This window comes from Capra hircus, chromosome 29 (genome assembly GCF_001704415.2).
Source record: "Capra hircus breed San Clemente chromosome 29, ASM170441v1, whole genome shotgun sequence".
Classification (NCBI taxonomy): domain Eukaryota; kingdom Metazoa; phylum Chordata; class Mammalia; order Artiodactyla; family Bovidae; genus Capra; species Capra hircus.
Genome location: NC_030836.1, coordinates 42,435,680 through 42,579,858, shown reverse-complemented (window position 1 = coordinate 42,579,858; position 144,179 = coordinate 42,435,680). Strand labels below are relative to the sequence as shown.

General features: G+C 44.9%; 3 protein-coding genes across 7 annotated transcripts; 1 reads left to right on the top strand and 2 right to left on the bottom strand.

The window, feature by feature from the left end:
• C29H11orf84 (chromosome 29 C11orf84 homolog) lies at positions 14,080–26,508 on the bottom strand. Of its 3 annotated transcripts, XM_018043366.1 has the most exons (6): positions 26,105–26,508; positions 22,324–22,653; positions 22,118–22,249; positions 21,833–21,970; positions 21,486–21,686; positions 14,080–14,824 (listed from the first exon to the last, which is right to left on the bottom strand). In XM_018043366.1, the coding sequence occupies exons 1-6, from the start codon at positions 26,229–26,231 to the stop codon at positions 14,613–14,615; spliced, it is 1,140 nt and encodes a 379-aa protein (XP_017898855.1). In that variant the 5' UTR covers positions 26,232–26,508; the 3' UTR covers positions 14,080–14,612. The 3 variants fall into 3 exon arrangements, with proteins under 3 accessions (XP_017898855.1, XP_017898853.1, XP_017898854.1); XM_018043364.1 differs by lacking the exon at positions 26,105–26,508 and having other exon boundaries at positions 22,324–24,784; XM_018043365.1 differs by lacking the exons at positions 14,080–14,824; positions 26,105–26,508 and adding an exon at positions 18,926–19,963 and having other exon boundaries at positions 22,324–24,786.
• Positions 71,266–79,783, top strand: C29H11orf95 (chromosome 29 C11orf95 homolog). 2 transcript variants are annotated; one of them, XR_001917489.1, is made up of 6 exons: positions 71,266–71,419; positions 73,543–74,040; positions 74,553–74,954; positions 75,330–75,887; positions 76,053–78,755; positions 79,598–79,783. XR_001917489.1 is itself a non-coding variant. In XM_018043173.1 (5 exons), exons 1-5 carry the CDS (start codon positions 71,266–71,268, stop codon positions 76,517–76,519), a joined length of 2,079 nt encoding a protein of 692 aa, XP_017898662.1. In that variant the 3' UTR covers positions 76,520–79,783. The 2 variants fall into 2 exon arrangements, 1 of the variants encoding a protein (XP_017898662.1); XM_018043173.1 differs by having other exon boundaries at positions 76,053–79,783.
• RTN3 (reticulon 3) lies at positions 79,944–142,639 on the bottom strand. 2 transcript variants are annotated; one of them, XM_018043170.1, is made up of 9 exons: positions 142,337–142,639; positions 124,612–124,668; positions 114,573–116,876; positions 86,987–87,194; positions 84,980–85,118; positions 84,337–84,406; positions 83,835–83,881; positions 82,992–83,050; positions 79,945–81,925 (listed from the first exon to the last, which is right to left on the bottom strand). In XM_018043170.1, the coding sequence occupies exons 1-9, from the start codon at positions 142,479–142,481 to the stop codon at positions 81,880–81,882; spliced, it is 3,075 nt and encodes a 1,024-aa protein (XP_017898659.1). In that variant the 5' UTR covers positions 142,482–142,639; the 3' UTR covers positions 79,945–81,879. The 2 variants fall into 2 exon arrangements, with proteins under 2 accessions (XP_017898660.1, XP_017898659.1); XM_018043171.1 differs by lacking the exons at positions 114,573–116,876; positions 124,612–124,668 and having other exon boundaries at positions 79,944–81,925; positions 142,337–142,625.

Sequence of the window (144,179 nt, the reverse complement as noted above, 5' to 3'; positions counted from 1 at the left end):
CTCTGGCTTCAGTAGTTGAGGCACACAGGCTTAGTTGCCCTGCGGCCTGTGGATTCTTAGCTCCTGGACCAGGGATCAAACCCACGTCCCCTGCATTGGCAGGTGGATTCTTAACTACTGGACCACCAGGAAGTCCCAGGACGAGGGCCCTTATGAAACAGACTCCACAGAGCTCCCTGCTCCCTTCCACTGTGTGAGGACATGATAAGAAGACAGCCGTCTATGAACCAGGAAGCAGGCTCTCGCCAGACACTGAATCTGGCAACTTGATCTTGTACTTCTCAGCCTCTAGAGATATGAGGAATAAATTTCTGTTATTATATGCCATGCGTGCATGGACTCTTTATGATCCCATGGACTATAGCCCACCAGGCTCCTTTGTCCCTGGAATTTTCCAGGCAAGAATACTGGAGTGGGTTGCCATTTCCTTCTTCAGGGGATCTCCCCGACCCAGGGATCGAACCTGTGTCTCTTGCGTCTCCTGTATTGGCAGGCGGATTCTTTCCCAGCTAGGCCACAGGGGAAGCCCATAAGCCGTGACTCTATGGTATCTTGTGACAGCAGCCGGGACAGTCTGAGACAATGTCTCTAACCCTACTGCAGTGGCCATGTCACTCTCGCCCTTCTTCGCCCAGGACTTGACACTGTGCCTGGGGTGGAGGAGACCGTGCCCCTACCAGCCTCACTCATATGTGCCCAGTACAGCAGGGAGGCCACTGTATACCAACTTGGGATGGCAAGTCGGGAGAGGCAGGTGCAGTAGGCATGGAGACCACCTTCAGAGTCTGTTCTCCTGGTGAGAGGTGCCCTTTGGGCCACCCACACTCCCATTCTGGGTCACTGTCCGCAGGCAGGGTTCTGCCACCTCCATGGCTAAGAAGGTTGAGCATCCTCGATGCCTTGAGCATCAGGCGGCCACGTTGGCAGAAGCAATGCTGGTGGGAGGCAGAGGGCAAAGCAGGAGTGGGTAGGTTTCCCAGAGCCTCAGAGGGGAATACCCTAAGTGGATGACCTGGGGCCCGTGGGAGCGCAGGGACTAGAGGAAGCAGCAAGGAAAGCTTCTTAGAGGAGGTGATGCTGAGTCAGGTGCCAAGTATAAGCAAAGGACTGCAAGGAAGGACTGGAGAAATTGGAGCAGCCCATGGGGGCCCACAGGCAGCCAGCCTTCGAGGAGTTCCCATCTCATCTCGTGCGGATGTCGGATGGGCCAAGAGCAGCCTTAGACTTGGAGCTGTCAGAGGGGAGTCAGCACCAGCAGGTAGCGGGGCTCTAACTGGCTTCCCGGAGGAGGGGGGCATGGGCGGGTGGCCATGACTCATCAGCGTGCCCAAAGCTGCAGGCTCGCTCCTGGCTGGCAGCACGTGTGTCCGGGGGAACATTCCAACTTTCCTTACCGTCATCCTCCCTGGGAGGGCAGTGCCTGAGGTCCCCAGCCCCAAGGACAGCAGGGACATTTTCTGGCCCCGGGCGGATTCCTTAGTGCTTCCAACAGTGTCTGTGAACCCAGTATCTGTGAACCCCCAGGAAACAAAATCCACAGGGCTTTGGCCCTCCTTGTCCGTCTTCCTAGAACTCCCCTCCGTAAGTAACTACATGTTCTCTCTGCTTAACTGTCTTCAGAGGAGACCCTCTCAAGCCGCCATTTCAAAACTGCATCCCCTGATGGATGAACTTGCACGGATATCACGGGAATGTGATCAGCCAGATTCAGAATGGAGGAACTTCAGTTCACAGAGCAAGCCACTGTGTTCTTAAGGAAAAAGAAAAGGTATAGGGAAAAAGAGGAAAGAAAGGCTGTTACAGGTTGAAACCTGTCAACCGAATGCAGTGCTTGGAACATACTTAGACCATGATTCAAAGAAATCAGCTTTAAAAAGATTCCTGGCAGAGTTCTGGAGATGGGTTGTACAACAATATGAATGTACTCACTATGTGTATTTCCCACAATCAAAATATTAAAAAAAAAAAAAGATGTTTATGGACCAACTGGGGAATGTGAACACTGAATGGGTATTAAGTGACATTCAGTTCAGTCGCTCAGTCCTGTCTGACTCTGCGACCCCATGGACCACAGCACGCCAGGCCTCCCTGTCCATCACCAATTCCCGGAGTTTACTCAAACTCAAGTCCATTGAGTCGGAGATGTCATCCAGCCATCTCATCCTCTGTCATCCCCTTCTTCTCCTGCCTTCAATCTTTCCCAGCATCAGGGTCTTTTCAAATGAGTCAGCTCTTTGCATCAGGTGGCCAAAGTATCGGAGTTTCAGCTTCAATATCAGTCCTACCAATGAACACTCAAGACTGATCTCATTTAAGATGGACTGGTTGGATCTCCTTGCAGTCCAAGGGACTCTCAAGAGTCTTCTCCAACACCACAGTTTAAAAGCATCAATTCTTTGGGGCTCAGCTTTCTTTATAGTCCATCTCTCACATCCATACATGACTACTGGAAAAATGATAGCCTTGACTAGACGGACCTTTGTTGGCAAAGTAATGTCCCTGCTTTTTAAGATGCTGTCTAGGTTGGTCATAACTTTCCTTCCAAGGAGTAAGTATCTTTTAATTTCATGGCTGCAGTCACCATCTGCAGTGATTTTTGAGCCCCCCAAAATAAAGTCTGACACTGTTTCTCCATCCATTTGCCATGAAGTGATGGGATCGGATGCCATGATCTTCGTTTTCTGAATGTTGAGCTTTAAGCCAATTTTTTCACTCTCCTCTTTTACTTCATCAAGAGGCTCTTTAGTTCCTCTTCATTTTCTGCCATAAGGGTGGAGTCATCTGCACATCTGAGGTTACTGATATTTCTCCCAGCAGTCTTGTTTCCACCTTGTGCTTCTTCCAGCCTAGCATTTCTCATGATGTACTCTGCATATAAGTTAAATAAGCAGGGTGACAATATACAGCCTTGATGTACTCCTTTTCCTATTTGGAACCAGTCTGTTGTTCCATGTCCAGTTCTAACTGTTGCTTCCTGACCTGCATACAGATTTCTCAAGAGGCAGGTTAGGTGGTCTGGTATTCCCATCTCTTTCAGAATTTTCCACAGTTTATTGTGATCCACAGTCAAAGGCTTTGGCATAGTCAAGAAAGCAGAAATAGATGTTTTTCTGGAACTCTCTTTTGCTTTTTCCATGAACCAGGAGATGTTGGCAATTTGATCTCTGGTTCCTCTGCCTTTTCTAAAACCAGCTTGAACATCTGGGAATTCATGGTTCATGTATTGCTGAAGCCTGGCTTGGAGAATTTTGAGCATTACTTTACTAGCGTGTGAGATGAGTACAATTGTGGGGTAGTTTGAGCATTCTTTGGCATTGCCTTTCTTTGGGACTGGAATGAAAACTGACCTTTTCCAGTCCTGTGGCCACTGCTGAGTTTTCCAAATTTGCTGGCATATTGAGTGCAGCCCTTTCACAGCATCATCTTTTAGGATTTGAAATAGTTCGACTGGATTCTATCACCTCCACTAGCTTTGTTCCTAGTGATGCTTTCTAAGGCCCACTTGACTTCACATTCCAGGATGTCTGGCCCTAGGTGAGTGATCACACCATCGTGATTATCTTGGTCATGAAGATCTTTTTTGTATAGTTCTGTATATTCTTGCCACCTTTTCTTAATATCTTCTGCTTCTGTTAGGTCCATACCATTTCTGTCCTTTATCGAGCCCATCCTTGCATGAAATGTTCCCTTGGTATCTCTAATTTTCTTGAAGAGATCTCTAGTCTTTCCCATTCTGTTCTTTTCCTCTATTTCTTTGCAGTGATCACTGAGGAAGGCTTTCTTATCTCTTCTTGCTATTCTTTGCAACTCTTTCCTTTTCTCCTTTGCTTTTCACTTCTCTTCTTTTCACAGCTATTTGTAAAGCCTCCTCAGACAGCCATTTTGCTTTTTTGCATTTCTTTTCCATGGGGATGGTCTTGATCCCTGTCTCGTGTACAGTGTCACGAACCTCATTCCATAGTTCATCAGGCACTCTATCTATCAGATCTAGGCCCTTAAATCTATTTCTCACTCCACTGTATAATCGTAAGGGATTTGATTTAGGTCATACCTGAATGATCTAGTGGTTTTCCCTACTTTCTTCAATTTAAGTCTGAATTTGGCAGTAAGGATGTCATGATCTGAGCCACAGTCAGCTCCCGGTCTTGTTTTTGCTGACTGTATAGAGCTTCTCCATCTTTGGCTGCAAAGAATATAATCAATCTGATTTTGGTGTTGGGCATCTGGTGATGTCCATGTGTAGAGTCTTCTCTTGTATTGTTGGAAGAGGGTGTTTGCTATGACCAGTGCGTTCTCTTGGCAAAACTTTATTAGCCTTTCCCTGCTTCATTCCGTATTCCAAGGCCAAATTTACCTGTTACTCCAGGTGTTTCTTGACTTCCTACTTTTGCATTCCAGTCCCCTATAATGAAAAGGACATTTTTTTTGGGTGTTGTAAAAGATCTTGTAGGTCTTCACAGAACCGTTCAACTTCAGGTTATTCAGCATTACTGGTCGGGGCATAGACTTGGATTATCGTGATATTGAATGGTTTGCCTTGAAAACGAACAGAGATCATTCTGTCGTTTTTGAGATTGCATCCAAGTACTGCATTTTGGACTCTATGGTTGACCATGATGGCTACTCCATTTTTTCGAAGGGATTCTTGCCCACAGTGGTAGATACAATGGTCATCTGAGTTAAATTCACCCATTCCAATCCATTTTAATTCACTGATTCCTAGAATGTCAGTGTTCACTCTTGCCATCTCCTGTTTGATCACTTCCAGTGTTCCTTGATTTATGGACCTAACATTCCAGGTTCCTATGCAATATTCCTCTTTACAGCATCGGACCTTGCTTCTATCACCAATCACATCCACAACTGGGTGTTGTTTTTGCTTTGGCTCTGTCCCTTCAGTCTTTCTGGAGTTATTTTTCCACTGATCTCCAGTAGCATATTGGGCACGTACCGACCTGGGGAGTTCATTTTTCAGTGTCCTATCTTTTTGCCTTTTCATACTGTTTGTGGGGTTCTCAAGGCAAGAATACTGAGAATACGCCATTCCTTTCTCCAGTGGACCACGTTTTGTCAGGACTCCCCACCGTGACCCGTCTGTCTTGGGTGGCCCTACATGGCATGGTTTAGTTTCATTGAGTTAGACAAGGGTATGGTCCATGTGATTAGATTGGTTAGTTTTCTGTGATTGTGGTTTCAGTCTGTCTGCCCTCTGATGCCCTCTCAGCGCCTACCATCTTACTGAGGTTTCTCTTACCTTGGATATAGGGTATCTCTTCACGGCTCCTCCAGCAAAGTGCAGCCCTGGAGTGGTGGGCAGCCAAGAAGAGATAACCCTCATCCAAGGTCAGCAGCAGCGGCTGGGAGGAGATACCCCACGTTCAGGGTAAGTGACAGTAAGGAATTATTAATTTTGCAAGTGTGATATGATATGTTTTACTGAAAAGAGTCTGAATTTCTGAGAGATACAAACAGACTTATTTACAGATGAAATGATACAATATCTGAGACTTGGTTTTTTTTTTCAATTGTTGTTGCTGTTGATCAGTCCCTAAGTTGTGTCTGACTTTTTGTGACCCCATGGACTGCAGCACGCCAGGCTTCCCTGTTCTTCACTATCTCCTGGAGTTTGCTCAAACTCATGTCCACATGTCCATTAAGTCAGTGAGGCCATCCAACCATCTCATCTTCTCCCCTCATCCCTTCTCCCCTTGCCCTCAACCTTTCCCAGCATCAGGGTCTTTTCCAATGAATTGGCTCTTCAATCAGGTGGCCAAAGTGTTGGAGCTCTAGCTTCAGCATCAGTCCTTCCAATGAATATTCAGGAGTGATCTCCTTTAGGATGGACTGGTTTGATCTCCTTGCAGTCCATGGGACTCTCCAGAGTCTTTTCCAGCACCAGAGTTCCAAAGTATCAGTTCTTCAGTGCTCAACCTTCTTTATGATCCAACTCTCACATCCATACATGACTACTGGAAAAACCATAGCTTTGACTATGCAGACTTTGTGGGTAAAGTGATGTCTCTGCTTTTTAATATGCTGTCTAGGTTTGTCATAGCTTTCCTTCCAAGGAGCAAGTGTCTTAATTTCGTGGCTGCAGGCACCATCTGCAGGAATTTTGGAGCACAAGAAAATGAAATCTGTCACTGTTTCCACTGTTTCCCCATCTGTTTGCCATGAAGTGATGGGACCGGATGCCAAGATCTCCATTTCGTGAATGCTGAGTTTTAAGTCAGCCTTTTCACTCTCCTCTTTTATCTTCATCAAGAGGCTCTTTAGCTCTTCTTCACTTTAAAAATTATTCACTTATGTATTTTGGCTGTGCTGGGTCTTCACTGCCGCATGGGTTTCTCTGGTGGCAGAGAGAAGGGGCTCCTCTGGAGCTGCAGGTCGCAGTCTTCTCGCTGCGGTAGTTTCTCTTGTTCCTTGTTGTCCTGGGCACACAGGCATCAATAGCTGCAGCTTGTGGGCTCTTGAGCGCAGGCTCAGCTGCTGCTGTGCATGGGGTTAATTTCCCCAAGGCACATGGAATCTTCCCTGACCAGGGATGGAACCTGTGTCCCCTGCACTGGCAGGAGGATTCTTAAATCACTGTGCCACCAGGGAACTCCTGAGATTTGCTTTTAAATAATCCGGAAGGGAGGGGAAGATAAACCAAAGTTGGCCGTATTTGTTCAAATTGGGTCAGGGATCCATCACGGTTCGTTATTCCCTCTCTCTCTTCTCTTGGGTGGGTGTGAAAATGTCTGTGATCAGGAATTCCCTGGTGGTCCAGTGGTTAGGATTCTGCGCTTTCACTGGACTTGATCCCTGGTTGGGGAACTAAGATCCCACAAACTGAGAGGTGAGGAAAAAGAAAGATGTCCATGATCATGAAAGAAAAGAGAAAAAACTAGGGCCTTTTCACCCGGTGCTCATCCCTGCTGGACGCCTGGAAAAGCTCCTAGCTTGCCGTCCAGGGTGTGGGGAGAGCTGCAGCACCGTCTCTTGCTCAGGACTGTATTCAAAACACCCAAACAGTGAACGCCTCGCATCCAGCTGACAGCTGGGGCCTGGGTCCGAGTGGTGCCTTGAGCCTGAGCTCTGAAGAGTACAGTGATCTTGACCTTGGAGGGCCATGGACTTGTCTCTCCAAGGCCAGCCGCTTAACCAGGAGGATGTGGGTGGGCAAGTGGTCAGATCAGAGAGAAGGAGTGGAGGGGTCAGGGAAGAGTCTGGAAAGGAGAAGCCCCTCCCTATGCCCTGTCCCCTAGGGGAGCCCCAGCTCATGCGGACATTACACACTGCTTTTATAGCCTCCAAATACTAAGCCCAGCCTGACCCAGGGTCAGAGGTCAGAGTGAGGCCAGGGCAGCAGGCAGGACCCACCCAGGAGCCCAGGCACCTTTCAGGACAAAGAGGTCGGTGAGGAACAAGACTCCCCACACCCTCAAAGCCTTCGGCTTGGTTCCCAGACATCATCACCTGAAACAGCTGTGATGAGCACCCCTCCACATCGTGGTGAGCCCCTCCAGTGGGCACTGCCAGGCACAGGGCATGATCCCAGCAGGGGCAAGGGCCTGGGGGCCTCTGGAAGTTGGCACGACCAGGGCCCTGGGCACCACTGTTACAGTGTGGAGCGAAGGAGGTATGAGTGGGCTTCCCTGGTGGGTCAGTGGTAAAGAATCTGCCTGACAATACAGGGGACACAGGTTAGATCCCTAGTCCAGGAAGGTCCACTTGCCTTGGAGCAACTAAGCCTGTGTGTGCTGCAACTATGGGGCCTGTGCTGTAGAGCCCGGGAGCCACAACTGCTGAGACCTAGTGCCCTAGAGCCCGTGCTCCACAAGATAAGCACTGTGATGAGAAGCCCGGGCACCACAACCAGAGAAAAGCCCTCACGGAAATGAAGACGCGGTACAGTCAAAAATAAGTAAGTAAATAAATGAAACTGTGAAAACAAAAAAAGGTGTGAGTGCTTGTCATTTTGAACGCGCTTCCTGATTCCTGAGTCCAGTTCAGTTCAGTTCAGTCACTCAGTCGTGTCCGACTCTTTGCAAGCCCAGGAATCACAGCACGCCAGGCCTCCCTGTCCATCACCAACTCCCGGAGTTCACTCAGACTCACGTCCATCGAGTCCGTGATGCCATCCAGCCATCTCATCCCCTGTCATTCCCTTCTCCTCCGGCCCCCAATCCCTCCCAGCATCAGAGTCTTTTCCAATGAGTCAACTCTTCTCATGAGGTGGCCAAAGTACTGGAGTTTCAGCTTTAGCATCATTCCTTCCAAAGAAATCCCAGGGCTGATTTCCTTTAGGATGGACTGGTTGGATCTCCTTGCAGTCCAAGGGACTCTCAAGAGTCTTCTCCAACACCACAGTTCAAAAGCATCAATTCTTTGGGGCTCAGCCGTCTTCACAGTCCAACTCTCACATCCATACATGACCACAGGAAAAACCATAGCCTTGACTAGACGGACCTTTGTTGGCAAAGTAATGTCTCTGCTTTTGAATATGCTATCTAGGTTGGTCATAACCTTTCTTCCAAGGAGTAAGCGTCTCCTAATTTCATGGCTGCAGTCACCATCTGCAGTGATTCTGGAGCCCCCCAAAATAAAGTCTGACACTGTTTCCACTGTTTCCCTGTCTATTTGCCATGAAGTGATGGGACCAGATGCCATGATCTTCGTTTTCTGAATGTTGAGCTTTAAGCCAACTTTTTCACTCTCCTCTTTCACTTTCATCAAGAGGCTTTTTAGTTCCTCTTCATTTTCTGCCATAAGGGTGGTGTCATCTGTATATCTGAGGTTATTGGTATTTCTCCCGGCAATCTTGATTCCACCTTGTGCTTCTTCCAGCCTAGCATTTCTCATGATGTACTCTGCATATGAGTTAAATAAGCAGGGTGACAATATACAGCCTTGATGTACTCCTTTTCCTATTTGGAACCAGTCTGTTGTTCCATGTCCAGTTCTAACTGTTGCTTCCTGACCTGCATACAGATTTCTCAAGAGGCAGGTCAGGTGGTCTGGTATTCCCATCTCTTTCAGAATTTTCCACAGTTTATTGTGATCCACACAGTCAAAAGCTTTGGGATAGTCAATAATGCAGACATAGAATGTTTTTCTGAAACTCTCTTGCTTTTTCCATGATCCAGTGGATGCTGGCAGTTTGATCTCTGGTTCTTCTGCCTTTTCTAAAACCAGCTTGAACATCTGGGAATTCACGTATTGCTGAACCCTGGCTTGGAGAATTTTGAACATTACTTTACTAGCGTGTGAGATGAGTACAATTGTGGGGTAGTTTGAGCATTCTTTGGTATTGCCTTTCTTTGGGACTGGAATGAAAACTGACCTTTTCCAGTCCTGTGGCCACTGCTGAGTTTTCCAAATTTGCTGGCATATTGAGTGCAGCCCTTTCACAGCATCATCTTTCAGGATTTGAAACAGCTCAACTGGAATTCCATCACCTCCACTAGCTTTGTTCGTAGTGATACTCTCTAAGGCCCACTTGACTTCACATTCCAGGATGTCTGGCTCTAGTTGAGTGATAACACCATCGTGATTATCTTGGTCGTGAAGCTTTTTGTACAGTTCTTCTGTGTATTCTTGCCACCTGTTCTTAACATCTTCTGCTTCTGTTAGGTCCATACCATTTCTGTCCTTTATCGAGCCCATCCTTGCATGAAATGTTCCCTTGGTATCTCTAATTTTCTTGAAGAGATCTCTAGTCTTTCCCATTCTGTTCTTTTCCTCTATTTCTTTGCAGTGATCACTGAGGAAGGCTTTCTTACCTCTTCTTGCTATTCTTTGCAACTCTGCATTCAGATGCTTATATCTTTCCTTTTCTCCTTTGTTTTTCGCTTCTCTTCTTTTTACAGCTATTTGTAAGGCCTCCTCAGGCAGCCATTTTGCTTTTTTGCATTTCTTTTCCATGGGGATGGTCTTGATCCCTGTCTCTTGTACAATGTCACAAACTTCTGTCCATAGTTCATCAGGCACTCTATCTATCAGATGTAGTCCCTTAAATCTATTTCTCACTCCACTGTATAATTGTAAAGGATTTGATTTAGGTCATACCTGAATGATCTAGTGGTTTTCCCTACTTTCTTCAATTTAAGTCTGAATTTGGCAGTGAGGATGTCATGATCTGAGCCACAGTCAGCTCCCGGTCTTGTTTTTGCTGACTGTATAGAGCTTCTCCATCTTTGGCTGCAAAGAATATAATCAATCTGATTTTGGTGTTGGGCATCTGGTGATGTCCATGTGTAGAGTCTTCTCTTGTGTTGTTGGAAGAGGGTGTTTGCTATGACCAGTGCATTTTCTTGGCAAAACTCTATTAGTCTTTGCCCTGCTTCATTCCGTATTCCAAGGCCAAATTTACCTGTTACTCCAGGTGTTTCTTGACTTCCTACTTTTGCATTCCAGTCTCCTATAATGAAAAGGACATCTTTTTTGGGTGTTAGTTGTAAAAGATCTTGTAGGTCTTCACAGAACCGTTCAACTTCAGGTTATTCAGCATTACTGGTCGGGGCATAGACTTGGATTACTGTGATATTGAATGGTTTGCCTCGGAAACGAACAGAGATCATTCTGTCGTTTTTGAGATTGCATCCAAGTACTGCATTTCAGATTCTTTTGTTGACCATGATGGCTACTCCATTTTTTCGAAGGAATTCTTGCCCACAGTGGTAGATACAATGGTCATCTGAGTTAAATTCACCCATTCCAGTCCATGTTAGTTCTCCGATTCCTAGAATGTTGACGTTCACCCTTGCCGTCTCCTGTTTGACCACTTCCAATTTGCCTTGATTCATGGACCTAACATTCCAGGTTCCTATGCAATATTGCTCTTTATAGCATTGGACTTTGCTTCTATCACCAGTCACATCCACAACTGGGTATTGGTTTTGCTTTGGCTCCATCCCTTCATTCTTTCTGGAGTTATTTCTCCACTGATCTCCAGTAGCATATTGGGCACTTACTAACCTGGGGAGTTCCTCTTTCAGCATCCTATCATTTTGCCTTTTCATACTGTCCACTTTTCCTGAGTCCACTCCTGCCCCAAACCTACAGTGGGTCCCCAGGCTCTGGAGGGAAGACATGTCAGGCCTCCCTAGAGCACAGACTGACCGCGGGGCCCTGGAGACAGCAGCTCTACAGTTCCAGACCTGGGCACGGCCAGCTTCTGCTACTGTAGTTGCTCTGGGGCGGCAGGCGAGGTACCATGTGTAGCTGGAGGTGCCTGTTTCCTCATCTGTATCACAGGCACAGCGTGGGGTGACGCACCCTGGGGACCAGGGCGGTGTCCTGTCCACCACCACAGTTCCCGGCACCGGGGCTGCCCAGGGCCTTCATTCGCGGCTGTCCATCTGACCCTGCAGGGTGCTGCTCCCGATGCCCCGGGCCTCCTGGAGGTGGGCCTGAGAAGACCAGAGGCTTTGTTGTTGGTGTTGGGGAGGCCCAAAATGATGGCTTTGCTTCCTGTCTGGAGGCGGGTGAGCTCTGACCACCGAAAGAGGTCAGCAAGGGACTGGCTGGATTCAGTGACGTGAAGGCCACTGGTTCCAGGGAGGTGGGGAACAGACACACAGGCTGCAGTGGGGTCACCTTACCTGTCAGCGCACCTGCAACGGCAGCTCCCATCCTGCCTCACGGTCAGCTGGGTGGCCCCCCAACAGACTGGCCCAGGGGACAGACAGAGGCTGCGATCCCCTGAGAGGCTCTCCCACCCCAGACCTCCCCACACCCCATGGTGTGCAGGACTTCCCAGTTCACCGAGGGCTGGAAGGCAGTCTCACTTGAGCCAGATTGCAGCCTGGCTGTGTGTGTGTGTGTGTGTGCATGCGTGAAAAAGCTGGGGTGGGGGGCACTGGACAAGAGGGGTCAGGTTGCCAGAGCCACAATCTGGACCAGAGCCATGATGGAACCGGGTACTACACAGGTGCCCAGCCAGCGACACCCATTGTCCAACCATAGCTCAGCTTCTCTTCAAGGAGAGAAGTGGGTGCTTCTTCCCTTCTCTCAGTCTGGCTCTGCCCACAGGTCTCCAAAAAGAGCTCCCTGACCTGGACCCCAAGGAGGGCAGTTGTGAAGGGTGGCGGGTGGCCAGCCTCAGAGTGCAAAGGAGTACAGGGCACTAGGGGCAGGGGTCAGGGGGTTGGGTGGTGACACCCTTGTCCGGATTCTTCTCAGTTGTGGCTGGACTTCAGCATCACACCTGGAGAAAGCTGCCACCACCAGCCCCTGGGTTATATTTGCGAAGGAGGCGTTCTTGGTGTTGCAGGCCGTATGACAGTGACTCTGGCCCAGGTGGTGGACCCCAAGCAATCCTTCACTGGTGTTCAGAAACCTCCTTCTTCACTCTGGGTGGAGCCATGTCCCAGGCTCCACTCTCTGCCTCTCCCTGGAGGCCCAGAGGTACCCACAGGCAGCTTCCAGCCACACAAGCTCATGGAGTGCCTGGGGTCCCGGCTAAGGCTGGGCAGATCCATGCCACCCGAGATGTGGGGCTTAAGCCACGGAAGAACCACATCAGCAGCAGTTACTCTGACAGCTACCTTGTGAGAGGACCGCATTCCGAGGACCAGCCCACACAGGAAAAATGTTGCAAAGCAATACACACCAATAGGGCACTTCACAAACATTTATTGAGCACCTACTCTGCGCCAGGCTCTATGCAGGACACTAGGAAAACGAAGTCAATGCAATCCAGCCCTCGCCCAGAAGGAGCTCACAGTCTAGCGGGCCAAACCTTCAATCATAATTAACAGCTGCGAAGATGCATTTAGCTTCACAATTGTACAAGCTTTTCTGTAAGTTCTCCCAATTGCCAACACCCAACAACACATCCACGTTGTTTTAAAAGCACACTGGCATAAATGTAAACAGTCACAGGACTGAACAGACAGACAGCAACCCCAGTCTGCAATAATTTACAGTCTGTGGTTCAGAGCATTTCAGCATTATTTATTCCTTCCTATTCGGTAGGATACAAGTTCTGCCAATTTGCAGAAACAGTGGGAGAGACACAGGGGAATTCCATGGCCCTCATGCACTGGCGGAGTCGCCCGAATCCTTGCTCAGTTTTCCTCCACCACACCACACATCTGGTCTCCCCTGGAAAAGGGCCCCTGACATCCTCGGACTCTTTCTCCCGAGCTCATCAGATAGGGAGAAAGGACCACATCCCATGAGCCAACCACAGCTGGTTGGGCCCATGGGTGACATCAGCTCGGACAGGCACACAGCACAGCCTGCTCGGCCCAGACTCTTTCTGATTTCGGGACTGGCCTTCCGGTCAGTCTCAGAACCTGCTGGGCTCAGCGCTGTACAGAACTGCCCTGCGAGTCCATCTCCCCAGGATGCACAAGACCCATCAGAAGCAGTGGAGCAGGCCAGGGGCAGAGGGTGGATGGCCCGATTTCTCCCGCCCACCCCTGGACTCTACATGGGACAGTCAAGTTAGGGATCTGAGCGCTCTCTCTGTGCCTCTCGAGAGCCCTCATCACCATAGAGGAAAAACACAACCCAACGCAGGTTTGGCTGGTGATGGCTAGTTTAGAAGGGAAGGGGTAAGGAATACAGGGAAGAGATCCAAAGTGGGTTATCTCCTGGTTCAGGGAACTGGAAAACCAGGCAAAGGCTTGCTGTAATTAGGCGAAGAAGATGGGGGCTGACCGTGAGGCTGAAAGGTTGGAGGCGGCCTGCCTGCCTTCCTTCCTGTCCTGGGGCGGGGTGGGGATCGGGGGCAGGCATCGGTGCCCCTGCACGCTGGCCACAGCCAGAGAACACCGCAAAGATGACCTTAGGTCTCAGCTCCTCCCCGGCTGCCCCAGTGCGGCCTGTCTTGGACGGAGGTTCACCAAGTGAGTCAGAAGGTATGTATAAAAGGTGCTCCTGACTGCATCTGGAGGGCAGGGGTGAGGGGAGGGGCTGAGGCGCCCCTCTGACAAGGGCTGCCCCCACCCCTCGCCAGCCTCCGGGGCGCAGTTTTCCGGCCCATGCCCAGGACCCCCTCTCAGCTCTCCTGCTTCTCAGGGTTGCTCTAGGGGGCCAGACAGCTTGCTAGCAAACCCCTCCCCGCAATGATGGCCCAGACGGAACTCTCTTAATAAAAAAAAATAATTTATTGTCAACAAAGGAGATATATACAACAGGAAAAGAGGTGAACAGGACAGTGAGTGACCAGTTGGCCACCAGTGGGGATGGAGCGGGAAGAGGTAATGGAGGCCTCCTGCTCTGGGGGCCTGCGGGGGGAGGAGAGGCGTCCCCCGAGGTAGTGGGGCTCAGTTCACGACCACCTCCTGTGTAAGGCACTGTGCCAAGGGAGAATGGGGGGGCCGAGAGGGCGGGAGGAGGTTGGGGGACAGTAGAGGTCGGGGTCAGCAAAAGGATTGGGTGGGTGTTCTCCACAGGCCCAATGCCCTACCGCTCGACAGCCATCGGCGGCCCCTGGCCCGGCCTCACGCCTCGCCCCGAGTCACGGCAGATACTACCCACCCTCCTCTCCTCCATCCTGCTCTGGCACCTGGTTCTACTCTCTCTCTCAGGCGGCCGAGCTGGGGGGCTCTGCGTGATACGCCCAAGGGGGACACTGTCTCTTCCCTCCCTCCCTCCCACCCCAGAAAAGCAAGAACCTACAGGCCACTCCCCGCCTCTGGCTGCGCCCCCACAGCACTGCTGGATTCTGACAGCGCCGCGGGCCAGTCTGGGGCGTCACCTGCTCCCACACCCTTGGCGCCCTGGGGGTGCTTGGACCAGTCTTGCAGGAGGCTGACTGCTGGGGGCTCCTCCAGTCGTACGCGGATGACCTGGAGATCCAGCGTCCCACGAAGCCCTGGAGGGGGAGCTGGGCAGGGGTGAGGGCAGAGAGCAGTCAGGGCCCTCCAGGCCATCGCCTCAGGGATGTTCCTGGAAGTTCTCGGTAAACCACATCCCCTTTCCAGGCCTTCCATTCCACAGCCCTGGACCTGCAGCCAGAGGGGAAGCCCAGGGACAGCGGGAGGCCTCACTCCTGGTCCACCCAAGGACCAGCGCTGACCACAGGGGCATCACGCCTCCTGGGGCATCAGCCACCAGCCCTCTGCACCCTTCCTCCAGTGTGTATTTCGCACACAGATGCTTGGTGCTGTCCTCTGCTCCCCTCACCTCTTTATCTTCAGCTGACTCTGTTTCACCTAAAACTTACTGGGCATCCTAGCCTGAAGGGTTCTGCTCTGCCTGGGCAGAGGTGGTGGGATGGAGAATACCCCAAAGGAGAAAGAGACAGGGCTCTGCCCACAAAAGAGCTCCCAGGTGAATATGCAGAGTGGAGGAGGGAGCACTGCATGGAGAGTCCTGGGGTGAACATCCAGCTCTGCTTTGCAAACCCGACCAGGCTCTTTATCTCCCGAGTTGGTACTGACCACACAGGGGTCATGTGTCCACAATACCAGCATGGAGAAGCTACTCACAATGGGTAAAATCGGATCTCAAGATGGGAAAGCGGACTGCTGACAGCCCTGTCAGGTACCAACCCCACCCTGTGCATTGCATAAGCAGGTCCAAAAGTTACATCAAAAAGCAAAACCAGAAAACAGAAACTGGTGACTGCAACTGTTGAGGTGTCTGCGTGAAACCTGTGGTTTTTGCCTTTACTGTTTCGAGAGTCTTAGGTGATTTGGCAGGGAAAATGGGTACAACTTTGCTATACCATTTGCTGGGATGTAGTATGAGTCGTTGGCTGCCACTGGGTTGTGCAACTGAACAAACTCTGCTTTCTATTCACATGAGCTGGTTTGCCTTCCTGACACACTCTACACTCCTTGAGGACAGGTGGGGCCCACTGTGGCCAACGCTAGTCTAGCTGCTGGGGGTTCCCCAGGACATGGGGCAGATCAAGGGGCCTTTCTGGAATTTATGTTCCAGCAGTGAGAGCCAATAAACAAGATACGGATGGAAGCAAAGTAAAAAGGCACACCAAAGTAGGGGACAGGATATCAGGGAGGATCTCACAGAGGTGACCTGGAGCTGACCCGTGAGCAAAGGTGCACAGGGAATGGAGTCTGCAGTGTCCAGCTGGGGGACAGCACTGCTGGTGGGAAGAGGGCACGCGGGTGCCCTGGGGAGCGGGAAAGGCGAGGACCACCAGCCCCACGGGGACTCCGACTTTTCTCTGGAATGTGAGTGACAGCGCCGGAGGGCTCTGAGCAGAGCAGTGATAGGGACCCACTTGTGTTTTCAACGGGGGCTCTGGCTGCTGTAGGAGACTAGCCACAGCGGGCGATGATCAGAAGCCAGGAGACAGGCTGTTAAGGAACCCTGGATGAAGGTAGCAGCAGTAGAGATAGTGAGTAAGTGTGTGTGTGTCAAACCTGAGCATCTTAGAGGTGGGGCTAACAGGATTTGCTGACACACTGAAGTGGGATCTGAGAGAGACAGATGACAACTCTGAGGCTTCGGTCCAAGCAAACTGGCAGCCAGCTTCCTGGGGAAGTGAAGCCCGGGGAGGGGGGAGTAGAGAGGCTGGGTAAGGGGAGGAGACTGCGGGTTCCATTCAGAAACGTGGTCAGAAACACTGAGTTTGGGGGATCTTTTATACAACCAACCAGGCACATCAACTGCGCAAGAGGGAAGCTGGAACCAAAGGGACAGGCCCGGGGCGGAAGGGAAGGTGGGACCATGACAAGCTTCAAGCCTGGGATCACCCAGGGTGTGAGTACAGATCCTGACTCATGGTTGGGTCATTCATTCATTTGCCAAATACACAGATAGCACCTATTCTGGGCTGGGCACTGGGGATATTACCGTGAATGAAACAGGCAAACTTCCATACCCAAGGAAGCATAATACTCTAGAAATAGGAAGTAGAACCACCAAAGGATCCAACTCTGAGAGCTGGAAGTGAACAGATAAGAGAGGCGGGGCAACCCCCTCACGGTGTGGCCCGAGAGGCCAAGGGCAGAATGAGCCTCCAGGAAGGAGGGCGGGACAGGCTCCTGGTTTCTGCTGATCAGGAAAGATAGGGACTGAGAACTGACCCCCGGGTCTAACTTCATGGACGTCAGTGGCAATCTTGCAAAAAGACAGGTAGGTGGTAAGCAGGAGGCTGAATCTAGTGGCTTCCAAAGACAGACTGGAGATGGTAGAGAAAAGCTCTCCAGCTCTGCTGAAAAGCTAGGGACAAATGTGACAGAGGCTGTGATGGATGAGGGCTAAGAAGGGAGAAATAACATCTCTGTGTAAGCTGATGGGGAAGACCTGAAGGAAAGAACAGCTCGGGGTCCAACAGAGGAGACTTGATCCCTGGCACTCGCAGCAGGCTGGGCGCTGCACAGGCAAAACACACTTGGGCTGCCCGAGGCTGAATTTCCTCTTCCGTAAAACGGGGGCTCAGCACCCCGAGCCCAGAACCGCCCCCATTTGCCTCCCAGCCCAGCCCAAATCCCTCTGCTCCCCCAGCTTCAGCCCCCTTCTCTTCCTCCACACTTGTGCATGTGTGTGCAAATGTGAGCATCTCCTCTGGGGGGTGGCTGGGACCCATCTCTCGTTTCTCACTAAGGCTCATCTCTGAGCAGACTGGAAATGTCACTACCAGAGTGACAAGTGAAGGCAGTTGCCGTCCACTCATCTGTCAGTAAATCTTTTCCAAAGACTTTCTTTGTGCATTCCCTGTTTCCGGTGCGGAGGATACAGCAGTGAACAAAGCCTGCCACTCATGAAGCTCACACACACACACACTTTCTTCTCCTTGGTCCAGTCTTTCTCACACACACACCACCCCCCCGTCTTCTCTTTGATCCAATCTCTCGCTCCCTTACACACACTTTTTTCTCCTTGGTCCAGTCACACACACACACACATTCTTTTCCTTGGTCTAATCACACACACACACACATTTTTCTCCTTGGTTCAGTCTCTCACACACACACATACTCTTGGTCCAGTCACACACACACACACAGTCTTCTCCTTGGTCCAGTCACTCACACACACACCCACACCCACCCACCGACCCACCCATCTTTTCTTTGGTCCAGTCTCTCACTTGCATACTTTTTTCTCCTTGGTCCAGTCACACACACACACACACACACACACACACACACACACACACACACACTCTTTTCCTTGGTCTAATCACACACACACACTTTCTTCTCCTTGGTCCAGTCACACTCACTCACTCACACACACACACACAACCCCATCTTCTCTTTGGTCCAGTCTCTCTCTCACACACTTTTTTCTCCTTGGTCCAGTCACACACACACATTCTTTTCCTTGGTCTAATCATACACACACATACATTTTTCTCCTTGGTTCAGTCACACACACACACACACACACACACACACACACACACACTCTTTCTTCTCCTGGGTACATACACACATACTTTTCTTGGTCCAGTCACACCCACACCCACCCACCCTCATCTTCTCTTTGGTCCAGTCACACACACACATTCTTTTCCTAGTCTCTCTCTCTCTCTCTCACACACTCACACACACACACACACACACACACTTTCTTCTCCTTGGTCCAGTCACACACACACACACACACACACACACTTTCTTCTCCTTGGTCCAGTCACACTCACTCACACACACACACACAGTCTTCTCTGTGGTCCAGTCTCACACACACACACACACTTTCTTCTCCTTGGTTCAGTCACACTCACACACCCACACACCCTGTCTTCTCCTTGGTCCAGTCACACACACACATTCTTTCCCTAGTCTCTCTCTCTCTCTCACACAAACACACACACACACACACACTTTCTTCTCCTTGGTCCAGTCACGCTCACTCACACACACACACAGTCTTCTCTGTGGTCCAGTATCACACACACACACACACTTTCTTCTCCTTGGTCCAGTCACACTCACACACACACACACACTCTGTCTTCTCTGTGGTCCAGTCTCTCACACACACACACACACACCCCCCGTCTTCTTGGTCCAGTCTCTCACATACACATACACCATCTTCTCCTTGGTCCAGTCTCTCTCTCTCTCAGACACACACACACACACTTTCTTCTCCTTCGGTCCAGTCAGGAACACACTGGTTCCAGCTGAGGTATCCCTAAGCCAGGTATCCCTAAGCCAGGTCTCAAGATCTTATTCTAATTAAACACCAGCAAGGATCTTCTCCACTACTTGCAAGTGGGCCCACGGGGCTCACTGCCTCTCCTGGCCTGGACACCCTCATCCTGTAAGGCCCTAGAATGTCCAGCAAGTCCTCCCTGATGGCTTCACACACATGTCCATCAGCTGACCACAGGGACTTCCTGCCCACTGCCAACTTCTAAAGCCTTGATTTTTAATTTTCTTTTTTAAAGTGGTAGGATCTCTAGTCCAGTAAGACCTTTGGAGAACTTCAAAAAATTAAACAACTCAAAGTAGAACATTCTGGTTGAAGCCTCAAAGGTTTCTGAGACATCTGAGCTTTGGGTTCTTAAAACCCAAAACCAGGCTGCAGCCACTAGTCTGGAGACCGTGCCGTGCACAGAACCCTCACGGGCACCCTGCTAGTCTGCATTTGCTGGCTTGGGCCCCTCAGAGACCACTTGTGTCATTTCTCAGGGTGCTTCCTGGGTCGGGCTGCAGGCACACGCACCACTGGGTCACTCACCATCTCCTGAGGTTTCTGGACTGTCCCCAACCTCTACAGGTCCCTGCTGCTGCCAAGACATGGCTCAGCGCCTCCCTCCCTTTCAAATCATTCAGACGGCTGAACCCTAAAGTCTCAGGCTCTGCCCACTCACCCCAAACGAACCTGAGACCTCAAGGATGCTCTTCTCAGCTACTGGTCACTCCAGACAGGTGGAGTTTGGGCACAGGGTACCCCAAGGCTTGAAATGAAGCCCCCACCTTTTAGAACGAAACCAGAAGACCCACCAGCCAGTGGGAGAGGTCAGCTATGTACAGCAGGGGTCCGCTGACAACACGAAGGGGACCAGGAAACACACGAGTCGAGGCAGAGCGCGGTCCTGGGGAGGCAGGACACAAAGTGACTCAACCTGAGACCTGAGACAGTTAAAACCCCACAGGGGTGAGGCCCGCCTTCAGACTGGCGACAGCAGAGGCCCTTTGGGTAAAAAATAAACAGACGGGAGTGTACAGGCACCTATGTGCATGCAGAGCTTTGTGAGAGGTTAGATGGACATAAGCCAAATTTTTGACAGTGGTTACCACTGGGTGACGTGGGCTGAAGGGAAGTGCTTTTTCTTTAAGCAAAAAGCACACCTCCTTTTTGGAAGCCCTGCTCTGGGGAGCCTCCAGCACCCCGTGTGCCTTCTTTCTCGGGGCGTCAACTCCAAGTGCCCATTGCAGGTGGGCCGGGATGTGGTACTCTGCTTGTCACATTCACTCCTTCAAGAACCACTTTCTGCACCTGAGATGCTGCGAGCAGGGCCTGGCCTGGTGAGACGGAGAGAGAGAGGTACCACGCGCCCCGCTGGAACACAGCCCAGTCTCATCTCAGTTCTGCTACTGCCGCGTTAGGTGACTGTGGTAGCCAGAGTACCAGTCCCCCAGAGATGTCCAGGTCCTAATCCCCAGGGCTGTGAGTATCGTTCGTTCACGGTGGGGGAGAATCAAGGCTACAGGAGGAACTGACGTTGCTAATCAACCAACTTTAAAATTCAGTGGAGCCTTGGATGACCTAGGCGGGCTCAGTGTAACCACCGAGGTTCTTAAAGGGGAAAGAGGAAGCCGAAGACCCAGAACCCAAGATGGCAGCCTAAGAAAGTCTGGCCGCCTAAGAAAGCCTGGCCACTGCTGGCTCTGAAGACGGAAGGCAAGCACAGCTGAGGAATACAAGCAGCTGCGAGAGGCTGCAGGAGGCAAGACTCCCTCTTTAGGAGCCAGAAAGGAGTTGGCCCTGCCGACACCCCGCCTGCAGCCTGCAGACACCTCCCGTACCAGGCCTCTGGCCTCCTGAACTGAAAGGCAGGGCATCTGCGGTTGTCAGCCACTGAGTCTGTGGCAATCTGTTACAGCAGCCACAGGAAGGGAACACGTGCACATGGAAAAGGAACCACCTCTCCGAGACTCAGCCTGTCCGTTTGAAAAGACACTTTTATAAGCGCCAAATGAGCTGCATATAAAAGTTTCTTAAAATCAGAGAACATGATTATGAACCGAAGTGCCCACTGCTATTACCAGACACACCCTGAGCTGAGGGTCTGTGGCCTGTTGACCCTCGTCTCCTGTTATCAGTCCCATTTAGGCCCCTGGTGGGCACCTCAGGCCCCAGCTGGAATCAACCCTGAGTGCAGTGATGGGTGTCGGGCTTCGGGGAACACTGGCCTAACTCAACCTAACGACCAGGATGCTCCCAAGGAGAGTGCCGAAACCTCAGCTCTCAGGCCAGCTGCTGTATTCAAATCCACCTGCCCTCAGCCCAGCCGCCTGGGGACCAGAGCGCCGGTCACCTCTGCCTGGGGCTCCACCCTGGGGACATGGCCTTCCCAACCCTGCACCCCTGCCACCCCCGACTCAGGCGCTCACCTGGGGAGGGGCTTTCTGGCTGGAGACAACCTCCTTCGACCCCTCTCCCCTCTTTGGGCAAGTCTCTGCGGTTTGAGGCCCTGAGCTGGGTGTGGGAGAAGAGCTGAAGGGCGAAGCCGGCCGGGAAGCTGCCATCTGTGAAGTGCCGGACCTCGGCCGGAGCAGCGAAGGTCTCCATGGGTGAGTCCGGCGAGGGGGGGTCTGAGGAAGGAAGGGATCAAACTGTGAGGCCACACTCCCAAGGCCCGCCTGGGCCTAGGCTGAGGTGCATGTGACCCCTGCATCTCCCACCCCAACCCCTCCAGCCCCAGCTTTCCCCCTGGAGCCCACACCTTCCTCCCCTTCACCTGGGTCAGGGTCTGGATCTAGGTCCAGGGTTTTGGTCATAGGTCTGCCTCTTTTCTTCCTGACCGGCTCCTCCCCAGAGGGCTCCTTGCATCTCTGACCACGGGGCTTCTTGCTTACTGGCTCTGGGACAGGGGCCGCTGCAAAAGATAGGACGTTTTTAAGAGGCCTGACTCCCACAACTTTGGGGCTGCAGGATACCTGCCGAGCAGCCTGTCTCCACCCAGCTCGCGGGGCTCATGATACCCTCACCCCAACTCAGCCTCGCTGGCTTCGGGATAACTGACCAGGAAGTTCCAGAGGGCGAAGTCCCCTGGGCCGGGTCCTCCTGGGGAGGGATGGGTTGTCCTCGGAGTCGAGGAGAACGACAATCTCTGCTGGCATCCTGGCAGGGTCCAGGTCGGAGTCCTGGCCTGAGTCTGAAGTGGGCAGATGCCAGTGATCAACCATAAGTTCTGACTCTCCCCTCTGCCCCAACTCCTGCCCCTACTACCTGAGTGGTGTGGGGACGGCTGCTCCGCTCGAAAGTCTTGCACAAGGGCCGCCCCCTCGCTCCATGCCTCCAGGATGTTGCTCTTCTCGGAAGGGCTCAGGTCCAGGGTGTGAGGATGCTGCTCCAGGATGTGGGCGCGCGCCGTGTCTGCCGAGGGGGCCTGGATCTCGGCCCCACACACCATGCACAGCGCCCGCCCGCTGCCTCCCGGGCTGTTCCCCACCAGAAACTCCTGCTCCCATGACACCTGCTGCTTGGGCTCCTCAGAGCCATCGCTGCCTGCCTCCAGCAGGCTGGGCCTGGGAGGTAGGATCTTTTCCTGCTGGGCCACTACGGAGGAGAGGAGGAGGAAGGTGTTATCAGTAGAGGGGCCCACACCAGCAAGAAGAGACCAAGGTTCCCCAAGCTTGGCGGTGTGTGCAGGGAAGGACCTTTCCCACCTAGAGTCTCCTTTCTCCCCCCTCTGGAGCCCACAAGGCACTAGCCACAATAAAAGCAGCAGATACACCACCACATCCCGCTGGCCCAATCTAGTCTCTGACCACAGGTCCAACAGGTTTTTCCAAAGACTGCATTCCAGCATGGCTCGGGTCTGGGCACACCTGTTCAGACCACCCCATCAGTCTGGCAAACTCCTCTACTTCTTTCATGGCCCTACTCAAATCCTCGGCCCTGTGACGCCTTTCCGATCACCCACCCCCGGCAGCTGATAGTATCCACATCTGACTTCTGACAGTGCTCACTTCCTCAAGGACCAGAACAGCAAACTTTGTCATCTTATTCTCCTGCAGGGCCTGGTATGCAAGGGAGGAGATGCTCCATGAGCCTTGGGTCAGCGAAGGGCATCCAGGCCTGGTCCTCCACTCGTTGGGGCCCTATCAAGAGGCCTCTCCCCCAAAGCCTTTGCAGTGGTGACCTTGTCCATCCCCAAGGGCGGACCCAGCACCTGCTCCCTGTGCACACGGGACTGTAACATTTGACAGAGTGGGAACTGTTCTCAGCTTCGCGAAGAATGCAGGCTCAAATCCTCGTGAGCCTAGCAGCTCAGAGCTTTTAATCCCTTGTGGGTGCACCTCTCTCTCACCTGAGAGGATGGGACAATATACAAACATGGGAGGTCCTAATACCTGGGGACTTCCTGGAAGAGGTGGCATTTGAAACAGGTCTGAGAACTGGCTTGGTCTCAGAAGGATTAGCTCCAAGGCTGGGCAGTACCTCTCCCCCAGGTGACGGTGGCTGTAGTTCTTTCCCACCGCTCCTCCAAAATAGCTTTGTCAAAGTCACCAACGCTACACCCAGCGGTCAGCGCTTCAACTTCATCCCCTGGCAGATCACTGCTTCCATCTTGATTTTTGTCACCTGGTTTCCAGGGCACCACCTTCTGTTGGTTCTTTTCTTACTTCACAAGGGCTCTTTTTCGGGCACCCGTGCCGGTTCCTTCTCTAGGAGAGAACTGTCTTCTCACCAAGGCCTGCCTGCCATTCCTGAGAAAGCGGCCATCAGCCCCACCTGAGCGTCCTGTTTCCCTCACTTACATCTCCTCCAGAGCACACAATGTTGCCTGACGACACATGTGCTTTCCTTGTTCCCTGTGTCTCCTCACTTCACCGCAAGTCCGTGACAGCATGGATTTTTTGATCCTTCACACCTGTATCTCCAGCAACTGGCCCAGTGCCTGGCATGCTGTGGCATTCAGCAATGTCTGGTAAGGATCGACTCAGTCTCCAAGCTGGAACCAGTGGAGTATTCCACGACTCAAGTCCTAGGACCCCTTCTCTGTCCATCTCCTTCCTCTGGTGGTCTTGCCACAAAGGCTGCCTGCTGACAACTCCCATGTCTATACCTCTAGCCAGACACTCCCAGGAAATTTAGATTCACGTGTCTTATTTCTCATCGGACCTCTGAGCTTCAATGTGCTTCTCAAACTTGTCTTGTTCAAACTGTAACCTCCTACAGGCCTGCCCCTCAGTCTTCCTGTCTCAGCAAATGGGAAGTCCATCCTTCCAGTCACTCAAACCAAAAACCTTGAATTTGTGTTTTTCCTACCCCCGTGCACCAAACCTTTCAAGAAACTTCTGTTCCAAGATCTTCGCAATTGCTGTTCTGCCTAACATGCCTTACCTCCAATTATCTACAGGGTTCCCTTCCTCACTTCTTTTGGTCTATGTTCAAAATTCACCTCATTAAGACTTTCCTGACTACTTAATACTCCAAATAAACCAGTCTCACTCTTATCTTGATTCAGTGTTCTCTGAACTACTCCTCACCATCTGACAAGCTATACATTTATTTATATTCATCTATCTCTGGTCATTGTGTGTATAAACACACAAGTTCCAGAAGAACAGGGTTTCGACTTTGTTTACCCTAATTAGCATGCCCAGCCTAAAACAGTGCTTGACATGTAAGTGTGCGTGCTCAGCTGTGTCTGACCCTTTGTGACCCCATGGACTGCAGCTTGCCAGGCTCCTCTCTCATGTGATTTCCCAGGCAAGAATACTGGAGTGGGTTGCCATTTCCTGCTCCAGGGGATCTTCCCAATCCAACGATCAGACCCACGTCTCCCATCTCCTGCACTGGCAAGGGGGTTCTTCACCACTGCACCACCTGGGAAGCCCTGACATGTAAGAGGTGCCCCCAAATACTTGTTGCATGAATCCACTTCTCTGGGGAAGAAGGATGCTCTCGCAGTTGTTGAGATGGTTAACTGAGACAGCATGGCACTGAGCACTCAGTAAATGCTAGCAAAGGTAGGGAGGGAAACTCTTTCGGATGGAAAAATGTTTTATTTCCCTCATTTTAAGCCCTCCAAAAAAGGAAGAGAGGCGGTGTAGGGAGATGTCATTATGTTCTGCTGAAGCTAAATGAACGGCCGGCCTTGCTCTCAAGCTTTTGGGTATTGTCCTACTAAGAGAGGAGGTATCCAAGAATGCAAAGATCTGCATTTTCATGAATAGTATGTCTTCCACGAAGGTGGCCCTTTGTTTTCTTAGGGTCCTCAACATCCTGAGGGCTGGAAAAATCGGTGGAGGAGGAAGGGAAAGTGAGTGCTTACACATTGCTCTTCAAATCTCCTTTCGAGGCCCATCTCCCTCTAGAGTGGCCGGGGGCTCCTGCAGCACATTTCTTTTCCAAAACTGAGCGCTGTGAGCAATCCTTTTCACCCCTCTAGCGCCAGAACCTGACACCTGTGGCTTATGCGTGTACAAGGCCTGGGAACTGTGGCGGGGAAGCGCAGAAAGCTTTTTGCTTGGAGCGCCCTTAAAATCCACCTCTCGGCGGGCTACACCGGCGCCTGCCTCCACCCACCGAGTCGCTCCGAACCCCGAGGGGAAGGGCCCCTGCCTCCGGCCTGGAGGCCTTGACGCCCCTCGGCCTTGAACACAGCCTGGCCCCTGGGCCTGCCTCTGCCTCCCCGGGCGGGGGACCCGCCAGCGTCACCTCGAAGCCGTCGTGCTGGGCCCGGGCGAGGGGGCGCTCGGGCACCGGAAGATCCGGAGTGCGCCGGGCGTGGATCGAAGGCTCCAGACCCCGGGCAGGGGGGGGGGGAGGGGGAGTTCGGGGAGGCCTGAGATTCCAAACCCTGGTGTGGGGGTGGAGCAAAGGCGCGCCAGGGCCTCAGACTCTGTGAGGAAGGGGGCGCCCGGGCCTCAGGCTGGAGTCGGGTGGGGGCGGTTGGGCACCCGACTGGAGGTGGGGGAGGGGTACCCGGACCCCCGACTGAGGAGGGGACGCCGAGCCCGGACCGTGACACGGAAGTGGGATCCCCTCCCCTCCTCACCTCTGAGCATCGGCTCGGGCCGCGGAATTACGGCCACCACCATGGCCTCCTCGTCATCCTCCCCTTCCTCGCATTTGAGCGTCACCTCGAAGCAGTCGAGCGCGGCGCCCTCGGCCTTCAGGGCCATGGCGCGGCCCGGGGGGTGGGGTAGGGTGGGATCTTGGTGACCGGACGCCGAGGACAGGCGCGCAGGCCTGGGCGCCGAGGGCGACTGCCACTTCGCGCCCCGTGCAGTCCCCTCACCGCCGTCCGCCGCCCCAGCCTGCGGACGGGCGCGTCTGGGCCTCCCTGAGACCTAGACCTTCGGGACCCCGGGGTGGGGGGGGGGAGGGCTCAATCCGGGGCCCCAGCCCCCCGCCGCTCCCTTTTATGGAGGCTCATTGTCGGCGCCCGCCCGGCCGGCCCGCCGCGGCCCCGCCCCCGACTCCGCGCAGCCAATCGCGCGTGGCCCCGCCCCGGGCACGCAGCTCCGTTAGAATCCCCGGGAACCGCCAGGGGCGGGCAGGGCCGCCGGCTTCCGGCTGCCCCAGGGCGCAGAGGTGGGGGTCGCCGGCCCGCGGGAGAGGACCCTGAGCTCTTCCCGGCCGGGAGCGTCTGGAGCCGGCCAGCCGAGCCTGACGGGTCTCCCGCCATTTGAGACGCCGAACGGGCCCGCTGCCTGCACGTAGAGCGCTACCAGGCGCCCTAGGGTTTTGATCGACCCCGACTCTAGTCTTTCCCTCAACAAGCCTTCCTCCGCCAGAAGATGCCCGCGGGCGAGGGAAGAACCTGTTTGGGAGCGGAAAGGGCTTTGGCGTGGGAAGAGTAGAGACTGAATTCCTTAGGATTTGCCAGCTTTGGGACCTTGGATACGTTACCTGTTTTCTTAGACTATTTAATCCTTTATTAAAAAACAACAACAAAACATTGTGGAGCCTTCTGGACAAGGATGAAGATGCCAAGTGGAGTGTTGTGAGCGCGCGTCAATCGGCCGAGGGTTATGATTTCCATCTTTTAAACGCGAGTCCAGACATCGTGCTCCTTCCCACTAAGGTCACTCGGAAGCCCTTGAGAGCCCTGGACCGGAGTCCAGTTGCCATGACGCTCTGCACCATGATTCCGGTCAGGTTGAGCTCTGACCTCTGCGACAGAGAATGGGCATCTCCGTCTGCTGTAGAAGCCCTCAGGAGAATTCAGTGGAGGACATGCCTGACACTGAAAAATCCCTCTTAAAATGCAACTGTACCAGATCAGAATAAAGGGATTACTAAGTGTGTTTACCCTAATTCTGTCTTAAAGTTGTTCGCTCCCTTTGCTGCAGACCCCTTCCTTGCCTTTCTGCTCAGCTCTGTATTGCCCTGAAGGGTGCATTTCTCAGGCTTCCAGAACAGCTGCCTTCATTCAGCCTTGGGTTTGGCGAAACGGAGACAGAGGTAGGAGACTGGAAGGTAGGAGGCAGGAAAAAGCCAGATTATTTCTCTTGCCTGTGGTTCCAGCTTCTCAAGGATGACCCTCTCCCCCACTCTCCATTAATTCCACCCCCTCCCATTTGTCCCTCTAGTTTAGGAGTTTGGGCAGCTTGTTGTTTTTCCTAATCTTTGGGTCGCCTCATTGTCCTGTTGGGTTTCTCAGCCCTTCCATCACCCCTGTCATTGTGTCACCAAAACGGGGCACTGGATTTTCTGGTTTACATACTTAAAAGTAGTTCCTGTTTGCCTGGTTGGACCTTGAGTGATACACCCAATATTATACCAGGCACTTTGTAGACATTATTTCTTAGACCTCACAAGTCTTTATGTGGTAGATTGTATTGTTCCCATTTTACCTAGCAGGAAGTTGAGCCTTACAGGGTTTTACTACTTGCTCAAGTTAATCAGCATGAATGCTGTTTCATCAAATCTAGCATGAGCATTTCCCCCTGCATTTTAACATCTTACAGTGGGGGTACTTTTTTCTATAATGGACACCAGTGTGAAGTTTTAGGACTATCAAGAAAGTATAAGACGGCCCTTCTGATAGTCGGTAGTGATGATTCCAGCAGAACATAAACCATTGCTATTTTGAGAAGAAGAGGAAGAAACAAGCCCCAAATGGAGCCATTTGCCCTCAGGACAGCAAATCAAGCCTTAATTGCAGTTTCATCCTTTCCCAGGAATGTGATCTATAAATAGAAAATCTGAAATTTCCTGATCAGTACTTGTCAGGTAATCTGCATAAAAGACCCCTTCTGTCTCCTCTCCCCTGAAAAGAAGATAACCTAGACTGAAAAAGGTTTTCTTTTTTGCTAATAACTTCCCCACTCACCGCTCCTTCCTGTTGTAAAAGCCTTCCTTTTCGTACACTTCCTTGGAGCACTTTTCTGTTCCTTAGATGGGATGCTGAATCATTAGATAAAGCCAATTAAATATTCACATTTACTCAGTTGAATTTTGTTATTTATCAGTGCTTACAATGAGACATGCTTAGATGTTCACATGCGGCCACTTTGTGACCACAAAAATGACTTGGCCTTTCTCTGAGTGATTGGTGGTGGTTTTTTTTTTTTTTTTTTTGGTTTGGTTTTGGTTTGGTTTGTTTTTGCCACACCACGTGGCTTGTGGGATGTTCCCCAACTAGGGATTGAACCCAGGCCCCCAGAATCCTAACCTCTAGGCCACCAGGGAATTCCCAATTGGTGCTTCTTTACCAAAGATACAAATCTAGCCCTGTTTGAATCTTCCTGCCTCCTAGGTAAGCATTGTAAAGCCACCCAGTCTCTGAATTGCCCCTGCTTCTTGATAGCCTTCAATCCAGACCTTGTCCCCACTTCCCTAATTCCTCCACAGAACCAGGGGGAAAAGCCCACATTTAAGGACACACACACACAGGGTGTTCTCAGGATAAGCTCTTAAATAAACCTGACTCTTTTTGACTATAGGTGTGTTTCTGGTGTGGTCTTTGGTCAAGGGCTTTGACAACCTTAACAGATTTATTTTGCTTACATTTTCCATTTTTATACATATAAAGAGTGATACATAATAAAAATCTATGTCACAATGTCTCAAAGAGCTCTTTAAATAACTATACAATTCCAAGAGATAAGAAATCATTGTGTCAAAACTTGGCAGCATTTTTTTTTTTTTTTAGGATTGCCTAAAATAATGGTTCATCTTACATCCTGTGCTCTATTGAGTGAAATCCAGTCAGCTGCAAAAGCAGGACTGAACTCCTGTTCTGCCCATTCCACCCATCCACTGGCCTTGCTCTATCCACTACAGCACCTCGCTACCTTACTGGGAACTTTAAATAGCTGTTAAATGAATGAAAGGGTAGATATTATTAGCTCCAGTACATGCATACAAAGAAACTGAATCCAAGAGAAATAAGTCACTTGAGATCAAACAGCTTGCAAGTCACAGAGTGATTCTGACTGCAAAGCCAGGGCTCTTTTCCATGATACCTACTGCTGAGCGAGCCCTCCCTGCGCAGAGCATCCGAGGGGAAACTCCAGGACCAGCTTAAATGAAGCTATTACCAGTCCCCATCTGTCGGACACACAGTCTGTGCTGAGTCCTTTTTGAAGGAATTGGGACTTTAATTGCTGAGTTGGCCTGTGTGGAGGAGAGAGGGGAGATTTTCTAGGCAAGTATGTCTGCAACTCATGAATTTGGCCTTGGATTATGAGATTCCTAGAGCAGGGGAAGGTCAGACTGGAGATGAGAGGCCTGAAAACAGTGGCCTCTGTCCCAGTAGTTGGCTGTTCCAGGCCATTCCCCACGTCATCCCAGAGCTGGAGGCCCACGCCGGGATGAAGCATTGCCTTTTTTTTTTTTTTACTTTTTAAAAAGATTTAAGTATACTTAATTTACAATGTTGTGTTAGCTTTGGGTGTACAGCAAAGTGATTCAGTTATGTTGTTGTTTACTCACGAAGTCCTGTCCGACTCTTTGGTGACCCCACGGACTGTAGACCGCTAGGCTCCTCTGTCTCTGGAATTCTCCAGGCAAGATTACTGGAGTGGATTGCCATGCCCTCCTCCAGGGGATCTTCCTGACCCAGGGGTCAAACCCATGTCTCCCGGAAGTCTCCTGCATTGCAGGTGGATTTTTCACCACTGAGCCACCTGGGAAGCCCCGATTCAGTTTTTTTATATATATATATAGCTTTTTCAAATTATATTATTCCATTTGCATATATACTTTTTTAGATTCTTTTCCATGATAGGTTACTATAAGACATTGAATAGAAGCATTTCCTTTTGATCCAGCTCTTACTGTTGGCATTTGGGGCCTTGGTGATGAGAGGGGACAAGAACTGGGCTGCTGTGGGAAAAGCCAGCCGGAGCTCTACGTGAAGAGAGGGCTGTTTGAAGGCTAAGAGTGGGTGTGTGGGGCTGCACTTTAACTTACGTGGCATTCTGTACTCACACCAACACTTCTATTGTGAAACTTGTGCTCTAATCACTTGTCAGCGTCTCCCAGTCTCTTGGTCTGTGGGTTGCTGGAGGGCAGGTCCATTTCTCATCCATCTTTCTAGTTCCAGCCCTGGCCCAGGAACTGCGGTGTTAGCACCAGCTTGGTGTCTATACTGCAAGGGTCTTGTTCAAACAAAATGGGCAGAGGGCAGGGTGGGGGCGTCGGGGAGCGGCTTCCCTGGTGGCTCAGTGGAGAAGAATCCACCTGCCAATGCAGGAGTTTGATCCCTAGCCCGGGAACTAAGCCCAAGCACTGCAACTACAGAGCCTGTGCTGTAGAGCCCAGGAGCGGCAGAGGCTGAACCTGAGCTGCAGATACTGAGGCTGCACGCCCTAGAGCCTGTGCTCAGCAACGAGAGATGCTACCGCAATGAGAACCCTGAGCACTGAAGCTGGAGAGTGGCCCCCGCGCATCACAACAGAAGAAAAGCCCGGGGGGCAACAAACACCTAGCAACAGGCAAACAGGAAATAAGCCAAAACCAAAATGGGGGATCTACTGGCTCATGGAATACAGGGAAGGGTTGAACACTCGATCATGCAAAGGGCAGGGAGACAGGCAGGATGTGAACACCACTAGTCCAATCTTTCAATTCCTGGTCTCTGCCTTTTTCTGTGCATCAGCCTTATTCTCTCCTTGTCGATGGCTTTTTCCCACATAGCAGGAGATTTCCCACCATTTCCCATCTACTAGCTTCTGTGCTTGGTCACTCAGTCATGTCTGACTCTTTGCAACCCTATGCACTGTAGCCCGCCAGGCACCTCTGTCCATGGGGATTCTCCAGGCAAGAATACTAGAGTGGGTTGCTATGCCCTCCTCCAGGGGATCTTCCCAACCCGGGGATCAAACCCTGGTCTCCCACATTGCAGGCAGTCTCTTTACTGTCTGAGCCACCAGGGACTGGGTACGCTTCAAACCTTGCTTCTCCTCCACTGCCCACGTGCGCCTTGGGTGCCAGGCACTGTAGAAGACACTCCTATCAGCAGAAGACTTCTGATCCTGCACTTTGGTGTCACAAAGTGAGCTGAATCTGCTTAGTGGGCATTCAGAGAATTTCTGGAAGCCATGCCCACTCAGGACCGTTCTTAGTAACTAGACAGGGAAGTGGCTATGAACGATACACATCTATAGCAGTGTATTTATACAACGCCTCCCACTGATCGACTACACAGCTGCTGAACTCAACAGTCAGAACTGCCAATGGCCATCCCTCTTCCACTTGATGTGAGGGGAACAGTGGTGGAAAAGGCGGCAGAAAAACAGCCAGGGCCTTCCTGGTGGTCCGGGGGTTAAGAATCCGCCTTGCAGTGCAGGGGACACACAGGTTTTGATCCCTGGTCAGGGAACTAAGATCCCACATGCCAAAGGACAACTAGGGAGTCTGGCACAGATCCCACGTGACTCAACGAAGGTTCCCCGTGCCGCAACTAAGACCTAATGCAGCCAAATAAATACATAAATATTAAAAAACAAAGAGCCAATTGAATGCAACAGGAATATTGGGAATAAATTAATATAATAGTAAAATACTAAAAATCACAAACAGCCAGTAACAGGGATTAAATGACGATGTGATAGCACCACAAAGAACAAATTTCCAGACTGTAACAACATAGAAAAGCATTTATGGAATAATGTTAAGTGTGTAAACCCACAAACATACACAGATATTCCTCGACTTACAGGTTTATTCCCATAAACCTATCATAAGTTTGAAATCGTACAACTCAGATTGTCTTTTAATCTGAGTCTTTTAATTGAGATACACACCTGGTCTCAGGACTTAATGAAGCTCAGGTTGCTCATGTCTCATCACAGAAATAATTCAGTGAGAGACAAAGCGATTTATTAAGAAGTGGATTTATTTAGAGAGATACACATTCCATAGACAGAATGCAGTCTGTCTCAAAAGGCAAGAACGACCTTGGGAGAAACACACTCCACGGACAAGACTGTGGACTATCTCAAAAGGCGAGAGGCCCCAAAATACAATACAATGTTTAGTTTCTATGGGCTGCATAATTTCATAGGCTAAGAAATGGGAGGATTATTCTGACTATTTTAGGAAGGGGATGAAAATTGCCAGGGACTGGGCCATCGCCCACTTTTTTGGCCTTTTATGGTTAGCCTCTGAACTGTCCTGGTCCTGATGGGTGTGTCATTTGAGGCTCAAGGTCTACTGGAAGTTAACTTGTCTGCCATCTTGGACCTAGCTGGTTCTAACCAGTTTTTGTCATGGCCTATGGCCATGTCAAGAGCCTCCCCAGTGGCTCAGAGGTAAAGAATCCACCTGCAATGCAGGACCCTTGCAGGAGATGCAGGTTCAATTCCTGGGTGGAGAAGGTTTCCTGGATAAGGAAATGGCAACCCATTCCAGTATTCTTGCCTGGGAAATCCCATGGACAGAGGAGCCTGGTGGGCTACAGTCCATGGGGTCGCAAGAGCTGGACACAACAGTGACTGAACAACAATAACAACTATTTTCTAACAAAGTGCTGAATATCTCATGTAATTTAGTGAATACTGTACTGAAAGTGAAAAACAGAATGGTCGTCTGGGTGCAGGATGGTTGGAAGTGTATCAGTTTTTAACCCTTGTGATCACATGACTGACTGGGAGCAGTGGCTGCCACTGCCCAACATCATGACGGAGGCTGCATATTGCTAGTCTGGGAAAAGATCAAAATTCAAAACTCCAAGTGTGGTTTCTACTGAATGCATATTGTTTTCCAACCATCATAAAGTTGAACATCAGCACTCAAACCATCGTCAGCTGGGGACCACCTGTACACTACGATTACATGCATGCTGAGTCTCGCTTCAGTCGTGTCCGACTTTTTGCGACCCTATGGACCATAGTCAGCCAGGCTCCTCTGTCCATGGGATTCTCCAGGCAAGAATACTGGAGTGGGTTGCCATGCCCTCCTCCAGGGGATCTTCCTGACTCAGGGATTGAACCAGCGTCTCTTACATCTGCATTGGCAGGCAGGTTCTTTACCACTAACGCTACCTGGGAAGTCCGTATACTATGATTATGTTGAAGCAAAACACTGAATAACTTTAATACAGATTGGAGGTAAACCTGAGAAATGGAAATAAATCTGTTATGATGGCAGAATTATTGGTAAAGAAATATACAAACATTCAAAATATGTAAGTACCATGAAATTCACATGAACATTAAAAGTAGCAGTGATAAAAAAATAACGGTGATTTACATTTTTATATAAAAAGGTATTCATGAAATTCTAACTGACAATTGTGATACAGTGTACATCATAATTATGTTAAAACATCAGTGTGATTATGTATATATAAGAAATTGTATAAAAATACACATTGTTAACACTGGTTAAGCCTGAATGATGGGATTATAGTTTTTATATTTTAAAGTTTTCTGTATTGTCTGATGTACTTTTGTAATCAGAATTTAAAATATAGTCACTTCTATTAAAGAAAAAAGACTTTCAGTGCAGCAGATATTAGACAAATGTCTCATAATGCAGGAATGACAAGAATTTGGCCTAGTAACTGTGGTAGTTTGGCTTATTTCCAACTATTCCACTCCCCCTATAATAAGATTACAAGCCTAGCCCCTATGCCTGGAGACTTTTTAGCGCCTCTCATTAGGCAGTGAATATTTACCCATCCCACTGACTTTGAGCTTGGCAGAGGGACTTGCCTTGGCCAATGAAATGTGAGCAGGCATGAGATAATCTATACTCTAGCTGAGGATTCCTGCATTTGTGTGTGGCATGCCTTAGCCTTTTCTGCCTGTGCCACCCACCATGAGAAGAGCATGCCCCAGGGAAATGCTGCTTCTCCAGCCTGGGTCTTAGGACGGGAGACACCCAGTCCAGTTGAGCACAGCTGGCCTGGTAGAGGCACAGGTGACCCAAAGACCTGTGAGCGAGAAATGAGTGTTTGCCCTTCTAAACAACTGCGTTTTGGGGTTGTTCGTTACACAGCCTTGCCACAGCAAGAAGCTGACTAATACTTCAGACCTTGCCTTTTCTCCCCAAGCCCCTTGTTCTTTTTTTGAATAAAATTTTATATGGCTGAGAGTGGCATTAGGGGGAACGACCATCTTGGTTTTCCTGAATGATTGAGGGGTTTCCTAGGACATGGGACTTCCAGATTTTCAAAAATTGCTTTACTGAGATATAATTTACATCCCATACAATTCACTCATTTACAGTGTACAGTTCAATGTTTTTTTTAGTATAGTCACAGAGTTGTACAACCATCACAAAAATCTAAGTTGAGAACATTTTTGTCCCTCCTCCTAAAAGAAGTTCCAGACTCATCAGCAGTCACTCCCTATTGCTCCCCTCCCATCCCACAGCAACCACTAATCTACTTCCTGTCTCTGTCAATTTATGTATTTTGGATATTTCATATAAATGGAATCTGACAGTACAGCCTTTTGTGACTGTTTTTTTCTTAATTAACATGATGTTTCCCAGGTTCATCCTTCTTGTAACATGTATTGGTATTCATTGTTTTTTATTGCTGGGAAAAATTCAGTTGTATGTATAGACCACATTTTACTGGTCTGTTTATCAGTGGTGGACACTTGGGTGTTTCCACCTCGGGCTGCTGTGAATAGTGCTGCTGTGAACATTTGTGTACGAGTCTTTGTTTGCACATCTGTTTTCAGTTGTTTGGGGTGTCTGCCTAGGAGTGGAATTGCTGAGTGATATGGTAATTCTATGTCTAACTGATAGAGGAGCTGCCAGACTGTTTGCTCCAGCTGCTCTGAGGTACATTCCTACCAGCATCATAAGAGGGATCCAGTTTCTCCACATCCTTGCCAACACTTGTTATTGTCCATCTTTTCTATTACAGCTCTCCTGGAGAAGGCGATGGCACCCTACTCCAGTACTCTTGCCTAGAAAATCCCCATGGACAGAGGAGCCTGGTGGGCTGCAGTCCATGGGGTCGCTAAGAGTCAGACACGACTGAGCGACTTCACTTTCACTTTTCATTTTCATGCATTGGAGAAGGAAATGGCAACCCACTCCAGTGTTCTTGCCTGGAGAATCCCAGGGACGGGGAAGCCTGGTGGGCTGCAGTCTGTGGGGTCGCACAGAGTCGGACACGACTGATGCGACTGGGCAGCAGCTGCAGCAGTGGGCACACAGTGGCGTATCATAGTTTTGATTTTCATTTCCCTAAATGACTAATGCTGTTAAACATTTTTTCTTGGGCCCATTCACCATCTGTATACTTTCTTTGGAAAAATTTCTACTCAAATCCTTTGCTCATTTTAAAATTAGGTTATTAGTCTTTGTACGTTTGAGTTGTAAGGGTTCATTATACATTCTGGAAACTAGACCTTTCTCTGATGCACAATTTATAAATATTTTCTCGTCTGTGGGGGTGTCTTTTTACTCTTAATGTGCAGCAAGAAGGTTTCAAATTTTGATGTGGTCCAATGAATCTATTTTCCCTTGGTCACTTTTGCTTTTGGTGGTGTGTCTACCAGCTTCCTCGTTCGTAGTCAACATCCCTAAGCAGTTATGGTGGGTTTTTTTAATCACTGAAACTGGATGCCACCTACCTTGAAGCTTTCTCAACATTGTGCTATAGGCACGGTAGTGGTTAAAAGCCCCTGCTCTGGAGACAAACTGCATGGGTTCAAATCCCCACTAGAGCTACCCCTTAATGACGGTGTTTTCTCTACCCTAGGGTCACTGCCAGGTGAGCACAATGCTGGGTGTTCAGTTCAGTCGCTCAGTCATGTCCGACTCTCTGTGACCCCATGGACTGCAGCACGCCAGACTTCCCTGCCCATCACCAACTCCCGGAGCTTCCTCAAACTCATGTCCATTGAGTCAGTGATGCCATCCAACCATCGCATCCTGTCTCCCCTTCTCCTCCTGCCTTCAGTCTTTCCCAGCATCAGGGTCTTTTCCAATGAGTCAGTTCTTCACATCAGGTAGCCAAAGTATTGGGGCTTCAGCTTCAACATCAGTCCTTCCAGTGAATACTCAGGACTGATTTCCTTTAGGATGGACTGGTTGGATCTCCTTGCAGTCCAAGGGACTCTCAAGAGTCTTTTCCAACACCACAGTTCAAAAGCATCAATTCTATACCAATGCTGGGTGTAGGTGAAAGAAATCAAGAACAGGGATAGATGGGACTTTCCTGGTGGTCTAGTGGTTTAGAATCCGCCTGCCAATTTAGGGGTCACGGGTTCGATCCCTGGTCCGGGAAGATTCCACATACTGTGGAGCAACTAAGCCTGTGTGCCACAACCACTGGGCCTGTGCTCTGAAACAAGAGAAGCTACCACGGTCTGAAGCCTGCTTACCGCAAGGAGAGAAAGCCCACACACAGCGACAAAGACCCAGCACAGCCAAAAAGAAATAGATACATAAATTTTAAAAAAAGAATGAAGATAGACCAGGAGGACTGTGGGGCCCTAAATGGGAAACCTTAAAAAAGATGGGTTAGCTTTGCAGTCGGAAACTAAGATGGCACCTGGTGGAAGAGATAGGGGTGTGGTCTATGTTACAGTTTTTGATTGGCTCTCTTGATTTCCGTGCACGTGGACAGCGCGTGATCACCATAGACTCCTGTTATAATGAAGACACATGACGATTTGACCTTTAACGAGATTGGTGCAACTATGGCATATTACGATTTGACCTTTAACGTGATTGGTGCAACTATGGCTCATGACAATTTGACCTTTAACGTGATTGGTGCAACTATGGAAGGTCCCTTGCAAAACCCCCTGCTTGCCTATATAAGCCAAGAGTTTGGGGCAATAAAGCGGAACTGCTTAGGCGGAATCCAAGTGCCATCTCGCTCGCCCGCTGAGGGGCTGGGTTGGTGGACAGCAGGCTCACAGCTCTTCGGGACCCTTCCGCTTTGCTGAGGGAAGTTCCACTGCCTCTTTCTGCGGCGCGCCCCCCGCAGAGGACAATTAATATAGCTTCTTCTGTGTATCCTCATAGTGGATTGGACTTAATGGAGGGCCTGAACAGATCTGAGAGTTCAGGACATGGACCACACAGGAAACTCCAGCACAAGACTTCACATCTTATCAGTTACACCTCTTTTCCAGCCACTGTTGCCAACTTCCCTTCACACAGAAGCAGCCTGACTGCACCCTGCCCACACTTTGCACCTCTCACTTCTTGCTCTGGGGCTTCTCTGACCCCCCCAGCGTGGGATACTTGGAGCCCTATTCAGCACTAACACTTGCACACCCTAGAAGTGGGTGGAACGGATGCCCCTGGAGCCATGACTGACCGACAGGGATGGAAGCTAGTGAATAAGTGCTTACACGTTCGTCCTTCACTTTGCTTCCCCAAAGATACCAAAGGAAGGGGTGAAGGATGCTGACGGCGTATAAACAACAGCTACCCACGTTTTTTACTCAAAAAGAATCTTTAGCAGGATCCCAGAAATCTAGATGTGTAATAAGCCCTGTAGAGGACTCTTATGCAGTCTAAAAAAAGTTTGCAAAACACAGAATTAGGGCATTTTCTGAAGGAATTTACATTATAAGAGGAGCAGAGATTACAATGGAGAAGGAACTGGCAACCCACTCCAGTATTCTTACCTAGAGAATCCCGTGGTCAGGGGAACCTGGTGGGCTGCTGTCCATAGGGTCGCACAGAGTTGAACACAACTGAAGCAACTTAGTATGCATGCACGCCTTGGAGAAGGAAATGGCAACCAATTCCAGTGTTCTTGCCTGGAGAATCCCAGGGACAGAGGAGCCGGGTGGGCTGCTGTCTATGGGGTCGCAGTCAGATACGACTGAGCAACTTAGCAGCAGCAGCAGCAGCAGAGATTACAATTCTGGCACACTTGAACATCCCCTTGTCTCACACAAAAAAGCATTATATGACTGCCTGTCTCCATCTCTATGTCATTCATCTCTTCTGACCTGGCATCCCCATCCTAGGTACGCCCAGCATGCGTACATGAACTTCCTTCCTAGTGTCTCAGTAAGATGACTGCTCTCTTCCTAAGGAAGGCTCCACTCCTTTTCCTCAGGAGAAGGTTTTGCTTCTGGGTTCCTTCCTGTATCCTGTGGTCTAAAGAGAGCAGGGTCCTGGACTTCAGCCGGAAGGGCACTGATGTTTGCTTCCTGCCAACCCAGCCCAGGCGATGAACGGCTTCCAGGACCCAGAGCAAGGATGCCTCAGTGGACCCACCAACTGTAGCTCAGTTGGAAGAGTGAAAGCCGCAGGGCCTGCTGGCTCCCTTGTTAGATTTCTTCCTAAGTAAATACATCTTTCAAAGCCCTCCCCCCGCCAAAAAAAAGTTTCTAGAGGCAGTAAAGATAAATGTCTAAAAAGATGTTTTCCCCATTTGCATGGCTAGCTCTCTTCTCAGAAAGTGTTCCTTCCTGCACTGCCTGGGTCTTGGGGACATCATTAATCCACATCCACTTCCTTTTGTTTATGGCCACACTGCACAGCATGCAGGATCTGAGTTCCCCAACCAGGGATTGAACCTGTGCCCCCTGCATTGGAAGCTCAGAATCCCAACCACCAGAGAAGTCCCAATCCATACTCACTTTCAAAGACTACTTGGCTTATGACTCAGGGAGTGGTTTTCATTAAATTCTTTTGATTTAGAGTCTTCTTCTGATAAAGTCGATAGGGGTGGGGTTGGGGAATTTGGTACCTCTTCCTGATTTGGCTCAGACGGTAAAGAATCTGCCTGCAGTGTGGAAGACCTAGGTTCGACCCCTGGGTTGGGAAGATCTCCTGGAGAAGAAAATGGCAACCCACTACAGTATTCTTGCCTGGGAAATCCCATGGACAGAGGAGTCTGGACAGTTCATGGGGTCATAAAGAGTCAGACACGACAGAGCAACTGACATTTTTACTTTCCTGATTTAAACAGGATAACGTGGCAGATCTGACTTTGGCAGAGGGAGAGACTCCGCAGTTTTTACAGCAGGGACCACGTCTCACATATCTGGTCATGTCTTTCCCTTACTTAAAACTCATCCATGTTTCTCCGTTGTTGTTCAGTTGCTAAGTTGTGTCTCTTTGTGACCCCCATGGATTGCAGCACGCCAGGCATCCTTGTCCTTTACTATCTTCCAGAGTTTGCTCAGACTCGTGTCCATTGAGTCGATGAAGCCATCCAACCATCTCATCCTCTGTCGTGCCCTTCTTCTTCTGCCCTCAAACTTTCCCAGCATCAGGGTCTTTTTCATGAGTTGATTTGTTTGCATCAGGTGGTCAAAGTATTGGAGCTTCACCATCAGTCCTTCCAATGAATATTAGCCTCACATTCAGGCCTTTTATGACCTGGCCCCTGCTTGTCTTCTGTTTATTTAGGACTCTTCAGTTGTACATGATAGAAACTGATTTTCTCTTTTTCACTGGGTCGGTAAAGTCCTGAGCAACACTGACTTCAGGCACAGCTGGATTCAGGAGTGCACGCGTTCTGGGAAGTGCCTTTTCTCTCCATCTCCAGGCTCTGTCCTCTGGATTGGCTTCCTTTTCAGAGAGAATCTATTACGTGGCAGAGATGAACACCGTAGCGACTTCAGCTTTATAACCTGGTAGTTTAGCAAGCTCAATGGGGAGTGAATGCAGCTTGTCCCGAAAGTTCCAGGAAAGTTCAGAGGATGCTTGTTATCAGTGAGAATAGGTCAAATACTCATCCTTGGACCACCGTTGTGGCTTACTGTCCACTCCTGATGCTTGGGGGTGGGGTCACCCCAGTTGAACGACCTTTTTGAGAGTGACGTATGAATATATTTACAGAGAACATTTGGGCTGACATTATTATAAGAGGAGGATACGGCATGTATTATCACCTAACAAATAGCTGTGTTCCTGTTCTTTGCTAACAGAATCCAAGTTTGGCTGGGTAGGAAGAAGCTAAGGGAAGGAGAGCCCCTCACTCAGCTGCAGGGCATGAATCATAATTGGTTTAACCCAAGCCCTGGAATCACCAACTCAGTGGACATGAATTTGAGCAAGCTCTGGGAGATAGTGAAGGCCAGGGGAGCCTGGTGTGCTGCAGTCCACGGCGTCACAAAGTCAGATACAACTTAGCGACCGAACATGAACAACAAAGCTCTGGAATCCCATCTACTGCAGTGATTGGTTTGTGGGTTGTGACTTGGGTTTAGCCAGTGAGAACATAAAGGGTAGGCTGCTGGAGGACTCTTGGGAAATATTTTCTTCCCTGAGAAAATAAGTGATGGTACCTCCCTGGTGGTCCAGTGGTTAATACTCTGCACTTCTGCAGTGGGTGCAGGGTGGAGCCTAGTCAGAGAAGTCTCTGCCTACCTTCCACACTGGGAGCACGGAATCTAAGCCACTGGACTACTAGGGAAGTCCCAAGCAGTGTCTTTTACTTAGAAGAAATTTTTAATTTTAATTATGTCCAGGATTTCAATTTTTTCCTCATGGATCGTGCCCTTGGGGTCATATCGAAAGTCATTTAGAAACCTAAGGCCATCTAGATCTTCTCTTATGTTATCTGCTTGGAGTTTTATAGCTTTGTATTTTACATTGAGGTCAGTGATCCATTTTGAGTTAATTTTTGTGAGGGGCGTAAGGTTTGTGTCTTTCTTGTTTTGTTTGTGGATGTCAAATAGTTGTTCTATTTATTGAAGAGACTATCTTCCATCCATTGTATTGCCTTTGCCCCTTTATCAAAGATGAATTGACCATATTTATGTGGGTCTGTTTATATGCTCTCTGTTCTGATCTGCTGATCTATTTGTCTATTCCTTCATCAGTAATACACTGTCTTGATTACTGCAGTTTTATAGTACTGAGTCTTCCTATCCATGAACATGGAATATCTCTCCATTTATTTAGCTCTTTGATTTCTTTCATCAGGTTGTGTGGTTTTCCTCTCATAGATCTTTTCCCCCCAATTATTTTATTGTAGTAAAATACACATAAAGCTTATCATGTTAACCATTTTATGTCTATGGTTCAGTGGTATTAAATATGTTCATAATGTTATACAACCATCAGCACCATTCATCTCCATAAATCTTTTCACCTTATAAAATGGAATCCCTGTATGTATTAAACAAAATCCCTTTATTTTCTCTTCTGCCCAGCCCCTAGCAACCACCATCTTACTATTACTTTTTGTCTCTATGAACTTGACTACCCCAAATACTAGCCCTTCTACTCTCATATGAACAGAAGGGAATCAGATATTAATAGTATTTGCCCTTTGTGACTGACTTATTTTACTTAGTGTAAGATCTTCAAGGCTCAACCATGTATTATATGTCAGTGTTTCCTTCCTTTTAAAGACTAAAAAGATGCTAACTAGACTTATTGCGGTGATGATTTCTCAATGTACCCAAACATTGAATCATTATGTTGTATACCAGAAACTAACATAATGTTATATGTCAATTACACATCAATTAGAATTTTTTTAAAGACTGAATAATATTCCATTGTATGTATACACCCCATTCTTACAGTAGACACTTGTATTGCTTCCACATATTGTAAATAATGCTACTATGAACATAGGTGTGCAAATATCTCTTGAAGACCCTGCTTTCAGTTCTTTTGGGTGTATAGCCAGAAATGGAGTTGCTGGGTCATATGGTAATTCTATATTTAAATTTTTGAGGAAATTTAATTTAATTTTTTGAGGAAATGCTATGGTATTTTCCACAGCAGACGTACCGTTTACATTTTTATCAATAGCACACAAAGGTTCCATTTCTCCATGTCCTCATCAACACTTATTTCCTTTTTTGTTTGCTTGTTTGTTAGCAGCCGTCCTAATGGATGTGAGGTGGTGTCTCACTGTAGTTTTTATTTGCATTTCCCTGCTCATTGGTGGTGTGAGCCACTCTCACAGTGTCTGTCCTTTGCTTAGTTCCTTTAGACCACTGACATGCAAAAGCGGTTACTGGCATAGTTGTATTCATATGTACCTTATTTGCTACTGTTTTCTCCTTATTGCCCTTCTTCTTTATTCCTGTTTTTATATTCCATTCTTCTCTTACCTTTCATGATTTTTAACTGAGCATTTTATGATTCCAGTTTCTCTCCTTTCCCAGCATAAAGAAAAGTCTTTTTTTTTCCTTTAGTTTTTTAGCGGTTGTCCTAGAGTTAGCAATATCCATTTACAACTAATCCAGGTCCATTTTCTTTTTTAAAAATTTCATCTAGTTAGCTTTGTTCCTAGTTGCACTGGGTCTTGGTTGCTGGGTGCGGGCTTTCTCTAGCTGCGGTGAGAGGGCCTAGTCTTCATTGCAGCGTGCTGGCTTCTCATTGCAGTGGCTTCTCTTGCTGAGGGGCACAGGCTCGAGGTACAAGGGCTGCAGTAGTTGCCGCATTTGGGCTCAGTAGTTGTGGCAAACGGACTTAGTTGCTCCATGGCGTGCGGACTCTTCCTGGACCAAGGATTGAACCCATGGCCCCTGCATTAACAGTCAGATTCTTATCCACTGCACCACCAGAAGTCCGGGTCCACTTTCTAATAACACTGTACAACCTCAAGGGTAATGAGTTTTTCTTTCTTTTTTTTTTTTTTAGTATTTTTTTTATTTGGCTGTGCCAGGTCTTAGTTGTAGCATTCGGGATCTCCAGTCTTCACTGAAGCATGTGGTATCTAGTTCCCTAAGGATCGAAACCCAGGCCCCCTGCCTTAGGAGCCTGGAGTCTTAACTGTTGGACCACCAGGAAGTCTCGGTAACCAGTTTCCTATAATATCAGAATAATCATAACTTCTCTCCTGTTCCTTCATTGTCATTCATGTCATGTATATATAAACATATATTATGTCTGTGTGTGTGTATACACTATTAATTTGAGCAAACTGTTATCTGTTAGATCAATTAAGAATAAGAAAAATGAAACTTTTAATTTTACCTTCATTATTCTTTCTTCCATACTCTTCCTTTCTGTATGTAGATCCAACTTTCTGACCTATATTATTTCCCTTTTCTCTGAAGAACTTCTTTTAACATTTCTTAAAAATGGCAAGTCTGCTGCTTTGGAATCTGACACTCAGTTGGGGAAAGTTATTGCTGTTTCCGGTATTTCTTCTGCTCCTTTCACTCTCTCTCCTTTTTCTAATATTCCCATTCAGTTCAGTCACTCAGTCATGTCTGACTCTTTGCCAGGCTTCCCTGTCCATCACCGACTCCCGGAGCTTGCTCAAACTCATGTCCATTGAGTCGGTGATGCCATGGCCGTCCACCCTGAACTGCTAGCGATTCATCAGCTGCACTTCAGGTTTCCTTGCCTGGCGCGGGTAGGGCTTCAGCTCGTGGGTTTCTGCTCTGTATTCGCCTGCCTGTCTCTCCACCTTGGGGCGTGTCACTTTGCTGCCCTCACTTCTGTGACCTCACTGTCACAGGTCCCTGGCCCTCTGTGACCTTCCGTCACTTGCTGTGACCTCACTTCTCTTACACATCTAAGAAGAGCTGCTCGTTTCTCAGCTTGCTCAGCTTTCTATTTGCTGTTAGCACGGACTAGCAACTCCCCAAAGGACCATGAACTTGGATACAGATGATCTTATCCTCCGCTAGAGGATGTTCTGCATTCACCCTGCGGGGCTCCTGCACCAAGACTGCTCACATTTAGTTAGTTAAGGATTAACTGAATTGGGGATACATTTCAGTTTTATGGATATTCTATCTACTTTTGTTTCATCCTCGTTTCTTAGGCATGGGCATTCTGGGCTTTCGTTTCTGTTCATTATTTTTATTTTTAAAGACTTAATTATATTTTAAAAAACTACTTATTTGACTGTGTTGGGTCTTAGTTGCAGCGTGTGGGTTCTCTAGTTGCCCACACCGAGTTAGTTGCCCCACAACATGTGGGATCTAATTCCTTGACCAGCACCCTCTGCGTTGTAAGGTAGATTGTTAACCATTGGACCACCAGGGAATTTTCCAATCTGGGGCTTTTGAATGAGACCCTGGAAGGTCTCTGTCTTGGTCTTTGGGCTGTGGGATGTTTTATTCTGCCATTTGGAAGTTTTGAGCTTTAACTCTCCCACTTCCAACAACAACAACTCCCCTCTCCCGCCCCACACATCTTTACAACAAAGCAAGTGCCCTTTGTTTCAGGCAGTCCCTCTTTCTCTAATTTAGGAGTCTCATGGTCTCCTAAACATATGAGACTGCCGAAGACTTCACTCCCAAGTTTTGGACTTCCAGGAATCTCCAGTTCCTTGTGACCACCAAAAGCTCTCCTGGCTTCTCTTCCTCCCAGAAGTGTTCCTTTGCCTGAGCTAAGCTTTTGTGCCCAGAATTGGCAAATCCCTCCAGAGAGAAATATTTGACCTGTGACTCTCAGCCAAATTAGGAATGAAGGTTCATGTCTGGCATCTTTATCTCATTCATTCATAGCTTTGCGTTCATAACTGCTGATTTCAAAAACATGATTCTTGCAATTTTCTTGTTTTTTTTTTTTTTTTTCCTTCTAATTTCTGCAGTGGAAGCATTGGCCTGCTGAAAATTTCTATATCCTGGTTGCAAACAGAATTCTTTTGATCTTTTCTTATATTCTGTAAATTTACTTTCATTATCTCTTCAAATATTTTTTTCTCCAACTTTATATTTCTCTTTCTGAAATCCTATTATCTGGATATTTTTACTTCTAATTTTACTAACCAAAAATAGATATTTTCAATTTTTAAAACCTCTCCCATCTGGGAAGGTTATTCAATCTGGTCTTCCTGTTCACTATCATTTTCTTCAGCAGTATTCACTCTATTTATCCCAACCACCTGGACTGATCAGCACTTCTTGTTTTGAAGAGATACTAAGAATTAATGATTGCTATATTCATTCATTCACATATTCATCAAATATTCACTGAATGCCTACCTTATGCCAGGCTTGGTTTTAGGCATGGGGAATTCAATTACCACCTATGCAAAGTAGACTTACTAATTTAAACCTCTAGCTCAGATTCACATGTGCACCCAGATACTTGACATCAGAGGCAACTCAACATGTCCAAAATTGAACCAGGGACCTTCCCCGAATCAGCATTCCCTTGGTGGCAAGTCACAGAACTCCAGGTCACATTAATTTAAGCCATAAACCAAAGTTAATGGCCCAGTTAACTGAAGAGTCCAGAGGAAGAATGGCTTGAGGCCTGGCTGATTGATATTAAAAGTTCAATGATATTGACAGGTCTCAGTATCTGTTTTTCCATCTCTTGCTTCATCTTTTTTCTCTGCTGACTTCACTTGTGGGATCTTCCGTCCTGGACCAGAGATTGAACACAGTCCCTCTGCGGAGAAATGCAGAGTCCTAACCTCTGGACTGCCAGGGAATCCCCTCTGCTGACTTAATGTCTATGCTTACCCTCCCTCACATGGGGGTGAGATAATCACCAGCACCAACAGCATTCCGTGCTTCCAGCTCAGCATCTCCAGCAGACAGACAGAGATTTTTCTATCCTGATAATTCCATCATCAGCTCCAGGCTTGCGTCTTGTTGACTCTGCTTGGGTTTGTGCCTAGTTACACCCAATCATTGTAATTTGGAGAAGGAATCTCTGGACAGGCCAGATCTAGGTCTGAAGCTCACTCTTGCAGCTGAAGTTATGTTCTGCTAGCTTTGCAACCCAGTACAATTTAAAAAGCCTCCTCCCTGAGTGCTCCATCAAATGCTTGAAGGGGGACTCTCATCAGCCTGGCTTAGGACTCACGGTCTATTCCAAACCAATGTCTGTGTCCTATTGGTAGGCCTGGATCTGGAGTTGCCAGATTTAGTGAATAAAAATATGAGTATAAAGAAGATCTGGTACATATATACAGTGGAATATTGCTCAGCCATAAGAAGAATTCAAATAACATTTTCAGCACCATGGATGGACCTAGAGATTGTCATACTGAGTGGAGTAAGTCAGACAGAGAAGGGTAATATGATAGGATATCTCTTCTATGCAGAGTCTAAAAAGAAATGATACAAATGAACTTATTTGTAAGACAGAAACAGACTCACAGTCTTCCAGAAGGAACTTATGGTTGCTGGGGGTAAGGATGGGGGGAATGGATAGTTAGGGAGTTTGGGACGGACAATGTACACACTGCTATATTTAAAATGGATAACCAACAGGGACTTACTGTATAGCAAGGGAACTCTGCTCAATGTTATGTGGCTGCCTGGATGGGAGGGGAGTTTGGAGGATAGATACATGTGTATGTATGACTGACTCGCTCTGCTGTGCACCTGAAACGATCACAATATTGTTAATTGGGTATCAGTTCAGTTCAGCTCAGTCGCTCAGTCATGTCCGACTCTTTGCGACCCCATGAATCACAGCACGCCAGGCCTCCCTGTCCATCACCAACTCCCGGAGTTCACTCAGACTCACGTCCATCGAGTCAGTGATGCCATCCAGCCATCTCATCCTCTGTTATCCCCTTCTCCTCCTGACCCCCTGCCCCCAATCCCTCCCAGCATCAGAGTCTTTTCCAATGAGTCAACTCTTCGCATGAGATGGCCAAAGTACTGGAGTTTCAGCTTTAGCACCATTCCTTCCAAAGATATCCCAGGGCTGATTTCCTTCAGAATTGACTGGTTGGATCTCCTTGCAGTCCAAGGGACTCTCAAGAGTCTTCTCCAACACCACAGTTCAAAAGCATCAATTCTTCGGCGCTCAGCCTTCTTCACAGTCCAACTCTCACATCCATACATGACTACTGGAAAAACCATAGCCTTGACTAGAGGGACCTTAGTTGGCAAAGTAATGTCTCTCCTTTTGAATATACTATCTAGGTTGGTCATAGCCTTTCTTCCAAAGAGTAAGCGTCTCCTAATTTCATGGCTGCAGTCACCATCTGCAGTGATTCTGGAGCCCCCCAAAATAAAGTCTGGCACTGTTTCCACTGTCTCCTCATCTATTTCCCATGAAGTGATGGGATCGGATGCCATGATCTTCGTTTTCTGAATGTTGAGCTTGAAGCCAACTTTTTCACTCTCCTCTTTCACTTTCATCAAGAGGCTTTTTAGTTCCTCTTCACTTTCTGCCATAAGGGTGGTGTCATCTGCATATCTGAGGTTATTGATATTTCTCCCGGCAATCTTGATTCCACCTTGTGTTTCTTCCAGTCCAGCGTTTCTCATGATGTACTCTGCATATAACTTAAATAAGCAGGGTGACAATATACAGCCTTGATGTACTCCTTTTCCTATTTGGAACCAGTCTGTTGTTCCATGTCCAGTTCTAACTGTTGCTACTCCAGTATAAAATAAAAAGTTAAAAAAAAAAACGAGACATTCAGGACTTCCCTGATGGTGCAGTGGATAAGAATCTTCCTGTCAATGCTGGGGACATAGATTTGATCCCTTGTGCAGCAGGGTTCCATGTGCAGCCAAGCAGCCAAGCCCGTGTGCCACAGCTACTGAGCCCGTGCACCCAGAGCCCAAGCTCTGCCACGAGAGAAGCCCCCGCAATGGGAATCCCGGACACTGCAACTAGAGAACAACCCTGCTGTTCACCACGAGAGAAAGCCCACATGCAGCCATGCAGACCCAGCACAGACAAAAAATAATAAATAGTGTGTACATGTCAATTAAAAAATTAAAAGATGAGACATTCAGCTGCATTTGAATTTTAGATAAATAATGAATAAAATGTGAAGATTCGTATGCCCCAAGTTTGCATCCTGTACTGGCGACCTCACCTGGGTCACACACCAACCCCACGATGTGGCGGATGAGATCAGCCACACCCAACCACTTAATTTGGGTATGAGAAGCACAATCTCAAAAGAAAAAGTGGAAGTGCTGTTTCCAGAAAGAAGCATGGATGTGAGCTGCACAGATAGCTGACCTTGACACTGTCTGTGCACATCCAGTTCACTGTGACCCCAGTAGCCCTCCCCCAGCTCCTTTGTGGGCTCCCTTGATTTTAGGAATACAGGCTGTGCCCTTAGCCCTGGGGGATAAATTATGATTACTCTAAACTACCAATGAGATATATATATACATATATATATATATATATATTTTTTTTTTTGCCAAATGATTGATGTTAAAGGAAAAGCCTTTCATTACATTTTTTGATGGTCATCAGGTGCACTTTTCCAAGGAGCTACTACAATGAGGGTTTGTATTAGGGGTCAACTTCAAACACAATAAAGAAAAGTAGGGATTTATAGCCAAGGATCAGGGTAGGGGGTCAGTGGATGGAAAATTACTAAGTGGAAAACTCAGGGGGTAAGGTCAAGATTCTGGCGAGACCAACCCAACAGATTCTTGTTAAACCTGAGCGATGCAGAGATGGACACAGAAGTCCAAAAGTCAGGGCACAGCTGAGAAGAGGCTTCAAAAGAGCTTGATTGGAGTTTGTCATGGAAGACTTTTTGTCACCAATACAAATCTTCCTAGCTCCCTTTGTGTTCAGCGATGGTCAGGCAGCCAGTTCTGGCCCATGAGAGGCAATGGGAAATTTGATGGGGAGTTTTTGAAGATCTTGCCTTCCAGATAAAAAGACAGAGCCCCTGCACCTCACTTCCTACTTGTAATGCTGGTGTGAGTACATGATATTTGGAGCTAATGTCAGTCATGAGACAACAAACGTAGAACTAAAATACCAGCCCGCAAGAAGGGACGGAGCTGAACGGTGGAAGAGTCTGGGAAAACTCAGGAAACTAATCTCTGGGCTTCTTTTGTAAACAATAGACAGTCTTACAGTTCAGCCTCCGCCTTCTGGTGCTTGCAGACACATGCTCCCCAGTTGATCTGCCCCTCCCCGGCCCCCTCCCCAGCCCCCTCCCCAGCCCCCTCCCCAGCCCCAGGCAGCTTTTCTCCTGACATTCCAGGGCTCAATGAATAATACCAGCACCTTTCTTTTCCTGCAAACCAAAATTTCAGTGTCATCACTGGAGCCTCCCTCTCCTCCCCCTGTCCTTCCTGGGTTTTCGTTCAATATCCTCAGGGGCTGTGGACTCTGCCTCCTTTTTACATTTCCCTGTGTGTTGTTGTATTGCTGGCAGCTCCTCAGTTCTCTCTTGGTCCCATTCAAAGGCTTTCTATCTACCTCCTGCCTCTACTCTTTTTTTCCCTGCAATATATTTTCACAGTTGTCTTTTCAAAATATAAATCTCATAATGTCAACCCCTGCCCTACCCTGACCTCCTGCGAATGTTTAAAACCTCCTCTTGTTGCAGCGAGAGCTTCCCTGGTGGCTCAGAGGTTACAGTGTCTGCCTGCAATGTGGGAGACCAGGGTTTGATCCCTGGGTCGGGAAGATTCCCCTGGAGAAGGAAATGGCAACTCACTCCAGTATTCTTGCCTGGAGAATGCCATGGACAGAGGATGGTGGGCTACAGTCCATGGGGTCCCAAAGAGTTGGACACAACTGAGCGACTTCACTTTCACTTTCTTGTTGCAGCAAGGGGGATCTGAAAGGGGGCTCATTTCCACTGGGAAATGGATTGTCCAAGGAGATACATGTGCTGACCAAGCAAGAGACTTTATTGGGAAGGGGTCCCTGGGCAGAGAGCAGGAGAGTAAGGCAACCCAGGAGAACTGCTCTGCCGTGTGGCTCACAGTCTCAGGTTTTATATTGATGGGATTAGTTTCCAGGTTGGCTCTGGCCAAGCATTCTGACTCAGAGTCCTTGACGTTACGCACGTGGCTCAGCCAAGACGGATGCCAGTGAGACGGATTCTGGGAGGAGGTAGGACACGTGCAGTCTCCTTTTGACTTTTTCGGATTCTCCCAGTAGCTGGTGGCTTATTATTTCTTACTAGTTCGGAGTTCCTTACCAGGACCTCCTGTCGTAAAGTAACTCTTGCAGATGGTGCCTAGTCTGGGTGGGCAATTTCAGTCAGTGTATTTCCCCTAACATTCTTGCTCTTAGGAAAAAGACTAAAATCCTAAACAAAGCCTTTAAGACCCTGCATGCCTGGCCGTGTCTCAAGCCATACCTCACCCATGCTACTTCCCTCTTATATGAGTCTGTCCTCTTCTACTACAGAACCTTTGTACATGCTGGGATGCCTAGAATGGTCTTTTCCACCTCCCTTCCCCTTACCCACTCCTGCCTTGCCTTCAGATCTCTCTATTACCCTTGCTTTTCAAGTGAGTCTTTTCCTGTCCTCAGAGACCCTCCCATTGCTCTCAACACCTAGGAGATGTCAACAGGTAGTCAGGTATGGATGTGAGAGCTGGACCATAAAGAAAGCTGAGCGCCGAAGAATTGATGCTTTTGAACTGTGGTGTTGGAGAAGGCTCTTGAGAGTCCCTTGAACTGCAGGGAGATCCAACCAGTCCATCCTAAAGGAAATCAGTCCTGAATATTCATTGGAAAGACTGATGCTGAAGCTGAAGTTCTAATATCTTGGTCACCTGATGTGAAGAGCTGACTCATTGGAAAAGTCTCTGAGGCTGGGAAAGACTGAAGGCAGGAGGAGAAGGGGACGACAGAGGATGAGATGGTTGGATGACATCACTGACTCAATGGACATGAGTTTGAGTGAACTCCGGGAGTTGGTGATGGACAGGGAGGCCTAGTGTGCTGCAGTCCATGGGGTCATAGAGAGTCAGACACAACTGAGCAACTGAACTGATGATGAACTGATTTCTTCCCTGCTTCCCCTGTAATCCCACCAGGATTCTCTTCAACAGTTGAGATCCCTCCCCTCTGGAACAATCCCGCCACCTTGCTTCTGTGAACCCAAGTTTTCAAATCAATGACCTGCTAATTCTTCCATAGCAGTGAGAACAAAAGACAAATTAACATTTCAGGACTCGAAAAGAGCACAGGACTCACGACTGAGCACGCACAGGCCCATGGAAATCATCCCAGATGTGGGAGGTCCTTGAACTGCCCTGCTTAGTCACTCAGCCATGTCCAACTCTTCTGTTACTCCATGGACTGTAGCCCGCCAGGCTCCCCTGTCCATGGGATTTCCCAGGCAAGAATACTGGAGTGGGATGCCAGGTCCTTCCCCAGGGATCTTCCAGACACAAGGACCAAACCTACAACTCTCTCCTGAATTGGCAGGCGGATTCTTTACCACTGAGTCACCTGGGAAGCCCAAGTGGGCTCAGAGGTTAAAGCGTCTGCTTACAATACAGGAGACCTGGGTTCGATCCCTGGGTTGGGAAGATCCCCTGGAGAAGGAAATGGCATCCCACTCCAATATTCTTGCCTGGAGAATCCCATGGATGGAGGAGCCTGGTGGGCTACAGTCCATGGGGTCGCAAAGAGTCAGACACGACTGAGTGACTTCACTTTCACTTTCACCTGGGAAGCCCTAAAGGATGAGGCAGTTGGAATCAGGACAGAGAGAGAAATGCACTCCAGGCAGAGGGCGCTAGCCTCCTCCTTGAGGGGTCCTGGAGTGCTGGTGGTGAGAGACCAGAATAAGGGGTAAGGCGGCTGTGAAGGAATGGATTCTGATTCTGAGGGCAATGGGAAGCCAGTGGGGGAGCTTTAAGCAAGGGAGATACTGCACCAGATTTGCTTTAGAAAGATCATTCTAATGCTGAGTGGAGAGTGGGTTGCAGGGGACGACACTGGGGTAGGGAGATAGAGGAGGACAGATGATGGCGTTAAATGAATTCAACAGGGAGGCCATTAGACTGAGGGGGCTCTAACGTATACTCTTAATGGGTACACCATCTAAGGAAAGTGAAGTGAAAGTGAAACTCACTCAGTCATATCCAACTCTTTGTGACCCCATGGACTATATATAGCCCATGGAATTCTCCAGGCCAGAATATTGGAGTGGGAAGCCTTTCCCTTCTCCAGGGGATCTTCCCAACCCAGGGATCGAACCCAGGTCTCCCACATTGCAGGCGGATTCTTTACCAGCTGAGCCACGAGGGAAGCCCACATCATCTACGGAGGCAAAGCCAAATCTAAGCCTGTGAATACATCAAGGTTATGAAAGCAGAACCCAAGGACAAAGAGCCAACTACATTTAAAATTACAGCCAATCGACACTTTGCTTACTTTGCTTCCAGTTTTTCTCTATAAAAGCTTTTCTTCAGCTCCTATCAGCAGAGCACTTCTAACTGCTTCCAGTTTGGCACGGCCTTATTTGAATATATTTTTGCTCAAGTAAATTCTCTAAAAATTTAGTATGCCTCAGTTTATCTTTTAACTGTTCTGGTGTCAGAGGTGGGATCCAAAGGCGATGCCAAATTGCCCCAGGAGCAAACAACCAGGCAGTTACCCACTGAGCCCATTGGGCTCACTGCTTTCTTGCTACCTCTGGAAGTGGTAGGTAAGTTACTTTCCCATTTGAGCTTTGCAGTTTTTGTGTCTGAAAGAACTCTCTGAATTTATTTGAAGATTTCTTTCTCTGGACTAGGCCTGGGGATCAGCTGACTTAAAAGGAACTGGACTGGGGGAGTCTTCCTGGTCGTCCAGTGGTTAAGACTCTGCCGCGGCCAGCACAAGCAAGAGTCACACCTGCGCAGGGAGAGAACGGAGCGTCCCCGCTAAGAAAAATAAGAGAGAGACAAAAGATGGGGTTGAGAGGATCAGACCAAAATGGCTGATGCCTTCCTTTATTGTGCTGCAGTATATATAGGATAAAGTACGTGACTTCTGACATTCACAAGATTGTTCTTAATCTCCAAATACAATCACAAGACCCTTACCATGGTGTACAGATCACAATAAGATAATCTATCTTCTATCAATAAGATAATCTATCTTCTATGAAATGTTGCAAGAACCAAACGTCCTGGAGCCTTAAGGGTAATAAATTCTTCAGGGGGGCGGGACAGGGAGCTTAGGAACATGCCTAAGGCTCTGCATAACGCCAAGCAGCTCCCAAGACTTAACCCTTCACGGGCAGTCCCCCGCAAGACTCCTTGCTTCCACTGCAGGGGGCACAAGTTTGATCCCTGGTTGGAGAACTAAGACTCTGCATGCCACGTGTCATGGACAAAACATAAAGGAAAAAAGAGTGAGAGAGAGAGAGAAAGAAAAATTTCCTTGCGTCTCAAAAATCTGGGACCTCCACATGTGGTCCTGGCTAACTATATGTATACAATTATGGGCCTTGTATTATCTTATCAAAGACAACCTTGAATTACAGTGGCTATAGCAGGAAATTTTTAACATAGATAAGCATATCTTTACAAGGTGCTCCAGAGAAAAAAGAGCTCCCAAAACAGTGTGGTTCATTTTTTTTCACTGGTATTTAGAAGCTTCTTAGAAATGAAAGGAATCAAAATTACCTCTTTAAAAGGTTCTTTACAAGATGCAGTTGAAAACTTTAAGCAACAATTTGGTGGTAACTCTAAAAAGAAATGCATACTGCCTGACTAGACTCCAACTGTTCTTTCTGGTATCCCTCCCCTCCCTAAATTTCCTGAACCTACTAATCCCTTTACTCAGTTGCCTTCTATTTTCTAAATGTATTTATTTATTAGGCAGCTTCCCTGGTGGCTCAGTGGTAAAAAATCCACCTGCCAACACAGGAGATGGTCCGGAAGATTCCCGGAGAATGAAATGGCAACCCACTTCAGTATTCTTGCCTGGGAAATCCCACGGAGAGCAGAGTCTTGTGGGCTACCATCCATGGGGTCGCAAAAAGACTCAGACACAATTTAGAGACTAAACAACATCAGCATCAATGCCTTGCAGGGAGCCGGTCCAGGATTAGGATATAGCCTAGTAGTCTATAGCCTCCTTGGAAGCAAGGGCCGTGTCTGTCTTTCTTTTGGGCTTCCCAGGTGGCCCAGTGGTAAAGAATCTGCCTGCCCAGCAGGAGATGTGGGCTTGATTCCTGGGTTGGGAAGATCCCCTGGAGGAGGGCATGGCCACCCATTCCAGGCTTCTTGGCTGGAAAATTCCATGGACAGAGGAGCAGGGCAGGTTGCAGTTCATGGGGTCGCAAAGAGTGAGACATAACTGAGCGCGCATGCATATGTTTATGTGGCGGCACCAGGTCTTGGCTGCGGCACATCGGATCTTTAGTTGTGGCATGGAGGATCTAGTTTCCTGACCAAGGTTTGAACTCAGGCCCCCTGCATTGGGAGCATGGAGTCTTAACCACTGGACACCAAGGAAGTCCCTCAGTGGCCTTTTTTTTAAAAAAATAACTACTTATTTTTGGCTGTGCTGGGTCTCTGCTGCTGCATGGGCCTTTCCCTAGTTGCAGGGGCTACTCTCTAGTTGCGGTGCATGGACTTCTCATTGCGGTAGTTTCTCTTGTGTGGAACACAGGGTCCAGGGCGCGCGCACCTCAGTAGCTGCACGTCTCGGGCTCTAGAGCACAGGCTCCGTAGTCCTGGTGCATGGGGTTAGTTGTTCCAGCTCACGTGGGATCTTTCCAGATCAAGGATCAAACCTGTGTCTCCTGCGTTGGCAGGTGGATTCTTTGCTGCTGAGCCACCAGGGACGTCCCCTCAATTACCTTTTAAAGTGAGGCCCTTTGCTAAGCCTGGAATACCAGATGTAACCATCTTTTCTCCTGGTCAAAGGCTGAATCCAGGCCATCATCAAAGTTCTTGAGACCCTCAAGAGAATCCTCAAAATTTGTATGAGGGATATAGAAGTCTAACTAGAGCCTACCATAGGGGGCTCCTGGACCTCTGCCAGTTTATTTAAATGAATCAGGATGTGGCAATGTCCCAAAACGGATGACTGAAGCCAAATGGTAAGATCCTGAGACTGATGACAAAGACCTACATACAAACTGTGGTTTGCCACAGATGGCCCAGAAGGCACTAGAAAAATAGCTGAAGACCTACTTGAAAGCATGGATAAGGCATTTCCCAGAGAGACTGACTAGTCTATCAGTCTTGCAAACAAATAAGAAAAGAATGAAGCAGTCTCAGATTATAAGACAAAAATTGGAAACCCTGTGTGTGAAACATTCTTTATTAAATGCAAGTTCAGAAAACACTCTTACTTTCTTATTCATTAGGAAGCTCTGGCTGAACCAAGTAGCCTAGTTAGGAGACACAAGCTGGGCTGGGAAGCTACCTTTCTTGCTGAATTAATAGACCTAGCTAAGCATTTTGAAAAAACCTTGGAGAAAGATAAAATTCAAAAAGCCAACCAATTTATGGCCCTGAAGTTATAATAGCTCCAAGGGCCAAGGGGACCTCCACAAACACATTGCAAGCCAGAACCTAGAGATCCCCCATTCAGGAATACTCTGCTCTGAAGTGTCTGCCTTCACTGTAGAGAGCTGGGCACTGAAAAAACCAATGCCCCCTGCAGATGTCCCCTGAATGCATTGCCCCCCTGAACCCATTGCTTCATAGACCTCCATTTATTAATCTAGACTGCTTTTCTATTGGGGGAATTCAAAAACTTTGATTACTGAAGTAATAATAAACACTGATAGGGCTCTGAGGGGGTCCTCCTGTAAGTTGCTCCCCAGGATTCTTCCAAATGAGCAAACGGAACCTAAGATAAACAGTGGAGAATACTGCATAGTATTGGGGTTTACCATTGCCACTTTATCGCTATTAAAACTTCCTTTCATAAAACAGCAACTCCCTTGGAGTAAAGAGAATATTTCCATATTGGGGGTTTCTAACCAAGTGCAAAGGGTATTTGTGTCTAACCTGAACTGAACCAGATGACATTTTTGGGAAACCATACTTTCCTTCTGAGTGACATGGGCCCCCTAAGTCTGTTAGGATGAGGTTTGCTTTCTAAAAATGAACAGTTTTATAAAATTTAACTCAGAAGGTACAACGATCTTAGAATTTTCTGATCCCCCTGAACCTGAGGTGTCCTACTCTCTGCAAGCGGGAACGGATGCAACTGAGACTCTAAAGTATGAAAACCCTTAACTCTCAGAAGTGCCTGAATGCCTGTATGCTTCTTCCTCAAGTGACACAGGCAAAATTAAGAGCACTGAATCAATAAAAAATCCAAACAGAACATTCCAAACTCCTGCCTAAACCAGAAGCTATCCTAGGGCTCTCATCAAATACAGACTTAATTAAGGAAGAACTTAAAATTCCATGCAGTAGTCTCTGTAACACTCTGATCTTGCTCATCAGAAAACCAAATGGATGAGGCTGGAGATCTGTCCAGGGAAGATGCCAAGTTTCCATTCCAAATCCCAAGACCTTGTTATCTAATGTACCTACAGGCTCAAAATGGTTCACAGCAGTGGACCTTAATTCTGCTTTCTTTAGTATTCTAGGTGACAAGGATAATCAATATTTATTTGTCTTCACTTAGTAAAAACCAACACCATACCTGGACTGTAATGCCACAAAGATTCACTGGAGCCCCATCTTATTTTTCACAGATTTTACATCAAGACTTGGCAATCTTTCCTAAGAACTCTACACTCACTTGCTATGTAGATAACTTATTGCTATGTTCCACTACAAAGGAGAACTCAGAAATAGATTTGAGTTATCTATTACAATAATTAGCTTGTAAAGGCCCTAAGACCTCAAGGAAAATCTCCGATTCTCAAAGGAAGTGGTCTACTACCTAGAACACAGTTGGAGTGCAGAAGGCATTTCCTTTTCACCTGAAAAAAGAGAGATTATCCACAACTCGCCCAGACCGATGACTAAACAACAGAGTTTCCTAGGATTTGCAGGATATTGTAGATCTTGGGTTCCACATTTTTCTCTGATCACCAAGTCCCCTGTGTGAGCTTGCAAGGATCTCAATGCCAGAGCTTAACACTGGGAAGATAATCATGAGCAAGTTCATCGCCAACTAAAATTAGCCTAGCAATGAACTCCAGCCCTGGGGCTCCCAAACCTTTCAGCTTATTCGTCTATGAGTCATAACCAGGATGCAGAAACTCTAACACAAGAACATGAAGGAAAACAGAGCTATTGCTTCCTGTAACTTACAGTTAGACCCAGTAGCCAGAGCATATTCAAATTGTTTGAAAGCCTCAGCCACAGCAGCTAAATTAGTGGAAGACTTAGGTGAATAGGTATTAGCATATGACTTATACTTTCAAGTACCTCATGGTGTTCAGTCTATTAAACTCCCATCAGACTCAACAGCTTTCAGTAAGCAGACTCTCATGAGACCCTTCTCCTTTCGCTTTCCAAGCATCTTGAGCACCGCAACTTTCTCAGCTCTGCCGCCCTTGCAGATGACGGTACAGATCATGGTAACTTATAGACATGGCGGTATGGTTATTTAACCCTTGCATTGACATACAGGATACATCATTAAAAAAAACAAAACTCGGTACTTGTCGCTGGGTCTTATGCTAGGAATGCAGGGGGCAAAAATCAAGCAGGATACGCCCTGACAGCTCAATTGGATTTACAGCAAAGGGGAAGCCTTTCCCAATTTAACTCTATTCAACCAGCAGAACTATATGCTCTCACTCGGAGTTGTCAGTTATCCAAAGGAAAATCACTAAACCTTTATACCAACAGCAAATATGCCTTTGGGGTGGTGCATGACTGGTTTATTATGGAAACAGGTTCCTCACTACTAGTGGAAGGCTGATGAAAAATGTGCCCCTTATAAACGAAACTGCTCTCCGTCATTCTATTGTGTAACTGAATTGCAATTATTAAAACTGAGGCTCATACTAGAAAGACAGAACATGATTATCAGGCAAATGCTGTGGCAGGCTTCCATGCTAAAGCAGCCAGCGCTAAAACTGTACCAAGACACAACCTGAATGAATTCTGCAAGATCAAAGCTAACCAAATTATTTATGATAATTTATATAAAAGACAAAATCAGGCATCTGAACTGGAGCAGCAATCTTGGGACCAACAAGAGTGCAAATTTGACATTATACAAGAATTTACTGAGGGCCTGGACAGTTGCTTCATTCTTCCTGAATCCTTGAAAATGCCATTGCTAAAAGCCCTACATTCTGCATCTCATCGTGGCACAGATAAAATGATCTGAACTATGAAAAAGAATTGGTGGAATGACTACTCCAAGGTTACAAATCTGGTTTACCACCAAGGTCTGATTTGTCAAATCCATAATCCTGGCAAGACTATTAAGGTATTAGATGGGGCATTCCTATCACCTACTGAGCAGGCCATTTGAACACTTACAAATGGATTTAACTCAATTGCTTCTCTCAATGAGTTATCAATTGTTGTTCAGTTGCTAAATCCTGTCCGACTCTGTATGACCCCATGGACTGAGCATGGCAGGCTCCTCTGTCCTTCACTATTTCCTGGAGTTTGCTCACATTTGTGTCCATTGAGTCGGTGATGCTGTCTAACCCTCTCCTCTGCCATCCCCTTCTCGCTTTGACTTCAGTATTTCCCAGCATCAGAATCTTTTCCGAGTCGGCTCTTCACATGAGGTGGCCAAAGTACTGGAGCTTCAGTCTTAGCATCAGTCCTTCCAATGAATATTTAGGACTGATTTCCTTTAGGATTGACTGGTTTGATCTTCCTGCAGTCCAAGGGGCTCTCAAGAGTCTTCTCCAGCACAATTCGAAAGCATCAATTCTTTGGCACTCAGCCTTCTTTATGGTCCTGCTCTCACATTCATGCATGACTACTGGGAAGACCATAGCTTTGACTATACGGACGTTTATCAATATGTTCTTATAATTGCTTGTATGTTCTCAGGATGGATTGAAGCCTTCCTATGCAGAAAGGCTGATGCCAAAACTGTAGCTGAGAAACTTTTAGAAAATATATTTCCTTTATGGGGCTTCCCCAGAGAAATCTCCAATGAGAGGGGAACTCATTTCCTCAGACAAATAATTAAACAAATAAAGCACTGCTGACTCAAAGGCATTATCATTGTCCTTAGTGACCTGGAGAAGTTGAACAAATAAATGGTATCTTAAAACTAAAGCTAGCTAGGGCTTTGCTGGTGGTCCAGTGGTTGAGAATTTGCTGTGCAATGCAGGGGACAAGGGTTCAATCCCTAGTCAGGGAACTAAGATCCCACATGCTGGGAAGCAATCAAACCCCTGAGCCACAACTAGAGAGTCTAGGTGCTGTAACAAAAAGATCCCATGTGCTGCAACCAAGCCCCGACACAGCTAAATAAATAAAATAAGTATTAAAAATATACTGAATCTAGCTAGATTAATGGAATCAATTAGACAGCCCTTGCCTAGAATTCCAGTATTGGAGATAAAGACCTTGATCTGTGATCTTGGGAGAGCTGTCTACCACCTCAAGATGTCATTTGCCTCTGGGGAGGAATCTTCTGGACATGGCGATTAGATCAACACCTGTGGGAAAGGATAAAGGAAAGCGTTATGAAATAGTAATGGGAAGACTGATACCCTTGATGATAGAATCACATCTGTGTCCTGGACTCAAATACTGATATGATTCAGTATTGTAAAGCTTTAACGCAAATTTCCACCTGCTAAAAGAAGCTTTCCATGACTTTTCTACAGATGGTTGAGGCTTCTACATTTTAGAACCTGGAGGATAGGTATTCTGGAAACATCTAAGAAAGACTGACCTTGAACCTCATTAGCAGAGACAATCTATATTTGCCTCACTACCCAGATAGTAGTTACACTTCAGGGACTCTAACCCTAGGTCCACATCTCCCAGCTGTAAAGTCCCAGAGTCTTGGAACTACATTCTAGCCAGAGATGTAAAGCTAAAATTGACCAGGGAGATCCCTCCCCAGAAGCTATTGACATCTTGAGATAAACAGCTCTCTCTAGATTCAGTTCAGTTCAGTTCAGTTCAGTCACTCAGTCGTATCTGACTCCTTGCGACTCCATGAATCGCAGCACGCCAGGCCTCCCTGTCCATCACCATCTCCCGGAGTTCACCCAGACTCTCGTCCATCGAGTCCGTGATGCCATCCAGCCATCTCATCGTGGGTCGTCCCCTTCTCCTCCTGCCCCCAATCTCTCCCAGGATCAGAGTCTTTTCCAATGAGTCAACTCTTCACATGAGGTGTCCAAAGTACTGGAGCTTCAGCTTTAGCATCATTCCTTCCAAAGAAATCCCAGGGCTGAACTCCTTCAGAATGGACTAGTTGGATCTCCTTGCAGTCCAAGGGACCCTCAAGAACCTTCTCCAACACCACAGTTCAAAAGCATCAATTCTTCGGCGCTCAGCCTTCTTCACAGTCCAACTCTCACATCCATACATGACTACTGGAAAAACCGTAGCCTTGACTAGACGGACCTTAGTCGGCAAAGTAATGTCTCTGCTTTTGAATATACTATCTAGGTTGGTCATAACTTTTCTTCCAAGGAGTAAGTGTCTTTTAATTTCATGGCTGCAGTCACCATCTGCAGTAATTTTGGAGCCCCCCAAAATAAAGTCTGACACTGTTTCTACTGTTTCTCCATCTATTTCCCATGAAGTGATGGGACCAGATGCCACGATCTTAGTTTTCTGAATGTTGAGCTTGAAGCCAACTTTTTCACTCTCCTCTTTCACTTTCATCAAAAGGCTTTTTAGCTCCTCTTCACTTTCTGCCATAAGGGTGGTGTCATCTGCATATCTGAGGTTACTGATATTTCTCGCGGCAATCTTGATTCCAGCTTGTGTTTCTTCCAGTGCAGCATTTCTCATGATGTACTCTGCATATAAGTTAAATAAGCAGGGTGACAATATACAGCTTTGATGTATTCCTTTTCCTATTTGGAACAAGTCTGTTGTTCCATGTCCAGTTCTAACTGTTGCTTCCTGACCTGCATACAGATTTCTCAAGAGGCAGGTCAGGTGGTCTGGTATTCCCATCTCTTTCAGAATTTTCCAGTTTGTTGTGATCCACACAGTCAAAGGCTTTGGCATAGTCAATAAAGCAGAAATAGATGTTTTTCTGGAACTCTCTTGCTTTTTCCATGATCCAGCGGATGTTGGCAATTTGATCTCTGGTTCCTCTGCCTTTTCTAAAACCAGCTTGAACATCTGGGAATTCACGGTTCACGTATTGCTGAAGTCTGGCTTGGAGAATTTTGAGCATTACTTTACTAGCATGTGAGATGAGTGCAATTGTGCGGTAGTTTGACCATTCTTTGGTAGCTGCAAGCCAGCTCACTAAGCGCAGCTGAGAGGAGCCACCCACGCCTGAGGCAGCCGGGAGGAGCAATCTGAGGAGTGGTGGCTGTGCAGGCACAGGAGGGCCTAGAGGAGCTATCCCACATTGAAGGTCAGGAATGGTGGCGGTAAGGAGATACCCCTTGTCCAGGGTAAGGAACAGTGGCTGTGCTTTGCTGTAGCAGCAGTGAAGAGATACCCCACGCCAAGGTAAGAGAAACCCAAGTAAGATGGTAAGTGTTGCAAGAGGGCATCAGAGGGCAGACACACTGAAACCATACTCACAGAAAACTAGTCAATCTAATCACACTAGGACCACAGCCTTGTCTAACTCAATGAAACCAAGCCATGCCTGCGGGGCAACCCAAGACGGGCGGGTCATGGTGGAGAGGCCTGACAGAATGTGGTCCACTGGAGAAGAGAATGGCAAGCCACTTCAGTATTCTTGCCTTGAGAACCGCATGAACAGTATGAAAAGGCAAAATGATAGGATACCAAAAGAGGAACTCCCCAGGTCATTAGGTGCCCAATATGCTATTGGAGATCAGTGGAGAAATAACTCCAGAAAGAATGAAGGGATGGAGCCAAAGCAAAAACAATACCCAGTTGTGGATGTGACTGGTGATAGAAGCAAGATCCGATGCTGTAAAGAGCAATATTGCATAGGAACCTGGAATGTCAGGTCCATGAATCAAGGCAAATTGGAAATGGTCAAACAGGAGATGGCAAGGGTGAACGTCGACATTCTAGGAATCAGCGAACTAAAATGGACTGGAATGGGTGAATTTAACTCAGATGACCATTACATCTACTACTGAGGGCAGGAATCTCTCAGAAGAAACGGAGTAGCCATCATGGTCAACAAAAGAGTCCCAAATGCAGTATTTGGATGCAATCTCAAAAACGACGGAATGATCTCTGTTCGTCTCCAAGGCAAACCATTCAATATCACAGTAATCCAAGTCTATGCCCCAACCAGTAACGCTGAAGAAACTGAAGTTGAACGGTTTTATGAAGACCTACAAGACCTTTTAGAACTAACACCCAAAAAAGATGTCCTTTTCATTATAGGGGACTGGAATGCAAAAGTAGGAAGTCAAGAAACACCTGGAGTAACAGGCAAATTTGGCCTTGGAATGCGGAATGAAGCAGGGCAAAGACTAATAGAGTTTTGCCAAGAAAATGCACTGGTCATAGCAAACACCCTCTCTCTAGATTACAGATCAAAATATATATCTCCAATATGAAGTCTTTATCTCTTTTGCCTATTTGTTGTCTGCTTTCTCTCTATTTATGCATGAGAAGATACCACTATGATTAGGATTTCACCAACAATAGCTACTGCAGGAAACTGAACTAGCTGCTAGATTTTTCACGTTAAACCAAAATCAGCCCATGAAGGGAGAAACCCCTCAGTTTACTCTATAAGTAATTTCACTGGAATCCCAAATGCCACTGTGTACCTAACTTGTTCCACAGGTCCTTTTTATAAAGTTAAAATATTAATTCCACATATTCCTGTTTCTTGCCTCAATTTAACCCAATCTTGGGATGGAAAATGAGGGTCTAGATGCTAACCAACCAATGAGTCCACAAATGATAATACTTATGGAGCAGTCCTAGGTATTCCTCCTGGCTTTGTATGCAGAAGTTCTGGTATTAGCCCTCATGCTTGAGCAGCTCGTTGTCTCGACAGCTGGAGAATGAAACGGCACCATGCTCTTGCTGCATTTACTATTTCATTATCCCTTTATAATACCTCAGAAACTCAACACTGGCCCACGCCCTTGAACTTATACTATAGACAGAAAAGAAGTTTGTCAGCAGATGTTAATATCTCCAGATGGGGATTATTTGGACAGTCCCTTCTTCCACGGCTCAGAGTTAGTACAAACAAACATATGATTAAAACAAAACAAAACAAACAAAAAAAAACCCATATGATTAGAAGCTTATCTTTAACTCTGGCTGCACAACAAAAGTACCTCGGCTTTCTAGCTAAGGTGATTTCAGATAGTAAGAACTGCTTTAGATTATCTGTTGACTGAACAAAGGGTCTGCACCATAGCTAATACCTCCAGCTGTACCTGAATTAACACCTCTGATATTGTAAAAACTCAAATACAAGAAATTAACAAACAAGCTACTTGGTTAAAATGGATTGGTACCACATCAGGTACATTCTTTGATTTATTTGATACTGGGTTCATAGGGCCCTGGCTAAGAAGTACACTTTGGTCTATTGGTATTATCCCCTAGTAGTCATCATTATTTGTAGAAGGGAATGGCAATCCACTCCAGTATTCTTGCCTGGAGAATTCCATGGACAGAGGAACCTTGCAGGCTACAGTCCATGGGGTTGCAGAGAGTTGGACACGGCTGGGCGATGAACACACACAGTCATCATTATAGTCCCCCGGGTGGGCTGTGTTGTGTCAGAGATCTCAAATGCATATTTGCAACCAACAGCAGCAAATCAGATGGTCTCACTGAGCTTGGAGAAACAGAAACAAGATATACAATGGGATAAACAGCAAAGGCAATTCACCTATGGATGGATCTGACATCATTAACTGATAATAGCAATTTAACTCTCATAGTGACTGAGATCGGGGCTAACAGCAAACTCTTGTTCATCCTCTGAATGACCAAAAGGGGGAATTGTTAAATTAAACAAGGAGGCCATTGGACTGAAGTGGCTCCAATGTCTCAGCGCCTATGTAAGCAAACCAAAATGTAAACCTGTAAATACCTCAAGGTTATGTAAACAAAACCTAACAACCAATCACTAATAGCATAATACCAATCATTAATAGCATAAACTAGCATTTCAACTAGTCAATCAATAATTTCTTTACTTTGCTTCCATAAAAGCTTTTCCCCAGCTCCCATCTATGGAGTGCTTCTAACCACTTCCACTTGATGACCAATTCAAATGGATTTTTGCTCAAATGAATTTCTAAAATTTTAATATGTCTCAGTATCTTTTAACAAAGGACTGTGCAATGGGTTTGGTCAGTAGGGAAGAGAAGCTTAGGAGTTAGAATCTAAAAGCATTTGTGTGATCGAATGCTGGGGACAATCGACATTCTCCAACATTATAAAACCGGTAGGACCTCTCCCCCTCAAAGGATGTGAATGTCCCCAATAGTTCAAGTGGCAGCTTCTAGGTATCCCTGCTCTGCCGTCAGCTTTGCACACTCGGTGAGTCCTCAATTATAGAGAAAATGACAGTGGAGGGCTGCTGTTTCATAGAACTTCTTGAAAGCTACATACCAGTAATAGCAATTGGGTATATTCCACAGGAGTAGAGATAGTCAGAAAAGTGCCTCTTTCCCTAAGAGTTGGGCAATATAACCTAATGAAATACAATGACTTTTTTAGTGAACAGTTAAGGAGAAGAAAGAAAACAGATAAATAGACAGGAGGAAGCATGCCCAATGGGCAGAGAGTGCTGAGTGCCCAAGGGGGTAGAGTTGCCCACCTGCCCACAAGTCAGCCCCAGTAGCCTCCCCACAGCTCCAGCTCTTCCTACTCTTCCCATTTGTCTCATAATAATATTTTATTGAATAACTTAATCCTCTGTGTCTTACTTTTATTATTTTTATACACATAGCTCTACCTCATTTTTTTTTTTACTGCCACATAATATTTATTGCATGAACATTCTCTGGCTTATTTAGCTCTTTCCCTACCAAAGGACAGTTAGGTAATTCCCGAGTTGTCATTACCTGCCATGCTGCAAGGAACACCCTTTATTCATGATTCCTGCACATGTACGTTTCTCTAGTATACAGTTGCTGGATCAGAGGATATGGGCATTTTTGCAAATAAAATTAAAAAAAAATTGGAACAATTTTAGATTTACAGAAAAGTTGTAAGAGTATTGGCAGTCCCCATATATCCTTCACCCAGTTTCCTTTAATGTTATTATCTTACATTATCATGGTACATGGATCAAGACTAAGAAACCCAACATTTGCATATTACTGTGAACTAAACTCCAGGCTTTAGTTGGATTTCTTTCCTTTTTTTTTTTTTTTTTTAAAAAAAATATTTATTTATGTCGCTGCACCAGGTCTTAGTGTAGCACTCGGGATCCTTCTAGGTGTGGCATGCAGGCTTTTCATTTGGGGCATGCAAACTCTTGTGGGATCTAGTCCCCTGACCAGGGATGGAACCTGGGTCCCTTGCATTAGGAGTGTGGAGTCTTAGCCACTGGGCCACCAGCGAGGTCCCTATTTGAATTCCATTAGTTGTATTATCTTCTCAGGCTGCCGTAATAGAATATCATAGATTTAGGTGACTTAAGCAACATACATTTCTCTTCTCACAGTTCTCAAGGCTGGAGGTCTGAGATCAGGGCGCCTCCAGGGTTGGTGTTTGGGGAGGTCTCTCTCCTGGGCTTGCAGACGGCCCCCTTCTCACTGCATCTTCAGGTGGCTTTTCTTCTGTGCACACCTGCATGGGAAAAGTGAGCGGGCGCTTCGGTGTCTCTTCCTCTTAGAGGGCACTAGTGCCATGGGATTAGGATTCTATCCTTATGACCTCATTGACCTTAATTACCTCTCTCAAGGTTGTATCCACACACAGTCACACTGGAGGTTAGGTCTTCAACAGATGAATTTAGGAGGGGACACAATTCAGTCCGTAGCACTGGCTTTTCCACTAATGTCCTTTATCTGTTCCATCATCCAATCCAGGATACCACATTGCCTTTGGGAGTATGCGCATTTTTAGATTTATTAGTAAGTCAATTTGGCCAAATTGCTTTCCAAAGTGGCCCTACTAGTTGCCACATTCTCAGCTGGGTGTCCCCCTTTCTTCATACGCTTCCCATTTCTGATAGTATCAAACTTTAAAATATTTGCCAGATAGGTGGCTAGTAGTATCTTGCTGTTTATTTATTTATTTACTTGCTATACTGCGCAGTATGTGGAACTTCCCCAACCAAGGATCAAACCTGTGCCCCTGCAGGTGGAAGTGCAGAGTCTCAATCATTGGAACGCCAGGGAAGTCCTCTTGCTGTTTAATCAGAAATTCCCTGAACGCAAGTAAAGTCAAGCTACTCTTAGCTGGCCACCTGTCATTCCTTGACGGTGAATTGCCTAGTCTTAACCTTTGACCTATTTTTTTCTTCTTTAAACTGTATGATGGATTTTTCTTACTGTATTGTAAGAAAATTGTACTTTTGTGAGGGGAGGGGCTATGTCTTATAGTCACTGCTGGCACATAATAGGTGCTTTTTTGTTCTAAGAACCAGAAACCACTTTGAGGAAATGAAAAATGTGTCCCAGGAAACTGAAGTAGGAGAGTAAGGAGGCTTCTTCAGGGTTTGGAAATGGGAAGGGTACACGGCCTCTTCTCCCCTTTCTACAGTCTAGCTCTCCTCACTCAGTTCCTCACGGTGCGAGAGGGCTGGTCCTGACCGGTACACCCTCTGACATCATCCAGCTGCCTGGAAATCTTGAAAAGTGTTAGGATAGAGAATCTGATTGGCCTTGCATAGGTCGGGGTGACACTCCTGCTGGACTCCTACTTCTAGGCTCTTAAGCTGGAACGTGTGGAGGAAAGATGGTTGCTGGGAGGGAGCTCCCACTCTGGGTGGGGAGGGGTGAGCTGTGCAGATAGCCAAAGAGCCAGGTCCAGCAGGACTGTGAGGGATAGAACGGGACACATGACCCCTGCATGTGCCTTGCCCCCCAAATGTACCTCATCCTTGTCTTGTAGTAGCTGGAATGACAGTGTGTCCTCAACATGAGTGACTAGACATCTGTCATTTCCGTTGTTCAGCATCCCTTCTTTTGTTAACTTCATATGGTTTTTCTTTACGACATCTGCCCATCTCGGTCCACATGCTGATTCCTCTGGGAATGGGTGTCTGATCTCAGGCATAGGGGAATGGCACATCCCGTGGGCCACAGCGACCGGTTGAGGGATAAGTATGTGACTAAGCACGTGATCCAGTTCAGGCCAATGAGAGTTAGACCTGAGATTTTGTTCACACTGCTGGAGAAAGGAAGATGTTTCTTTTCTGAGGGCCTTGGCGTGGTGAAGTCATACATTTGGAGCTGCTAGGGGCCATTGTTTGAAAGACCTGTCTGAAAGGGAACTGATCAAGGGGGAAGCAGGGTAAAAGCAAAGAGACACAGACAAACACTGAGGTCATGGTGACACTGCTGAGCCTTGGGTCAAGTCACATCTGAAGATACCTCTTCTGTAGTGGTCAGTCCCGTGAACAAATACACGCTTCCCCTCCTAAAAAAAAATACTGATCCAATTTGTGTTTTCCATCATTTACCCCCTCAAAGTGTGCTGACTCATACTGAGACAGAATAATGAAACAGGTAGCATTTCACATCCCCCTCCGGCCCCCGGTGTGCAGTAAAGACGGCACCATGCTATGCTGGGACCCTGCTCAAATCTTTGGCTTCTTCTCCATCAGCCCTGCAGCTGCTGCCTTTCTGTGGCTGGTGTGGATGGCTCCAGCTGTGCCCAATCTCTCTCTCTTCACTCCCTCCTCCCTTGTAGTCTCAGGGCTGCCTCCTGACTGCCCAGTGCCCTGGCTCCAGGCACTTTCCAAACCTCGGGGACAAACTCAAAGGCTTGCAGCAAGGCACCCCAGGCTCTTGTTCCCGCTCTTTCCATTTCTTCTTCAGCCTTGTGAAACTTTCCTTCACCCTAGATCTTCCTTGCCTCTGTTTCTCATCCTGGCAACACCTCTTGGTCTTTCAAGACTTGGCTCAAGCCATACCTTGCCTAAAAGTCTTCCCTAGTTGGTTGGAGACCTCTTCCTTGCCACTTGTCACCCTGTTATTGTATCTAAGCTGGCTAGCCTTTAAGCACTGGGAACATAGTGCCCATAGTGCTCATAGTGAACATAGAGTCCTCAATAATCTTAGAGGGTCATGAGAATGTTTTAACTTATTTAAAAATCAGAAGAAAAAAAGCATTTTAAGGGTCAAAGAAAACGTTATTTTTTCTCACATCAGAAAAAAAAATTGGTTGGGCCCATAAAAATCCACTAAACCATTTAAAAAATGTTCTTTAGAAGATTCCCATGGAGGCAAAGGCTTCCCAGGTGGTGTTAATGGTAGAGAAATCTGCCTGCCAATGCAGAAGACACAAGAGATGCAGGTTCCATCTCTGGGTCAGGAAGATCCCCTGGAGATGGAAATGGCAAACCACTCCAGTATTTTTGCCTGGGAAATTCCATGGACAGAGGAGCCTGGTGGGTTGTAGTCCATGGGGTTGCAAAGAATCAGACATGACTGAACACACACACACACTCGGAGACAAAAGTTCCTAGGCCCAACAAGAGTCATAATGCGATCGGGATTTTGTTGTCTTCCCAGAGTAGACTCAGTAGACTGAGAGCTCCTAGGAAGTGGGGAACAGAACGTTCCAGGGCTGTGTTATGTAATTTTAAAACCTCTGTATCCCTAGTCCAGTGCTTGGCACGCAGGACAGGCTCAGGCAATGCTTTCTGAATAAGTGGATAAGCAAATGAACGAATGGCCTTGAGTGAGACTCTAGACTCAGCCTCCATTTCTTCATCGTCTTCGTGGATGGCTGTGAGGATTAAATGTGGGTGGAAGATGGCTTGGAACCATGGACTTGGAGCTGGTCCTGAAGCTATGCTCACAAATGGGAGCAAGGAGAGGAGCCAGAGGTTGTTAAAAATGCCTCTAGGTGGTGTCCATACCTTTTTGTTGATAACAAATAAGATTATCCTATTTATACTCGGAAAAAAAGAACCAGGACATTTACCAAAAGCGTATCACAGTGGTCAGCCCTGAGCATGGGTTATCTTCGTAATTAAAAAAAAAAAAAAACAACTTGGAGGACTTCCCTCCTGGTCCAGTGGCTCAGACTCTGTGCTCCCAATGCAAGGGACGGGGGTTCGATCCCTGGTCGAGGAACTAGATCCCACGTGCTGCAACCAAGACCTGGCACAGTCAAATAAAAATATTTACCTTTTAAAAAATATAAAATAAAAACCATACTTAGGAACAGGTGAAGGCCAGGTCCATGTCTTATTTCACCTTTGTGTCCCTGGCCTGGCCAGAGGTAAAGAACGCATGAATGAGGGAATCCCCCATCACATGGCCCCATCTGGCACTGCATTAGCATCAGGGTCCCTGCCCTCGTGTAAGTCAGGGAGCGCAGGAAGGCCAGCAGTGGACAGAATAGCCTTGCAGGAGGGAGGCCGTGTTCACCCAAGGAGATGTCTCTGGCAGGTCATCATGAGGACTGAGGAAGAGATGGGACGTCTCCCGCGGTGACAGCCACCTTTTAGACACTACAGAAATTTTAGTTCCCAGCCCCTCTTCACATTCAGGAGACGGGCTTTCTGTGCTGAAAGTAATTTAGAATTTCCCATGGCTCCCCAAGGGGACTGTTTTCTTTTCATAAGCCGTGGGTGCTAAGTCAGTATCAGACCTGTGGGTCTTGCTCCCTGCTGTCTGCCCAGCGCCTAGGGGCACGCTGGCACACAGTAGGTGTGGAGTGAGCAAAGGAATGTGTGTCAAGCGTGACTTTGACGGATTGCAGGGCACATCCCCCAAAAAGAGAATAAAACTCACCTCGAGATAATAAGACCCTGCACGGCCTCCCGCACCCTGTAATTTGGATCTCTAGGAATCGCCTTTGTTGTGGGCGACCAACCACAGGCAAAGAAAGCACCTGCTCCTCCAGCTGGTCCTCGAGGAAGGACCCCGGGCTGCCGAGCCCCTGGCTGCTTTTCAGGGCCCCTTTCCTCCGCTTCCCGGGACCTGGGGGCTCCGAGGTATCCCGGGGCTCGCACGCAGGGTCAGCCCCAGCGCTTCCCAGCCGTGGTGGGGCGCGTCCCCAGGTGCCGACACCTCGCTCGGGGTCAGCGTTCTTTGCCTCCTCGTGCCCAGGGCCGCTTCTGCCACCCCCAGGCCTGCGAGGGTAGGAGCCAGAGACGACCGCGGCGCAACCCCTCTCTTCCCGGCTTCCATCCTGGGGCCCCCAACGCCCAGCGGCGTCGGGCCTCGGCGCGGCCGGCTCTCCGCGGTCTCCTGCGCGCCCCCTCTCTTCGGCCTGGATCTCCGAGGCCGCGGTCTCCGCCCCGGCCAGCTCCGAGGGCGTTTGGCTCGTCCGCCCTCCAGGGCTGAAGCCTGAGCTCTCAGCGCTCCCCGGCGGCTCCCCCGGGAGGGGGCGCGGCCGCCCCCGCGGCTCCACCCTCTCCGCGGGGCAGCGGCCATCTGGGGCCCCTGCCATTCGTGTCCGCTCTGGGGCCCGCGCCGAGCTCGCGCGGGAGGCAGCCCCTGGCAGGGGCCCGGGCCTCCCCACCCGGCGACCCCCTTTGCCAGCGCGGGTGCGGGAAGCCGGGCGCTGACATGCCCCGAGGGGGCAGTGGCTGCGAGCCGAGCCTGGGTGGAAGCGCGTCGCAACGGACGCTGCGCCCCTGGCCACCTCGGTGACCCTCCAGAAGCCGGGACCCGAGCCCCGCAGGCGGCAGCGCGGGCCCGCGAGGACGGCGAGGTCCGTGCTCCTAACGTCCGCGGCGGGCGCCGGATACGGAGCCTCGGTCGGGTTCTTAGCCTCCCGACGCTTCCCCCAGCCCCCCCGCGAGCTGGCAGGAGGAAATAGCGCGCGGCCCCTTTAAATTTACCCAGGAGCCCTTAAAGGAGCCCCAGGGGCCCCAGACAGGAATCCCCACCCCGGTCCAGCCCGCGCCGCCGAGCGAGCAGCCTGCCGTCCGTGCTGCCGGCCGCCCTGTGCATGCGCCCCGCGCCCCGGGGCCCCGCGCACCGAGCGCCGCGCGCCGGCCGCCGCCGGCCCCGCGGCCCCGCGCCCTGCCGCCCCGGGGCCCCGCGCCGCAGCGCAGCGCATGGAGCCTGGCGGGGACCACCGGAGCCGGAGCGGCGGCGGCGGCGGCGGCGGCGGCAGGGGCGGCCCCGGGCCAGCAGCGGCCTCGGCACGGGGCCGACGGCTGCCGCCCGCCGGATCGAGCGGCAGCGCGGAACCCGAGGAGGACGACGGCGGTAAGAGCTGGCTGGGGCCGGCGGCTCGGGCGGGGGCCCCGGCGTGGGGGAGGGGAGGGCTGCGGCTCCGGGCTCCGGGCCCCTCTTCGCCGCCGAACAAAGCGGGGGACGCGGGCAGGGCGGGCGGGGGCGCCACCTGGCGGGCGCGGATTGTGGCTGCAGCGCCAGCGGCGGAGCCCCCCGCCCAGCTCCCGGGGTTGGCCTGCGGGGCTCGGGCGGATCCCCTCCCCCTTAAAGGGCCCCTCGGCCCCCGCCTCGGAGGCCGAGCTGGAGGGGCCCCAAAGGACCTGGCCTGGCGCCGCGGGGCGCGCGCTCTAGGCTGTTGGGACTTGCGCCCCCGTCCCTTTCTCTTTCAGACTCCCAGGTGGTCTCCCTTAACCGGCTGTCTCTTAAAAAGTCTGCCCAGACCTTGGGTCCCTTTCCGGGGCTTCCCTCCAGAGGAACTGAGCTGGGGACTCCGCTGCTCTAAGTTGGGCTGTCTTCTCCTCTGGGGCCTCGCCTAGAGAAGGGCACCTTTTTTCTTTTTTCCCTATGTTCTCCCTGGAAGAGAGCATGGGTTGCGCCTCTTGGGGACCTATCAGTACCTTCCCCACGGGCGGGCAGTTTTTAAAGAGATGGGCTCGCCCACAATGGCATTCACTTCCCTTGTATCCGCGCGTTACCCCTCCCATCTTTTCAGAAATTTTGCCACAATTTGTCAGCTATAGCGGGACCAGCCAGTCCTCCCCGTTTGCTCTCAAAGGAGGCTGTTTCTCTATGCAGGGTCAACGGCTTAAGAGCCCTGAAGCTTTCGTCCAGGCTCTGGAGCTTCACCCCTAATGCCAGAGCTCCCCTCCTAGAAATTCCCCATCCCCTTTTGTTTTTAAAGACTCCCAGCTCCTCCCCTTTTTTCGGCTCTTAAAGGGCCAGTCCACCTTAGACTAACAGATCCGGCGCTGGAAGGATGCTGAGACCCGCTAGCTATCCAGTGCCTTGGCAGACAAAGACACTCAGGCCCAGAGAGCGGACATCACCTACCAAAGGTCACAGAGCAAGTTACCAGTGAAGCCCGGAGTCAAACCCAGGTTTCTGACTCTGAAACTAGCGCTTTCTTTTTCTTCTCTGTACTTAAAACCAAACAAAAACAGGGTGACAGGAGCCCCCTCTGATCCTGGCTTTTGTTTTCCATACGGTGAGATTCTCTACTGGGAGGGTGACCACACCTGTCTATTTAGCCTGTTTGGCCAGGAGACCCTTTTCTAAATGAAATACGGTCCAAACTGTAGGGAAAGTGGGAGGGACTGCTCAGGGTCTTCGTTTGGCAAAAGGGGACACCACTGGGTTGGTGGCCTCTCCACTGCCTGCCCACTGATTGCTGGGCAGTGGCCAGCTCCGGGCCAGAGAGAAAAATAAATCCCCAGAAAGACTTAATGGATTCCAGTGGGTGGTGGCCACTCCCTGCTGCAGTATCTTCAGTAGCCACTCTGGTGGCCCTCCTGCCAGCCCCTTCCAGTCATCAGCTCTCCCAGACTCTAGTCCTAAAAACTCCTTTCTCTGGAGGTGCTGACAGCTTTGTCATGGGGTTCCTTAATTTGGGGACCTGACAGTGCTTAGTACCCCTTAAAATGGGCCTCTTAGGAGGGTGTATTTGAGGCATTATTGCAGAAAGGGAAAAAGATCATCTTTGGGTGGGGCCCTCCGGGCTGGGGCCTCGGGCGGTGGGTCCTGTGTGCAGACAGATGCCCCCTTTGTTCTCTGGCCCGGCTGCCCGCTCTGTTCTGGCTATAACCGCCGCAGCAGGCTGCTGCCCTGGCTTTACCCGGACAGTGCTCATCCAGAAGGGGTGCCTTGCCGAACCTGCTGCCTCCTTGGCCTTCACGTTCGTTTTTTGAAAAAAATTAGAGCTGTGCCCTGCATTCTTTTGTTCCTGACCCTCTCTTAAAGGGGTCTCACTCTTTGTAAAGGACCAATGTTTTGACTCCCTGCTCTGCCACCTCCCTTTGACTGCTCTTGCAGTCCCTTTCCTGCCCCTGAACAGACCTCTCGCCCACCTCCATTCTCTTGCAAAATGGAAGCCCTAGGTTCTTTCCCTGGAAATCTTAGAGATTGAGAAACTGTCTCCCTTTCCCCCCCCTCCTCTTCAGGGCAAGATCTTCAGCTGGAAGGGGGTGCCTTAGGGTCCTGGGGGAGTGCCCCCCTGCCCTCCTCCAGGGCCAGGGGACCAGCATCTTCAGGCAGGAAATACTCAGACCACTGTGAGGCCCGGGCCTCGAGGCCTGGAAAAAGCCGCATTCCTGGCCGTGACCATCGTCGCTACTACCATGAGCACTGGCGGCTGGAGTACCTGATGGACTTCAACCCTGCCCGGCACGGCATGGTGTGCATGGTGTGCGGCAGCTCCCTGGCCACCCTCAAGCTCAGCACCATCAAGCGACACATCCGCCAAAAGCACCCTTACTCCCTGCACTGGAGTCCCCGGGAGAAGGAAGTCATCAGCAACAGCTGGGATGCCCACTTGGGGCTGGGGGCCTGCGGAGAGGCCGAGGGGCTGGGGGCCCAGGGGCCTGAGGAGGAGGAGGACGACGAGGAGGAGGAGGAGGAAGAAGGGGCTGGCCTCCAGGCTAGCCTGCCCAAGGGCCCAGGTAATGTCCGACTTGGGGAAGCTGGGGCCTAGGTGGTGGATGGGGCCAGGTCCGGGCTTCCTAGCCAACTAGCTGGTTTCCTGGAGCAAGCTACTGCTCCTTTTTGGGGTGAGCTCTGCTTATTGGACAGCAGTGGGTGAGGGACCGTGGGACAAGATCTCCAGTATCATAGACAGTTTTGACATTCTGTAGTTTTAGAAGGATCCAGGGAGTGGAGGCTGGAGAGAGGCCTGGGAGCAGAGGGTACTGGAAAGGTATGACAGTGAAGTTTAGGGAAGGGGCTAGAATCTGGACCTGGGGGGGAGTCGGGTCGGGCTGAGGGCTTGTGTGCAGGCGGATTAGGAAATGAAGGAGTTAAGACTTGAGGGGAGAGGAAGGGAAGGGCAAAGGTTAGGCACAGGGCTCAGAGTCAGAGTAAGGGAGAGGCCTGTGGCTGGAGGTCCTGGCTGTGGTGGGGGGTCTCTCCCAGAGGGCCAGCATCTCAGTCCCTTCCCTCCCTCCAACCCTTTCAGGCAAAGCCCCAGCTGGTGGGGGCAGCCGGCGCCAGAGGCGAGGGGGCCCAGGGGCACCCCGGGCTCGGCGTGGGTGCCTCTCTGCCTCCCGGAGGGCTGGGGGCAGCAGGGGGCTGGGTGCCCGGCGGCTGGAGCGGAGGCTGAAGGAGTCCCTGCAGAACTGGTTCCGGGCAGAGTGTTTCATGGACTATGACCCGCGGGGGAACCGGCTGGTGTGCATGGCCTGTGGCCGGGCACTGCCCAGCTTGCAGCTGGATGACATCCGTGCCCACGTGCTGGAGGTGCACCCCAGCTGCCTGGGGCTCCGTGGCCCCCAGCGCAGGGACCCCCAGCGTAGCGCCCTGCTGCAGGCCTGGGGTGGCCAGCCGGAGGCGCTGTCTGAGCTCACCCAGTCCCCACCAGGTGCGAGGCCCCTCCCATGGCCAGGACCCCTTCATATAAGGGCTGCAAAGTGAGGTCTGTGGCCAAAACTGGGAGGGACTCATCTCTCCCTGACTCCACATAGATACACACACATGCCCCTCCCCCTACATAGACACCCACATCTCCCAGACACAAACACACACACACACAGGTTCTGGTTGGGGGGGGACTCATCTCTACTCCCCCAACATAGAGACACACCCCCCCCCTCAAGCCGCCCCCATAGACACGCACACAGATTCTGGTGGGGCTTCTAGCTTAGGGCTGGGATGAGAAGCAAGGGACCCCCTCTTCGTGGGTAAGGGCAACCCAGCCAGCAAGCTGAGCCCCTCTCCCTCACCCCTTCCCCAACAGACGATGACCTCGTCCCCCAGGACCTGACCAGCAAGAGCCGGGACCCGGCCCCCGCTGCTGGAGCCCAGTCCTCTCAGGATCTCAGCCCCCCAGACGTAAAGGAAGAGGCTGGCTGGGTCCCTGAGAGGGTGCCCGGGCCGGCAGGGGAGGAGGAGCCTGAGGGCGAGAGGGTGGGGGCCCCTGGCCGATCTGCGCGGGGCCGCGACCCCCGCCGCCACTGCCCGGAGCGCTGGCGGCTGGAGTACCTCCTGGAGCTGGACGGCGGCCGGCGCGGCCTGGTGTGCTTGGCGTGCGGGGGCGCGCTGGCCTCGCTCAAGATGAGCACCATCAAGCGGCACATCCGCCGGCGCCACCCGGGCTCGGCGCGCATCGGCGGGCCAGTCGGGGCCCTCATCGCCCAGGAGTGGAGCGAGAAGGCCGCCCACCTGCTGGCCCTGGGGCTGCCCTGCCCGGAATCGCCCGGGGACCCCGCCGCCCCCAGCACAGCCGCAGCCTCCGAGGAGGGGGGAGGGGCAGAGGAGGAGCAGCCAGAGGAGGAGGAGGAGGAGGAGTGGTGGGGTGAGCTGGGTCAGAGCAGGTGGAGAGGGAGAGGGGCTAGGGGTAGAAGGCGGGTGGGCACAGTGGAAGGTCGAAGGGGAGACGGGAGGCTGGCAGCACCGGAGGGCACGGGTGGGAGGGTCACGAGGCCGGGACGCTCCAGCGTGGTCCTTTGTTCCGTCCTAGGCGACGTCCCGCTCTCCCCCGGGGAACCGTCGGAGCGGCAGGCGGAGGAAGAGGAGGACGACGAGGACGGCCCGGATCCCGGGGCGCTCGCCTTCCCTCCGCCGCCGCCGCCGCCGCCGCCGCCGCCCCCACCTCCCCCGCCCCGCAGCCGAGAGCAGCGGCGGAACTACCAGCCGCGCTGGCGGGGCGAGTACCTGATGGACTACGACGGCAGCCGGCGCGGCCTGGTGTGCATGGTGTGCGGGGGCGCGCTGGCCACGCTCAAGGTCAGCACCATCAAGCGGCACATCCTGCAGGTGCACCCCTTCTCCATGGACTTCACGCCCGAGGAACGCCAGACCATCCTGGAGGCCTACGAGGAGGCGGCGCTGCGCTGCTACGGTCACGAGGGCTTCGGGCCGCCCGCCCCGGCGGCGCCGCGCGACGGCGGCGCGGACCTCAAGGCGGGCGCCGTGTGTCGGGCGTAGATCACTCAAGGGGGAGGGCGGCGGTGCCGAGCCGGCTCCCCGGTTCCCCGCGGCCCTGGCTGCTGCCCACCCCCGCTGGCCGGGCAGGGCGGAGACTCGGGACTGGGGTGGGGTGGCGGGTTCAAGCTAGTGCGGTCGCCGCGGGAAGCGCGCTCTCCTCCTCGCTCAAGGCGGCGAGTTCCTGGGAAGCCTCAGTCTGTGCACGGAGAATTTTCGGCCCCCGGTCGCACCCCGCCAGGCCAGGCTTGGGTGGGCGGGGCGCCGTCAGTATTAGGGTCCCAAGTAGGTGTAGCGGAGGGGGTGCAGAAGGGACGCGCCGGTCCCTTTTCCTTGGCTGGGGGGCGTCCAGGTTTCACAGAGGCACGCCGGCAGGCACGGCTCTCGGGGGTCGGGGCCGGCCCCCAGCCGTTCGTTACTGGCCGTCGCGGCTGCTCGGTGGCCTGGACTGCGGCCGAGGGCCTTCCTTGGGGGAGGGGCAGTGGGGCCTGGGAGCCAGCCGGCCCGCGGGCGGGCGGGGCCAGTCCCGAGCCCCGCCCACGGGGCGGGCTCTGTGCGGACCGCCCCGCCCTCCTTCCCTGCCACAGGCCCCTGCCACGCCCGCCGGCGCCGCGATCTTGTAAAGGGATTAGCACTTTCTTTGCTCGCCTGCTCCGAAGGTCTCCCTGTACCCCTAAGCTCAGTCAGGCGCGCCTGCTTCAAGCGCCCTCAGTCCGAGTCCGGGACACTGGAGGTCCCGGCAGTTGGCGTTCTGTTCCCGTCCCCTCCCTGCCCCCTCCCCCTTTTGTACACCGTGGACGTGCCACCCGCTCGCAGCCCTCTGGGCCTGGGGCCGGGCCTCGGCCTTCCTTTCTCTCCTCTCCGCGGCAGAGCCAGGCCGCGAGGGGCCGGGAACGGGCCCCGCGATCTCCCAGGCAGGTCCGAGAGGGATGTGTACATTCATTCTCCTGTGGAGAACAGGTGGCCCCGGGATCAGGCCCATTTTGCTCTTTGTATTTTATTTTGAAACTGTATTTAATGCTTTTATATGAGAGGGGGAGGGGCGGGAAGAGAGCTGTCCGTCACCTTTATGTGCAAATGTCTTATTTATTATGCGTGTATCAGAGATAAGCTGTGAGGTGGTGGAGGAAGGACCTAAAGGTAGGAGAGAGGAGGCGCGGACGGGAGGACCCCAAACATCATAGACTAATGTGTGCCTCATCAGGTTCCTCCGAGGAGTCTCTAGCAACCCACTGGCGCTCTCCACATAGCCCGGCCGGTTCCTTTGGTCTTCAAGGCTGAGTGGGGAGATCAGCGGGTGGGGACTTCTGGGCTGGGTCTGGAGGGGTAGCGGCCCTGGCAGCCGCCTCTGTGGATGGGAAAGCAGAGAGGAGAGGAAAGCCTTTCTTATCTCAGTGCTCCCAGGCCAGAGCCCAAGGTTCAAGTGCCTCAGGCCCAGTCCCCTTGACTTCTGATTGGGAATTGAATTTTATACCACGGATTTTATAGCATTTTTTATATAACTCAAGATTGTCTGAGCTGGAAAGACCTTGGAGATCAACCAGTACCTGCCCCCACCCCTTTCACAGTTAGGTAAGATGGAGTCCAGGAACTGAAAGTATCACACACCAGGTAGGAGCAGTACTAGGACTAGAATAAAAACCTCAACTCCCAGTTCAGTCTTCTTTGCACTACACCACATGGCCTCCCCATCTCTGGTAAGTTAAATTTCTTTTACGGTTAGGCCTGCCGAAGGATGGCGTGTGCAGCTGGGCTCTGCAGGCCCTCCCAGTGCAATTGTGGGCTCCTGGGAGTGGCAAAGAGCAGCACACTCCTGGAACAAGTATTTCAACAGGGCAGTTCTGCCACCATTGGCTTCAGCTGGAGGGTGCCAGCAGCAGCTTTCCTGACCATAACTGCAGAAGTAGGGCTGCCTGCCACCTAGCCCAAGGCCTCCCTGCTGAGCAAAGGCTCTGGCATTGTTTTGTTGATGCCACCAGGGGTTCAGGAAATACTGCATGGGCTGTCACTCGTCTGGAAAGTGAACTAGCATGTTTGAACCTCCAGGTTTTTTGAGACAGTATTAAAGAGAGCAGGGATTATGGATGGCCCCAGGTTGGGTACTGCCACTCTTTTATTTTCCTTCATGCATGTTGTTTTCAGATCCAGAAGGACTGCTCTGCCGCTTTTGCTACTCTATTCAGAGACAGGCAGACTGGGGCAACTATCATAGTCATCCACACCCTCTGCCGAAGTTCAGGTAAGCCAGGTGGAGAGCAGGGTGAGAGTGGTTTTTGCTCTCCATAGGCAGGGAGAGGCCTTAGGAGGGCAGCAGTGGATGTCTTCATTGAGAAGCAGCCCCAAGCACTCCACTGGTTCTCAAAAGTATAGCCAACAGAAATTAGGAAGTTAGTAGAAATGCAAATTATTGGGCGGCACCTTATGGATCAGAAACTGGCGTGGAGCCTAGGAATCTGTTTTGCTAAGCCCTCCAGTGGTCACGAGGCACGCTGAAGTTCTGAGCACCAGTGAACTACGCAGTGGCACTGTAGTCATCACTACTTTGCAGCCTCTTGAGTTAAGTCAGGAGATGAGGTGGTTCTCATCTCTAGGTGCCTCCTCCTTGCCTTGGGAGTCTGAACAGGTGAAGTTTCTTCATGAATTTTTTTTGTTAATGGTATGCTTGCTATTATGGCCAATATGTAAATGTTACTCTGAATACATATTTATATACCATGTTAGTGACATTATTTGAACATTTGTATGCGTATCTGTGAAGTTGTTTGCATCAGTTACTTTTTAAAAATTTCAGCCTAAGTTTTCTAAGAGGTATGGTGAATAAAAAAAAATCAGCTTAAGGGTCATGGCAGCCTAGTTTTGGGAAAGAGCAAAGACCTGATGGAAAAGTTTCCATTTTCCATGGTGACTGAGTCTCATTTTAAGTACATTGTGACTGTGTGGGAGTTACAGGCTGCTTCATGTTGCAGGTGGGGGAACCCTCTTAGGTTGGTGTGAACTGGGACAGCAGACCCCCCTGGCCCCTTCCACTCATCATCTTTCTCCTATGGTCACCTCTTAAGAGGGTCTCTTATTTTCTTTCAGAAACCAAATGCACAGCTTTGTTCTACTATGGAAATTCTGCAATCTTGGAAAGCATTACTAGTATCAAGTATTAGTCACTTTTTAAAGCCTCAAAAGTGGAGTGGGGATGGGGGCCAGTGGAAGCCTTGTTTGGTTCTTACTTTACCCAAACTGTGTATAAAGAATAAAGTTAGCAGAATGACAGCACACACTGTTCTTTTTTCTTCTTTTTTATTAATACCACATCAATTTGCATTTTACAGGAACCAAGATTCAAGCTCCTTAAGTGCTACTGTACTTTTATGTTGCACGGACATATACGCACACAGTTTCATTAGTAATTTTCACCTATAGATTTTTCTTAAAAAAAAAAAAAAATTCCTGTGTGGCACAAAGATCTGTCCAATCAATCTGAACACAGCAGTGACAAAACAAAAGCTAGGTGTGGAGGCTTCCAGTGCAGGGAAAGGTCCTTTGGAGGGGAAGCCCAAAAAGACAATCAGTGCACTGACTTCCTGGGAGGGCAAAGGAGTGGAGATGGAGAGTGCATTTCCTACCATGACATGAAATGAGTTAAAGCATTCAAAAGAAAAGGGGGCTAAGAAAGTAAGAGTGGAGTAAGGCAAGGTACCTTTTACCCATCTAAATTCCTAAGTAATTTCCTCAACAAAGTAGAAAGAAAAGGTCCTTCCACTACCTTCTACAGAGCTGCACTGCTTTGGGACCGTCAAAGATTATAGCCCTTACTTTAAAGTCACCAGTGCATATTCCGTCTGGATTATCACAACTGTCAGTTACAACCTGAAAGAATTCACAGATGATTTTCTTTCAAGTTTACTGAATTGTCATGTTGGAAGGGGAGGAAAATGTTAAGTGGGAATCAAAGATTCCCAAATGCCCTCCATCTGACATCAGCGTGAACTGTTTTGTTGTCTTAGTTGCGCATGGAGCCCGCCAACACAATCTGGCCCTTACCTAAAGCTTCTTGGAAACATTCTCAAAAGGAGGACCCTGCACCATGGTGGTACAGGTGCTGAGACAGCTTAAGTGCCTGAAAATGGAAGGAATCCTCAAACCAAACACGCCCAATAAGCTAGCCTCTAAGTTAAAACTCCACCTGAACCGCAAAATGCACCTCCCTACACTGATCTGTGGTGTCTCAACCACAGATACAGTCTCCTCGCAAGCCAGCTCAGCTTTGGTCCTCAGGGTAAAATGATGAGCACAGGTTAAAGATGGAGTGTGTAGGGAAGAGAGAAAAAGGCCTTTGTGTTTCTGTAGTTCACCTCTTGAGAATGTTTCCCCGCCACGGACTGAGACAGGATTACAATAACTCAATAACGGAGGAGCCCACATGCAGATTAAATTTTTTTTTCTCTAACAAGGTTACAGCAGTGTACAGCAGTTACAGACATTTATTTTATAATAAGAAAAGTACAACCATATTCATTGACCTTGAGGGTAGGAAAGAGGGAGGAAAGCACATTCAGGAATAAGCTCTCCAACTACAGCTCAGAACTGGTGTCCAGAAGAAACGACACAGACACCACTGTTCCCCATGCGGAGCCTTTCCTTCCTAAGGATGCGCGGGAGTCACAGCAGTGGTCCTGTGCACTCCTCCGTCCGACCTTCCATCTCCATTCTTGGTTATCAGATGGTATTCTGGGAATCAGGAGTCATCACTATCAACTATAAGTTATTCACAGAGTTGAAAGTTATATCATTAAATGAAGAAGAGGAAAATTAGGAGTAGCTGCTCACGTTGTGGGGCAGGAAGATGGGATCAGAGGACCGGAAAACAAAACAACAACGAACAAGGGAAGGAATCCCATTCTTGTCCCCAGATAATTTCTTCATAAGTTAATCATTACTTCTTAACTTAAAATAAGGGCAAAACTATGATGGGAAGCTATAGAAGACTGACTAGTCCTTGAAATTTGGATAAAAGAACCCAAGAGATGTTTTTATTTTTCATTTTCTCCTTTACCTCCAATTTTCCCTCTCCTTTCAAGTTACAGGTAAAAGCTCCACCATCATTAAGGTACTGATTTATCCTATTAATTTGACTCTTTCTTTATTCTTTTGGGTTTTCTAAGATTTCAGTTCTTTTTTAAGTCCAACAATTCTTGTGCTTGATACTGAGGGTAGAGGGAAAGGAGAGGAGAAAACACCAAATTAAAAAATAAAAAGCTTGGAATGCAGGCTCAAGCTGACACTGAGCAAGTTCCTTCATAGTACAAGTAACAACGTTATAACTATTAAATGGTGTTTTAGTAACTGTTGCGTTTCTGGTTTCCATGTACTTATTCTGCCTTTTTTTTTGCGATTCCAGGGAGTTTTGCTTGGATCCTATTGGGAAAAGCAAAGAAAAAAGAGTGAAAATACAGACATTAGTTCTAGATTTTTGTTTTAACACTGATCCTAGAAGACAGCTCTTGAACTTACTGGTGTCATGTGAACAACACTCCCATTTTCACTGGGCTTCCTCTACATGAAGAGGCAGGGGCTGAGTCTGGCCTGGGATGAGCTGAAGAGAACCCCCAAGATCCACCCCCTCCCTGCTGCTGAGCCTGCTGCCTGTCCTCTTTTGCTGCCCAAACCTCCTGGCTCCCTTCACTGGGGATGACAGAGAATGAGGTATACGTAAGCACACTGCCTGCTGGCTGTGCTCTATAGGAATAAGCAACAACCATATACAAATCTGTGTGAACTGCCCTTGCCGGGCTTTAGCTCCAGTGTCTACCTAAGAAAGCAAAAAAGTAGGTAAAGATCCTGCATTAAGTCTGGGCTGTCTGGATATAGATAAGGTTTCCTCATATCAAAGCTAGAAAAAGCACTGAAATCTGGGGTGTGAAAGGTGGGGGGGCGGGCACAAAGAGAATTTAACTGCTGTGATGCTTTGTTTCTTAAAAGAGTATCTGAAGAAAATATGGAAGAATATTAACTTACAGTTCCTTGATATAGGGAGTCATAAAAATCCTACCAATATTTTATTATTTGATTTAAATATGAAACTGATTAAAACAGAAGGATATATAGTCTTAGAAAAGAGGTAGTTTTGAGCTTTAATATATTTACTACAACTTTTATTTCTGAAAAGGGAAGGAAGAGTTTGGCTTAATATTGATATTTGTGAAACTAAATGGTGAGTAGACAACCACAAACATTTAAAAAACAGTTCAAAAAGGCAGAGTGGTCCTAACTCTGTTGGTCCTTTTCAGTTTAAGACACAAAGAATGCTTTACAAAGGAGCAGATGAAATTATTTCTAGTAAAATGAAACCATTAACCAAGCTTTTCCTTTTCCCCAGGATAAAATTACTTTTTTTGTATTAGCATTTTACACAGGAGACTAAAAATAATTGGGGGAAAAAAAGCTCATGTCATGATGAAATGGGGAACCTAAGTGTACTCACTTTTCAACAATCGACTTGGTCTGATCACGGGCAATGCCAACATAGTGATCAATCTGGGTCTTTAAGAAAGAAAAGTCATTCAGTTGTGGCAACACACAGATTAACAATTTTCCCAAAGGTAAGATTCTTTAGCCTAGTTTAACCATAATTTTCTCAGTACCAGAAACTGTATGTCTAATCTACATTCAGTAAACACAAATATGTTCTGACTCCTGGTGAGACTAATTCATTTAATACCAAAAAGCCATGAATCAAGTCAGATGATGGACAACAATCTATCAAGAATAACTTCATAGCATCCAGTGCACTCGGTATAAGCCACTCTACAGTGCAGACATCTATTCACACTGATGGATTCCCACAACTCCTTTAATAGTTTGTTTCTTCTCAGATACCAGCTCTTATTTGAGCATTTTTTTCAACTTTTTTTTGGGAACAGATCCATCTGATACAACTCAAAAGACATACAGCATGGTAACACAGTAAATTCCCTTTCTACCCTTATCTCTTCTAGACATTCAGTTTCGCTTCTTAGAGGAAACCAGTTACCAGTTTCTTGCAGGAACTTGACTTGTAAAATTAAGACTGTAAAAACGGCTAGGAAAAGATTGCTGTGAACTTTCAATGCCTAAAAAATGTACTAGGGACTTCCTTGGTGGTCAAGTGGCTAAGACTCCGTGCTCCCAATGCAGGGGGCCCAGGTTCAATCCCTGTTCAGGGAACTAGATCCCACATGCTGCAACTAAAGATCTGATGTAGCCAAATAAATAAAGAAATAAAAAAAGAACTAAAATTAGTCATACATTAACTGGCATATCTGACTCAAAACAGACAAATGCTTACCTTGTACTTCTCATAGACAATTGGAACGCTGAAAACGAGTAGTTCAGCTGTAAGAAAGAATCATAAGACATGGCAAGTGTCAATGGAGACAGTCGCAAAGTCTGAGTAACAGGGATATTTTTCCTCATGAAGTACAGGGAAACACAGAACTTCATCAGTATGAGAAATCCTGGCCAGAGCTCTCAACTAAGGACCGTTAGATACAGGTATATAGTCTTCCCTCTTGTACCACTAATAATTTCCAAATTATGAAGATCCTCATATTTAAACCAAATCTCAACAACTCTCCTGTATTTCTAGTTGTCTGGATGTTTCTTTATAGGTGGGACCATTTAATAAACCTGTGCCCACAAACACAGGTTCCTCCAATATCTAGACAAGGCCTTTATGGATGTTGAAGGCTGGGCCACTGTGAAAGGACTGGAGCCACGCTGAGCTCTCTCTGCTCTTACTCTTACCAATTACTTCATAGAGCCTGAAGACAATTTCCTTGCCACCTTACCAAGAATCAGAAGGGTGATCCCATTGAAAACGGCACCAACATAGGTCATCAGCCACATGAAGACTGCAAGCTGTGAAGGCCAACATCAGGGGGTTAAGCAGGAATAATCATGATGCAGAATTCAGGTTGGGCTGTGCTTGGTCACTCAGCTGTGTCTGACTCTTTGCGACCCCATGGACTGTAGCCCACCAGGCTCCTCTCTCCAGGCAAGAATACTGGAGTGGGTTGCCATGCCTTCCAGCAGGGGATCTTACAAAATTCAGGTTATTTGATGTTATTTTTTTTCTAGCTAAGTCCTCATAAATTCAGTGATGTGTGCCATTAATAATTTCAACATGGTTACCTCATTTCTATTATACATTTGAGGGTGCATAAGAGAACTCGGTGGTTCTCTCAGAAGAACCAAACAGACAATAACTGCATTTCTATCAATTACATACATTATCCTTATTCTGATGTTAGTTCTCCTGACGCAGAAAGTACCTTCTTTACTAACCCCTACTTCCATTTTTATAGATTGATTGAGACAAGCATACATTTTGCTTTTGTCTGATAAAACCTTATTTACTGCCTTTCCTCTGAATTATAACTCAGTCCCTGGTCTTCCTCAGCCTCACCACCAAGAGCTGCAGAGGCAACTAACCTTTAAGGAGTCAACTAGATCCTCCACCAGAAAGAGACGAATGATGAGTTTCAGGGCCCTGTTGATGTGCACCATGGCAGCGTTCACGTAGTTATGGAAAGCTTCTGAGGACAGAGTGATGTCGACATCCAGGTAGGCTCTTCCAGAAGAAGAAACAACAGTCACACATTTGACATGGCAGGAGACGGTCTCTTTCTGTTAGCACAGAAGTTCTTCAGAGGGTGAAATCCCCTGAAGGGTGTGTGAAATCTGCAGAGGCAGATTTTGCTAACATGGGGTGGGGTGGGGGGAACATGACTGCCATTTGGTAGGTAGAGGCAAAACTGCCCTATGTCCGCAGTGTGGGACAGTCATGTACGATAAAGAACTGCCCAATGTCCTGCCGAACTTTTACTATCTCATAGGATATTCATGAAGGTGAACCTCTTTATAATTATCAAGAGCCCAGAACATATAAAAACAAAGTATTTTCCCCACAATTCTGACATATCCCGAATTGTCTAAAACTGTATTTTGTTTATACTGAAACCTTAAGATTTTTTTTTGCCATTTTGGAAAATCACATCTGTAAGGGAGATTATAAATGTACATGCAAGTATCTGATCTCAAGTATTTTTAGTTTCTTTTTTGGTGTAGTTATTTCTAAGATATTAAAATATTGACTGAAATGCTAGTTGTTTTATTGTCAATGACTTTCTATTTTATCACTCCTTATAATTATGATGTTTTAAAAATTGTTTACCAGTAATATTATCTGTGAATTTCATTTCAAAATGATAAAGGAGGCATTATAAAATATTTGTTAAACACAAAGACCTGCGTTCTGTTCCCAGGATGCATTATAGAACTGAGATGTAACCACCTGCTCATCATCTGTTCATTCACTCAGCACTTACTGGTGCCCATGAGTACCAGACCCTCCCCTAGGTATAGGGATATCAGAAAAATAAAACTGCTTCTGCCTCAAACAGCCTACAGTCTTGCGGGAAAAGTCAGAAGAGTAATAGGCATGTTTTTCTTTCCAGTTTATTAAGGAAATATGCACTATCAAACACAAAAGTTATAAAAATTAGATGCTGTAATTAATACAACCTAGCAAAACACGTTTTATAAATATGTAACAGCATCATGTGAAAGGAGGAAAAAAAAAACTTCTATATTGCAGCTTGTGGCAAAACAGTAAAATTTATCCACTCTATCAATCAACAACTACTGATTTGTTAAAACCAATTTGCAAGTAACTTTTAAAATGCCACATATAGCTTAAATTATTCCTTCTATTTTCACCAGGAGAAAATACAACGACCAAAGCTGCAGTCAGACACCTATTCTGTCATAGTTCTGAGAGATCACAGAAATACTTCTTTTTCCACGAGCAGGGGTTTTAAAAACCTGCTATTTGAAAATAATAAAATACTGCCATTTGTTGATGTTAAAATTTTTTTACAGGCCAAGACTTTCAAGAGGAAAGGAGTGAGGAAAACATTTGTTAAATCAGCACAGTTGGAAAAGCTAGCAACTGGATTCTACAAATGCATGACCTACTGACTTCATCACGACTTGCCCCCGGTATTAAGGCAACTAAAGGAGAGATAGGAAGGAAATCAGTAATAAAACCAAGAATATACACACCGAGTTCTTATACTGCCAAGAATGCATCCTCAGCAACATTCCAAGGCTGTTTTAAGTATTAACCATGTGGGGCTTAAACATGCACCTGGGACCCCATTTAACTGAGTGCTGTCCAGACGCTCTGCTTTCTCTACAGGATGACCCTGCCCAGGAATTCAGACAGTCCTTTTAGGTGACCCTCTAGTTTGTCAAAAAAGTTCCTGGCTCCTAACTTGGTCACTTCATAAAGTAGTCTCAAGTTGATGTTTCACGCCACTGATTAGCTGCATTAGGCCCTATAATTCCTGATTTCTAATCAGGTCTGATTTGGATCTGACCAGCCTCTGCAAACCCTTCCCTAAGTTGTAGAGCATTACTAATGATGCTTCAACTCACTTGAATGGATGGCCTTCTTCTGATTTCTGTACAGCTTGGATGACAGACTTGTAGACCCTGAAGCTGATGGTGACAGACAGAAGGGCCAGGATGAGGTAAGAAACCACACTGATGACACTGAAAGCGGCCAGGGACAGCAGCACGATCAGTGTGGTGCCAAAGACAAAGCCAGTCTTCTTCACATCTCGCCAGAAAATCAAGTCGTGCACTGCCAACAGAAAAGGGAGCGTACGTTAGACAACCTCTCACGAGTCACAAGGCCGGGACTGTCCGCTCTGTGTTCCGCACACCCGACAAGCCTTGCACTAGCGTGCGGTCACAGGTGCACCCTCCTCAAGACAGTAAATAAAAACCAAGGAAAATCCAATTATATCAGGGATGATTCACACTGCCAAAGGTTTTTCTGGTTTCTGGATAGGTTTATAGAAACTTAGTTTTTAGTCATGGCTACTCAAGTTCAGTGAAATAAAGTGTCATTTACTTTAAATGTTTCAGTAGAGCAACTGTGGGAAAAGCTTGAAAACTGTTGACTAAATTAAGCAAACCAGGCTTAGTTGAGCCAACAGACTATAAAACCAAAGGTAACTTGACATATGGACCTTAGGAAGCCTCACTATGAACAAAGCTAGTGGAGGTGATGGAATTCCAGCTGAGCTATTTCCAATCCTTTCAAAGATGGATGCTGTTGAAATGCTGCACTCAGTATGCCAGCAAATTTGGAAAACTCAGCAATGGACACAGGGCTGGCAAAGGTCAGTTTTCATTCCAATCCTAAAGAATGTTCAAACTACTGCACAAGTGCACTCATCTCACATGCTAGCAAAGTAATGCTCAAAATTCTCCAAGCTAGGCTTCAACAGTATGTGAACCAAGAACTTCCAGATGTTCAAGCTGGATTTAGAAAAGGCAGAGGAACCAGAGATCAAATTGCCAACATCCGTCAGATCACAGAAAAATCAACAGAATTCCAGAAAAACATCTATTTCTGCTTCACTGACTGTGCTGAAGCCTTTAACTGTGTGGATCACCACAAACTGTGGAAAATTCTTAAAGAGATGGGAATACCAGACCCCCTACCTGCCTCCTGAGAAACCTGTATGCAGGTCAAGAATCAACAGTCAGAACCAGACAGGGAACAACGGACTGGTTTCAAATTGAGAAAGGAGTACATCAAGGCTGTATATTGTCACCTTATTTAACTTATATGCAGAGTACCTCATGCAAAACGCCGGTTGGATGAAGCACAAGCTGGAACGAAGACTGCCATGAGAAATGTCAATAACCTCAGATATGCAGATAACACCACCCTTATGGAAGAAAGTGAAGAGGAACTCAACAGCCTCTTGATGAAGGTGAAAGAGGAGAGTGAAAAAGCAGGCTTAAAACTCAACGTTAAAACGTTAAAAGAACTAAGATCATGGCATCTGGTCCCATCACTACATGGCAAATAGATGGGGAAACAATGAAAACAGTGACAGACTTTATTTTCTTGGGCTTCAAAATCACTGCAGATGTTGACTGCAGTCATGAAATGAAAAGACACTTGCTCCTTGGAAGAAAAGCTATGACAAACTTAGATAGTGTATTAAAAAGCAGAGACATTATTTTGCTGACAAAGGTCCGTTTAGTCAAAGCTATGGTTTTTCCAGTTGTCATGTATGGATGTGAGAGCTGGACCATAAAGAAGGCTGAATGCTGAAGAATCAATGCTTTGGAACTGTGGTGTTGTTGGAGAAGACTCTTGAGAGTCTCTGGGACTGCAAGGAGTTCAAACCAGTCAGTCCTAAAGGAAATCAATCCTAAATATTCATTGGAAAGACAAGCTGAAGCGAGAAGAAAATGCACTAGGATGGGGCAAGAGCACAGGCAGAGAGACTCCCTCGGGAGTTATATGGCAGTTTTTTGTTTGACTTCTGTAAGTCTGAAATATTTGAAAGAAAGAAAAGCTTAGAGGATAAGGCTGAGGCCTAGACAGAAAAAGACCCTGATGCATCAGAGAAGGGAAAGGCATAAAAATGCTAGCCTAAATGCAAATCTACTTTGGTGCAAATTAGAAAAAGCCTCCCTTTCTCATGAAAACTGTGACAATAAATAGTCAAATCTACAATGATAAGCACTGTCAAACCTACAATGGGCTTCTCTGATGAAAATGGACTGGGATGGGGCAAGAGTACAGGCAGAGACTCCCTAGGAGGCTAACACAGGGGTTCAAGTCAGAGATGATGGGCGTTTAGATTAGGTCAGGATGGAGCGGAGTGGAAACACAGACTACATTTTGGAGGTAGGACAGTCAGAACTTGATGATGAACTGATGTGGGAGGTGACAGAGGGAAATAAATATGGATGAGACCTAGTTTTGGGGCCTGAGCAAATAGATCGATGTGGTGTCATTTACTGAGATGAGAAAAAGCAGAGTAGAGCGCATGTTAGTTCTGGATGGATGTCTAGAGATATACACAGAGAAGGTGGTCAGATCTACCAGTATGGAGCACACAGGACAAGTCTGAGCTGGAGATGCACATAGGGAAACCACCAGCACACAAATAATATTAAAAGTCGTGAAAATGGATAAGGTTACCTAGTTTACAGGGAAGAAGGCCCAGGCTTAATTCTGAGGTGCTCCAATATTTAGTAGCTGAGTAAAAGTAGAGGAGCTGGAGAAAGGATACAGAGGAAATAACCAAGGAAGTGGGGATAACTAGGAGTATGGCGTCACAGAAGCTGACAAAGGAGTGCTTCGTGGAGAAGGGTGTGGAAACTGGCTAATTGTGCTGAGGCTGAAAAAGAGAAAAAGTCACCTTGGACTTAGCAATATGGAGATCGTTAGTGTCTGATCAGAGCAGTTCAGTGAATAGCTGGAGGGGGTTGAAGAGGAATTACTGGTGAGACAGGGAGGCAGTGTGAGAGGAAATGCTTAAGAAGTGTGGGTATGAAAGGGAGGATAACATCTGGAGCCAAGGGTCTTCAAAGATGCAAACACTAAAGCATGCTTATATGCTCTGATCCCTGGGTCGGGAAAATCCCCTGGAGAAGGGAATGGCAACCCACTCCAGCACACCAAAAGGAAACGAACAAAAGGATAAACTGGACTATATCAAAATTAAAAACCTTTGTGTTATAAACAGTACCAAGAAAATGACAAGAAAACTCATAGAAACATATTTTCAAATTATTTATCTAATAGGGTTAATTGAATTATAACTCAATAATAAAAAGCTTAAATGAAAACAAGTTAAAAAAATGAGAAAGGATCGAAATAGACATTTCCCCAAAGATATACAAATGGCCAATAAGTATATAAAAGAGGCTTAACATCATTAGTCATTAGTGAAATGTAAATCAAAACCACGATGAGCCCACTAAATTGGCTATAATAAAAAATATAATAACAAATACTGGCAAGGATGCGGAGAAACCTCATGCATTCCCAGTGGGAATGAAAAATGTTGCAATTGCTTTGGAAAACAATTTGGCAGTTCCTCAGAAAGTTAAACATAGAATTATTGTATGATCCAGGAATTCTACTCTTAAGCAAATATGCAAGAGAAATAAAAACATACATACAACACAAAAATTTATGTACACCAGTGTTCACAGAAGCATTATTCATAACATGGAAAATGTAGAAACAATCTAAACATCCATCAGCTGGTGAATGGACAAATAAAACGAGCATATCCATACAATGCAATTATTATTTGGCCACAAAAAGGAATGAAGTTCCAATACTACATATTATAACACAGATAAAATGTGAAAACATTATGCCAGCTGTAACACATCAATTATAAAATCCTACATATTGTATGATCGTGTTTTATATAAAACATCTGCAACTCTATAGAGAGAGGAAGTAAATGAGTGGTGGTTTAGGGCTGTGGTGATGAAGTTATGACCAACCTAGACAGCATATTAAAAAGCAGAGACATTACTTTGCGAACAAAGGTCCATCTAGCCAAAACTATAGTTTTTCCAGTAGTCATGTATAGACGTGAGAGTTGGACTATAAAGAAAGCTGAGTGCCAAGGAACTGATGCTTTTGAACTGTGGTGTTGGAGAAGACTGTTGAGAGTGCCTTGGACTGCAAGGAGATCCAACCAGTCCATCCAAAAGGAAATCAGTCCTGAATATTCATTAGAAGGACAGATGCTGAAGCTGAAACTCCAGTACTTTGGCCACATGATGTGAAGAGTTGACTCATTTGAAAAGACCCTGATGCTGGGAAAGATGAAGGCGGGAGGAGGAGGGGATGACAGAGGGTGAGATGGTTGCATGGCATCACTGACTCAATGGACATGAGTTTGAGTAAACTCCGGGAGTTGGTAATGGACAGGGAGGCCTGGCGTGCTGCAGTCCAAGGGGTCGCAAAGAGTCGGACACGACTGAGCGACTGGACTGAACTGGTGCTGATTAGAAATGGGAAATGACTGCTAATGCGTATGGGGTTTCTTTTCAGTGGGGGAACGAAAATATTCTAAAATTGGATAGTGGTGATGAAAAAATCATTTAGTTGTAAACCTTAATGGATGAATTGTATAGTATATGAGTTATATCTCAAAAAAGTATTAAAAAGAAATGAGACAAACTTGCAATTATAGTCAGGGATTTCAACATTCCTCTCTGAATAATGGCAAAATAAGTAGACAAAAAACCAATAGGGATATAAGACTTAAACACTATCAACTAATTTAACATTCAAAACAACACTCTACACTTTTAACAGCAGAACATACATTCTTTCCAAGTACATGTAGAACATTTACCAAGATAAACTTAACTCTGGGTCTTGAAAAGGATTCAAGACACTTTCATGTTTTCTGACTATAAGGTAATTACATCAGAAACAATAACAGAAAGATACTGAGAAAACCAATGATAAACTTTGTATAAACTAAACAATATGCTTTTTTTTTTTTTTAACAATATGCTTCTAAACAGCTCATAGACCAAAGGAAAAAAATCAACAGGGAAATTCCAAAGTATTTGAACTGAATGAAAATAAAAATCTGTGGTGTCCAGCTAAGTGCCTATATTATAAGAGAAGATGAGAAATCAGGGATTTCATTTTCAACCTTAAAAAGCTAGAGGAAGAACTGATTGAATACCAACTAAACAGAAGAAAGGAAAGAATAAAAACCAGAGCAAATGTCAATGAAGAGATAACAGAAAAACAACATGAGAATACCAATAAAATAGATAAAACTCTAGCTAGACTGATCAAGAAAAAGTGAAAGAATATACAAATTGCCAATACCAGGAATCAGAGAGGTGACATTGCTACAGATTCTAAAGACATTAAAAAGATAAGGGGATATTAGGATCAATGTTATGCCAATAAACTAGACAATTTAGATGAAGTGGACAAATTCTCCAATGACCAGACCATCAAAGCTCACTCAAGAAATAGATAGGGCTTCCCTGGTGGCTCAGTGGTAAAGACTCCTCCTGCCAGTGCAGGAGACATGGGTTAGATTCCTGATTTGGGAAGATCCCAAATGCCACGGAGCAACTAAGGCCGCGGTGCCACAACTGCTGAGCCTGTCCTCTAGAGCCCGTGAGCTGCAGCTGCTGAGTCCATGCTGCAGCCACTACGGCCCACATGCCCTAGAGCCCATGCTACCCAACGAGTGAAACCCCTGCAATGAGAAGCCCTCACACTGCAGCTAGAGGGTAGCCCCTGCTAACCGCAACTAGAAAAATGCCCACGCAGCAACAGAGTCCCAGCATAGCCAAATATAAATACCGTTTAAAAAAAAGAGTATGTCATGACCAAGTTTTTTTTTTGCAAAAATGCGAGACTTAGTATTCATAAATTAGTCAATATAATTTACCACATCAGCAAACTAAAGAACCATACGATCATCTTAAGAGATATGGAAAAACAAAATCCAATGTCTTCTGATAAAACCTCTCAGCAAATGAGGTTATAGAAGGGAATTTCCTTTAGTTAATAAAAGTAATTTGCAAGAAACCTAGCGCTAACATTGTATTTAATGAAAGAAGGCAAGGATATTCTCTCTTACTACTTCTACTGGCTTTAGCCAGCACGGTAAATCAAGAAAAAGAAATTAAAAACCATCAAACTAGAAAGGATGAAGTAAAACTGTCATTATTCACAGATGGCATGTGGCCTAGGTAGAAAATCTGATGGAATCTACAAAAAAGCTAATAAATTTTAGCAACGTTGCAGGATACAAAATTAATTATATTTCCATGTATTAGTATTAACTGATAAGAAACTGACCTAAAAACACCATTTAAAATAGCATGAAAATATGAAATACTTAGGTATAAATCTGACAAGAGATGTATAAGACTTGTGCTCTGAAATCTATAAAATGCTGCTGAGAGAAACTAATGGCGACCTAAATGAATGGAAAGCTACACTGTTTTCAAACAGATGGGGAAAATGTCACTTTCATTTTCTTGGGCTCCACAATCAATGCAGATGGTGACCACAGCCACGAAATTAAGAGACGCTTGCTCCTTGGAGGAAAAGCTATGACCGACCTAGACTATGTATTAAAAAGCAGGGACATCACTTTGAGACAAAGGTCCATATAGTCAAAGCTATGGTTTTTCCAGTAGTCATGTATGGATATGAGTGAAGTGAAGTCACTCAGTTGTGTCCGACTCTCTGTGACCCCATGGACTGTATCCTACCAGGCTCCTCTGTCCATGGGATTTTCCAGGCAATAGTACTGGAGTGGATTGCCATTTCCTTCCCCAGGGGATCTTCCCGACCCAGGGATCGAACCCGGGTCTCCCACATTGTAGACAGACCCTTTATTGTCTGAGCCACGAGTTGGTCCATAAATAAGGCTGATCGCTGAAGAACTGACACTTTTGAACTGTGGTATTGGAGAAGACTCTCAAGAGTCCCTTGGACAGCAAGGAGATCAAACCAGTCAATCCTAAAGGAGATCAACCCTGAATATTCACTGAAAGGACTGATGCTGAAGCTCCATTACTCTAGCCACCTGATGCAGAGCCGATTCACTGGAAAAGACCCTGATGCTGGGAAAAACTGAGGGCAAGAGAAGGGCGTAACAGAGGATGAGATGGTTGGATGGCATCACTGACTCAATGGACATGAGTTTGAGTAAACTCAGAGAGACAGTGATGGACAGAGAAGCCTGGAGTGCTGCAGTTCATGCGGTCACAAAGAGTCGGACATGACTTAGCAACTGAACAACAACAACAACAACAACATTGTTCTCATGGCTTAGAAGACTAAAAATTGCTAAATTGTTAATTTATCTATAATTCTAAGTAATTCTAGTCCGAATTTCAGTAGGTTTTTTAAAAAACAGAAATAGACAAACTGATTTTAAAATTCCTATGGAAATGTGAAGGACCTAAAAGAGCCAAAACAACTTTGAAGAAGAATAAAGTCAGAGGACTAACCCTGTCTGATTTCAAGGGTTGTATAAAGTTACTACGATCAAGACAGTATGCTGCTGCTGCTAAGTCACTTCAGTTGTGTCCAACTATGTGTGACCCCATAGACAGCAGCCCACCAGGCTCCCCTGTCTCTGGGATTCTCCAGGCAAGAATACCGGAGTGGGTTGCCATTTCCTTCTCCAATGCATGAAAGTGAAAAGCGAAAGTGAAGTCGCTCAGTCATGTCCGACTCTTCGCGACCCCATGGACCGCAGCCTACCAGGCTCCTTTGTCCATGGGCTTTCCAGGCAAGAGTACTGGAGTGGGATGCTATCGCCTTCTCCGTCAAGACAGTATAGTACTTGCTTAAAGACAGAGCAGAGCAATAGACCGTCTACAAAGTTCAGAAATAGGTTAAAGGGACAAACTATTTTTTGACAAAGCTGCTAAGACAGTTCCCTGTCTTAGCTAAGACAGGTTTCCCTGGTGGCTCAGACTGTAAAGAATCCACCCTCAATGCAGAAGATCTGGGTTCAATCCCTGGGTTGGGAAGACCCCTTGGAGGAGGGCATGGCAATCTACTCCAGTATTCCTGCCTAGAGAATCCCCCGACCGAGGAGCCTGGTGGGCTACAGTCTATGGGGTCACAGAGTCAGACACGACTAAGCGACTAAGCAGAAGACTGTTCACGGTAGAACTGAGTCTTTAACAAATGGTGTCAGAACAACAGAATATACATATGCAAAAATCTCCAAATCTCTTTTTCTCAATACCTAGCATGATATGTAAAAATTAACACAAGAGGATCATAGACTTAAAAGTAAAACTTAGTACTATATAACTACTAGAAGAAATCAAACAAAAATCTCTGTGCTGGAGATGTTCGCAGTAATAGCTTCATGAGTGTAGACACGTATCAAAACTTACCAAGTTACGGATTTTAAATATGTGCAACTTATTGCACAGCAATTAAGCCGCAATAACACATTTTAAAAAAAAGTTAAACGACCATGCTGTTGCTGCTGCTGCTAAGTCACTTCAGTTGTGTCCGACTCTGTGCGATCCCACAGAGGCTCCCCCGTCCCTGGGATTCTCCAGGCAAGAACACTGGAGTGGGTTGCCATTTCCTTCTCCAATGCATGAAAGTGAAAATGACCATGAGCTAATATATATTATTTTTGGTCTTCAAGTGGTTATTCTAACAAAAACTCAGCAATGATTCATGAGACAGAGTCAGAGGAAAAGGAAGAATAACGAACAGAAAAGCCTTTTTAATTTGAAGTCTTTTACTATGAATTCAGACTTCATAATATTCCAAGCTTACCACTGTATTGTCTGTAAGTAAAAATGTCTGATAAATAACAGAACAGTTTCCCAACCCCTTAAACTACTCAGGAGTACGATTTATAAACAACAAATGTATACATTCTTACGAAGATTAAATTTTATTTAAAAATTACCAACAAAGGAAACTTTAGCAATCTGGTTACTGTGTCATTCAGAGAGAAGCAACCTATGGTCTTGGACGCTAAAGGCAACATCAGAGATGATTATGAAAGGCATTAGTTAGATCCAGCTTTAGGTGCGACAGTGAATTAAGCAACGCTTATTTTAGGTATTATTCTGCTTCCTCTTTGGAGCCCCTTCATGCCTCCTGGCTTCCACTTGGCTCCAGATCCCTATCTGGTGACACTTTATCCTCAGCTTTAGAGTCAGTACAGCCAAGAACAAACTCTGCTCCAGACTGCCTGGGTTTTCATCGTCTTATATTTACTAGCTGTGTGATGCTGAGCAAGACACAATCTCTCTGTGCCTTGGGTTTCTCATCTGCAAAATGGAACAGTACAGTACCTGGTTTACAGTGATGTTGCCTCCATTAAATGGGTTAATGAGTAGAAGTGCTCAGAACACTACTGATTAGGTAGTAATACAATGTTTGCTATTATTATTATTCATTTGACTGCCAATGCCTATCATTAAAATGGAAAATGAAGAATTAAAGTAAAATCTGCTACAAAGAAATAGATTTTTCTTCTCTTTGTTGCTAAATTTCCTATGAAAAAGGAGTTGCACTGTCAGCACTGATTAAAAAAGAGAATGGTGTGTGAAAAGTCAGAAGAAAGCAGAGGGCAGGAGGTAAACAAAATATGACAAGGGGGCCTACAGGGTAGACTGAACTGGCATAGATGAGAGATGCCGGCATAGAGGTGGAAACCTAAAGCCATGAGAAAAGAAGACGTCACCTAGAGGCGTCTTAGAACACCTCAAAACCCACTCATTCTGCCCTCCAAGCAGTAACCCCAAACAGTTACAGAAACAGGGCTCACTTCTCCTTCTCCCTCATCCCCTACACTCAAACACCATGGCCTGACAAAGCCTACCTCCTGGAATCTGTTCACGGGAAAATAGGATCCTAACTGAGCGTCAATGGCTACCAAGCTGCTACTCTAGTACACTGTCTTACTGAGACAGAATTAAGCCTTGGCTCGTCTTTTCCAGTGATAATGAACATAGCTGGGAGGCTCCCTTAGAAGTGAGGCATCCAATTCTAATTGCCCCAGTAGGAGCCCTGAAGAAGGAAATGGCAAACCACTCCAATATTCTTGCCTGGAGAATTCCATGGACAGAGGAGCCTGGCGGGCTACAGTCCATGGAGTCATGAAGAGTTGGACACAGCTGGGCAGCTAACACTTACACTTACTTAGCCTCTGCCAATGTTCGAAGCATCACTAAGAACAAAGCTAGTGGAGGTGATGGAATTTCCGTCGAGCTATTTCAAATCCTAAAAGATTACGCTGTGAAAGTGCTGCACTCAAATATGCCAGCAAATTTGGAAAACTCAGCAGTGGCCACAGGACTGGAAAAGGTCAGTTTTCATTCCAATCCCAAAGAAAGGCAGTGCCAAATAATGCTCAAACTACCACACAATAGCACTCGTCTCACACGTTAGCATAGTAATGCTCAAAATTCTCCAAACCAGGCTTCAACAGTACGTGAACCATGAACTTCCAAACGTTCAAGCTGGTTTTAGAAAAGGCAGAGGAACCAGAAATCAAATTGCCAACATCTGTTGGATCATCGAAAAAGCAAGAGAGTTCCAGAAAAACATCTACTTCTGCTTTATTGACTACACCAAAGCCTTTGACTATGTGGATCACCACAAACTGTGGAAAATTCTTAAAGAGATGGGAATACCAGACCCCCTACCTGCCTCCTGAGAAACCTGTATGCAGGTCAAGAAGCAACAGTTAGAACTGGACATGGAACAACAGACTGGTTCCAGATAGGAAAAGGAGTACGTCAAGGCTGTATATTGTCACCCTGCTTATTTAAGTTATATGCAGAGTACATCTTGAGAAACGCCGGGCTGGAAGAAGCACAAGCTGGAATCAAGATTGCCGGGAGAAATTTCAATAGCCTCAGATATGCAGATGACACCACCCTTATGGCAGAAAACGTAGAAGAACTAAAGAGCCTCTTGATACAAGTGAAAGAGGACAGTGAAAAAGCTGGCTTAAAACTCACCATTCAGAAAACTAAGATCATGGCATCTGGTCCCATCACTTCATGGCAAATAGATGGGGAAACAGTGGAAACAGTGAGAGACTTTTTATTTTTGGGCTCCAAAATCACTGCAGATTGTGACTGCAGCCATGAAATTGAAAGATGCTTGCTCCTTGAAAGAAAAGCTATGACCAACCTAGACAGTGTATTAAAAAACAGAGACATTACTTTGCTGACAAAGGTCCACCTAGTCAAAGCTATGGTTTTTCCAGTAGTCATGTATGGATGTGAGAGTTAGACTATAAAGTAAGCTGAGCGCCAAAGAATTGATGCTTTTGAACTGTGGTGTTGGAGAAGGTTTTTGAGAGTCCCTTGGACTGCAAGGAGATCCAACCAGTCCATCCTAAAGGAAATCAGTCCTGAATATTCATTGGAAGGATGGATGCTGAAGCTGAAGCTCCAATACTCTGGCCACCTGACGCGAAGCGCTGACTCCTTGGAAAAGACCCTGATGCTGGGGAAGATTGAAGGCAGGAGGAGAAGGGGATGACAGAGGGTGAGATGGTTGCATGGCATCACTGACTCAGTGGACATGAGTCTGAGTAAGCTCCTGGAGTTGGTGATAGACAGGGAAGCCTGGAGTGCTGCAGTCCATGGGGTCGCAGAGTTGGACACAACTGAGCGACTGAACTGAAGTGAGCCTCTTCCAAAGTCCTGAGCTAGTACAGCGGGTGCTGGGAAAAAATGAAAAGAAGTCCCCAAACTACAAAGTTAGTGTTTTCCTAACTTTTCAGTTATAACTGTATTATATTATCACATAACTTAAAATTTATTTTTATTTGAAAGACCCTTACTTTTTTCTAGTTATGTTTCAATCTGTTTAAAGTCTTGTGTTATACTAAGTATTTCTTAGAATCCATTTCCAGCTTCTTTGTATAAGTTTATGTAAACGAAGTCAAAAATTTCTGTTATCTTATTTTGCTGATGGCAGATTAAGCATATGACAGTGAATGTCTATATTAACCAAGAGTGTTTATGTTGCTGGCAGAATTATGAGTGGTTCATTGCTTTCTTTAATTTTCCAAGTCTTCAGCATATTTTTTACTTTAAAAACTTTAAAGGATGTCTACCTTTTGCCATGGAGAAGGAAATGGCAACCCACTCCAGTAATCTTGCCTGGAGAATTTGCCCATGGGGTTGCAAAGAGTCAGGCATGACTGAGCAACTCTAACCTTTGCCTGTATTATTTAAGGGTGCAGTAACCTTCTTACACCAAAAGAGGGTGCTAACATATCCAATGGTCATCTCAAGACTAAGGGAAAGAAATCGGCTCTTGCCAATTCCAATGAGCACAGCCTTGTTGACTCCTTGCCTATTGACTTTTATTACTAAACCGGGAAAACATCTTGGTTTGATGCCAATGTCAACCATTCCCAAAGCCATTCTCAAACTTTACTCTCCCAAGTGCACTCCTCAAAGGAAGAAAAGAAAGGCTGCTCAAACGCTTATTCTGAAAAGGAATAAATGTGCAAAGAAATTTTAAGGTTTAGTAGCCCATAAGCTTTAACTTCATTTTCAAAAACAACTCTCTAAGTAAGGATCCATACAACATGTTCCACCCTCTAAGCACTAATTTTCCAAAATTTGTTAATACAAATCTCTAAGATTTAAAAGTGACTGCAATAACTACAAGAAAAAAAATTCATGACCACAATACGAAAACTTCTTTAACAAATGCGGAAATTGAACAGTTAAGTTTTTTATATGAATAATTATTTCTGTAAAGAAAAGTATACAGACATTTCCAGACTGATTATTTTCTTTGGTTACTTTTGTTATTAATAATTCATTATAAGTGAAGCCATTTTTTGAGTTATAAGACATTGGATAATGCGTCTATAAACTTAAGAGCCAAATTCTATGGCTGCTGAAATGGGTTAATAGTCTGCTCTACTACAGATTGATCCTTAACAAAGACACTCCCTCAAGATGGCACAGAAGGGTCACTGACAGAACACAAAACTCTGTCAATGACAAACATACATACTTTCGATCATGCATACATTTGGCAGTAGGCCAAGGAAATTTGTAGGAACCCCTTTCAAGCCAGTATTCCTCTCAAAGACTGTCTGGAAAGAGTTTTTCATATATTTAAATAATCTAACATCCCCTTCCCCCAAGCCTTCAATTTTAGATTTTAAAAGCACACAAGACAAAATGGTACTGCCTACCCTTCCCCAACAAAACCGACCGATTGGAACATGTAAACTTTTGAACTCAGTCATCTAAAGAATACAATTAAAGATAGTAATTGTAGTGCTGAATCACGATGGAAAGGATAGACACAAAACCCTGGCTTTAGTTTCTTAGCTTTTTTCTTTCCTTCTAGGTCCAGTTGGTTATTTCCACATGCTTGACAACCACTTAATTCTCCAACTAAGAAAGTTTAGACTTAAGTCTGCAGAAGTTATCAGATCAAATCTAAAATTAAAACAAAACACTAGTTAACGTGAAAGCCCAATCAAACTTGAAAAGCGAGTTTATGCCCTTCGTATTTCTTTGTAATTCAATCTTCCATGCTAGTCATGTCATGGTAATGGGACATTTCCCCTATGGTTACAATACACTTGGATTTGTATGCTTCTCTGACAGTCTGTTAAGTAATGCAGGTAAGTGACAGAGTTTCAGACTAATGTAATAAGTAATAAAACTATTTTCTTCTTTAAAAAAAGCTGACACTCCCTAAAATCTTTACCAGTAATAAGCAAAAGTTTTAAACATAAAAGTACTAGGTATTATATTAATAATACACATACCCTTGACCTTTGAGATACTCTCTCCATTTTTCTTAGCTCTACTGAATGTTTCCCTCATGGGAAAACGGGCTGCGACGGCTTCCCTCCACTCTGCTTTATTTTGCACCTCCTCTCCCCCTGCCAGCATTTAATTTCCTCCCAACATACAGAAAAGCTGAAAACAGTTTAGAGTGAACACCCATATAATCACTAACTAGATTTTTACTAGCAAGGTCTTATTTTAACTTTTTTTTAACATGGTAAGTATGTGTGAGAAAATTTACCATCTCAACCATTTTTAAGTGTGCAGTTCAGTGACATTAAGTACAGCCACTGTTGTGTAACTATCACCACGATCATTAATGCTTTGCTACGCTTACTTATGTATTTGTTCCTCTTATCTGTCTACTAGTCCATTTTAATTTTTTAACGTGTTCCAAAGTAAATGGCAAATATCAGGAAATCATCTTCAGTGTGCATATCATTAACAAAGTTCAATATTTATTGTTTTTCTTTTGATACAAGATTTACATACAATTAAACAGACAATACATTCACTGAGTTTGGACTCATGCACTCACCCACGTAACTCTATCAAACTACAGAACATTATCATTGCCCCAAGACGTTTACTCATGTACCTTCCCAGCCAACACTCCGAGAGGTAGCCACAGCACTGATCTGACTCTTTTCCGTACACACAACAGTCTGCTTGTTCTACAATTTCATATAAACGGAACTGGGCAGTATGAACCACTGCTGTACTGCTTCTTTCACTTTTCATAGTTTCTGAGATTCATCCTTGTGTTCCAAGTATCAAAAGCTAAGTAGCTACACCACAGGTTATCTATTCCTTTACTGATGAATGGCTGTGATGAAAAAATTTGCTATGAACATACACAAGTGTTCGTGCGAGTGTTTTCATTTCTCTACAGCGGAGTTGCTAGGTCACGGGGCAGGTGCATGTTTAGTTCTTTAACAAACTGGGCAACATTTCTCCAAACTATTTGTACTATTTTGCATTCTTGCCAATAGTTGGAGAGTTAGTTGTCAGTCTTTAATCATTCACGTGGATGTGTAAATGATCTTAATTATATGAAGACTTGTGAGGGTGAACATTTTCACTGATTATAGGGTTATTTGTTTACCTTTTGTGAAGTGTCAGAATCTTTTCTGCCCACTTTATTTTCTTTATTTGCCCTTTTAATTTTGAAATGTAGTTTCAAGTATTATTCTGGATACTATTCCTTCATCAGATACATATTTTGTAAACACTTTATCCTAGTCAATAGCTGGCTTATTAGTGGTGTCTTTTAATGAGCAAGCTTTACTTCTGATGAAGTCTAAATAACTCATTGATCCTTTATGATGAGTGCATTAACTTAACAAACCTTTGGCTACCTTCAAGTCATGAAGATATTCTATGCTTTCTTCTAAAAGTTTCATGATTTTAGTTTTTATGTTCATGCCTCTGATCCATTTTCACTTCATTTTTGCACATCATATGAAGTAGGGGTTGTGGCAGGCAGAATGCTAAGATGGCCCCCAAATGTGAGCAGAACCTGTAAATATGATGGGATAGTCACTCTCGTATCCAAGTTTCAGTTATGTAAGACCCTGTAGCAGCCTGGAGAGAAATCCTCCTGACAGCTTTGAAAAATTAAGCTAGCACGTTGTGAGGGTCCGAAGACCTGGGATCTGAGCGCAGCCTCTTGGAGCTGAGCCGAGACTGCTGCCCCACAGCCAGTAAACTAGAAAATGAAATCCTGAATAGAGGATCCGGCCTAACCTGTGCCTGAACTCCTGACCCTTGAAAACTGAAAGTACAGTGTTGGTCATTCAGTCGTGTCTGATTCTTTGCAACCCCATGGACTGTAGCCCACCAGGCCCCCTGTCCATGGAACTTTTCAGGCAAGAATACTGGAGTGGGTCGCCTATCCCTTTTCTGGGGGATCTTCCCAACCCATGGATCGAACCCAGGTTTCCCCCATTGTGGCAGATTCTTTATTGTCTAAGTGACCAGGGAAGCCCCTGAGATGATAAACTTGTGTTAAGTTACCAAGTTTTTGGTAATGTGTTATTTCTGGATTCTTTGTTTCTCTCATTTATTTGTTGACTCTTCTGCAAGTTCCACAGTCTTTATTAGTGGAGTGTTATAATATCTTGGAGGAAGTATTCCAAGTCCTCAATTTTGCCCTTTTTCAAGATAGCTTTGGGTGTTAGGTCTGTATTTCCAAAGAAATTTTAGAATAAGCTTGTCAATTTCTATTGAAAAATTCTTCTAGGACTTTGAATTGTACTCAACCCATAGGTGAATTTGGGTAGGACTGACTTCTTTACAATACCAAGGTTTCCAATCCATGAATACAGCATGGTTCTCAGACAGTTCTTTGGCTTCTTTCTGCAGTTTTGTAATTTTCAGTATAGAGGTCCTGCATATTTTTTTTAGTTACGTTTATTCCTATTTTGTGCTTTCATGTTACTGTAAATGGAACTTTAAAAGCATTTTTTGTTTTCTCATTATTTGTTGCTAGCATGTAACAAATAAAACTGAATTTTGTGTATTAACCTAATATCCTGTAACTGCTGAGTAATTCATTTGTTAGTCTTAGCAGTTGCTTTGAAGATCCCTTAGGATTCTTCTATGTACACAATTATATAATCTGCAAATTAAGACAGCTTTACTTTTTTTCCCAATAGTCATTCCTTTTATTTCTATTTCTTGTCTTAATGCAAAGGGGAGGATCTCCAGTGTGATGGTAAACACAAATGGTGAGGGTGACATCTTTACCTGTACCCAATGTCAGGAGAAGTGTTCAATATTTTGGCATTAATTATAATGTCAGTTGTAGTTTTTATTTTTTTTTTAAACAATACATCACATATATTTACCAGACCAGAAGCGCTGACCCCGGTGAGCCTCTCGGCCCCCATCCAGGGGGACAGAGAGCCTTGCGGCCGACCACGGAGAGAGAGGAGAGAGCCTGCCCCCCGCTCCCTGCCCACCCGTCCCCCCAGCAAGACTGACAAGAGAGTGCTTTGCTTAGATACAGAGTCAGAGCATCAGTTGTAGTTTTTAACAGATACCATTTATTAGACTGAGATTACCTTCTATTCCTGGTTTGCTGAAAGCTTTTATCAGAAAAGGATGCTGAGATTTTTCAAATCTTTTCTGAATCGACTCACATACTCACCTAGATTTTCTATGTTAATGTGGCAAATTATGTTGACTGGCTTCTGATCTTAAAACAAGCTCCTATTCCAAGAACAAACCCCACTTAGCCCTGATACATTAACATTTTGATATAGTGCCGGATGTGATTTACTGTTAATGTTTTGTGAAGGACTTCTCATTTTATTATGTTCCTGAGTGATATTAGTTTATAATTTTCTTCGTAGTGTCTTTCTCTAGTTTGTGTATCACTATAAATATACTAGTCTGAGTTGGAAAGTTGGCCTCCTTTTTCCTTAAATGCTTGAAACACATCCCACCCTGCCTCACCCCACCCAGTGAAACTGCTGGGCCTCGACTTCAATATGCAATTGTGTTAGCTTTGGTAAACTGTATTTTTCAAAGAACTTGTTTAATTTAAGCTGGCATAAAGTTCATAATATTCTACTGACCTTTTAATATCCATTGGATCTGAAGTGATAACTACCTTTTCATGTTTAATATTGGTAACCTGTGTTCTTTTTTCCTGAATCAGTTAAGAAATCAACTTTGTTAATATTTTCAGGAACCAAATTTCAGCTTTGTTCATGTTATCGCATTAATTTTTGCTCTTATCTTTATGATTGCCTCCCTTCTGCTTCCTTTGGATTTACTGTGCTCTTCTTCTAGCTTAAGTTGAAACCTTCAGTTCAGTTCAGTCGATCAGTCGTTTCCGACTCTTTGCGACCTGGTGGACTGCAGCATGCCAGGCCTCCCTGTCCATCACCAACTCCCAGAGTTTACTCAAAGTCATGTCCACTGAGTCAGTGATGCCATCCAACCATCTCATCCTCTGTTATCCCCGCTTCTCCTCCCGTCTTCAATTTTCCCCAGCATCAGGGTCTTTCCCAGTGAGTCAGTTCTTTGCATCAGATGGCCAAAGTATTGGAGTTTCAGCTTCAGCATCCGTCCTTCCAATGAATATTCAGGACTGATTTCCTTTAGGATGGACTGGTTGGATCTCCTTGCAGTCCAAGGGACTCTCAAGAGTCTATTCCAACATCACAATTCAAAAGCATCAATTCTTTGGTGCTCAGCTTTCTTTATAGTCCAATTCTCACACCCATACATGACTACTGGAAAAACCATAGCCTTGACTAGATGGACCTTTGTTGGCAAAGTAATGTCTCTGCTTTTTCATATGCTGTTTAGGTTTTCATTCCAATCCCAAAGAAAAGCAATGCCAAAGAATGCTCAAATTACCACATAAGTGCACTCATCTCACACGCTAGTAAAGTAATGCTCAAAATTCTCCAAGCCAGGCTTCAACAGTACATGAACCGTGAACGTCCAGATGTTCAAGCTGGTTTTAGAAAAGGCAGAGGAACCAGAGATCAAATTGTCAACATCTGTTGGATTAATGAAAAAGCAAAAGAGTTCCATAAAAACATCTATTTCTGCTTTATTGACTATGCTAAAGCGTTTGACTGTGTTCAGTTCAATCACTCAGTCGTGTCCGATTCTTTGTGATCCCATGGACTGCAGCACACCAGGCCTCCCTGTCCATCACCAACTCCCAGAGTTTACGCAAACTCATGTCCATTGAGTTGGTGATGCCATCCAACCATCTCATCCTCTGTCATCCCCTTTCTTCCTGCGTTCAATTTTTCCCAGCATCAGCGTCTTTTCAAATGAGTCAGCTCTTTGCAACAGGTGGCCAAAGTATTGGAGTTTCAGTCCTGAATGTTCATCGGAAGGAGTGATGTTGAAGCTGAAACTCCAATACTTTGATTGTGTGGATCACCACAAACTGGAAAATTCTGAGAGATAGGAATACCAGACCACCTGACCTGCCTCTTGAGAAATCTGTATGTAGGTCAGGAAGCAACAGTTAGAACTGGACATGGAACAACAGACTGGTTCCAAATCAGGAAAGGAGTACGTCAAGGCTGTATATTGTCACGTTGCTTATTTAACGTATATGTAGAGTACATCATGAGAAATGCTGGGCTGGAGGAAGTACAAGCTGGAATCAAGATTGCCGGGAGACATATCAATAACCTCAGATATGTAGATGACACCACCCTTATGGCAGAAAGCGAAGAACTACAGAGCCTCTTGATACAAGTGAAAAGAGGAGAGCGAAAAAGTTGGCTTAAAGCTCAACATTCAGAACACCAAGACCATGGCACCTGGTCCTATCACTTCATGGCAAATAGATGGCGAAACAGTGGAAAGAGTGTCAGACTTTATTTTTGGGGGCTCCAAAATCACTGCAGATGGTGACTGCCACCATGAAATTAAAAGACGCTTACTCCTTGGAAGAAAGCTGAAATCTTAGATGACTGAATTAATTTTTCTTTTCTAATATGTGCACTTAGAGATATAAATTTCCCTCTCAGCACTATATTCCACAAGTTTGATTATTGTATTTTCACTGTTATTGTTTTAAAACATTTCAATTTTTTTCTCATGACTTCTTTGAGCTATAGATTATATAAAAGTGACTAGTAATTTTCAAATATTTGGGAATTTTCCTAGGTATCTTATTTTCACTGTTTAAAATTTTTCATTATGGTCTGAGACCATATTGTCTATGATCTTAATCTTTTAAATTTACTGCTTTGTTTGATGGCCTAGCATATTGTCTATACTGGTGAATGCATAACTTGTACATCTGGAAAAGAATGCATTTTATGCCGCTGTAGGGCACAGCGTTCTATAAGTATCACGCAGGTCAAAGTGGATGGTTGTGCTGTTCAGATCTTTGTGTGTATGCATAGTTGGTTTGTCAACTGCTGAACAAGAGGTATTAAAGCCACTAATTATGATTAAAGAATGGGCTATTTCTCCCTTTAATTCCGCCAATTTTTGCTTCATTTATTTTGAAGCTGTTATGAGGTGTTATACACACAACTGTTAAGACATCCTGATATCTTTTATCATGATAACATGTCATTTTCATTTCTGGTAAAACCATTTGTCTTCCTATGCTTACTTTTGCATGGCATACATTTATATACCTTTGCCCATCCATTTACTTTCAACTAGAGTGTCTTTACATTTAGTGCGTATCTTTATACAGTCGGTATATAGGTAGCTCTTGCGTTTTTATGCACTCTGTCACTCTGCTGGCTGTAGTCTTTAGCCACTAACATACTGACGACTGCATGAGGTCTCCCACGGCATTACCATATTTTCCTCTTTTGTTCCCTCATTCTTCCTTTTTGCCTTCTTTTTGATTATTTGAAAGGTTTAATTTAAACTATATGTCTCTGCATTATTATTTTAGGAAGCACAACATTACCCTTGACTTTTCAATTGACTTAAAATATCATACACTTTATAAAAAATGTAGACTCTCGTTCAACAGTTTAGGTTCACATACTCTTGTTATAAATTGTTTTATCAAATAAACATTACAATCCCTGCACACAGTATAATTTCTCCTTTGAAGTGACGTTGCTCAGTCGTGTTTTTTGCGACCCCATGGACTGTGGCCTATCAGGTTCCTCCGGTCCATGAGATTTTCCAGGCAAGAGTGCTGGCGTGGATTGCCATTTCCTTTTCCAGGGGATCTTCCTGACCCAGGAATCGAACCCAGGTCTCCTGCACTGCAGGCAGACACTTTACCCTCTGAGCCACCAAGGAAGCCACAATTTCTCCTTTAAATAGTCTTAAATATTTTCTAGAAGAGGGAAAAGAGTTAAGTTTTTTGTATTTACTCAGATATTCACCATTTCCAATGCTCTTCATTCCTTCTGAAAGGCCTCAGTTTCTATCTGGTATCAATTCCCTTCAATCTGAAGAACTTCTTTTAGTGTTTCTTGTAGTGCAAGTCTTCTAGTGACAAATTTTCTTAGTTTTCTTTTATCTGAACATGTCTTTAATTTACTTTCATTTTTGCAGGGTATTTTTGTTGAAAAGATAAATCTGGATTGACTATCCCCCCTGTTCGGCACTTTAAAAGGTGTTATTTCACTCTCTTGGCATCTGTGGTTTTTGATGTGCATGCATGCTCTCTTGCTTCAGTCCTGTCTGGCTCCTTGTGACCCTATGGACACAGCTCCCCAGGCTCCTCTGTCCAGGCAGGAATACTGGAGTGGGTGGCCGCGCTCTGCCCCTGGGGCCTTCCTGCCCCGGGGCTGGAGCCTGCGTCTCTCATGTCTCCTGCGCTGGCAGGCGGGTGTTTTACCACTAGCACCACCTATGTGGGAAGCCTATGGTTTTCAGTTAAGTAAGCTCTAATTACAACTGTCATTTCTTTGTGTCATTTTCCTCCTTATCTTTCATTTCAAGCAATTTGACTAGATATACTGGGCAGGAAAGGATTAACTCAGCAGTTTTGGAATGCTCAAACCCTGCATGTGCCAAAGAAGGGTCTGTCCTCAGGACTGGGAGATGAAATCTGAGCCAGTGGCATATGCTGGCTGATAAGTGTTTGTCTGTGCCTGGGGCCTTGTGCCATGCGGCACCAGTGTGACCACTTAAGTCTGTCTGAACAATATGATTTATGGCAAACACTTGTTCCTGCTCTGGATGGCTGGGGTCTGAGTAGCTGAGGTGAATCACGGGGGTCAGCATGCCATCCTGAATACCAAGGACTCGGTGAGTTTCCCTAGCTGGCAACACTTTGCACATGCTGTCATGGATCACTGACGGGAGGATTAAGGACAGCTCTGTGTGCCTCTGCTGGACACCAGGAAGCTTGTACATGGTTCCTCTTGGACTTTGTCCCATGCGCCTTTTCCCCTTGCCAATTCTAATCTGTGTCCTTTTGCCGTGTACGGTTGAGTGTAACAGCTTCTGAATCCTATTGAGTCCTTCCAGCAAACCACTGAACCTGACGGTAGTCTTGGGAACCTCTGACACATGTACCACGGTATGGTTTTCTTCATCCTTATCCTAACAGGTGTTTGCCAAGCTTCTTTAATCAGTAAATATGTTTTTTAAAAAATTTGATTTTTTTTTCCCATATTATCTTCAAATATGTTCTTCCTCAACTTCTCACTTTCCTCTCTTCTGGGACTCCAACTATACAAGCTAGGTCTTATAATATTGTCCCAAAGTTCCCTGAAGCTTGGTAATAAACTTTTTCTTTCTGTTCTTCAGATTGGATAGTTTTCTGTTCATCTATCATTAAGTTCACTGATTCTTCTATCATCTCTATTTTACTATTAAGGCCACTTGGTGAATTTTAAGTTTAGCTACTATATTACAGAATTCCACTTTGTTCTTTTTTAAAAAATAACTTTACTTATTTATATTTTTGGCTGTGCTGGCTCTTTGTTGCTGTGTGGGTCAACTTTTCTCTAGTTGCAGCGAACAGGGCCTACTCCCCAGTGGTGGTACGGGGGCTTCTCACTGTGGCAGTGTCTCCTGTGGCGGAGTAGAGGCTCTAGAGAGCACAGGTTTCAGCAGTTGCAGTGCATGGGTTTAGTTGCCCAGCAGCATGTGGGGTCTTCCTGGACCAGAGATCGAAAAAACTGCTGTCCCCTGCATTGTAAGGTGATTCTTAACCACTGGACCACCGGGAAAGGCCTAATAATAAGTCTTCTATTAAAATTTTCACCACCCTGTCAGACGCCAACTTCAGTCTTCCTCTGGCAAGAAACAGTAAAAATAGAAAATTAATTTCATGTTGTCTCTTCTTGGATGTGTCAGTCCTTTTTGGAATTGGCCCACTTTTGCTCATTTTCCCAGTGCTTTCAGGCCTCCCTTTCTGTACCCGTGCCCTGTGGCATGTGGGATCTTAGTTCTCTGATCAGGGAAATGAACCTGTGTCCCCTGCGATGGAGGTGGAGATGCTTCTTTAAAAACAGTTTCAGTTATTTATATCCTTTGGTCTCTGTTGCTGTGTGCAGGCTTTCTCCAGTTGCGGAGAGCGGGGACGACTCCCCGTTGTGGGTGCACGGGCTTCTCACTGTGGTGGTTTCTCTGGAGCACATGGGCTTCAGCAGCCACGGCACAGGGGCGCGAGAGTCATGGCTGACAGGCTCTAGAGCGTGGGCTCCGTGCTGGTGGCACATGGGCTTAGTTGCTCCGCTGCATGTGGATCTCCCTGGACTAGAGATCAAACCAGTGTCCCTGCATAGCAAGGCAGACTCTTACTGGACTTACTGGACCACCAGAGAAGTCCCAACAAAGGTCCAGTAAAAGCCTACTTGGCCACATTGCAAGAAAAATCACTGTGATCTTATTTTTAAAAATTTACTTCAGAATCACACTGTGTGTAGGCATACAGATTCACTTATAATGACATGAAAATAAGTATTATTCCGAAAACCTTGTTTTTTAACTTGTTTTTTCTACTTTAAGTATTCATCATATAATAAAAACTCTAGTGTTAAATAATAGTTTTTATTAATAAACTATGAACATTTTTGCATAACAGAAGAAACTCCAACTTTGACAGCAAATTGATAGTAACTAGAAAAATAAAGCACATACACAGAAAGTGAAATTGATAAGCAGTGGCATACGGACCCAAGAGAAATATGTGCATATGTATAAAAACAGATGAGTACAGGATGTTAACTTCAGCAATGTCTAGTAATAGTAAAATATAGAAAATAACCCAAATATTAGTTAAAAGAAAAATAATATAGTAATAAAATGGGTTACTACACAGCTATTAAAATAAATAAAATGACAGATACCTCCACATGAAAAGAGTTAAAAAATCTAATATTGAATGAAACAAGTTGCATAACAAAATAATATTAATTTATTTTGGGGGTGAGCTCTGCATGGTATGAAGGATCTTAGTTCCCCCACCAGGGAACTAAACCCATGCTCCTAGCAATGGAAGCACAGATTTTTAACCACCAGAACACAAGGGAAATCCCAACAAAGATAAAATTAATAAAGTTTTAAAAGCACAAAAAATACCATATATGCATACACTTAAAATGTAGTGGAGCAGAAACTAACACAACACTATAAGATAATTTCCCTCTGGGAAAATGGGTCAGATGGTAATCAAAGGGTCCTTTAGTTCGAAAGCAAATATTAATTAACAATAGAAGTTAATTCTAATATACAGAAATACAAGTGTATTTCTTTTTGTACTTCACATCAACCTATAACAACTCCAAAGGCTATATAACATTTAACGGTACAGATATGTTACACACTCCAACAATCTTTAATTGTTAAGGCACTAAGATACCCGCCACTACAAAGAATATCTCTATAGTTGCTTTTGCACATAAATTTCTTTTCCCCTTAGAATACATACCTAGAAACAAAATTGCTAGGTCATTTCCAGGTCTGTTATATACTGCCATATATACCACAGAATAGCAAAAGAAAAATAAAATACCATTAATTTTTTCATAGCTTCCTTTGCCTATTTTCCCCAACAACTTTAGGCAGAATATAATTACAGAATTGGTTTTACTTTAGAAATGAAGACTGCTCAGATACACTGCTTAGAGCTAGATGCTGGTATATATTAGTAAAATTTACATCTTAAAAGATTTATTCATGATGTAAGACAATTTTAAAAGGTTTTTAATTCTGAAACCTTCAAAGGAAGAACTTTTAGCTTCTTGGTCTAATTATACTAGTTTTCATTATCATCTAAAAATGTCTATTAATCATAGAATTTCGTCAGTGACAAAACGACTTAAACGTCCATAGTCCTTTTCATCTCTCACACTAGATTAAATAACTCAGTTGAGATTTACTAATAATTAGTATTTACATAGTACTTTATTTACTACAGGATCTTCCTTGGTGGCTCAGACGGTAAAGTATCTGCCTACAGTGCGGGAGACCTGGGTTCAATCTCTGGGTCGGGAAGATCTCCTGGAGAAGGGAATGGCAACCCACTCCAGTATTCTTGCCTGGAAAATGCCACGGACGGAGAACCTGGTTAGGCTACAGTCCATGGGGTTGCAAAAAGTAACACCATGCTGCTGCTGCCGCTAAGTCGCTTCAGTCGTGTCCGACCCTGTGCGACCCCATAGACAGCAGCCCACCAGGCTTCCCCGTCCCTGGGATTCTCCAGGCAAGAACACTGGAGTGGGTTGCCATTTCCTTCTCCAATGCATGAAAGAGAAAAGTGAAAGTGAAGTCGATCAGTCATGATCCCATGGACTGCAGCCCACCAGGCTCCTCCGTCCATGGGAGTTTCCAGGCAAGAGTACTGGAGTGGGTTGCCATTTTCTTCTTCACTATGAAGAAGGGCAAAATGCCACAATATTAACAAAGCAAGATGCCAAACCAATTTGGCTAATTGTCAAAGGCCACACTAAAGCAGGAATTTGCCAGAATTAGACACTGGATTGTTACCTAATTTCTATATACCTCATCACCTCAAAAACCTATGTTTAAGAATTTTGACAACAAGTCATGAAGAAAACTAGTATTTACCAGGGTCAGAGAAACGGTATTGATGATCACCTACTTCAACATCCTCACTTTATAGATAAGGAAACTAAAGCCCCAAAAGGTGATATAACTTAATTGTTTAAAGTCACATTTCTAGACAGTGTAAAGCAACAATACGGATTCAGGTCTCTTTAATCCAAGTTCAACTATCTTCAACTTCTATAGTATAACAGCTATCCTTAACTGCCATTTCACACTTTTGAGTGTATAAAAAAGCCTCAATGTTTTCACAGATAATTATTAACAATGCATTCAGTAACAAATAATGATCCAGGACCTACTATATGCCAGGTCCTGTACTTGCTGCTAAATGAATATTTACTATATACTGGGCCCAAGGCAACGGCACCCCACTCCAGTACTCCTGCCTGGAAAATCCCATGGGCAGAGGAGCCTGGTAGGCTGCAGTCCATGGGGTTGCTAAGAGTTGGACACAACTGAGTGACTTCACTTTCACTTTTCACTTTCATGCACTGGAGAAGGAAATGGCAACCCACTCCAGTGTTCTTGCCTGGAGAATCCCAGGGACAGGAGAGCCTGGTGGGCTGCCGTCTATGGGGTCGCAGAGTCGGACACGACTGAAGCGACTTAGCAGCAGCAGCAGGCCCTCTAAAGAAAGCTGAGCACTGAAGAATTTGATGCTTTTCAACTGCAGTGTTGAAGAAGACTCTAGAAAGTTCCTTAGACTGCAAGGAGATCAAACCAGTCAATCCTAAAGGAAATTCATCCTGAATATTCATGAGGACTGATGCTGAAGCTGAAGCTCCAATACTTTGGCCACCTGATGCGAAGAACTGACTCATTAGATAAGACCCTGATGCTGGGAAAGAATGAAGGCAGGAGAAGGGGATGACAGGATGAGACGGTTGGATGGCATCACCAACTTGATAGATATGAGTTTGATGAATCAAGGAGCTGGTGATGAACAGGGAAGGCTGGCGTGCTGTAGTCCATGGGGTTGCTAAGAGGTGGACAAGACTGAGTGACTGAACTGAATGAACTGAGGCCCTTTATAACCTGCATTTACACTTTTAATCTTCACACTATTATAAAGTAAGTACCATTATTATCTCTATTTTAAGGATTAAGATTTAGTAAGGTTAAATAACCTGTCCATGGTCTTTGGTAAGGAAATACCTTTATAAAATAAGAAGTAAATGGTGCCTTTCTGCCACAGGCTATGATGGGCAGCAGTCATGGTTCTGCAGCAGCCTATGGCTGTGGACTTCAAGGTGACCCACAGATCCCAGCAGGTAACCTAACCAAGCAAGCAAGTTAGCGGTACCCTGGCTGGTAGAAGTGACCGGAGGGAAGTGGCTGCAAAGGACTGAGCCCCTTTCTTATTCTGTGCATAATAAAACCTTTACAGGGGAAAAAAATATGGTACAACCTCATTTAAAAAGTTTCTCTTAACAAAAATCTCATTTTCTTTTAAATATTATAACTCTGTGTCTGATTTCATTTGAAAGAGTAATCTATTGCTTAAGAAGTTTGGAAAACCACAGAGCCCTGCATAGCACCTAACTCTGACCACACTGATCATACACCAAGTGCAGAACCTCATATCAGATGAGAGGTTGGGGCTTGATTCTGGAGGCTTTATAGATCTTTTTTTCATTACACTAAGACACCAGAACAGAGAGCATCTGAAGTAATTTAAATGAAGGTCAACAGCTAGGAAAGTAATCACTCAAATAAACAGAAGACAAGCAGAAGGGCTTCTAGTACCATACAAAGAGTTTTGACCTGAAGAATGTCAACAAGGTCCAAAGTAGAACAATGCATGAGTTCTCCTAAAGCATCACTGGCACGACTGTACTACAGTACTGGTTACCTACTTTCAGAGCATAAAATCTCTGTGGTATAAGATCAAATTAATTAAAAGTTTCATTTATTATCTTCCCAGCAGGAATTCCTTTCTCTTTGATTGCTAAATAGATTTTACAAGGGCTAAGCAAAATACCTAAGGGCTAAGCAGTGCTACTATTACGGAGATTTTATAATAATCTGTGCAAATAAGAGCCTAGTGATAGTCTTAAAAGCAGCAATCTCCCCTACAGTCAACGTATAATGAAAAAACTGGACCATGACATTTTTTTCCTTTAGGAGAATATTAATTTTAACAAGTAGTCTCCTGCTTTGGGAAACATTTGTATAAGAAAACCAAATCAAACAACCATTAAAAAAAAAATCTACCTTTCCCCATTATATAGTATATTTTATTCTAGCTATAATTTAATGATATAAATCAGAGACTAAGAAAAATGGCCCTCTAAATAATCAATCATAGCTGAATTAACCACATGCAATATTTCTTTTTTTTCCCACATGCAGTATTTCTAACGTAAGTGGTTACCTGATACGTCTGTCAGAAGTCTTGTTAGGACAGGCTCGTTTACCGGCTCAGTCTTGCTAAGGCTGGAAATAGCCTCTACCCTAGTAGTTTCCTTGATAATAGTGGGCTTCCTGGAAATCTCAAGATCAGATCCAGTCTTGACATCTTTGTGTTCCAGGACATCAGCTGATCTCTGTGGCCAGGAAGATTCTTTAACATTTGTTAAAGTCTGTTTGAATATTTCTTCAGGAGAGTCTCCTTTATCCTGTACAGAAGCTGACTTCTCCACCTTCCTTTCACTCAGTTCTTTAAGTGCTTTGATTGTGAGCTGTTCTTGTTCTAAGTCGAGAGATGCTATTGGAGTACCTTGGGTAGGGAAAACTTCCAGAAGCTTACTCCCATTTGTTTCTTTGCTTTGTTCACTGTATTTGCTTTCTTTGTTTTTAATTTCAGAACCACCTGACTTACTCCCATGCAAAACATCTAGAGGAAGAATTGTTTTAAAGTCCTTAGTCTCCTCTGATGTTGCTTCAAAGGTATTGCCTTCAACTTTACCTACTATTCCTTTCTCTCTGGTTTCTGTAAAGGCCGCCATCAGGTCCTCTGGGGAAGAATCATCTAGATCTTTCACATTTTTTTCATGCAATGACTCCAAATAGGCAGAGCTTGTCCCACTTTGTGTGAGTTCTGTAGGAGCTGCTTCTGAAGGGAGTTCTGGGTTCTCAGCTGCAACAGGCTTTTCAGGAACAGCTTCATGCTTACTACCTGACTGCTTCACTTCTGACGTGCCATTCTTATTAGACACTAGTGAACATACTGCTTCACCTGGGCTCCTTTCCAGAGGATCAGGCCGAACTTGTCGTGGCTCAGAGTCACTGACCGACCCTTCAAATTTTTCAGATGTTCTGTCTTTCTTGTTACAACTGAGGATCTCTTTGACTTCTCCATCTGTTTTTACAACAGGACTTGGGATGGAAACAGGTTTTTCAGCCTGAATTTTGTTGCTCTCAAATGAATTATCTGCTGTGAGGTCCTCTATTACTGTGTCATCAGATTCACCAGAACTATCAGCCTCTGTCACTTCTCCCAACACAGAGGTCTGCCAGCTCATTCCACCTTTCAGGTGGCTGTCGGGTAAAACTACTTTATCTGTGGCCACTCCAGAACCAAGAGAGACACATTTCTGCAGTGGAGAGCCAGGTGACTCTGAAAGTGTGTCGTCTCTTTTCTGCACACCTTTGATAGTGACTTCCTGTGTGGAATCAAAATGGTCTGGCACGGCATTTTCCTGTGGGAGAGGTGTTTCAGCCCAGTCACCTGGTGATTTAGTGTCAGTAGTGCTTCCATTCATAGAACATACAGGAATTTTCTGAGTGTTTGTTTTAAGATTTACAACAGGAATTTCTGAATTATATTCACTTGTGCCAAGTCCTGTAGTTTTTGTGTCGTACTCAGCTTTATCACTCTGCTGTTTCACTTGGGGAACCAAATCCCAAGTCAGTACTTCATTAGTAAAGTTATGCATATCATTCACACATCTAGATACCTCCTCCAATGCTGCAGTTGTATGTGAAAACTGCCTGGTGAGCAATGCAGAGGCTGGGTAACGCCCTGCTTCTTTCTTTCTCAGTGGAAATACTTTGTCATTAGACTCTGAAATGTCTGCAGGTGATTCTCTACTAGTATGCACTGCCCAGCTACCAAAATCATTTATGCTTTCCTTATATAAGTCTTTAAATTCTTTGTCAAATGCTGCTTTGTCAATAATTACTTCAAATGGTGATTCAGGGGAATCCTTTTCCATAACACCACCTCCTGAAGCTTCAGAAGGAGACAAGGAATACGGACAAATTCCTTCTGCTTTAGGCTGCTGGGTGGCTGGCTTCTGGGCTGTCAGCACGGTGAACTTGTCATCTGCATCCAAGGCAGTTATATCATCCTTATTTGGTTCCTCATTTGGGCTCCTAGACTCTTGATCTTTATTTATCTGTTGTTCCATTTGACCAACTTCCTTTGAGAGAAAAGCAGGATGACCCAGGAAGCTGAGTGGAATGGAAGGACGGTCACAGTGAACTCCTTCTGCAGCAGAAACTGGGGAGTCTTCTGTGTCTTTACTGGTCCCCAGAGGCTTTCCCATCTTTTTCCCATCTAGAAGAGCCAAGCAGTCTTTTTCTTCTTGGGCTAAAAGAATCTGGCTGCCTAACATTTTGCTTTTTACTCCAGGTAGTATTGTAAGGTCAGTGTTACATATTTCAGAAGATGAACAAGAGGAGGCAGTCATGATTTCTGAAGGTGGCTCATCAGAGCAAAGAGAGCTCAATCCCTCTATGGCCAGAATTTGAAAGAAAAACAATTGTTTACCAGGTACAATTACACATTAGCTAGTCAGGCCAAGCAGCATGCTTTTTATTTTTAAATTCGCATATATATATATATATATATATATACACACACACACACACAGGATGTATATATACATACACACACATAAATATGTAACAAAAACAATGATCAACAGTTATCCTATAGACATGCATAAAATCGCCAGCAGTGAAACAGAAAAGGCTTATCATGCTACAAACTGCAAATGACAAAAAATTTTCATGACAAAATACTTATCAATCTACATTTTCCCTTTAATGGTAAAGCATGAAGAAGGTTATAATAAAGACTGGATAATCTGGGGAAGTGTTTATTCCTTTTCCTTTGGTATTTAGTAGCGCTATTCAGCAGAAACAACGTAATCCATATAAAACAAACATATTATGAAGCACTGATACACTCTCATCTGTAGGTGGAACAATTCAGAACACACCCCTTTTATAAAACCACTGGTAAGAGCCTATCTGAAGAGGAAAACAAGTGATGAGAGTTTTTCTTTCCCCAAGAGATACAGTAGACCCCCCCAGCCTGAAAATCAGGCTAGAAGTACTCCATCCTATCCACAAGGAAGGTGGGCCCCAGGTAGAGAGGGCCTTAATGTTTTAAAGGGTACTGAAAACGTTGGTCTGTTCCAAAATCTCTTGTACCAACTTGTCAACTGAAAACTGAACTGTGTACCCTGGTTTCCTTTATTAAGAAGAGTGAACTCCAGAAAATCTTTTAAAACAGAAAATACTCCCCTAAAAGCAATACATTAATTAGGTCTTATCGGTTTTCAATATCACAGTAGCCACTGATTTACCACTGTTTTCCAACTCTCCAACCTAGGAAGTTTTTTTTACTGGAGAAAAGATCAGAACAACTGTCCCAAGGGCAGCAACGATGTCACCATCGTTCTCATACACTGTTGTATCTCTGGAGCTGGAACAAAGTAGGTCTTAAACAAAGAGTTCCAAATGAATGAATCAAAGATTCAGCTTGCTCAGGTGAGCCCTCAGGACAGAAATGCCTTCCTTGAGCGTGAATGAGCAATTGGGAAGATGTGAGAGAGAAAAACTTTTGCGATTACTTTTATTCAACTTATGTTTTTTCATTTGAGAAGCTGAGTAATAATTAGACAAAAGCAAAAGTATGACTTTATTCTATTCAAAATCATTTTATAAAGATGAAAAGAAACACTTAAATATCTTATTGCAAGAGGCAAAATTCTACTATTACAAAAATGTGTTTCCAAATGCCAGATAAAGTTCCTATATTTTAAAACATTAGTGAAATCTGATGTAACAGGATCTCTGACCTTTAGCACAGTGTAACCATAATCTGGGGGAAAAGTCTTCGAAAATTGAGAAAAAAATAATTGAAGTTTGGTGGTACAAATTGTACCCATGACATAAAAGTAAGCTATAATTTATATTTAGTTCTAATGCAGTAAACATGGCTTTGCATCTGTCATTGTACAGTATGGATACACAGCAAGATTGATTAAGGATAAATGAAGCTCACCACTGCAGGTTAAAAGGTTTCAAGACCTGAAATTTAAAGAACTATGGACTACATTAATATCAGAATATTCCAGTCTGAGCTATGTATTATTATCGAATTTACTGGTGAATGTTTCTACCAGGAGACATTTAATGAACTAAATCTGGAATAAGGTAAAACTGAGACCCCCTCCCTTCAAACGAATGGAATCTTGAACAACACTGACTCCACCTCTCACAGGGAATGCTCAGCTTATATGTTTTATAGAGATTGAGATTTCAGATGAGTTAGACTTGTCATTTTACAGACACAAGTAGACAGAATGAATTAGTAATAATTCATGGTGAATTACTAAGTGCCACTATCATGTGCCTGACCCTGTTTTAGAATCTAGATTAAAAACCAGTGAACACAGAAAAAATCCTTGCTTTTGTGGAGCTTACAGTACAGAGTGGGAGACAGAAAAGAAGCAAAGTCAACAGATAAAATGATGATGATGACGATGGTGACGATGGATTTGATGAAATGAAAAAGAAAGCAACTGATACTGGTGCTAATGAAAGAATGCACACAGTATCAGAAACAAAAAAAACACGTATGGTAGGGAGCTTCCTGGTGGTCCAGTGGTTCGGACTTGATGCTTTTCTCTGCCAGCAAGACCTGGTTGACAAACTAAGATCCCACAAGCCCATGTGGTGCGGCCACACACACAAAAAGAGGATGGTAGAAATGTTCTATGCTTTGTCAGGACACAAAATTCTCAGTTTTCTAAGCCTTGTTTCTCTTCTAACTTCCTTGAACTCTTAACACTCCAGAAGTTTAGAATTAGGTATATAATAATCTGAGGTAAACTAGATTAGGTTCGAAATCTTATTCTCAGAATACCAAGTTCTCTACTGAATGCCATAACTTCTTGACAGACTTCATTTTACTGAAGATTCTTTAATATGACATAGCTATTATATACACAAAAATAGCTTTATCATGTTCCCTAATGATAATGTGACAATACTTGGAGCAGACAGTGTTTTCTGAAGGGACAGGTTTAGGGGCTAAACAGAGTATGATGCTGCATTCTTTCCTCAGTAATTAGGAGAGTAATTCCTCAGCTAATAGCATCTATTAGCTATTACTCTAGATATTAGCTCTCATGACAGTCAATCAAGCTTCCCCACATGTAGCAAAGTAAGTTAGCATTTTTGCTTTAATTTTAATAATTATCTTGCTTAGAATTTCAGCAAATGGAAAGAAGTTCATTTGGCTAATTGAAATTCTAACAAACTTGAACAGAGCTGATTTGTATCAAGACATGCAAAAAACCAGTCTGGAAGTAAAGTGCTTACAACGGTAAGAAAACATTAAATAAAACAAAGACCAGAATCTAATAGGTCTTTAGAAACTAAGCTCCATTGGCAAAGACTCTTCCAATTAGTCAGCATGACACTTAATAGTCATTACTCAGAAATCTCCATTTACGTATATTATCTTAAATAAGACTAGGAAATTAAGTTGGCGGTCATACTCTAAATTTCTAGACCACTCCCAAACCCAAAAGTTGCAAAATCCTTTCATCACACTTACTAATGGTGTGTGGCCTTGTCAAGTTGCTTAATACCATCTGAAAATTGGGATACTAAAGCACCTAACTTAAGAATAGCTATGAGGATTAAATTGAGTTAATATATTAACTCAAAATTTTGACTGGAATAAGGCAAAAGCTCCATTTGACTAGAGAATCTTGCATGGAAATTGAAAAAGTTTCCCCCCTTCTATATCCAGAGTATTTTATCTCACAGAACAAGATGTAGTTAAGGTGCTAAGTCATGTCTGACTCTTGCAATCCCATGGACTCTAGCCTGCCAGGCTCTTCTGTCCATGGGATTCTCCAGGCAAGAATGCTGGAATGGGCTGCCATTTTCTCCTCCAGGGGATCTTCCAGGCCCAGGGATCAAACCAGAGTCTCTTGCATTGCAGTTGTATTCGTTACCGCTGAGCCATCAGGGAAGCCCAACCACAGGATGAAGAAACAACTTTTAACCGAATACTGTGTATGTGTCAAGTGAATACTCTGAATTGAAAAAGCCTCTTCATATACTGTCTACTCTATCCTTCAAAATATCTTCTCTTACTCTCCAAACTGTCTTTTAGAAAAGGGTTTAGTATTTTTTTATTCAAGTGTTTTGTAACTTAATAATGAAAACACAATGTGATCTAGAAACAGGTAAGCAATAATAAATATTGTATATTACACTTCTTCCTTAAAACAGTGAATAACTTGGGATTATGCTAGTTACCATTAGGTTACTACCCAGCCTCAGGAAATTCATTACTTTTAGTTGGTAATATAGAAAAAGCATACACCAGTGAAGAAAGGGTGCCAGCCTGTAGTAAGCCACTAAGTTACGTTTTCACATACATACTATGCTTATTCATACAAGGGAGGCTTGAAATATTCAGGTATAGGTTTTCCTACACTTGAATTTTCTCACGTTCACAAAACAAGAGGGAAAGACAAATAATCGTGCAAAACAGTATCAGCAATTTTCAGCCAAAGCATTAAAATAGGAAGTTAGCCAGCAGACACTTTGCAGCCAAGCTAGATCCTAAACAAAAAGTCTATTTTGTACAAAGAAAAATGTTTTGCTTTTGTAAAAAAAAAAAAAAAAAAAAAAAAAAGGCTGTAACTGGCAATTTTTTTTTCCTCAATGCTTGCCCCAAAGTTCAGTGTTTAACTTCCTATTCCATATGCCTACTGCATTACTCAAATTATTTGCAAATATACACTACTGCAAATGTGCTTCCAATTCTGGGTGGTGGATAGATCCTTCTTATAATCTTATTTTCACCCACTTTTCTTCCAATGTTTTCTACAGAAAATTGTAGTATTTTCCAGCCTCTACTTTTAATCAAAGATTTCAAAAGGAGAAACCAAATTTGATTTTGTAACTGATGGAGGGAGTACATCCCCCAGATGATACTAAATTACAACACTAACAGCAATAATACGCTTAAAATGGTCATTTCTGCCTCTGGTGTTCTCATGTTAACATGACATCCTAAAAAAACTGTAAACCTTAAAATATCACTAATACATCATCTTCACTGGAGGTAATGGTTATAATATATGGACTTCAGAGTCCTAGGTGTATCATTTACTCACTGTGTGACCTTGAACAAGTTATTTCACCATTTAAAACCCCAATTTCCTCAATTAGTAAAAGAAGCAGTACCTTTTCTCCATAAAATTGGTTGTGAGGATTAAATGAGATAAAAAAGTACTAGCCACAGTAAAACCTCAAAACAAACAAACAAAAAACAACCCATCCCAAATGACCACATAAACTACACCTATACCTCCTTATTTAACAGTACAGGAAAACGTTAAAATTTACTCCATTTTGAAATGCTCCAGGATTAAGTTGAAATTTAAATCTGCTTGATGAACTAAAAAAGGAATTAATAAGCAAAAAATTGGAAAGGACCTACTCAGGAATACAACTTACTTAAGAAGAACTGATTATTCTTGACATTCTCAACATAAATTAGTTTTCAAAAAGCTTAACAGGTTAGCTTAAGTAGTTGTATACTTCAAAGTAGTACAAATTAATAAAGACTACATAATTTCCTTTTGAAAGATTTAACTGCCCTTTCTTCTCAGTCCAAATTAATGACAACTTTGGGAATTCCCTGGTGGTACAGTGGTTAGAACTCAACACTTTCACTACTATGGGCCCAGGTTCAACCCCTGGTCTGGGAATCAAGATCCCATGAGCTTAGCAGCATGATCAAAAAACAGAAAAAGACAAGTTTTAGTACATGCCTCTCCTTGAAGTCCAATAATGATAAATATATATTTCAATATTAAAAATGTCATTCTTAAGCATGAAAATGTCATTTTTAATTACTGCTACATATTGCTTAATATGGCTTGAAAACAGTGAAAGTGAAAGCCGCTCAGTTGTGTTCAACTCTTTGTGACCCCATGGACTGTAGCCTGCTAGGCTCCTCTGTCCATGGAATTCTCCAGGCAAGAATACTCGAGTGGGTGGTCATTCCCTTCTCTAGGGGGTCTTCCCAACCCAGGGATCGAACCCAGGTCTCCTGCATTACAAGTGGATTCTTTACCAGCTGAGCCACCAGGGAAGCCCTAATATGGCTTGGATATATATAAGCAAGGCACAATTCTCCAAGGCTAAATGGCTGAGGGATATGAAAGCCAGAGACAGATTAGCTGGGTTAGTGCCAGTTATGGACTCAAAGGTACCTGCTGGCGACAGTCACTCTGAAAGGCTGCAGCTGGGTGGAACTGGTCCTTGCTATTCTCTCCAGGGGGTTTAATCCAGTTAACTAAGTCCTACAACAGCTTCCTTTCCCTTGCTTTTATTAAGGCAGACTAGAAGCTACCAGTCTTGGCCACCCTAGAACACACCTAATCACTTGCCAAAGAGTGCCCTCAAAAAACTGCATCAGCTGATCTCTAGACCTGCCAATGAAGTAGAGCACCAGCTGGGTTGCTTTTCCATTATAGGAGAGAATGCTAGTAATAGAGGCTAGATTGGAACACCTTCAGGGATATGACATTTTTAACTGCTTTTTTACAATACAATACCCTTTTAATAACAACATACTCTGAATCTGCACTGGTCAAAATAACTATAAAAGGAAGAATGACAAATCTATTTTTTTGAATAAACTCTCATAGTCACTGTGAAACTGAAACCTGCTTGAACTTTTAACTAGAAAAATCCCTTTTATTTACCTCTGATTTGCATGTGCATATAGTTTCTCCTAATATGGATTAAAGTAATTTTTAAAACCATGACATATCTTCTCAACATTCTATATATTAGGCATGTTGTGATTAGGTTGTATTGTCACACTATTTAGACTATCAATTATTTCTATATGAAAAAAGTGACTATGAAGAAAGTATCTTAAAAGATCTGAAATACTTTGAGAAAATATAATTATTTGTTCTCTTTACACTATATTTTTAACTGACATCCTCCAGAATAGAATAAATATAATATCTATTTGCCTAAATTATTAAATTTCTCATGAGGAAAAAAATACCCTTAAAAATATAAATCTAGTTGGGTTCTAGATGTTGAGGATCAATTTGTATGTTTATTTCCTAACATTCACAAAATATCTATCTTTTAATATACACAAGTTAATTTCAAAGGTCATGATTTGACCCAGAAGATATACAAATTCACACAGTGAGGTACACTGTAAAGGAGCTGGGGACTCTAATGCTATCAGTCTGAAATGAATGCAATAAACTGTCTATCATGTTTCCCAAGAAGCAGATCAGACTCTGAAAAAAATTTTTACTACGTTTATTTTATCCTATTAGGTTTTTTATTCTTACAAGGTGAAAGTTTTCCTAATAAACCAGCATGCTCACTTTTATTCCAGCTAGGACAATAAACTCTTTGAACAAGGCTTCTTAAACCTATCTAGTGAGTTTAATTATCTTTTTTAAAATAATGATTTTCCGTTGACCTAACCCTGAGGTGGAGTACAAGAGCACAAATGAAACAGCACTTTTTAAAAATGCAAATCGAAGCAGCACAAAGCATACTCTCTTCCATATAGCTATCAACTCTGATTCCCTTCCTCATTGATAGAGTAAAAACAACCCCCCCAAAACACCATAATTTAATCTCCAGGAAAACAAGCCTCGCTTGCCAAAAATTCAATTGACTTATTCAGTGTTCCCAGGCAATCTGGAACTGGCCTAGCTCTTGGGACGAATCTCAGATAAGTCCACACTAAAGTATTCTAGCTAGGATGGTCTATTAGTTCAGTGGAAGCACAGTTTTATATAGTTTTCCCAAATGCATTACCTCTCCAAACAAGTTAGATAACTGCAAATAACAGGTGGAATGCATTCTGGACAAAGTGTGTTTTCTGAGCTGTAGTTCTTTCTACTCCAAGTTCTTTGGGCAAGTTTTTAATTTTTAAAATACTCAAAGTTACACCTAAAGCTTATGCTATGTTAAAGGGTCCACCCAGCCTCATTCTATTTTATTGAGCTTTACAAGAAAGTCATTAGGAGTTGCTAACTTGTATTTAGTTTTTATTTTAGGGAGTTTGGGGGCAACAGAAAACTCGTGCCTCATTTCCCCAGTTACAGCCTCTTTCTCAACATTTTTCTTTTATTAATGCACACAAAAAATGACAGACTTGCCTTGTGAGGTCGAAAATAGAGATACAGGCTGAGAGGAAGAGGAAGAAACAAAGGAATCTGAAAGAAAATATACAGCGTGAGAATTTGACAACCTCACATAGGAATTTGAGCTTTAACTTTTTTTTTTAATTTGGCAAAGCATTGTAATTTCACTGGGTTTAAGGAAGAGGGGAAAACCCAAATCTATATTTCCAATTACTGTTTTCACTCACCTGGCAGCAAAACCTTATTTCATTTTCAAAATGCATTTCTAAAAGTTAATCAATTCAATTTTTTCTGTCAGATATTCTCACCCACAAAGGAAGAAAAGAGGAACCCCTGGAATTTTTAAATAATCTCAAGAAAGATAATGCTCCCCTGCAACTTCATGCAGGAAAGAAAAAATAGGTATCTGAGTACTAACTGGTTTTGCTTAAAACAATTTTTAACTTCATTTTGAGGAGTCAGCCATGAATATAAGCATTTAAACACGTATAGTTGGCAAATATGTAAAACTGACGCTGAATACTGAAAAAAAAAAAAAAATCACAATTAATCCACTGGGAAAAACAGGACCAATGTAAGAAATCTCCTATCTCTAACACTGGGACTTATATTTCTCTAAATTTGGCAACATATATCAAAATTTTAAATGCATAGACTTCCACTACCAACCCCTGAGCATATTCTTGAACTTGGTAAATATATCTGCATACATATACAAAGACATGTACATCAGGGAGGATATTCATAAGAGCGCTGATTATAAACACCATAATAATCTAAATGACCACCGATAAAAGCCTAGTTAAATAGTTACCTCCAGATAATGGAATACTTGCTGCTACAAAAAACAATGAGATACAGCTATGTATGTTGATATATTAAATTGAAAAGCAAAGTACTGAAGTTCATACAGTGTGCTTCCATTTGTTAGCTGGCAACAAAAGGAACTTTGAGGTCTAGGGCAGGAGGGAGATTTGCTTTTCATTACAACCTTTGGCCTTTAAAAAAATTAAACAAAGAATATAAACTGCCTTCAGTAAAAATGGGAAAAAAATTAATAAAACAACATGTGAAAAACAAAACTCTGAAAAAGTACCCCTAAGTATACCGATCTTTACTTAACTCCTTTTTCCCTTGTAATTATAAAAATGTTTTCACAAATATCAGAAATAAACTTAAAATGAGGAGATTGCTTTAGAGGACTGGGCCACTGCTATATCTGCTAGCACTAATCTAAACACAACACAAGGAATATAGCCTATATTTTATAGGAACTACAAATGGAGTTTAACTTTTAAAAATCGTGAAGCTTTGTATTGAACATCTGTAATTCACATAATATTGAACATGAACTATACTTCAATTAAAAAAAGAAAACTATTTAGTTGACAGAAAGGGAGCACGTTAACAACAAGGCAGAACTTAGTGGACAAGAGGTAGTAATTTGGTAACTCAAGACCAGAATTTTAAAACCCACTGTTTTTTAATTATCTTAAAATGAAGCACCACATTTACTCCTACCACTGAAAAACAGTATTCTTTTCTTTCTTAAAACAAGCATTTCTATTTAATGTTTCCAAATGGGTTAATGTCTACATGCAATTATCTTCAACATTAAATCTCTGCCAACTGAATAAACCTGAAAATCCAAACGCTAAGTAAGCCTGATGCTAAAAAAGATTCCATGAACCTACCTTTTCATTTCCACCTGACACCCTCCTAATGGAAAATTTCAACACAAAAATTTTTATGCAACACCATCTGTTCTGATACAGGACACAGATAATCAGAAGTAGTTTGCAACAATATTGCAAGAGCTCTTTTAACTTACAAAACCATACTGTATTCATAAGCCATATTGATGCAGGCAACTGCACCCAAAAAAGGTGACCTTAATTCACAAATACTAATAATTAAATCAAATATTATCTACAAGTAACTAAGTCTAGGCACTGTAACAATGCAGAGATGATGGTTGTGCCCACAAGCAACTGAAAAAGACAAATCAGTAAAACTGTTTGCATTATGGGAAGAATGCATAGAGCAGAGGCAGAAGAGATGATGTTCATTAGATGAACAAGACAAGGGAAGGCAGTCTGGAGAGAAGGAACATCTGGCCAGATTCCAAACAGCTTTAAATATCATACAATGAAATTTGAATTGTAGCATATGATGTGTAATGAGGACTCACTGAAGGTAAGGGATTGACAATACCTCACGTGTTTTAAAAACTCAGGGTAAAGTGAAAATGAAAGTTGCTCAGTCGTGTCCGACTCTGTGATCCCATGGACCATACAGGCCATGGAATTCTCCAGGCCAGAATACTGGAGTGGGTAGCCTTTCACTTTTCCATGGGATCTTCCCAACCCAGGGATTGAATCCAGGTCTCCCACATTGCAGGCGGATTCTTTGCCAGCTGAGCCGCCTGGGAAGACCAAGAATACTGGAGTGGGTAGTTTATCCCTTCTCCAGGGGATCTTCCCCACCCAGGAATTGAACCAGGGTCTCCTGCATTGCAGGCAGATTCTTTACCAACTGAGCTATCAGGGGTAAAGTATGGACTTAATTGAAAAGCTCCTGAATAATCTTGGCAAGACATGAGGGCTTAAACTAAGGCAGTGAGGATGGGAATGAGGGGATGGATATGGCAGGAAAGAATGGACAGGATTTTGAATCACTGGATGTTGGAGACTAGAGAAGCAAAAGTCAAAGGACTGAAGAACTACATGAAATGTGGTCAGCTAGGGTATGAGGAGGAATTCTTTGTATTAATTTCCACTAAGAAATAAGCTGTCTAAGGCATATCTATGACAAAGTTTAATCCTTGAAAAGCTATGACAAACCTAGACAGCATATTAAAAAGCAGAGACATTACTTTGCCAACAAAGATCTGTATAGTCAAAATTACGGTTTTTCCAGCAGTCATGTATGGATGTGAGAGTTGAACCATAAAGAACGTTGAGCACTGAAGAACTGATGCTTCTGAACTGTGGTGTTGAAGAAGACTCTTGAGAGTCCCTTGGACTGCAAGGAGATCAAACCAGTCAGTCCTAAAGGAAATCCAACCTGAATATGCATTGGAAAGACAGATGTGGAAACTCCAATACTCTGGCCACTAGATGCACAGCGCTGACTCATTGGAAAAGACCTTGATGCTGGGAAAGATTGAAGACAAAAGGAAAAGGGGGCAGCAGAGGATGAGATGGTTAGATAGCATCACAATTCAAAGCACATGACTTTGAGCAAACTCTGGGAGGTAGTGGAGGACAGGAGCCTGGCAAGCTACACTGTCCATGGGGTGCAAAGAGTCAGACACGACTTAGCAACTGAACAACAATAAGGAATATCTAAGTGGAAACTGTTTACCAATATGAACAGGCTCAGGAGACAGGTAAGGGTTATAGGTAAATATCTAGGAGCTAACACCTGGGTGAGAACTGACACCACCAGAGTGAATGAATTTGTCCAGGGAGAATCAAAGAGGTGTTAACAAAGGAATCTTGAGATACATGACCAATATTTACAGAGACTCTAAAAAGAATCACTAGTGAAGGAGTCAGAAAAGAGTCAATGTGGGGGAAAATGTTTTGTCACCTTTAGAGAATGATTAACAGAATTGAAAGCCAAGGAGTGGTAAAGACTTTGAAACGGGTCACTGAACTTAAGTAATCAAGTAATTCAGCACTGATGACTCTATGGTTAGAGGGAGGAGGGGGCCAGCCACTGAAAACTGAACAGAAGTTTAAAAAGTACTAAGAGCAAGTGTGCAGAGCATGGATGATAAAGAGGAGGACTAAAAACTGGGCACCAGTGAGAGAGAGGTAGAGTTGAAAGAGATTTTTTAGGAATAGAAATGACAAGTGTATTTATATAGAGAAAGGCGCAAGTAGAAGGAAAAAGACTGAGTATGAAAAAGAAGCAATATTTGCAGGAAAAAAGTCCAGGAAGTTGCTAGAAGATAAGGGATAAATGACCACAAGTGGACCTGATGAAACCTAATTCCAGTATGTAATCAGATTTATAAGTAAAAGAATAAATCTGTGCCTATATGTAGTTATAAGACTGTTCATCACAAATATTAAGGAGATTTAATAAAAGTTACTAGGGACTGCTTAAATAGGTTTTAGTATATCTATACAATGGGATATTATTCATTAAAAATTGTACTGTTGATGAGAATTTATTCATACTAAATGATGCTGATAATACAATGAATAAAAAAGAGCATTACAAAAGTAATTTTAAATTTTAAATAATGTGACCCCATTTTGGTAAAAAATACAAATTCACTTAAGAAGAAAAATGGATAATGATATTTACTCTCTGAGTAGAGGGATTATGAGTTTTTTCTCTTGCTTCTTAGAGTTTTTGAATATGAGGAACATGCATTATTTCTAGAGATTATTCTTACAAAATCAAAGGATATGCTACTCATTGATTTTTAATTTTCTTTATATTTTTGTTTACTAAATTTTCTATTATGAACATACATTTTTCTTATAATTCCTAACACATACCTGTGCTTCCCACCTACATGAAACGGATTAGGTACTTTAGAGGGAGAAAAAGGACACCTAAAATAGGATCTCTGGCAGGTCTCTCAATGAAACCGTTTAGTGACTAATCTTACTAGTCTTTATACCACTGGATTTTCAATCTTCATAATAATTTAAGCTGCAACAAACTGTCAAAACTACAACAAACAAACAAAAACTTCTCTTCGAAAACAGAGCTTTGTTTCACGTACAGAGTCCCAAGTGTCTACGATAGACTCTGAATTAAATATTTATATACATATTAAATCAAATCCTTACAAAAACTGAAGCTTATAAATGTCAGAATCAAGATTTAAACTTGAATGTTTTTTGAAAGCCAATGCTGCTTCTCTGTCTACCAGCCAGATCACTTGTCTCTTCTGCTGGTCTGTAATGTATGTGCTACTTACCTGAAAATTTACTAATTAAGTTTATGTATACATATTTTTGTGGTGGTTATACTTATGACATTCAGTTTATTAATTTAATTACATATGAACTCAGAATCAAATTATACAAAGTAATACACTTAACATTCAGAAATACTAAGTAATACACTTCAATTAATATGAAGTAATACACTTAACATTTAGCTTTGTTTCTATTAACATTTCATGAATTAATTTAACTTTTCACATATATCTTTGGCATACATGTACATCTTTATCATGATAGGGTACTTTTTGAATAAATGATTTTGAGTAAATAATTTTAAGTAATGAGAAAAGTTGAGCAATAGACTTTTCCAGAGCCCCGATCCTCTCATCTATGTATGTATTTTCAAGCCCTAGGATTATTTTATTATTTACTGAATCTTATTTCTCATGGGTTAGTTATATAAACTAAGGATTTAGTGTCACTTGTTCAAAATTTTTATAGATTATACTTCATTTAAAGTTACTTTAGGGACTTTACTGGCAGTCCAGCAGTTAAGACTCTGTGCTTCCACTGAAGGGGGTTAAGATCATCGGTTAACTGGGATCCCACATACCATGAGATGCAGCCAAAATAAAGTAGCAATACTGATTAGGTTATTCTTAAAACTGGTCATATTCCTTGTGCTGTCTGATATCTCCCTGTAGCGTCTTTACTTTATTCATGGTAGTCTGTGCCTCTGCATCTACTCCTGTATCTTGCCCCAGCCCTTTCCCTTTCCTGACTCGTAACCACCAGCTTGTACTCTGAGTCTGTTTTGTTATATTCATTTTTGTTAGATTCCACATACAAGTGGTAACAGACAGTATTTGTCTTTGTCTATTTCTTCTTTTGTTCTCTTCCCTTGTGATTTGATGACACTCTTTAGTGTTATGTTTGGATTCCTTTTTCTCTCTTTGCTTTTTTTGGGCTGCACCTCACGGCTTGCAGGATCTTAGTTCTCCAACTAGAGTTTAAACCCAGGCCCTCAGCAGTGAAAGCCCAGAGTCCTAACTGCTGGACTGCCAGGGAATTCCCTCCTCTCTCTTTTGGGCGTGTATCTATTACAGATTTTTGGTTTGCGGTTACCACGAGATTTCTATATATGTGATTATTTTAGGTTGCTGATCTCTTAATTTCAAACAAATCTTAACAACCCTACATTTATACTCCCCTCCTCTCTCAAGTTTATGTGTTAAAACTCCATCGAACAAAGACGATGGGAGATCCTGTCCCCATACCTCTTAACCTTTTTCTCCAGCAGTATGCTGAGTAGGTAAGCAGTGGAAAAATGGGGAGGAAAAATAGGAAAAAGGCACACCAGTAGAGGTTTCCAAATTCTTATCAAGCCTGTGTTAGACAGATTGCTGGGGGCGGGGGGGGGGGGGAGAGAAAGACCGAAAAAGCTTTGGATTGGATGTGAGAGTCAACTTTTGATTTAGATCAGGAGAAAATACACTAATAAACCTGATTGTTTGAATTTTCTAAACTGCAGTAAAAAACAGTTTCAATGAATTACTTATTTTGGTGGTATCCATTCCTTCAACACCAGCAGAATACAGACTACACTGTTAGAGAAATAAGTTATTCTGGGAACAACTTTGTAGAATGACTTCTATAACGTCAAAGCTTTTTCCTTTGTGCTAGTTTCTACAGATTATTAAAACCTCTTCTAGTACATAAAAAATGAAGTGTTTGAAATTTATCTAAAATTAGTATAATGAAAATAAAAAATCAGTTCTTTCAAACATCTTTTCTTATTCTAATTTTATTTTATTTTTTTCTTATTCTAATTTTAAAACAACTTATTTTTGGACTTCTCTGGTCATGAAGTGGTAAGAATCCACCTGCCAATGCAGGGCACACGGGTTCGATACCTGGTTTGGGAGGATCCCAACTGTCCCTGTGCCACAACTACCGAGATGGCACCTGTGCTCACCAACAAGAGGAGCCATTGCAATGAGAAGCCGATATACCACAATGAAGAGCAGCCCTCGCCTGCCTCAACTAGAGAAAGCCCTCGTACAGAAATGAAGACCCAGCACAGACAAAAATAAGTAAATTTTATCATTTAGCTACCCTTTTTGCTTTATAGCTGAGCCCCCCTACACACACAAAAGGCATTCTTTCCACTCTCATAACCACAGTTCTTTCTTTTTTTAAATTTATTTTTTCATTGAAGGATAACTGCTTTACAGAATTTTGTTTTCTGTCAAACATCAGTATCAATCAGCCATAGTTGTACACATGTCCCCTCCCTCTTGAACCTCCCTTCCATTTCCCTCCCCATCCCACCCCTCCAGGTTGACACAGAGCCCCTGTTTGAGTTCCCTGAGACATACAGCAAATTCCCATTATCTATTTTACATACGGTAATGTAAGTTTCCATGTTACTCTCTCCATACATTGTAGTTTTGATTTGCATTTCTCTAATAATGAGCGGTGTTGAGCATCTTTTCATGTGTTTGTTAGCTGTCTGTACATCTTTGGAGAAATGTCTGTTTAGGTCTTTTCTCCACTTTTTCAGTGGGTTGTTTGTTTTTCTGGTATTGAGTTGTATGAACTGCTTGTGTATTTTGGGAATTAATCCTTTGTCAGTTGTTTCATTTGCTATTATTTTCTCCCATTCAAAGGTTTGTCTTTTACCTTGTTTATAGTTTCCTTTGCTGTGTAAAAGCTTTTAAGTTTAATTAGGTCCCACCTGTTTACTTTTGTTTTTATTTCCTTTACTCTAGGAGGTGGGTCCTAGAGGATCTTGCTTTGACTTATGTCATCGAGCGTTCTGCCTATGTTTTCCTCTAAGAGTTCTATAGTTTCTGGTCTTAGATTTAGGTTTTTACTCCATTTTGAGTTTATCTTTGTGTATAGTGTTAGAAAGTGTTGATGTAGCTCTTCAGTTTTCCCTGTACCACCAACTGAAATCTTTGCCCCATTGTATATTCTTGCCTCCTTTGTCAAAAATAAGGTACCCAAAGGTACGTGGGTTTATGTCTGGGCTTTCTATCTTGTTCCATTGGTCTACATTTCTGTTTTTGTGCCAGTACCATACTGTCTTGATGACTGTAGCTTTGTAGTACAATCTGAAGTCAGGAAGGTTGATTCCTCCAGCTCCATTCTTCTTTCTCAAGACTGTTTTGGCTATTTGGGGTCTTTTGTGTTTCCATATGAATTGTGAAATTTTTTGTTCTAGTTCTGGGGAAAATGCCATTGGTGATTTGATAGGGATAACAGTGAATCTGTAGATTGCATTTGGCAGTACAGTGATTTTCACAATATTGATTCTTCCTAGCCAGGAACATGGAATATCTCTCTATCTGTTTATGTGGTCTTTGATTTCTTTCATCAGTGTCTTATAATTTTCTGTATACAGGTCCTTTGTCTCCTTAGGTAGGTTTACTCCTAGATATTTTATCCTTTTTGTTGCAATGGTGAATGGGATTGATTCCTTAATTTCTCTGATTTTTCATTGTCAGGATATAGGAATGTAAGTGATTTCTGTGTATTCGTTTTGCATCCTGCAACGTTGCTAAATTCACTGATTAGTAATTTTCTGATAGTATCTTTAGGGTTTTCTATGTACAGTATCATGTCATCTGTAAAGAGAGCTTTATTTCTTCTTTTCAAATCTGGATTCCTTTTATTTCTTTTTCTTCTCTGATTGCTGTAGCTAGGACTTCCAAAACTATGTTGAATAACAGTGGTAAGTGGACACCCTTGTCTTGTTCCTGATCTTAGGGGGAATCCTTTCAGCTTTTACCACTGAGAATAACATGTGCTGTGGGCTTACCATATATGGCCTTTACTATGTTGAGTAAGGTTCCTCTTATGCCCATTTTTGGGAAGAGTTTTAATCATAAATGTATGCTAAATTTTGTCAAAGGCTTTTTCTGCATCTATTGAGAGTATCATATGGTTTTTATCTTTCAGTTTGTTAATATGGTGTATCACACTGCAAATATTGAAGAATCCCTGCATCCCTGGAATAAACCCAACTTCATCATGGTGTATGAGCTTTTTAAAGTGTTGCTGAATTCTGTCTGCTAGAATTTTGTTGAGGATTTTGCATCTATGTTCATCAGTGATACTGGCCTGTGGTTTTATTTTTTTGTGTCATCTTTGTCTGTTTTTTTCATGACCACAGTTCTTGATGGCAACTCAGGATCTCAGTAAAAACTGCTAAACTGAGCCAGTTACTGTCCTCTCCCTCATCAGAGCTCCACGAACAGGCAGACTGATTTTCTCCCCAAACTTTATGCCATTTTTTCCTTTTTTAAAACCTTTTTGTGCTTACTAGACCTCCACTGCATTACTCATACCTACTTGCCTCTCCCCAAACAATTTCTATTTCATGATTAAAGCTTTCTCTTATTAAAAAATTATTTTAGAATATTTTATATTTACAGAAAAGATTGTTGCTTTTATTCAGCACTGTTTCTGCTGTTGTTAACATGTTATATTAGTATGGTGGTATTGATAAATGTCACAATTAAAGAACTAATATTGATACATTACTAATAACTAAAGCCCATACTTCCCTGAGATTTCAATAACTTTCCCCTAATGCCCCCTCCCTGTTTCAAGATCCCATCTAGGAAACCACATCACATTTTGTCATCATGTATCTTTAGCCTCCTTTGGACTATGACAATTTCTCAGGCTTTCTTTACTTCGATGATCTTGACAATTTTGAAAAGGACTGCTCAAGTGTATTTCACAGAATGTCCCACAATTTGGGCTTGTCTGATGTTCTTCTCATTGTTAGACTGGAGTTATGAGTTTTAGGGAGGATTACCACTGAGGGGTAACCCTTCACTGAAGTAAAAGGCTGCCTTGTCATACCATATCAAGGTATGTACTATTAATATGACTTATCAGTGATGATGTTAACCTTGATCCCCTGGCTGAGGTAGAGTTTACCAAGTTTCTCCATGGTAGTACTTTTCCCCACCCTTCTATACTGTACCCTTTGGAAGCAAGTTACTAAGCATTTCCCCCACTTAAGGCATGGGGGAGAATCTACATAAACTGGCAGGCTAATTTTTAATAATTTTAATTTACTAGAGCTAACATAACTATTATAAAAATAGACCAATTAATAATGTTTTGGCCCTCTGGAATCAATAAACCAAATAAGAGCTAATATCCGTTCAACTTATTTGCTATTGGAAACAAATTCCAATCGGACTGGAAGCACCTTATGGCTAAGGATCATCTTACATGTCCCTGCATCTTTCATAAGGCACAGAATATGATGGTCAGCATACAGTAGAAGACACAGGATATGGAGGCTTGAACATTTATAGAGCCTTAGCAAGAGTTTAAATTGTTATTTGAGAAACAGACTTTGAGTCTGGACATTAGCCCTACTAATGTAGTAGTTATGCATTTCACTCTAGGAGAAGTCAAGATGTTCACTCTGTTACAACACAAAAGAGCTGGAAAGCTTTCTTGGTACATATGTAGAATAAATGCATATGCAAACTAAGAGGAAAAATAAGCAGAACTCTTCTTGCAAAAGAAACAAAATTAGAAAGTCTGACAAAGAAACAAAATGAAGCATAAAAATAGTAAATCAGTTACAAATGTTTTAATAACCCAACTTCTAAGTAGCGCTATATTTACTGTTAAGAATATTTTACTCTTCTGCAAATAATGTTTAAAACTTATTAAATCAAAATCTCAGATTCTGTTAGAAGATGGAAATCAGACTTATTTTAACACATTTTAAAATTCTGCCACATCATACTAGGTTACTACTGAGTAGTTAATAGAAGTGAATCTCTAATACACCAAAATGTAGCATTCAAGTGGTTATCATTTTCTGGATTTAAAGCCATTAGTGGAAAATACTAGAGTCCAGAAGTAAGTAGTAAACGAAGACAATCTTAAACATACAGTATATTTGGATATAGTATTATGCACTTATATGAAAAGTCTCTCCTCAGCACCAAAATGAATATATCAATTTCCATATGCAGAAGGTTTTACAAAGTTTACAATCTTATTTTCAAAAACAAAATTTTCTTAACCTGAGGTTTATGAGTAGATTTTATAGTAGTTCATGAATCTGTGAAAGTTGATGCAATACTTCAGTTATATGCATTATTTTCATGGGAGTAGAGGTTCTCCATCTACTCATCCATTCCATAATGATAAAGTCTTTGCTCTCATTAAAAAAATACAAAGGCCTGCTCTGTGCCAGGTTCTGACAGGCATCAGAGATAGAGCAGTGAATAAAACAGCAAAAATCTCCACTCTAATGGAACTTCTATTTTGTGGCAGGCAGACAATATACAAAATAAATAAGTCAAATACTGTAAGACAGATTATGACAAGTGATAAGAAAAATAAAGCAGGAAAAGCCTGTAAGGTGTTTTTCTCTTATGCAATTTTGATAAGGTAGCCAGGCGAAGATCTAAGGGTGGTGAGAAAGCGAAGAGCTGTGAGAATGTATGAGGGAAGAGCATTCTAGGCACAGTGAACAGCAGATAAGACACTGAGGGAGGTATTCCTGGTGTGGAAAACAAGACCAGTGTGGCTAAAGCTAGGTGAGCAAGGGGCAGGCTGGGGCCAGATATTACAGGGCTTCATAAGCTTTCTAAGGACTTCAGCATTTAATCTGAGTGTGATCAGAAGTGACTAAGGCATAGGCCAATGAGTGAAATGATCTGACTTACATTTTTCACAGACTCACACCAGCTGCTGTGTGGAGAAAAGACTGAAGAGAGCCAAGAGAGAAAGTCTGGTGATCAGTCAGGAGGCAACTGCAGTAATTCAGGAGAGCTATGACAATAGTCTGGCCCAGGGTAGTAGTGATGGAGCTTGGGAAAACTGGTAGTCACTGTAGAATCAGTAAGATTTGCTGATTGCTGCATAAAGAGAGGAATCAAGGGCATTTAAAATGAGGAAGAGAAACTTCTCTGGCAGTCCAGTGGTTAAGACTCCATGCTTCCAACACAAGGAAGGGTTCAATCCCTGGTCAGGGAGCCAAGATCCCGCACTCCTCACGGTGAGGTTAAAAAATAAATAAATGAGAAAGAGAAGTAACCACTGGATTTAATAACATGGAAAATAACTGGCATATTTGATGAGAGACGTTTCTGTAGAAAAGTGGAGCAAAAAGCTACCTGGCTTAGAAATCATGGGACCAGAAGTGAAGGTTTCTAAGTTAACTGAACTTGGTTAACCAATAACTGAATTTAAGAGGGTGACAGAACTATTTTTATCACTTGTTGTTTCAAATTTGAAACAGAGGCAGTGTACGTATTTGAAAGAACTGAGTTGGATCCTTAATCCCTGTTTCATCGTACCTTTAACTTCACAGCCACAATGCTTGACGTATGCTTAAATATTTGTTAAATTAACTTAATGTACTGGCACAAATTAAACCATAAAGCAATACACAAGTGTAAGACATAAATCAAGTATTTCTGCCTTTTATGTAAAATGAAGACAATGCCCACTGTTGAAATGCTTTCAGGTGGCTCCATATTAGTTTTGCTAAAAATTTTTTTCAGAATACCTTTCAATATATCCTCAAGGGCAAACTGCCAGTGAGGAAGAAGTCTAGAGAGCGCCCGACTCCAACACCACGCCCCCACCCCCAGGTTATGATGATGTGCTTACGAGGAAAACTGAACCAACAGACTGGAAAAAACAGGTAAGAATGTCTCTTTGAAATTTAAAGAGACCATCACAAGAGGAAGCTAACTGCTAACAATTACCCACCCTATCACAAAATGTAAAACAGAAACACAAATCCTATAAAGTATTTACAGGGATTTTCTGCAGGAGTTCCGCAGTGGTCCACTGGTTAAGATTCAGTGCTTTCACTGCCGTGGCATGGGTTCAGTCCCTGGGTTGAGGAACTAAGATTCCTGCAAGTGGCAGAGCGCAACCAAAAACAGAAAAGTAAGACATAAGGGGATTTTCTCTGAAATTGCAGTATTACAGAGTAATATGTCCTACTCTAGTAACAGATGTTACTAGTCACAGATATGTAGTAAAACACTGCAATGATGCAATCATAAGCAATACTGATTACAGCTAAATTTACTTAATATACATGCGAGCGTGCTAAGTCACTTCAGTTGTGTTCGACTCTTTGCAACCCCACGGACTGTAGCCTGCCAGGCTCTTCTGTCCGTGGGATTCTCCAGGCAAGAATGCTGGAGTAGGTTGCCATTCTCTTCTCCAGTGGATCTTCCCAACCCAGGGATAGAACCAGCGCCTCTTAAGTGCCCTGCATTGGCAGGCAGGTTCTTTACCACTAGTGCCATCTGGGGACTTCCCTGTGGCTTAGACGGTAAAGAATCCATTGCCTGCAATGTGGGAGACCTAGGTTCAATCTCTGGGTTGGGAAGATCCCCTGGAGGAGGGCATGGCAACCCACTCCAGCATTCTTGCTGAGAATCCCATGGATGGAGGAGCCTGGCAGGCTACGGTCCATGGCGCTGCAGAGTCCGAACTGAACTGACACTATTGAGTGACTAAGCACAACACAGCACAGCGCCACCTGGGAAGCCCATTTAGTATACACACTTCTCAAAAACACCTGTAACATACCCCATGATCCAAAATAATTCTAGAAGCGCTGTTATAAATAAACGGGATAAAACTTCAGTCAGTCTCCTATGCAACTCCTGAATGACTTAAATCATATGAACATAATATCAACTTGGTAATTTTCATCTAAGAAGTTATACTACAAAATTTATATTTATTTCATAAGTCTGTACAATTAAGGAGGCAGTTATAAATTCATCATTAACGATAAAGTTGGACACAGACTATAAGGTACGTACATACAACAAATACACATAGTTAATCATTTATTTGGAGCTTTTGTAATTCTGCTCAGAATTACAAAAATGGTAGTTCTAGGTTTATGGCTAGTCTAAAGAGAAGTGCCCTTCTACAGAACAATGTCTTGGCTCACACAAAACTGGCAACCTTAATGTTCCTTCTGCCCTTCAATGACACGTCACCAATTCCTCCACTACCAAGCTTCATTTACAGATGCTTATAAACTTCACAAGATTAAACAGATGACTACTGTATCAGTAAGGATATATAATTTTCTCATCACAGAAAACAGTTGGACACGAATGAGGGACTGGATAACACCACCACCACAGAATACAATAAAAGTGATATTAGTTTCATTTTGTTTACAGACCATCTCTAAAATAATAAAAATAAAAACACCAATGCTCTTACCAGCTACTACATAAACAATTCCTTAGAGATTTCAATTTAAGGAAGGTGTAAGTGTTAAATATATGTGGACTGGTTTGTTTGATCAGAATGGTTAAATTATTTGTGAATCTGACTCTAAAAGAAAACAGCATTAAAAGATATCTTCTACTCCCAGGGAATCAAAACCATTCAAATCAACAAGCATTTGTGAACCATACTACATGACCATTCTTGCCCTTTCCTGTCCTCTTGCTTCCAGTGACAGGAGTTTTATAATGTATCATAACTATACTTATGGTCAGCATGCTGCAGAAAATATCTTAGCATACTGATGCCAAGCGACCTATGAAACATCTTGGCTTCACCCCCAACTCTTTAACAGGTCAGTTAAGTGAAAGGAGTGGCAGCTCTTATAAATATGAGGGGTCAAAGGCTGAAAAAACCAATTCACTTTTATAAAGAAGAACAAAGTATAGGAGCATCCTTTACTGTGAGAAAGATTTATGATTTCTCACTTCTTATTCAATTGTTCTTTGTATCTATATATTTTTAGATAGATGTATCAAATACTAGGTATTGTTATTCAATAAAAGTTAGGATTTAAGGGCAGCAAATTTGTCTAGGTCACATTCCTGAGGCTCAGGATGTGCACAAGGTGATATGGTCAATAAGCATAGACAGGACTGAAATATAGGTATCTCTGGAACTCAAGTCTGTGTGTTTATCACCATATTACACACTCACTGCTAATCTGACATGTGTACAATACAGACTTCAGTGTTGAACAGGTAGGTAGTCAGAGTTTTTTTTTTACTTAAGAGTTAAGACTGAATACAAATTACATAATCATGCGATTGACTGATATGTTAGAACAAAGCGTAAAAATGAAGCCATAACAAGTACATGGAACAACTCAGTTTCTCGAGTGAGGAAAGAAGTAATTAAAACAAAAACTTATGTGCGTGTTTTTTTTTTTTTGTTGTCCAAGCTGTTTTTTTGCTTTGAGCTAACTTCCATGAACAGATACAAGAAATGTAGCTTTATTTTGGCACCATGATTTTCAGAGCAATAATAAAGAACCGTCTCTAGCAAATTAAAGAATTTCAAAGGCTATAGACAGTAAACTATTAAACCACTTTTAAAGTTCAGGCAATAGACAGGTATCTATACTTGATATCTAGTAAGGCAACCCTCATCCTAAGAAGAATACTAATTATTTACGTATCTTTCACCTCAACCTCAAATTTCTGCCTCTGAAATCTTTGTTGTTCTTCAAAGGCAGAAATCTGGGAAGCCAATCCTGGCTCCTGACCTTCTCCAAGCATACATCACTGCCAGCTGCACTAACACTGAACGCACTGGATGAAAGAGCGCTATCACTAATCACTTTTTTAAAAATATAAATTTATTTATTTTAATTGGAGGCTAATTACTTTAATCACTTTTAATTAGAAATTAAATTTTAATATTTGTTACTAAACAGGTAGGTCTAGACACAATTGTTTCCTGCAGGCATCAAGTGACCATCTACTCTTTTTTTTTAAACTCTTATTTTAAGTTTCTAAAACCAAGAGAAGCTTAGTGAATGAAAATGAAGCTAAAGCTTGACATTAACACCTACAGATTTTTAAAACACGGTAAATTTTTAAAGAATCCATTTTATGAGTCAAATTTTGTAATAACAAACTTCATCTTATTTTCATGGTGCAAAAGCCTGAGACATTTCCTCTGAGAGATGGAGAAAACATGTAGCAAGGAGGAAGAGCTCTGGCAATGAAATTCTGACTATACACTACAGTGTCTTAAGCTACACTTTTCAAGTAGTGACCTGACAAATGAGGCTCTTGCACTGAACTCACTAAAACTGTATGAATGATTTTTATACAATATTAATACATATTTGCAGTGGATAAGAGTTCAAGGTGGCGAAAGTATCTATTTTTCATGTGTATCAAAAATTTAAAATCAAGAAAATCAAAAGGTATGCACAAAAGGGCCAACAACGTAAGAGTAACCAGTGACAAGTGATTAAAGCCAAAACACCAAGTTGCTAAGTATATAAGGAAGCTGCTGTTCATCTGGACGGTTGCCCAGAACACAAAAATTTGGAGGAGAAATGGTAGTGGTTTAAAGGGGACGGGGTTCTAAATTTGCTGCCTCATTCCTTTATCTGGACAGCTCATCTTGGCCTTGCAGAAGCTTCCTTTGATAACTGTTTCTACTGAAATGTCCATAACCACACTGGAAAATCCGAACGGGTACCAAAGCATTTATGTGGAAATCCACTGTTTGAAAAACATCTAGAGAATATATTTAAAGCTCAGATAAATTTTGTTCTTTAGAGAAATCAATGCAAGATTCTCGCAAAGGAGACAATGAAGCATTTTAAAACGTCTCAAAATTCTTTAAGGTAGCTAAATAAAGAGCAAAATTATCTGTACTCCCCCGAGCTTATGGTCCTTCGACAAAAATCTTTTCTTATTCAAAGACTGAGTTCCTTTAAGAACCACCACCACCTGCTCATGGTGCTTTTTTTTTTTTCCCCCTCAAGAAGGCACTGCAGTGCAGATCTCCGCCCGAGGGGAGCTTGCCAGCCAGCCCCCACCAGCAGGCAGACGCGTATACAATGGAAACTAAAAGCGGCCTGCAGCTTCCCTCCTAGTCTTTCACAGAGATGCGAGGAGAAGGGGGTTCCACCAGCCCCTGCTTTGTCTGAATTTTCTCCCCCTCCCCTCTTTCTGCGGGAAACACCCCCTTTTGTTATACTTCGATCAATAACAGCCGACAAAAAGCATGGAATTAAAACGTCGATTGCTTGGCATGACTCTATTCTCTTCTAGAATATAAGCTGCTAACCTCGTGTCCCCACCCCCACGCCGCGCCAGTGAAGAGCAGGCTGTGTTGCAGATGCAGCCACGGATCCATCTTGGACCGTCAGCAGCTCCCTCCCAAATCTTCCCTGAGCTATTCTCATCACGCCTCCTTCTACCTCCGAGCCTCTGAAAAATCGGGCATTCCGACTCAGGCCACAAAAAAATTATTAAAGGCGGATGAAAACAGTACAGAAAACGGCTTCGGTGTTTCTATTAAACTTCCTCATTCTCCCCATGGGTAACCGAAAAAAAAACCACCCCATATTTTCTGGAAGACAACCATGAACGGCTGCTTCTGTCAACACCTGTCTGCAAACCTGCAATGCAACCCAACCCTTTCACCGCCATCCCCTCAAAATCCTAACAGGGCATTTCTCCTACCACCAACCTGCCCCGATCCTCTCAGTCTCTCTAATCCTCCACTAAATCACCCCGGTTCAGAGGACAGATTCGCACCCCCCCTCCACTGGTGTCTTGCGCCCACCTGCCCAGTCTCGGCGTTAACGCCCACCCGCGGGAATATCTCCCCTCCCCCAGTCTGTTTTCCCCACACCCCGTTATTTCCTCACCGCCTGCAAGACCTGTCACCCCCCTCCCCCTTAGCCCATTTTCCAGACGCTCCTTCCCGGGGGCTGAAGCCTCCAGGACGCGAGGATGATGTGCCGTCCCTGACCCCCTAGGGTCCCCCTCCCGAGGTCGGGGTCCCCCGGCGCGCCTCACCCGCACAGGAGGAGCTGCAGCTCTTCGTCCCCAGGGCGGGGCAGGCTCCCGGGCTCCCGCTGCCACCACCGGGCGCAGAGGACTCGGCCCCGGAGGACGACGAGGAGACGGACGGGGACTGAGTGGCTGCCGACGGCTCCGCCATGGCTGCGCGAGCAAAGGCGGGAGAGGGGTGAAGAGAGATGTGGGACGGGAGACAGGGAGGGGAGAGAAAATAATCCGGCAGCTGGCTCTCCAAAATCACCTCGCCTCTCCTACTCCGAGGACAGACTCCGACGGACTGACTGACTCAGCCGAGCGCCGCGAGAGGGCGGGAGAGCGACCGCGCAGGCGCACAAGGGCCCTCGGGCGGGGGGCGGGGGCGGAGACGGTCGCCTTGCGACCACTGACGCAGGGCGCAGGCGCAGGCGCAGGAACTGTCCCTCGGCGCTCCTCCGGGGAAGCAGGGCCAAAACCTGCTCCGCTCAGCGCCTTGGCCCTTGGAGAGGTGGGCGGCGCCCCTCGGGGACCTGGCGCAGGGGGCGTGGTCAAACACCAAGCTCCGCCCGCCATTGCGGCCGAAGTTGAGGGGGGGCCTTGCGGCTTAGTGTTTCTCCACGGATTTTTCTGTGATTGTTTTAGCTTAGGCTGATTATGTGTTTTAACGATAGAAATTTCTTTTTGCTTCCATTATTGAAGCATATCTTTCCCGCAAATTCCAGAGCCGATGTTTTTTGTCTGATGTGTTCCTCCTCGTGACTCCGATGGTGACAACCACAGTTGTAGGCCCACTCTGCAAGGTGATTTATGGATTTTTCTGGATATATCCTAATACCCCATCACCATGAGGGACAGATGGTACGATCTCCCATTTGGTAGGTGGAGAAAGATGCTGTACAGAATGAAAAACTATTCCAATAACATTGCAATGCAGCCGCAGAACCTGCTTCACGTTCTTATGTTACTCTTCCCCAAAAGGGGTCTACCTTGGGTCCCAAGGTTGCCAGTTCCCTGTCGAATAACTAACAGAGAAGACATTCTGAATGGAAAAAAAAAAAAAGGGAAAGAGAGAGAAACTAATGAGAAAGATGAGCCAGAAGATAACAGCTTGGCTGTGGTTATGGGATGGTAAAATTAGGGGTTAAAAATTGAGAATATGGCACAAAAGACATATAATTGAATTTATTCATTGCCTAAAAGGGGTCCTTAGTGGAAACTGTATTTGAAACCAGATACTATCTAATTTATACTGGATTTTACTCTTTTTGGCTTCTCTGGTTGCCTTGCAAAATTTAAAGCCTTCTACCTACAACTGGCCAAATGATTTGCAATGTGCATGATTCTTTTAAAAAAGGGAAATGTAGACTAGGAGTAATAAAAATCAAGGCTGTAGGTCTTGTTATTGCTAAAGCAGCAATCAATGACCCCAAGGACAATTGCAGGATCAGCAGATCCTGTAAAGATGCAGCCTCATGAAGAGGGAGGTAGCCAGCCAAGCAGCCACAGAGAGGGAAAGCTATCTGACCAGTGGAAATCTTCTAGAACAGGCGGTGAACTACATCTGCCCTTGACAGAATTTAAGGTCAGGTAAAGCTGAGACAGGAGGAAAAAAAAAGAAAAAGAAAAAACTTCTGGCCATTGAAACACTCTTAAAAAAAGACACAGAAGAATATTTCCCAAAATAACTTGGTGGCAAATATCTTACTCTAGCATTTAAAGCATCAGTTGATACTGCAGCAGCTTGTCCTTTGGATGACAGAGAGAAATGCAAGCCAATATGATAATCAAACCAGTTAGCTACCATTCTGATAAATATATAAATTTTAAGCATTTATATTATTAGGTGCTGGATAAAGAAATGAAT

Bases quoted from the DNA above. Each gene is read 5' to 3' on its own strand.
- RTN3 (XM_018043170.1), bottom strand. From the start codon at position 142,481: ATGGCGGAGCCGTCGGCAGCCACTCAGTCCCCGTCCGTCTCCTCGTCG. The intron at 83,051-83,834 runs GTAAGCATTTGT...TCTTTCTTAAAG, and splicing joins TTGTCTATGAGAAGTACAAG to ACCCAGATTGATCACTATGT. The intron at 81,926-82,991 runs GTGAGTACACTT...TTTTCCCAATAG, and splicing joins ACCAAGTCGATTGTTGAAAA to GATCCAAGCAAAACTCCCTG.
- C29H11orf84 (XM_018043364.1), bottom strand. From the start codon at position 22,906: ATGCTGGAATGCAGTCTTTGGAAAAACCTGTTGGACCTGTGGTCAGAG. The intron at 21,971-22,117 runs GTCAGTTATCCC...TATCTTTTGCAG, and splicing joins TCGCCCTCTGGAACTTCCTG to CGGCCCCTGTCCCAGAGCCA. The intron at 14,825-21,485 runs GTGAGCGCCTGA...ACCCCTGCCCAG, and splicing joins GCCAGAAAGCCCCTCCCCAG to CTCCCCCTCCAGGGCTTCGT.
- C29H11orf95 (XM_018043173.1), top strand. From the start codon at position 71,266: ATGGAGCCTGGCGGGGACCACCGGAGCCGGAGCGGCGGCGGCGGCGGC. The intron at 71,420-73,542 runs GTAAGAGCTGGC...CCTCCTCTTCAG, and splicing joins ACCCGAGGAGGACGACGGCG to GGCAAGATCTTCAGCTGGAA. The intron at 74,955-75,329 runs GTGCGAGGCCCC...CTTCCCCAACAG, and splicing joins GCTCACCCAGTCCCCACCAG to ACGATGACCTCGTCCCCCAG.